A 143,888-nucleotide genomic window follows, 5' to 3' on the forward strand; every position below is an offset into this window, starting at 1 on the left:
TGCTCCAGCAGAAGCACAGCTGGCCCTGCAGGAGGGCTGAGCCACCATGGAATGGCACTGCTGCCACCACCCTGATCCACAGGGTGGCAGGTCATGTTCTGACTCTGGCAGTGGTTCGTTTTCTTTATTTTATTTTTTTTGTACTATTGCATTTGTATTTTTAATTTTCCTAGTAAAGAACTGTTACTCCTACTCCGGTATCTTTGCCTGAGAGCCCCTTAATTTCAAAACTATAATAATTTGGAGGGAGGAGGTTTACATTTTCCATTTCAAGGAAGGCTCCTGCCTTCCTTAGCACACACCTGTCTTTTCAGCTGGTAAACAACATGAAATAGCTCTCCATAACGTGGAGGAAGGCTGGTGGTCACAGAGAAGTCAGCTCACCTGAACCTCACCAAGAACTCAGCAGCTCAACTGGTACATTGTGGCCACAGGAAAGATATTGAGTGAACTCCACCAAATTTATTTACAGCAACACAAGACACTGCTGCCAGAGGTCACCTTCCCCACCGAAGAGGCAGCACGTGAACGTGGGACTCATTTTGCTTCAGGTGTGTGGAGCTCTGGGTCACTGAAGCACCCCTGAGCCCTGGTTTGCAGAGTGGCCTTTCAGTGGGATGGAGTGAGAAGCTGCAAAGGCTCTGCTCAGTCCTTACTCACTCCCACATTACATTTTTTGGTGCCTCAATGCTGATTTCTTGTCTTGCCACCATTTTTGCTCTCCTCCAGTTGTCTACTTTCACTCTGGCTTCTCCTTTCTTTGCCCTCCCTGCCCTTTCCAGGAAGGCTTTATGGACTCTCCTGCTGGGGAGACCAGTGGGAACAGAGACCATAAACAAGCACAGAGGAAAGGTTAAAAGCAGGGTAAGTGTGTGTGACACTTCCCCATGTACTCTCCCCATCTCTATTTTCAGCTCTGGGGCTTTCCTCACTTCATGATTTGTCTAACACAGCTCTGAAAAACAGCTTCAGTACAGCAGCTGACGTCTGCTATTGGAATGCAGCACCCAAAAAACCAGCAGAGTGAATACAAAGAATGGCTTAAAAATTATTAAAGTTATTGTAAACATGTTTTGCAGTTAAACTTATAATTTGTTCTTGATTTAGCAGCAGGAACAGAGAAGGCACCTACTCCTATTTAGAGAAAGAAAGGATAAAATACAAGCATGTTCTTCAATGTAGCCAGAAGAGTAAATATATTAAGAAATCCCTGGAGGATAAAGCAAATAAATGCAAATTAGGAACCAAGTACAGGTTTCACAATGACAATTATTAACCACTGGATGAAATTATCAAGAGAAGTACTTGATTACCCATCTTGTCTTCAGATCAAAACTAGATGACTTTCTGGAAGGAAGTTTTAATGAAATAGGGGTACTTTAGTGAAATATAATAGCCTGTGATGTGAACATACAAACCCGTGATCTAAGGGCTCCTCTGCCTTTAAAAACTCTGACTGTCAAAATGAGGAACTGTTGTTTAAATTAAAAAGACAGCTGATCAGGAGCAGCAGTCATAAGATTGTCCTTGTCACATTATCTATAACCTTTCCTACAAAACAAACACCGCCATTACCCAGAGTCTTCCTGCAGGTCACATTTGCTAATTTACTCTTGACCTCTGGCTTTTTATTTTTCTCAAGATGTGAAGACTTGCCAAAATGTTTTTGTGAATGTGAAGACTTGCCAAAATGTTTTTGTGTCTTCAGAATGTTCCCACCATTGCTGTATAAATTGGAAGGGTTAATCCCGTGTGTTTACAGTGATGCTGTGTAAATGGGAGTGCTCAGTGTAATTATTTCTAACAGGATGACTTCAAAAATTCTTGTGAACTTTAAGATTTATATTCCCAAACTATTACTGCAGAGCTGCTGCTCACTCTCCATCTACATTTACTCCTGTGCAGAGCCATAAGTAAGAGCAATATTTGTTCTTAGAGCTCTGTATTTAAAATCTGTGTGGATGTGGCACTTAGGAACATGTTTAAGTGGTGGATTTGGATTCTAAACCCAGGGCTGGGTTTAGAATTGGATTCAGTCTTAGAGGACTCCTCTGGATGATTCTGAGAGCAATATTTGTTCTTACTGACTTTGATCTCTGTATTTAAAATCTGTATGGATGTGGCACTCAAGAACATGGTTAAGTGGTGGATTTGCCAGGGCTGGGTTTAGAATTGGATTTAGTCTTAAAGGACTTCTCCTGAAATCACAGAATAATGTGTGAATATATAGCAGCACAGATATATTTTTTTTTAAATATACATATATATAGATAGACAGCTATTCAGCACAGATATATATATATATGTATTTAATTATTATTTTTTTAACTCTGCACCTTTCCCCTTCAACATCCAGAACCTCTCACATTGGTAATATTTGTCCAGCTCGAGCTGTGTGTGGTAATTCTGGCAGAGAAGCAGCACACAGCACAAAGCAGCACACGAAAAGTGCAACAGATGCTCCAAAACAGATGTTTTAGGAAGGAAGAGCACAAAAACCCCTAATTTATCAGGTTGACAGATCAAAAATGAAACTCCTCCTTCTCAACTTTACGTGCCATAAAATTCACCTCACAGCGAAACGATCGCTCTGAGAACGGCCGATTTTTAAGATGTGAATTTATACACAGATTTTTAGATATGAATTTAGATGTGAATAATTAACTTTTTTTTTTTTTTCCCTGAGCATACCGTGAAGGGCAGCAGACACTCGTGCTGGGGCTGCACCACGTAGAGGCTGAGCAGGGGCACCCTGCAGGGCCCTGCCAGGCCACATGCCAGGCACAGGACGTTCTCCAGAGCCTCCGAGAGCACGGAGCAGGTGTTGGCCCAGGAAGGGGAGGTGGCATCCACCACCAGGATGTGGGATGGCTGCTGGCTGGGGGCTTTGGCAGCAGGGAAAGTTCTCCGTGCTTCTGAGGGGAATTTTCTGGAATTCATGGCTTCTGCACGTGGGTGTTATGCGCGCGGTGATGCACCTGAACAGGAGAAATAAAGGAAGAACAGCAACGAGTGAGGCTCTCTGTCAGAACCTGATCAAATTACTGAGAATTTCAGACTTTCTGTGCTAACAAGCACTGACCCCAAGAGAACACTGCACTTGACCCTAGAGAAAACCTCCAAATTGAAATGACAGAACTAAGATTAGGAGTGTATAGTTTGAATAAAAGTGTGTAATATCACATAGTAGAAAACCTAAAGTTGAAAGTTTTAGAATATAGTAATACATATATAACAAGATAAAAAATTTAAAGCAGAAGCTGGCCCTTCTTCTTCATAGATTTAAGTAATTAGATTAAAAAGTCCACATTGCAAGCCACAAGTAGTTAGTTATTAAGTTAAAAATTGAAATTATAAGTGTGTAGTTTAAATAAAAGTGTAAAATATCACTTGAGACACTTAAGTGATTGCAGTTTCTCTCCCCCCCCAATCACAAGCATTTTTTAATGCAGAGTAAGTTGAATTTTTGTTTCCTTTTCTCAGTATCAGACCAAAACTGGGTGGTGGGAGTCACACCTCCTGCTGCTCTCTTTGGAAATATCTTTAGGATAGACTGGACACATTAAAAAAATAGAGAAAATTCCCATTGAGCTTTCAAGGGAGAAGGCCAAGTTTAGTGCATTTGAACTGTAATGAATGTGCAAGTCCCTTCTTACACACAGAGACTCAGTGATCACAAGTGCAGAGCACAGAGCACAAAACCTGTAGATGTTCCTCCAGTGACCCTCTCATTTTTCACATAGTAAAAACCTTAACGTTTAAAATCTTAAAATATAATATATATAGAAAACAAAATAAAAGTTTTAGAAGCAAAACTAGTCTTTCTTCTTCACCTTTTTCTTCATGAGTTTAAACAATATTGTGTAGTTAGATTAAAAAAATCCACATTGCAAACCACAAGTAGTTATTAAATTAAAAGTAAAAATAATTTAAGTGTCATGTCTTAATTAAACAGTTTATCCTTGAAAAACCTTTCAGAAAAAAAAATTACAGCTCCATTTTTAATTTGTTAACATCAAGTACTATAAAAGTCAGTTTGTAAATCTGGAATATAAATAAAAACTAACCAACTAAAAAACTAACCAAGTAAATCTAACCATGTAAATCCAAATTCTGCACTGGCCAGGAGGTTGCATCCAAACCCTGGGGAGAACAGTCCCTGTTTCTTCACCCCCAAAGCACGAGACAAGTAGCTGGAAAAGCCAAAAGAGGCCAGCAGGATGCAGCAAGAAAATCCTGCATATCCAGGAATTTTACTTTGTGGGTAAAATTTACGTTTTGGTTTGTTTTTTTTTTAACTTTTAATTTATTTTTACTTTGTGGGTGTGAAGAACCAACTTTTGTCCTTCAGAGTGTCAAACTCGTGGGATGAGCTCTTCCACAGACCTTGAATTTGACTTTCATTCCCCATCCCTATTTCCCTTCAACCTCAAGCACAAGAGAATTTTCCTGTTTAAAAAAAAATTTCTTTTTTATTTTCTAAAGCCTTTCTAAAATCCTCTCTTCACTAAATCCATGCAAATCCTTCAGTGCTGTTTCCAAAGATACAGGAAATGCTTCAAAAAAGAAAAGTGTTGTTATAACTGCACATGTCTTGTTCTGAACTGGGATCATTTTTTTTCCTCCCTACAGTTTTGTTCCCAGCAGAATTAGTGAAAGTTTGAGGAAGGATTTACACAGTTGGGCTCTGGCCTGTCATTTGTGGGGTGTGTTCAGCTCACACAAACAGCTCTTTTATGGTCTCCAAGGAGACAGATTCTGCATTTCCTACAGCCTCCAGCACTTTGGAGTAAGAATTTCTGTGAGGCTTGGGAAGAGCGAGAAATGAGTTTCTATCTGGCTGAAGAATCATCAGAAAAAAAAAAAAAATCTGAATTTCTAAGATTCCTTAGGATGCCTGTCAGTGCAGGCAAAACAAGAGTGATCACAGCCTGAATTTCAAAACTGGGGTTAACACTTCAGAGCTGATGAAAATGTTATAAATACAGATATGGATCATGTAGGTATCTTGCTTTGATTAGTCCTTGGGTATAATTTGATTGTCAAATGCAAAACTGCCAGATATCACTTTAATCAGTGTCTCTCCTGAAGCTTTTCAATTTACAGCAGAGTTTATTCAATTCCATCACTGAATCTGGGAATGGACTTGTCTGTCTGAATTTTTTCTGATGAGGCTTCAGTGCTGCTGAACTCTGCAAGGCCCCAGAGCTTCCTCAAACAGGGAAACAAACCCCATCCTGTCAGAAATCCACAAGAGTTGGGACTCAGCATTGGTTTCAGAGAGGAAAATGAGCTTTGATGCTGAAGCAGAGAGAGTTTTCCTAATTTTGAATGAATTCTCTCATTCTTTGCACTCTACTTATCTGTATTCCATTACTGCAGAGCTGCTGCTCATTCCCCATCTGCATTTATTCCTGTGCAAAGCCCTAAATGACAGCAATATTTGTTCTTAGTGACTTTGATCTCTATATTTAAAATCTGTGGGGATGTGGCACTTAGGAATATGGTTAAGTGGTGGATTATTAAGGATTATATAAATTATTATGCTTATTTTAAAGTGGTTCTGTTAAAATAGATCCCTCATCAGCTCCTCACCACTAAATTTCATTTCTTCATAATTGTGGTGTCTTAATTAATCTCTGCTCATTAATATTAATGTGATTTATATGGCTCTCTACAATATTTGACCTCTTTTATAGCTCTAGTGAGGCTGGAGAACAGAGGAATTCTGTGGAAGTGGTTGCTGTGGTAAAAAAATTCTGTGGTAAAATGACATTTTCATTTAGGTATTGGGTGGACTGACAGAGCCCTTCCCCAGGGATCCCCCACAATTCCATGAGAATTGGGTAAACTGCAAGTTCTGGCAGCTGATTTGACATGAAGTTATTGCTCAATAAAGCAGAACTCTCCAGGTGTCAGGGCTGGTGATGTGCATTTTGCTCAATGCGAGGAGACACAAATTGTGCAGAACTAGAAAGAGGCAGAAAGGAAATTTCTTTACAGCGAGTGATTTGTGACTGCCGAGGACGTTCTGCAGGTGCACATCGTCCTGTGTGCTTGGTTTGTTATAAAAATAAATAAAATTAAATAATATCCAGGTCTAAAAAGACATAGCAGCAAAGCCATCGGTTAAAGAGGATTGAGGATGATTGGTTTTAAAAGGTGCCATTTTCGGAGTAAGCTTCAAACCTCTGGGAAACAGGAATATTGTCATGTGGAAAACAGATCCAGCTGCATAAATGAGGGTTTACTCGAGAATAAACTGCCTGTGCAGTGAGGATGGCCTCTGGTGTGAACAGTTTTTTCCACCTAGCCTAGAAAGAAAGGTATTTGTTTTAAAAGGTCAGGATGAACAGAGGAATAAAGAAAAAAAAAAGCAATAAAGTTTGCAGAAAATCAAGCTACTGGAAACAAAATTATTCCAGACCCTGTATAATAGAAGATATTATGTGTTACTCTATTCATCAGTGCTATAATCAATCATAAATAAATGGTTTTAGGCTTGTGCTTTTATTGGCATAAAATCATCAAACCTTAGCAAGAATTGTCACTTCATATTAGTGTTAAAATCACTCATTACAACCTTTATAAGTTCTTTTTTTTCTCAAAAGAAGAGCAACTGTAACATTGTAGGAATTTAGAAAAAAAAGCATTTTTAAAGCCTGAGTAACTAAAATGAGTAAAAATAACAAAACCTTAAGAGAGCAGCAGAGCAACGACAAATTTCTGCACAATTCCCAGGTGGAATTTTGTGGAAAAGCAGCCGACTCAAACCCCAGCAGGAGAGCCGGGCTACCAGGGTGCTTGAGTGACAGGCTGGAATTGGCAGAATCCAGCTTTCTATGAACTGTAATAACTCCGTGATCCGATTATGGGCACGGCTAACGAAGCCTCGCGGGGCAGCTGCTCCATCTTCCCTGGCATCTCGATTAAGAATCCGGGCTGACACCTCGTCAACACACACACTGTAACCTGATAAAAACCTGCATAATTCATGGGCAGGGAATTGTAGGAATGTGCCCCCTATGGACAGAGTGACAGAACCTTCCTCTGTCCCCCAAAAAGGAAAGAGCCCAGAACTTTCTCCCAGTGATCAGGTAGAAAAGTCACTGATAGGACCTTGGGGGCTTCACCTCAAGTTTGGGGACAGCTCATTGGCCATGAGCCAAAAGGTCCCGCCTGGGCCATTGAGTAGAAAAGCACAGAACAAAGAAACCAAATCGCTTTTGTGAGGTGTCTTTACCAGGAGCACAAGCCTGTGGCACCTGGATCGCTTTGAGTTTGTTATTTTGCCTTTATTAAACCTTTTTTGTTCCTGACGCTGTCACATCAGCCTCCTGCTCCTTTTATGCCTCCCAACGAATGCTGAACTATTCTGGGGTGTAACGTTGGGGTGTTGAGAGCTCATCGGATCAGCTCGAAACCCCCGGGCAAAAACGTTATAGGGAATCACCACTGAGGCTGCAGGGAAAATCCTGGGATACACCCACATGCTGGAATTGTCCTCCGTGGCTCCTACAACCTCACCTCTTCTACCCTGGATGTGACCTCCGAGTCTGAAGTCTCACTCTTACTGTGACATTTTCATATTTCCTGTACTGTTTCGGGTTTGTTCTTTTAAAGCTTTAGGCGGCCAACGCTCCCTCACTGGGGGCTGGATCCCGGGAGCACGAGAAGGCAGCACTTGTCCCACAGGAAATCCTGTGGCATGTCCCACCTGGGAACAGCAGGATGTGCCGAAGTGGCTCTGGCTTTTGAGGTCTCTGTAGGGACTGGGAGAGCTCTGCTGGGATGGACTGGGACTGGGACAGCTGGACAGCACTGGACAGGGACAGGGACAGCTGGACAGGGATTGGGACAGCTGTACTGGGCTGGACAGGGATTGGGACAGCTGTACTGGGCTGTACTGAGACTGGGACAGCTGGTCAGGGATGGACAGGGACTGGGACAGCTGGACAGGGATTGAGACACCTGTACTGGGCTGGACAGGGATTGGGACAGCTGTACTGGGCTGTACTGGGACTGGGACAGCTGGACAGGGATTGGGACAGCTGTACTGGGCTGTACTGGGACTGGGACAGCTGGACAGGGATTGGGACAGCTGTACTGGGCTGTACTGGGATTGGGACAGCTGGACAGGGATTGGGACAGTTGTATTGGGCTGTACTGGGATTGGGACAGCTGGACAGGGATTGGGACAGTTGTATTGGGCTGTACTGGGATTGGGACAGCTGGACAGGGATTGGGACAGCTGTACTGGGCTGGACAGGGATTGGGACAGCTGGACAGGGATTGGGACAACTTTACTGGGCTGTAAAGGGACAGGGACAGCTGGACAGGGATTGAGACATCTGTACTGGGCTGGACAGGGATTGGGACAGCTGGACAGGGATTGGGACAGCTGTACTGGGCTGTACTGAGACTGGGACAGCTGGACAGGGATGGACAGGGACTGGGACAGCCTGGACAGGGACAGGGACAGCTGGACAGGGATTGAGACATCTGTACTGGTCTGGACAGGGATTGGGACAGCTGGACAGGGACAGGGACAGCTGGACAGGGATTGAGACACCTGTACTGGGCTGTACTGGGATTGCGACAACTGGACAGGGACAGGGACAGCTGGACTGGGATTGGAACACTTTTACTGGGCTGTACTGGGATTGGGAAAGCTTGACAGGGACTGGGAAAGCTATACTGAACTGTACAGGGACTGGGACATCTGGACAGGTAGAGGGACAGCTGCACTGGTCTGTACAAGGACAGGGACAACTTTACTGGGCTGTAAAGGGACAGGGACAGCTGGACAGGGATCAGGACAGCTGTACTGGGGTTGGGACAGCTGTACTGCACTGTACTGGAATTGGGACACCTGTATTGGGATGTACTGGGATTGGGACACCTGTATTGGGATGTACTGGGGTTGGGACAGCTCTGCAGAGGTCAGGACAGCTGTACTGGGCTGTACTGGGATTGGGACACCTGTACTGGGCTGTACAGAAATTGGGAAAGTTAGACAGGGATTGGGACACCTGTACTGGGATTGGGATACCTGTATGGGGATTAGGACACCTGTACTGGGCTGTACTGGGGTTGGGACAGCTGTACCAGGCTGTACTGGGACTGGGACAGCTGTGTGTGTGTGCCTGAAGGGTGGCTCTGAGGGATTCGGGACCGAAGCTCCCTGAGGGATTCGGGACAGAATTTCCCTGAGGGATTTGGGACAGAATTTCCCTGAGGGATTTAAGACAAAATTTCCCTGAGGGATTCGGGACAGAATTTTTCCTGAGGAATTTGGGGTGGAATTTTCCTGAGGAATTAGTGACCAAATTTCCCTGTGGGATTTGGGACAGATTTTCCCTGAGAGATTTGGGACGGATTTTCCCTGAGGAATTCTGGACTGAATTTCCCTGAGGGATTTGGAACAGTACTTCCCTGAGGAATTTTTTGCTGGAATTTCCCTGAGGGATTCGGGACCGAAGCTCCCTGAGGGATTTGGGACAGAATTTCCCTGAGGGATTCGGGACAGAAGCTCCCTGAGGGATTTGGGATGGAATTTCCCTGAGGGATTCGGGACAGAATTTCCCTGAGGGATTCGGGACCGAAGCTCCCTGAGGGATTCGGGATGGAATTTCCCTGAGGGATTCGGGATGGGATTTCCCTGAGGGATTCGGCACCGCGGCTCCTTTCCCGCGCCGCGGCCGCGGCCGGGCCGGGCCCTGCCGGTGCCGCTGCCCCTCAGCCGCCGCCGCCGCGTCCCGATCCCGGCTCATCCCGGGGCTGTTCCCGTGGGAATGCCGCCACCCGGGCTCGGACCCACCTGGGCGGGGCCGTTTTCCCGGTCCTGGCCCAAATCCCGGGTGAATCCCGGGTGAATCCCGGGTGGATCCCGGGCGGGCGGCGCCTCCGCGCATGCGCAGCGAGCGCTTCCCGCAATCCCGAATTCGGGATGCTCGGGAAAACCGGGATCGCTCTCCTTCCCAAAAATTGCGCTTTGAGACCCTCCCAGCGCATCCAGCACTGCTTGAATTGTTTTTACTTTCACCGTCCGATCACCCAAACGTTAATTTTGCCGAAATGAACCCCGGCGAGGCTCGATTAAAGCCAAAAGGAGTTGGAATAGTGGCAATTTATGGCTCTTCAAGGAGTTTGGAGAGACCAGGAGATGCAGAAGGGATTAAGGGATGGGAAGTTGGAAAATTCCCTTTTGAGAAAAAGATGATTAAATGTTGGAACCCTGGTTACTGAGAATTTCAGACTTTCTGTGCTGGCAGGCACTGACCCCCAAGAGAACACTGAATTTAACTTAACACCATAGAAAACCTTCCAAAATTAAATGATAGAACTAAGATTATGAGTATATAATTTAAATAAAAGTGTGTAATATCACATAGTAGAAAACACAAAGTTTAAAGTTTTAGAATATAGTAATACATATATAACAAAATAAACATTTTAAGGCAGAAACTGGCCCTTCTTCTTCAGAGATTTAAGTAGCATTGTGTAATTAGATTAAAAAGTCCGCGTTGTGAGCCATAAGCAGTTAGTTATTAAGTTAAAAATAAAAATAATTTAAGTGTAATTTCCTAATTTCTTAAAAATCCCTCCTTGAAGGGTCACTGTGTATTTTGGAGATAAAATTTTGATGGATCAGTTCGCAGCTGTGTGAAGTTCAGTGACTGCAAAAGGAAATCCAGGATTTCTCCAGAGGGAATGTTTTTACTGGATGTACGTAAACAAAGGCACATATTTTGACTGTAAATTGAACTATTGAGATTTGGGGTTGTTTTTCCTGTTTACTCTTTACATTTTCACTCTTGACTTCCAGCTCATGAGGGAAAGGATGAGTAGGGAATCAAGGGGGGCAGGGGGACCCTCACAAAAAGGGAGTTTACAGCCCCAAAAATACCTGAAAACTCCCAGGGAGTGTGTGTGTGTGTGCAAATTCTAAAATCTTTAAAGTTCATTATCTTTGTACATTTATATATATTTTATATATTGACAAAAATATTTATAAAAATAAATATATTATATGAAATACATATTTTATGTATGGACAAAATAATATAATATATATCTATTATATATATGATATATATTATAGATATTATATATAACACATATAATATATAAAATATAATTGTATCTATAATACATGTGTTATACATATTATAGATACAATTATTTATTACATAACACAATATATATAATTACACATATTACAGATATAATACATAACATAATATATATAATTACACATATTACAGATATAATTATATAGAATAGAATAGAATAGAATAGAATAGAATAGAATAGAATAGAATAGAATAGAATAGATTTGAATATATATAATATATACTGACAAATATATATTTTTATATATTGACAAAATTAATACAGATGAAAATTGACTTCAAAACAAAACGCCGTGTCTGCTGTATTATACACAGGATTTTGGGATATAAGAAAGCTCTGGCTATAGAACCGTAGGGTTTGAAAGGGCAAATATAATTTCTGTATTTAGAAATTAAAAGAATAAAAGAGAAGAAAAATCAAGTTCGGGATGACGGCTTGACCTGAGTCGCTGCTGCCACCGCGTGGTGAGAATGAGGAACTGCAGCCTCCCAAGACTCAGTGATACTACAACCAAAAAAACCCCCAAAACCCCACAAAACTCCTCCGAACCGAGCAAAAAAACGAACAAAACCAAACCATAAATCCACAGAAATACCCACCACAAAACCCCAAAACGGTAAATCCACCAAAATACCCCCTAAAAAGCCGAATCCCCGCTCCACCTGCAATTAAAAGCCGGATGGAACAAAGGGAGCGGCGCATGCGCATTGCATTTTTCCCTGCTCAGTGCTTCCGCCCTGTGGCGAAATCCCGGTATTGCAGTCGGGCGTTGTGTCCCGTTTATTGCGGATTTTGGGGGATAAAATGAACATTTGGGGGATAAAATGAACACTTGGGGGATAAAATGAACACTTGGGGGATAAAATGAACATTTGGGGATAAAATCTGAGTTATCTGCACTGAAGAAAACGAAAGCTTTGATGCGAAACTGAGGAGATTAACGGGTGATATTTTGCGGGGGTGAAATTGGGGTTGTCATTAGGGGACAGGTAGGGAAAATTTGAAGAATAAAACCTGTAAGGGAGGGAATTAACTTTTTTTTGGGGAGGGGGATGTGAGGTAAGCCATAGAGGACAGAGGGAACATTTTGGGTTTAAAATCTGGAGTAATGTGTAGGGGACAGGCATCAGTGAATTGGTCAGGGAGGCAGGGGTGATATTTTGTAGAGAGATTGAAATCTAGAAATGTGCTGACATTAATTTTTTATATAAATATATAAGCCAAGCATCTGAAAACACTCCACAGAAGGCTGGGAAATCTGGAATTCAGGAGAAATTGTGACTTCATTTCCTGCTTCTGTAATTAGGAAATTGCTCAGGTGTACACAGATTAATTTTTTATATCCTTCAGCTCTCCAGACTGAAATAAAAGCATCATTCTCCTCCCTCCCTTCCGTAATTGCAGGGTCAGTATTTATTATTTTATGGATGGAATTTGCAGAGGGAATTCTGCCTGGAGAGTGCTTCCAGAACATATTTGAGCTCCTGGTTTCTGCTGCCTGACAAAAATCTTGAGCTGCTTTTGGGATTTTTGGGGAGAAACACAGCAGGAAAAGTTCAATGGATGGCAGAAGAGAGACAGGATGGAACAGCCCCGTGATGCTCGAGCCTTGAAAAATGGAAATACTCCTTGGATATTCCAAATATTTGCTATAATGTTAGAAAAAAACACAAATCATTGGGAAGTGGAGCCCGAAATTTCTGCAATTTCCAGGTTTTCCAGCCGGTGTCACTCCTGGGTCAGGCAGAGCCATGAGGGGATCCAGGAGGAGTCGCTGGCTCTGTGGAAGGGCAGCAGCTCTTAATTTTATTAACAAAGGTTTTTTAAATTATTTATTTCATTATTTCTTTATTTTCTAATTTGTAGTTTTATTTACTTTATTTATTTATTTATTTATTTTCTTTTAAGATTTATGTATTTCTACATTCATTACAATTATTTTTATTTATATGTTTCTCTAGAAATATTTTCTATTAATATAATATAATATAATATAATATAATATAATATAATATAATATAATATAATATAATATAATATAATATAATATAATTAATATAATATCTATTATATTACATATAATGTATAATATATAATGTATAATATATAATGTATAATATATAATATATAATATATAATATACAATATACAATATACAATATACAATATACAATATACAATATATATAATACAGAATATTATATATGACACATTATATGCATAATATATTATATAATATATAAATCATTATATATTAATATATAAAATATTACTATATGTAAATATATTAAATATAATTATATAAAATTATAGATAATATTTAATACATAATACGTAATATATGGTAGATAATACATAATATGATATATGATACATAATATAGGAAATATTATATAGAATTATTATTAATTATATATTATATATTATATATTTTTCATATTTCTTTTTAAAAACAACTTAGTTATTGTAACCAATTTCATAATCTTAGAACCTTTTATAATCCAAAAGATTTTGGGGCTAATTTCCCCCCTCTGTTGCCTTTCCCTGGTGCTCTGAGGTGCCTCTGTGCTACCCTGACTTCCCTGCTCTGCTCCTTTCCGTGTCCCTGTCGTGTCAGATCCCACATGTGTCTCCTTGAAGCGCTCAAAAAAGGGCAAAACTTCATTTCATAGTTCAGAAAAAGCAACTTTGGGCTCAACCTGGAACAAGTTCCCAGAGCAAACCTGCTAAATTCAATTTAAATATTGTTTATTTGTAATTGTCCAAAAGCATTCTATGAAAAAAAAGGTTGGGAAGATGTTCCCTGTCTTGGATCTCCAGCTGAACTCAGCTCTGTTACCTCTGGAAAGAGAAATTTCTGCTCCCAATCCCATCCATCCAGGCGGAACAGCTGAAATTGGGCAGAGCCAAATCTGATTTTCGGGTCCTACAAGACCCACGCAGGGCTGGCACTGAGAAAAGTGTTTTACAAGTGCCCACCAAAAATAGATTTAATTAAATTCACTCTGCATCACAGGATCCCTGTGAGCGCGTGGGCTGAAATGACTCATAATATTTTTGCTTTTTAAATTAACTTCATGAATTATGGAAAAGGAAATTATTGGCATTGGCAGCTGATTCTTTTAGGTTCAGTGAAAAAAAAAATCTACTAAAAATGCACCTGCAATTCATTCACCAGAGCTGACTCTGCCCGGGGTTTGAAATGCTGTTAGCAATGGGTTTTGCCCAAAATTCCTCATTTTCCAGGTATTTCCCTGTCTTATTCAGAAATATTCATGGTTCCTGGGCACTCGCAGATGTTTTGAAGATGATTTTAAAATAAAGATTTTAATCTTTCTGCTCTAGATGAGGCATCCTCGAATCCTGACTCCATGAAGATTTGGGGACGAGGTTTGACAAACCGGGACAAGGAAGCACAAATTGTTCGTGATCAATTTGGTTTAAAAATGAAATATTGAAGCAAACCCACACCAATCATCCTTATTTTTAAGAGAAATTTTTGCATTTCTGCTGGAAAGTGCTGGAGGGGTCGGTCACTCCTGGATTTGGTCACTCTGGTTTGGCTTTAGGTGATGAGAGCTTTTGGAGAATTCCTCCACCTTTCCTTTTCCTTGAAATCCGTGAGGGTGTTGTTCAAGGAACAGTGTTGGAGGTCACAGGAAATTTCATGGAATGGAATGAAACAGATTCAAATGAAATTAATTTTTGTGCAACACAACGAAATCAAGTGAAATTTCATTTGATGAAAGGAAGTTTCATTTCACTTCTTGGAATGAAATGAAATGCAGGGAAATTTTGTGGGATGGAATTTCAAAATTTCATTTCATGACAGGAAATTCCATTTCGTTTCACGGAATTAAATGAAATGAGAAGCAATTTCATGAAATGAAATGAAATTTTGTGGAGTGAAAGAAACTAAAATTTTTAAGTGTCATTCTATTTCATGAAATGGAATGAAACTGCATGGAATGAAACTGCATGGAATGATGGGACGTGAAGCGGAATTTCACGGAATGAAATGAAGTATTTTGGAACTAAATGAAGTGAAATGAAATTTTATGCAATTAGATGAAATTTTGAAGTGGGGCAGCGCTGCTTCTGCCTGCAGGGGAGGGCTGAGTTTGAAACTTTCAGTTTAAAGCTGGGTTTAAAGAAGAAGAAACTCCTTCCCTGGGAGGGTGGGCAGGCCCTGGCACAGGGTGCCCAGAGCAGCTGTGGCTGTCCCTGGATCCCTGGCAGTGCCAAGGCCAGGCTGGATGGGCTTGGAGCAGCCTGGGCCAGTGAAGGTGTCCCTGCCATGGATGGGGTGGCACTGGATGGGATTTGAGGTTTCTTCCATCCCAAACATTCCCAGATTCTCTGCTGTGTGCTCGTGTTCATGCTTCCCTGCCCAAGGGATTTCATTATCCCTGTAGCTAATTAAGAGGCTGTTTGTGTCACTTTGTGCTCAACCACAGCCATTCACCTTCATGAGTTGATTTCCCCCTCATTTTTGTGCCTGGCTAAGCCAGAACAGCTCTGATCCCATGAACTTCATGCTCCATGTACCTGGAGAAGATAATGAAATTACACCAAGAATTAAATACTGGGAACTGCAGCTCTTCCTGTTGGAGGAACCAGGAAATGAACAAGAAAACAAACAGGAAAATAAAGATATTAAGATATTAAATATTTATTTATTTACTTTAACATTTTATTTATTTACACATATATTACATTTATTTTTATTTATATATTTTATATAAATATTTATTGGCAGGCAGCACATTCCTGATTCCACTGTAACCCATGGAGCCTGGCTTAAGGGTCACCCTGTGCATCAATATAATCAGAATTTCCCCTGTGCCAGACCATGGTTTGTGCAAATCCCATATTTCCTTGTCACATAAATCACATATTGCCTTTTCCACTGGGATATCAACATCCAGGGCTGTCCTGGGCTGAGCCTGGTGCCCAAGCTGTGCCTTCCAAGGGGTGACATTCGTGGATGTGTTTGGAGAAACAGTGGCTTCTTTTCTGCCTCCCCTAGAGACAGACTTCCAGGTGACAGCAGAATCCCTAAAAGACCAGGATGAACTTTATTCATCCTCTGAGACAAGGATTTTGCACATTCCAGTAATTTACAATTTGCCACGGAGAGAAATTCCGGGGAATTCAGGGCAGGTCCTGGGCACTGCTTTGTGCAGCACGTGCAGCCTCTGACCCTAATCAGGATCCTGATTTATGGGATCATGTGAGTCCCCTGATTTACTGAGCATCTGTCTGGGATCTCCTTACAAACCCTGCTGCTCAGGGCTGCCTTCACACTGAATTTACCAGCCTGGGCTGAGCTGGCTCTAATAAATTGGCACAGGGTATTGAAATCACTGTCAAATGTGATGGAGGGATGGATGGATGGATGGATGGATGGATGGATGGATGGATGGATGGATGGATGGATGGATGGATGGATAAATGCATAGATAAATGCATGGATAAATGCAGGGATGGATAGATTCACTCACTGCCTCCCTTTTCTTGTGGTTATCCCAAATTCATGCCTTTAAGAGTAACGCTCATAAAATAACAAATGCTGTCTCCACGTGGATGCAATTAAAATCCAAGCATGAACACACAATTATGTGAAACTCGTTTCTTCAGCTTCCAAGCCCCACGAGGCCAGCTTTTAGGCCTGAGTTTCAATGCTGATTCACTGTGTCTTGAGTGCCTGGCAGGTTGTTATTAATTTTAATGACTTCTGTTTTCCTGCAATGGTGTTGGCAGTGGCGAGCACGGCCTGCAGCAGTCTGGGTGTAATTGCCGTGCAGATCCTGGCAGCAGAGGAGGAGGGAAATGCATGGACAGATGACAAAAACCAAGCAGAAAAACTGATTGAGCCTGAAGGAGGAAGCAGCTCTGTGAATCCTTTGTCTGTGAGTCCAAACCTCCCTTCCCAAATCACTCCAAGACTCATCCAACCCAGCCTTGAGTGCTTCCAGGGGCATCCCTTTAATTTCTGCGCAATTTCAGAGAAGGGACCTGAGCAAGGGACTCCAGCAGGTGAAATAACCCCTCAGGTTGATTTTTTTGGATCATCGGTGTTGGTTTTTATCCCTTCCTGGAGCAGGCAATGGCTCCTTGTCACCACACACTGCACTTAAAGCTTCTCCTCCAGGTTTGTGGCTCCCCATTTTGGTCAGAAATGCCATTTCTCCTGCAGTTTTCAAGCAGCTGGGGATGACTCCTGTCACAAATGTCATGGTCACTCCCAGAGATCCTGGGATAATACCAGGACCAGGAATCTGGTTCCACAACCTCAGGTCAAATGCAGTGTGAAAAATGCCAATCAGTTGGTTTTAGAATTTTACAAAGTTCAATAGTAAAAAATGGTTATAAAAATAGTAATATAATTAGAGTGATAAAAATCTGGACAATTAGGATTTAGGACAATAGAAGACAATAAAAACAAAGAGTTACAGACAGTCTGGGTACCTCTTTCTGGGCAAAATGAGCCCAAAGTTAACAGAGGATTAACCCTTAAAAGCAACAGCCTGTTGCATATTCACACACCTCATCCATGATGCATCAATGCCATTCAAACAAAGCATTCTGTCTGCTCAGTGCCAGCTTCTTCCTCTGAGTCCTGACAGCTCTTCAGGGCTGAGCAAGGTGAGAAGAAGTTTGTTTCTTCTGATAATGGAGCAATAAATTCTTTTTTCTATGAAAGATTTCTGTGTCCTGTGGCTGCTATCTTGGTGGGAGTCCTCTCTTTAAAAAAAGTATCTTACACAGCAGAGTTTCTGTTTTAACATTATGTTATAGCCTAAAACTATATTTAACACACTACTTAGGAAAATGAATACAGGATAACTGTCACATTCATATTTTCTGAAAAAATCCCTTTGCCAGGATTTCTTCTCCTGGGAAGCTGAGAAGCCTCAGAGAAAAAGGAAAACAATTCTTATTGCATTTGCTTCTCCTGTGTTTTGCTGCTTTGGAATGTGGTTGGAGATTGTTTATCCAAGATGGGAATTGTTTTAACTTAATGACCAATCAGGGTCAGGCTGTGTTGGGACTCTGGAAGGAGTCACGAGTTTTCATTCTCATTCTTTGTAGCCTTCTGTCTGTATCCTTTCTCCATTCTTTAGTATAGTTTAGTAGAATAGAATAGAATAGAATAGAATAGAATAGAATAGAATAGAATAGAATAATAAAATAGCTTTGTGTGAACATGGAGTCATGTTCATCTTTTTCCTCCCTTCATTGGGGGACCCCAAAAATACCACACATAACTTTCTAACATAACACATATAACATTCATTTTCACATTCGCCAAAAACCGATTAGAAATACCCGTTTTTCACAATTCTACGATTCTGATTGCGAAAACACCCCTTCTGACAAAAGAAAAATAGGATATTTCCCGTGTTTCCTTTCCAAGGATTCGCATCCCCCTCCTTCCGAGGCGGGAGCCGGCGGGCCGTGCCCGGGGAGCGCTCGCTAATGAGATCAGTGGTTTGTTTTCATTTAATGGGCTGCCGGAGGCCGTGCTGGAGCTGCAAAACCCCGGGCCCTTTGTTTCAGCTGTAAATTGCCATTTAACTCGACAGCTCCGCTGCCATTGTTGGCCGTGTAAAGATGGAGCAAGGTAAAGGGGAGATGAAAAGCTGGGGGTGACACGGGGGAGAAAGGCAGAGGGGTCAAAGCCAAGGGCAGAGCCGGCAGATCCCCCACGCCCTTCTCCTGACAATGGAGCAATTTATTTCTGTTCCCTCTGCGGAAGACACTTTTATATCCTAATTTTAGCTTCCTTGTCGCTGGTAAACAGGGAGTATTATCGCGCTGGCGAGAATAGGAATCGCCCGCACACAACCCCCGCTTGCAGACAGCTTCAATCCTGTGTTCAGCCCTTCTTGCTCACGTTAGTATTTTACAGTTAGCAAAACCAGCGGCAATCAAATGTCATTTTGCATCCCCAGCCCTCCCCTTGTTTTATTGTGTTGCCAGCACAACACAGAGGAACAGGGGAAAAATGAAGAGAGCATCAACACGAGGGGCTTTGTGGAGTTCCTGCAGATGCTCTCCCAGCGATGATCCCGGGCAGCTTCACCCCTCCTCCTTTCCCAGCTCTTGTCTCGCTTTTTAGCAGTGCCCTCCTCTGCACAAAGCCCTTCTCGACTCCAAACCTCTCGCAGCTGGTCGGGAAAGAGGAGTTTGTCATCATTGTCCCCAGATCTGTCCGTGTCGCGGCCGTGCCAGGCGAGCCCCGCGCTCTCCAGACAACAGAGAATATTTCACAGATTTTTTTTTTGCAGGCAGAAATTTGGCATTTTCTTGACTCTGGCGCAAGACTGGATCATTTCTAATTACCCAAGATTGTTAATTAAGTGTCTATTTTTGTGCAGGGAGACAGCAGATTTCCCTATTTATTTATTATGGGTTTTTTTTTATCTTGGAAAATGGCTTTTCCTTTGTCTCCCCCAGAACAAAGAAACGTGAACACAGGATTTAAACAGCGAGGGCTGTGCTGGGCTGAGCCCATCCCCAGGGCGAAGGCGCTGCCTTTAATGGGGTTACACGCAGCAGAAATAAATTTGGCCGGGAGTCTGCAATCACTGCCTGAATTAATGGAAAAAAGGGGTTCTTTGGAGCAGGCTGAAAAGCCCAGCTGCAGCAATTATCTCCTCACTCATCAGAATGACGAGGAAATTAGTTCCAGATATAAAACCAGGCAGCAGAGGCGAGACACCCACTGGGGATTTATTTCCTAGTTAAGGACACTGGAGTTTGCCTTTCCATCCGTGTCTCCCACCAGGGATTTATTTCCCAGTTAAGGATTCTGCAGGTTGCCTTTCCATCCGTGTCTCCCACCAGGGATTTATTTCCCAGTTAAGGATTCTGCAGGTTCCCTTTCCATCCATGTCTCCCACCAGGGATTTATTTCCCAGTTAAGGATTCTGCAGGTTCCCTTTCCATCCATGTCTCCCACCAGGGATTTATTTCCCAGTTAAGGACACTGGAGGTTGCCTTTCCATCCATGTCTCCCACCAGGGATTTATTTCCCAGTTAAGGACACTGGAGGTTGCCTTTCCAGCCATGCTGGTGCCACACACTCGTGGCTCGCCAGGGGTTCACGAGAAGCAGGGAGCTGCACATGAGTTTGTGCAATTTCATTCCTTTTTTTTCAGAGATTTAGCAAAGTTTTGTCCCAAATCACCTCCCTTTTCCCCAGTTCCTGCCTTTGAAACTTCCTAGTGTGGCTGAGCCGTGTCGTGGTTGTAGCTGGGGGTTCAGGGAGCAGCATCCTCACTCCTACAATGATTTTCACAGATATTTATCCATCTCTGGGGAACCCATGTCTCTCTTGGGGCTTCTAGGTGGGTGATTTGATTCTGGGGAAAGCCAAATGAGACTTTTTGGCTGGACATGCCCCAGCCATGCTGAGCCCCCAAATCCACCTGTGCTGAGCTGATCCCCCAGGTGTGACCTCATGGGTGACCCTGCTTTGAGCAGGAGGTTGGAGTAGAGATGTCCCCAGGTCCCTTCAACCTGAATTTCCCTCTGATCCTAAACCATATCCAGAGTGTTCCTTCTTGTGAAGAACCTCTACAGAGCATGCAGGGCGTCAGGCAAGAGACACCAGCACACCCCTCCAGACAGCAATTTCCTGACTTTTTGCAGGCCAAATCTCATGCTGGTAAAACTGATATGGCCAAAGAAGACAGTCTTCAAGTGCCTTCCAACCCAAGTTATTCCATGATCCTATAGCCCCTGGAGATGTCCCAACACACGTTGAAATGAAGAACTTAATAAATGCTGCATTCCCTGTTTTGGGGGATTTCAGCTGGTAATTTGAGCATCAGATACAGCCGCATTGGATGGAGGGCAAAAAGAGACTGGCACATTAATTTTGTGGTTTTATTTTAAATATCTGCAGAAAGGACATTAAAAAATTTTTAATAGCCTCAGTTGAGGCTATTATAATAGCCTCCCATTATAAAATTATAATAACAATATAATTAAAAATTTATATATAAAATATAGAATATAATTATATATTTATATATAATGTATATATAATACACAAGATATATATTATATTATATTATATTATATTATATTATATTATATTATATTATATTATATTATATTAGTATAATATGATATATGTAATATATTATATATTATATAATATATGTAATATGTATTATATATAATATATAAATTATCTAAATATATTATTATTAAAAATAAAATTATAATTGAAATTATAATACATATTATATTAAATTATATAAAAATAGATATTATATATAGATAAAAATTATAATATAATTAAAATTATAATAGTCTCCCATGGAAGGAGGTTCAGAAGACTCTGGGAAGAAAAGCCTGTGATTTATTAAAAGAGAGCTTTTCCCCTCTCTCCTCCTGGTACTCAGAGGCACGCAGAGCTTTGACTGAGATGAAAGCCTCGATTGCAGTTTGCCTTGTGTGCCCTGCACCCCTCTGTGAGCAGCTCCCAGGCACCACTCTGTGCATTGTGCTCCGTGTAAATGACCCAGCTGCTGCCACCGGGTGTCACACAGGGCTCCGGGAGCGGGCTGACAGTGCCCCCTCCCCGAGGAAAGCTGGCAAGTGTGAACTTGAGCGCTGGGAAAACCCCTTGGGAAGAGGTTGCCCAGCTGGCTTAGTGCTGGGTTTCTCAGGGAACAGGAAAATTGGCTGCCTGCATGCCACACTGCCTGTCACAGTCACAGCAAGTGGCATCAGGTGACAGCCACAAGCCTGTGGCTCTGTGGGATTTCAGGAGGGGGATGCCATCTTTGGGGTGAAATACAAAAAGTCGTCTCTTCCTGTTGAGTTTTAACTTCTTTCTGCCAGGCTTGGGATTAAATGTGTGAGATGATATTTCTTGTTGGGACTCAGGTGTTAGTTAGTTCTCATGCATGTCACAGTCTCACAAACCCTAAGTTCTGCAGCACTTCACGCCAACAAACTAAAAATGGAGCCCTACCTCACTCTCTACAAGGCCTTTTAAGGATAAACTGTCCAATTAAGAAATGACGCCTAAATATTTTTACTTTTAACCCAATAACCAACCATCCATGCCCTGCAATGTGGACTTTTTTATCCAATTACACAAAACCACCCAAACCCATGGAGGAGAAGGTAAAGAAGAAAGACCAGCCTCCACCCTAAAACCTCCATCTTGTTCTGTATCTATTACTATATTCTAAAACCTTAAACTCTTAAGTTTTCCACCCTGTGATATTACACATTTCTATTCAAACTCCACCCCCCACAATCCCAGTTCTATCATTCCATTTTGGAAGCTTTCTCCACGGCCTCAGGTCAGTGCAGTGTTCTCCTAGGGGTCAGTGCCTGGCAGCACAGAAAGTCTGAAATTCTCAGCCACCAGGGTTCCAACAATTTCCCAGCAAGCCCCCTCAGCCTTTTCCCAGCTGGCAGAGCTCTGGGAAGCTCACTGTGCCTGTGCAGAGAATATTTTAATCTCTGCTGCTGTTATTAGTATTATCATTGCTAATGGTAATCGATAAATTAAGGGCAATGGGATTCCCCGCTGAGAAATTGCTCTGCTGAGCCTCAGCACTTTGCAAACACCCGCTGGGAGAGCCATTCCTGCTGGAATCGCTGTGGAGCCGGCTGGGATAGCCCTGGGGGAGACAGAGAGTTGTAAATCACCGTCTTGTAGAGGCTGGTGCTGGTTTAGTGCGAAGGATAAAGAGCCCACAAAGGCTTTTGTGCTGAGGGTTAGAGTGCCACAATTCTTGCCTATGCCCGAGGGAAGAGAAATCTGGGATGCTGCCCTTATCAAATCAGTTTTTTTTCTTGTGAAGAGCCCAAGATCTTTGAATTTGGTCCATAGTGTGTGCCACAACATGGGTGAGGTTGGCAAAGGTGAAATAATCTGAAATATTCCAGGTGACAAGGGACAGGATAAGAGGAAACAGCCTCAGGCTGCTCCAGGGTAGGTTAGATTGGATATTAGGGAAAATTTCTTCACGGAAAGACGAAATTTCCATTTCTTCATGAAAAGCCCTGGCACAGGGTGCCCAGGGGTGGAATCACCATTCTTGGGGGGACTTAAAAGCCATAGGGATGTGGCATTTGAGGACATGGCTTAGTGGTGAGCATGGTGCTGAGTTAATTCTTGGACTTGGTGATTTTAGAGGTCTTTTCCAACCTCAGTGAATCTGTGATTTGATTCATCCCTGACCAAGTGCTTCCTGCTTGTCCCGCAGCACAGACCAGTGGCTCTCCCTGCAGCGATTTGGGGAAAAAACTGATGGGAGCCACCGAAAGGGGCTGGGATGAGGCAAGATTTGAAGTTTCTTGAGTCATGGAGAAATAGCTCCAGCAAAGCCCGACCCCTCCAACACTCAGCACTCAGTCCTACAGCAGAAAGTGGACGAAAAGCAGATTTTGGGCTCTCATTTCCTAAGATGTGGAGCCAAAACAGAGCTCAGAGGAGCCTCTGCTGTGAGTTGTCCATGCCCCTGCTGTGGCTTCCCAGGAAGCTCTTCACAGTGGGGTCTTACTTCTAGATCTTCCTTAAGTTCTCTGAAGATTTTTTTGGCTCATGAAACACAGCAAAGGCTGCTGGTCAATGCTGGAATGGAGTTCTCTTGGATCCTCTCTTTTTCAGAGGTGATTTCCCCAGCCTGTTAAGCAACAGGTTGGAACATTTCCCTTTCCAGCTGTCCTAGACGGGGAGAGAAGATTTTATTACTGCCCCCAGATTTACGGCTCGTTGCGCCTGTATGCTTTCCCAAGCTGCGTGTTTCACAAGAATAATTGGGAAGGGGGAAGCTCTCCACAGCTTTCCTTCTCAAGGCTTCATTAAATGAGCTACTCTGTTTTCCTTGCCTGCAGCTGCGAAAACGCCGCGCGCCGAGAGGCGGAGAATTGACCAAATCCAATGTTTTTCCCTGTGCATTCCCTCCCAAATCTCTGTAACTGCATATTTGATCTGCAGAGGGTCCTTTTGTGGTGGCCTCCAGGCTGACCTGCTCGGAGCAAGCCATAAAATGAGCCGTGTTCCTCTAATTTGTCTTGGTAGCGGAGGGACGCGGCGGCTCGCGAGCGCGGAATGCTGCCACACAGAGAAGCCTTGCTGAGAACATCCCAGTCTGCCTCTGGTAGAGCTCCAGGATCCATGCTGAGCATCAAATCCATGATTAAATGGCTCCAGGGGACACAATGCATTCGTCCCCATCCATCACTGAACAAAACCTGGGAGCTGAGCCCGGCACGGTGCTCTGGCTGCTGGCTTTGTCCCAGTTTTGTCCCTGCTGGTTCCCACAGCCCCTCCAACAAGCTGTGAGCTCAGCCTTCCTCCCTCTGGAGCGAGGCAGGATGGAGGAAGAGGATGGAGTGCTGCTGGTTGTAATTGCCATCACCTTTGTTTTGATGGATGAGTGAAAATGAGTTTAATTTCAGTTTCCGCAGAGGGCGAAGGGAATCTCTGCTCGCCGTTTGTTGACCACACTCCTGGATTTCCACTGGGCAAGCCAAAATCTGAAGGAAAAAAAACATCTTTCCAAGTGATCTCATTGTTGTTTCCTTCCCCTGGAGCCAACAAACAGAGCGCACAGTGAAGTGGTCAGCAAGGTACCGCTCCATCGGATATCCGGGAAACACTGCAGGGAACCTGCTCAGGAGCTGCATTTTGCCATGAACGAGGCTCAAAAGGGGATTGAGAGGCAGTGGTGACTCTGCAGGGTGGAAATCAGTGATGGAGCCTGAGGACATAAATGTTCTTTGGAGAAAAAGGAGGGATTCAGAGGATTTAGGTCTCTGATCCCACTGCAGCGCTGGTGGTTCCCTCCCCTTGCAAAGGATGTGGGAAGCACTGGAATGAGCATGGAGGCGGGTGGGAAGATCTTGGAGATGAATCAGCAGCATGAAAATCCTGCTTAAATGAAATGCTGACAAAAGGAGATGAAAAGCTTAGATGGATTTTCCCTTCCTGACATGCCTGGCATTCTCAGCTCACATTTCTGAGACAGAAACCATTGCAAGCTGAAAACGGGGAGTCCAGGAATGCAAAATTCCTGCTAAGGAGAAATCCTGCCTGATTTCTGGGAAAAATGGTGGGTGAAAGATGAAGGGAAATCATCTTAGAGTGAAAGAGCTTCTGAGGGTCTGTTTGGAAGAGGAAAGAAATTTTCACAGAGAAATTTTCATGGAGAAATTTTCATGGCTCGTTTATGACGAGGGCCTGGAGTGCCAGGACAAGGGGAAAGGCAGAGGGGACATTTAGATGGAATATTGGGAAGAAATTCTTTACTGTGAGGGTGGGGAGGCCCTGGAACAGGTTGCCCAGCTCTGCTCATAGCAGGGAGGTGGAACAAGATCATCATTAAGGCGTCTTCCAACCCGAACCATTCTGGAATTCTATAATCCATATCTTCATAGAAACCCTAACAATTTCACGGTATGATGCAAAGTAGTTACAGCGAAGCATCCTGGCCAATTTACTCTCTTAATCATCTCCTGTGGATGCCTTAGGAGGAGCCCAGAGCTCTCCAGGACCACCAGCTAAGGAGCTCTGCCCAACATGGAGAAGCTTGGAGATGCTCTTCCCTTGCACATCCAGCCTTTGAAGATGCTGCCCTGCCTGAAGTCGCAGCCTCTCCCCAGGCCAACAGGCAGAGACTTGAGAGTGAGCTGGGGAGCTGCAAAATCTGGTGGTGCTGGCTTAAATCAGGTTTGAAGCAGTGTATCCTCAGGCAGTGTTGAGAGGAGGCTCCTGGAAGGGAAGCACAATGAAGGGAGGGATTTGAGCTCTGAAGGAAGCGGGATGAGAGAGGTGGGAAGTTGTTCCTGGAGATGAGGAGATGCAGGTGAGGCCACACAGCAAATGCTCTGGGGGCTGGATTCCTCTGCTCATCTGAAGCTCAAAAACTGGGAAAAAAAAGATGAGTGGAGGGCTGGTTGGCTCCAGGAGGTGGTGGCCACACACCTGGAATGCTGAGGGTGGCTAGGTGGAGGCTGTGGGCAAGAAGCAGGAGAGGAGCAGATCCCAGGGAGATCTTTGAGGTTTGGGGTACGAGGGAGGGTCCCGGGGAAGTCTCAGTGTCTCCATCCTTGGATGGTTTCAGGAGCAAACTGAAGACAGCCCAGAGCAACCTGGTGTGACCTCATGGGTGACCCTGCTTTGAGCAGGAGGTTGGAGTAGAGACATTCTGAGTTCTCCTCCAACCTGAATTTCCCTCTGATCCTAAACCATATCCAGGGTGTTCCTTCTTTTGAAGAACCTCTACAGAGCATGCAGGGCGTCAGGCAAGAGACACGAGCACACCCCTCCAGACAGCAATTTCCTGATTTTTTGCAGACCAAATCTCATGCTGGTAAATCTGATATGGCCAAAGAAGACAGTCTTCAAGTGCCTTCCAACCCAAGTTATTCCATGACCCTATAGCACCTGGAGATGTCCCAAAATGTGTTGAAATGAAGAAGCCATGACATCAAATTATTCTCAGGGGCAGTGGTTTGTTCCCCTGTCAGCAAACATCTCTGTGCCCCATACTGTTGGAAAAGCCAAAAGATCTTCTGCAGTGACCTCCACCAGAACCAAATTCCCCCCTTGCACGGAGCCAGTTTGCAAGCAGAACATCCAAAAAATCCTTTCCATTTCCTGGTCACCGTCAGCCCCCTCTATTTCTTAGCCAGACTCTTCATTTACAAAGAGCAGTGGCTATAACAAAACAAGTCTGGGTAACTCAGGGTCAGCACTGCTATTTATTGAGACGTTTCCTGTGCTTGCAGGATCTTGGTGCGTTGTGTCTCCATCACCTCCTGCATCTCCACCCTGTGTTTGATGGGTGTGTGGTGCCAGATTCAGGGTGGTATAAACAAGCAGATCTCAGCTTGTTGAAGTAACTCACCCTTTTGTTTTCTTTGACCTGGGGGCTGCTTTTTTTTTTTTTGTGGTGAGAATAAAACAATAATTTCAGGGCAGAGGAAATTTTAATATCTCTCCTCCTAAAATAGCACTAGAGAAGAATGAAGATCTTCTAGCCTGAAGAACTTTGATAGATGGAGTAGGAGGCTTTTTATAGCCATCATCATTTATTACTTAATTTTCCCTTCCCAGGTAAAAGTGGGAAACTTTTCAAATGGTTCTCGTTTTATTCCTTTCTCTTGCTATTCATAAATTTTTCAGTAAGAGCTCTGTAGGCAGCAAGTCCATTCTCTGAGTGAACAACCATTGCCTGAAGGGTGGATTCCTCTGAAACATTTGTGGGATCCCATAAATACAAGAGGATCCCATAAATCTGAGCAAAAAGGAAGAAAAACAGTTCTTACGAAGCACAGCAAGGGACTACTTTGTTTGTTTACCATACAAGCATAGCACAATTCATGTTTTCTCTCCAAGAAATTGGAATTATTTCCTTAAAAGTGCTGTTACAGTAGGAAAATAGCTCATTGATGCTACAGAAAGATAAGGAAAAAGCAAATTGAAAGCCCTAAAGGGTGGATCCTTGGCTCTTAGGATGCTGAAAGTAGTATTTGTGAGCCCTAAAGATTTTCTGTTTGGCTTTATTTGGAGTTGCTGACTCTGGGGTTACTTCTGGGGTCACCCAGTTGAACACCAGGGATGGAGACAGGTCTTCCTGGGGTTCCACCATCCTGGGAAGTCCTGCAGGATGGCTCATGGATGGTTCCTTAGCGTGCACCAGGACATCAAAGCCATCCCACAGCCTACATTCCCAACGTTTTCCATGGGGAAGGGTTGTGCATCCCCAGTAGCATGGGATGTATCCATAAATCTTTAAATAAAATTTATAAATTTTATAAAAAATAAAAAAAACCTTCAGCCTCACTGAGCAACCATCAGCCCAGAGTGGGAAGTTTAGGCATTCCTCACGAATGGGGGAATAAAGAACATCTCCAGGTGCACATCTCAGGGTGAACAGCTAATTTTGGCCTCTCTGTGTGTACAACATTGTTTTCTCCAGCAGGGATTTGCTAAAAATAAACAGGTATCCAGGGAAGAGGGTGTGCAGCAGCTGTCTCCATGGGGAGAGGCCAATGCTGAGGTACCCAAGCTGAAAACACAGCGGGGATCAGCCCCACCAGGTCACACGAGCAGACTCAACCCAGATCTGCCGTTTGCTTTTGGACAAGATCTAGGTCAGCAGGACCCACCAACCAGCAGCTTTCCCCCTCTTTCCAAATCACTCTGCCTCCCCTCTTCCTCTCTTTGGGAATTGTTGTGGATTTCATTCAGCTTCTGCAGCCCTCAAAAGGTGCAACAATAGTGGGATAGGGAAGCTCAGGAAGCTGGAGAGCAGGAACAATAGCTGATGTCACGTTCTTTCCCCTTCCACCTCACCTCACTCCTTCTCCAGGAAGCCTGAACTCTCTGTTGGGTGTTTTCCAGGTTGTTGACCTGATTTGTCATCCCAAGGGAAATACGAGGCTGCAGGCCACAGCAGTGGTGTGAAATATCTCCCCTTCTTGGCTGAAAGAGTTTTGGGGGCAAAATGTCCCTAAATCCCGCCCTGGGAATATCCCTTTTCCCTCTCCTCTCCCACCATAGCCTTGATGTGCTCCTGGGGCTTTGGAGTGCCTGGGCAGGCTCATGGAGATGAAGAGGAGATGGAAGAGAGGAGCACTCAGATGTTGCAGGAAAAGGATGTTCTCTCAGGACATGTCTCCTTCCTTATGTGGGTGTTGGATGTAGAGGGGGCTTGGGAAGACTTCTGGAAGCTGGTGGTTCATGGACTGGCATGTGACAACCAGCAGGAGCTCTGCAGGAGACTGTCCCACTCAGCAAATGACAAGAGAAGCGGGAGAGATGCATTTTAGGATCCTTCTAGAGGGAAGCTAAGGGTTTTTAGCAATCCTATCCACTTTTCCTTCCAGGCCTTCAGCTCCCGTTGCTGATGCTGCCTCAGCAAGCTCCAAGTGTGTCCAGGGGCTCAAAAACCAGGAAGAACCTGGGATTGGGATGGCGCCAGCTCCTTGTCAGCACAACCTGTGCCGTGGGGGCTTGTCCGTACATGGAACCATCAGAATTTTATCAAGGCCAGCTAAAATGCTTCTCAGTGGCTGCAGGGCAGCTGGGCCACAGCCCAGAATATTTATTTATCTTGTCTTTGCTCTGTGGCACGGAGCAAAGTCCGATTTGGTTTTTGGGGAAAAAAAGGAAAGAACACTTTGGAACGAGTTCTCACCTGCACCAGGTTAAAAGTGAGGCGGGAGTGAGAGCCCCTGAGCGTTCCCCACTGGATTGGGGTCCTTTGGGAAGGGAAAAGGAGCTTGCTCCAGGCAGCCCCATGACTCCATCACACCCCAAAGCTGCAGATTTGGGGCTTTACACGGCTGCTGGCAAATACTGGTGTAATTAAAATAAGATGCAGACAAGGGGTCTTATCCCACTCTCCACCAGGGATGAGGAGCTGGGGGGATTAACGGGGATGGACACGGTGCAGGGAGCTCGTCACAGATTAGCACTGGGGGATGGGGATTAATGTTCTGGGGGGGATGAGAGCCTCCACAGCAAATTCAGTTTTTCTTGATGCTTATTCAACCTCTAGTCATGCCATGGGAGCTCTTCCTTCCCCCAGGGGTGGATGGTGAGGCAGGAGGATGCAGGAGGAGCAGGATGTGTTCCCCTCAGCTGAAGGATGTGTGATTAATGGGTTTCCAGCCATGTGCCCCTCAAAGCCTGGCTCCAGATCCTTTCCTGCGTTGTGATGACCTCAGTCCTTTATAGATCCTTGGAGATTTTCTGTGCAGGACCCAAAATCCCTGTTCCTGCTCCCTGGAAGCTGGGGGTGCTGGCTCAGTTGTTTGGCAATGGTAACACATCAGTAAAATAGGAAAAGACAGGGACAGAAGGGGTGTCAGAGGCCAGGCAAGGCTGGCATCTCTGGGCTGAGCAGGAAAGGCAGAGGAGGCAAAACTCCCTGAATTTCTGGTGTGAAGAGAATAAAGGGTGTCTGTAAGGGTGGTTGTGCTGGTATTAGCACACAGAGGGGTGCTGGTTGGAAAGGGGAGTTATTTTTTGGGGATAACAAGAAAAGGACCATGTGGGGTGCTGGTGACACCCCAGAGGGGTGCCCAGATGGAGCTGTGGTGGTTTTTTAGGGAATGACAGCTGGGGAGGGGTCCCATGAAGGGTACAGTGCTGGGGGGACATGGGGAGCCAGGGCATGTCTGTGTGCTGTAGGGTGTTTGGGGGGACAATACTTTGGGGACACCAGGGTACATCACTCCGTGGAGCTCCAGGACACAACATCCCTCGGGGCTCTGCGGGATGCCGGGGGTCTCCGTGTCCCCCTGCTCCTCGGGGCTCTGTGTCACCCCTCTCCGGAGGCTTTTGTGTCACTCATTCTTGGTGGGCTCCATGTCACCCCTCCCCAAGCATTTCAGGGGGTCTCAGGGGTCCCTTGTGTCCCCTCCCCAAGCGTTTCAGGGGGTCTCAGGTGTCCCCTCCCCAAGCATTTCAGGGGGTCTCAGGTGTCCTTTGTTGCCCTCCCCGGGGTGTCAGGGAGTCTCAGGGGTCCCTTGTCCCCTCTCCCCGGAGTCTCAGGGTCTCTCAGGGGTCCTTTGTCGCCCTCCCCGGGGTGTCAGGGAATCTTAGGGGGTCTCAGGGGTCCCTTGTCCCTGCTCCCCGAGGTCTCAGGGGTCCCTTGTCCCCTCTCCCCGGGGTCTCAGGTGGCCCTTGTCCCCCTCCCCGGGGTCTTAGGGGGTCTCAGGGGTCCCTTGTCCCCTCTCCCCGGGGTCTCAGGGAGTCTCAGGGGTCCCTTGTCCCCTCTCCCCGGGGTCTCAGGGGTCCCTTGTCTCCCTCCCCGAGGTCTCAGGGGGTCTCAGGTGGCCCTTGTCCCCCTCCCCGGGGTCTTAGGGGGTCTCAGGGGTCCCTTGTCCCCTCTCCCCGGGGTCTCAGGGAGTCTCAGGGGTCCCTTGTCCCCTCTCCCCGGGGTCTCAGGGGTCCCTTGTCTCCCTCCCCGGGGTCTCAGGGGGTCTCAGGGGTCCCTTGTCCCCTCTCCCCGGGCTCTCAGGGGTCCCTGGTCCCCCGCCCCGGGGACTCCCTCACATCGGACGAGCCCACGCCCCATCGTGGGGGGGAACATCAGCTGCGGTGGGGGCTGGACGCGCCCAAGAGCGAGCGGGGGGGGGGGGGGGGGGCGTAAGGGGTGTGTGAGCAGGGGCTGGACTTGGACGAGCTCATTCCTGCCGAAGGGGTGAGCAACCTCATCCCCGCTATGTTTACTCCCAGCTAGGGCCGCTAGCCAAGAATTCTCAGCCGCACTTCCTCCGAGAGGAGTTAAAACTCGGGATAAATCCTGCGCGGACAGAAAAGCTGGGAGCGGAGGGAGCGGTGCGGGTGTGCCATATCCTTTCTCCCCCCGGGCCGAGTGGTGCGCGCGGTGCGGGGCGGGGCGCCGGGCCGCAGTGGCGGAGCCGCCCCGTCGCTCCGGCGCATCGCGGTCGCCATGGCGCTGTGCGGCCGCTCCGCGCTCCTCCCGCCGCCCCCTCGGCACCGTCCCCGGCCCCGAGCCCCGGGGCCCTTCGTCAGGTACCGGAGGGGACAGCGGGGAAGGCGAGGAGAGGGATGACAGCTAGCGGCAGGGCTCCGCTGAAGGGGCTGTGGGGTGTAGAAGGGCTGTGCGGGGTGAGGGGGGGGGGGGGGGGTCTGTTGGAGGGGCGCTGAAGGGGGGATGTGGAGGGTTTTGATGAATTGAGAAGGAATTTGGTGTGCGAGAAGCTGAGGTTTTCACAGCCGTGGCCCTGCTGGTGGAGGAAATAGCGTTAAACGCCTGTTTTGGGGGCGTTGGGGTGCGAGGGATGGGGGCGCAGCGCTGTGGAGGCGCTGAAGTGCGCTGGAATGGAGGGGATGGGGAGAGATTTAAATCCGTGGGATGGGCTGTTAAGGGGTTTGATGTGGCAGAAGGTGGGGTGTTCGCAGAGCTGAGGGGGCTGGTTTGGGCTGCTGTAGGGTTTAACACCTATTGAAGGCGCTGGGGTGGGAAGGATGGGGACAGAAGGGATGGGGCATCCACAGAGGTTTTCCTGCATGGCACTGAGCTTTGCGGGGCGTCGCAGTCGGATTTGGGATCATCGAGGCGGTTTTGAGGGGCTGGGAACGAGAAGGAAAGGATTGGCCGTGCTGGGGACAGGTAGATTTAGCAGGTGGCTACCGGGAGGGAGGTGTCGGTGGCCCTGAGAGGACAGCAGACAGGGCCCTGATGTGACCTTGTGGATGGAGGGATTGTCAGAGGCGGAATCCTGCTGGAGGAGGGTGTGTGGGAGGCTGCGGTGGGTCAGGAGCAGCAGGACATCTCGGGGGGCTTGGAGCAGGGCTGCTGGGCAGACAGCGCCTTTGGGGTTGCGCTTCTGGAAGGGATGAACCTGGGGCTGGTTTGGGAAGAGTCAGCATGGGCTATTAAAAAAAAATATAAAAAAAAAATCCAGGCTTGTGAAAGGCAGGAAAAGTGAATTAGGGTAGGGATAGCTGAGGTTTGGGAGGGGCTGAGGGATTATGGAGAGAAAGAAGAGGTTGTGTTTGTGTGGGTACCTGCTGGGGGGGTTTGTGGATACAAAGGTAATAAAATTTCCTGAGCTCTGAAAATATGTTGGGTAGGGCTTGACAGGAGCTGGGCTGTGGGGACATGCGAGATGGTGGCGTTGGCTTTGTGGGAGCTCAGGTGTCAGCTCAGGTATCCTTAGGTTGCCAGAGTTCTGTTTCCTTTTGGAGACTTAAGGTGCACCCATGTGTATGATGCTGCAGCCCATTTTCTGAAGGGTTTGAATAGAGCAAACAGCCTCAAGGTGTGCTAGGAGAGGTTTAGGTTGGGTATTAAGAAATATTTCTCTGCTGAAAGAATTGTCCAGCACTGGAACAGGCTGCCCAGGGCAGTGGTAGAGTCTCCAGGTATTTAAAAGGCGGTTAAAAATCATTTTTGTGGTGCTTAGTGACGAGGTTTAACGGTGGCTTTGGCAGTGCTGGGGTAACAGTTGGACTCGATGGTCTTGGAGAGCTTTTCCAGCCGAAATGATTCCATGATTCTGTTTTATGGTACCACAAAGGACAACCCAGGAACTGAAGTGCTTGATGCTTTCAATAGTTGCAGCACAATACATGGAAGTATTCAGCAGTGGGAAGCCGGATAATCAGGGAAGGGAGACCTTGCACGTGAATCGCAGACAAACACTTGGCCAAGCTACCTGGCGCTGTGCTTGCTGTAGATTTTCAATTAAAAACAAACAAACACCAAAACCAAACAGCTTTTTATCTTAAGTACAAGAAGGGAACAAAAGCATTTTCACTTTTTGGATGATTTGCCAGTGAAATGAAGAATTCTGCAGTGAGACAGAGAGAGAAATGGAGGTTGTTCTGCTCGCTTGAAACACGTGAACACGGCTGGTTGTGTTCCCTCTCTCCCTTTCTGAATTGAAAATAAGACAGAAGGAAAAGCGACCTTTTCAGATAATTTTTTTTCACTGAATAAATTAATCTTAATTATTTAGAAAGAGCTTAGTGTTTTTTTTAGAGCTGTAAAGTATCTAAAAATTCATGATGGGCAACGAAATGCCAAGATGGTTAAAAAAAATGCTGAAAGAGAAAATGGTTTCCACTCAAGCCTTCCTCTTCCTGAGTGATTTTTGTAATCTGAGACCCTGTTTTAGAGTTGTCATGAGAACATTCAGGCTCTCTGAACATCTGCAAGCTTTTGAGCTCCACTGGGAGATGCAGCCAGCAACTGTAATTTGGTGCATTTGTAGGAGCCATGTCATCTGTTAATTTTTTTTTTTCCTCCTTATTCTTGTGCAGTTCTTTTTAAAAATTTTTTATTGTCAGGCCAGATGGAGGCCAGTGTTTACAATAAATTTCCCGGGCAGTCAGCAGATAGCAGGCAGTTAATAAAAATAACTTAAAACAAAACAATCTGTTACCCTCCCCCCTCCCCTCTGCCCCCAAGTTCCCAAACAGGAATGGAAAAATTCTTCGGACTATATAAAGACTAGAGAAAGAGCCAGAGATAATTCCTGGAGTTCTTCCACATGCTTGAGAGTTTTGGTCTGCCATGTGGCACCTTGGGAGCTGGCGACCCTCAGCATTGTAACAAGTAGAGAATGGGTTTGGAAATAGAAAGAAAAAAAAAATCCCTGAAGGAAGAGAGGAGTGCTGCCCAAAAAAGGGGAAGTCTTTTTGGGAGGTGATGTCATCTTTCGTGTGCCTGTGTTTGGTGGGGAATGAGTGTTTTCCTTGTGAATAAAGGCATTTCTGAACAAAACTCTTGTTTTAAATATCTGCACCAGAAAATCTATGCAGGTTTGTTCTATTTCAGAGCACCCTGCGCCCACCCAATCCGAATTACCTTTATGTAAAACAGAATTAGCAAATCCTCATTATCATTATCCATGCTGGTAACATAATACAGATGTGTTCTCACCATGTGTCCACGTGGGGAAATGCAAAATGAGTCCTTGGCTTAATTTTTCTGTTGTCTCTTCCTCCTGCTCTAAACTGTTGTGTTGTTAATCACATTGTGGTTAAATATGTGGCTTTTTAAATTTTTTTTTTATTATTTTTTTCCATGAATGGGATATTTGGGAGCACGGGACCAAAGAGTTCTTGTGGTTTCCCAACCAGTTTTTGTAGGGGACTTGTCTGTGATGAAAGATTAACAATTTTTTCTGTGCCTGTGTGTTCCTTATGTAATTATGCTGAGGTTCAGGATTTTGTAAGAGCACAGTTGCACTGGAATTATTATTTTTTTTAAGGAATGTGCTGTATTTTAGCAATGCAAAAAGAGAGCTGATTTAACTTGAAATACAGGGGGTAAAAAAAAAGAAGCAACCCCCATTCCTTGAATATGGATGGTTTTCTGCCACCTTAGGGAAATAAGAATGCTTAGGGTCTGCTGTAGTGAAAATTGAGGGGTGTGGAACCATTTGATTGATGGGAATAGAGAGGAAGAAGGGAGATTTGCCACGAGGAGGAGCAGAGCTGTGGTGTGGACCTTTCAGCTGGAATTCTCCCTTTGTGATCATCTCAGCATCTGATTTGGAGCTTTGTGGCTGCAGAGGTTCTGGGCCAGGAGTGAGCCCTGCAGGTGAATTTATTCTTGAGGCGCTGAAAATCAGCTTTGATTTCTGCCCGAGTGCCAGGCAGTGCCCTGTCCTTTAATAACAGAGTGAGTGACGGCAGAATAATCACCTCAAGCTGCTGCTCTTTGTCACTTTTTCAATTATTATCCTTCTCTCAGCTGATAATATTTTTGGAAGGGAATAGTTGATGCTCTCCATAATATGGTGCGACAGAAGAAAATGAAAATGCAGACATGGTTTTTGTAAATCAGCCTGTTAAAGAGAGAGAACATCAAGGCTGAGGGTCTGTCTGATGGGCAACCCATCATTTATAAAAATCCTCAAAAAATTTGTGCTGGTGCAGGATGACATCAGGCAGTTCCAGATGTTTAGTAAGGAGAGATTCAGGCTTCTTCCTGTGTGCTTTGAGGTCTCTGGATTACAGAATTGAGTATTCCTGTCCACTTAAGGTCAAGATTTGGTCCTGAAAATGCACACAAAGTTAAAATTTATTTATCTGTGTCCATTTTTTCTCACTGTTCCTAAACAATCACTTGATGTCCTATTTATAGTCAAGATCCCTATGCTCACTGTAGAGAAATTTGCAAAATAGCTGGAAAAAATTGACATCTATTTTAAGGTGGGTGAATGTTGTCTTTTGTGAGTGCCAAGCAGTGAAAGAGTTATTTTGAAATCAATGAAATTCTGAGAGTCTTTAGCTCACTCTGACTTCTGGTGTCTGTTTTCACAGCTACAGCGAGGTGGGGATAATGTCAGACTGTGGGAAATCCAGGGAAATCCTGGACTCTTAATACAAGCCAACGTTTCTGATAGAAATCATGAGGTCAACAAAAAAACCCAAGAAATATAAACTTGATTTTTCAGGGGCTAAAATGGAAACAGATGTTCACAACAGCGAGTTAACAAAAAAAAAATGAGACTTGGGAAAAAAAACCAAAAAACCTGTGATTTTTCTTTCTATTTAATTAATTTATTTATGGTAAATCGGGCTGTTAATGGTAAAACCATTGATTTTGGTAGGATCTGTTCAAGGTGAGGATTTCTTCTCTGATTTTTCCCTGCCATCCATCCGGCCTCGGCCACGTGTGGGTTTCTAGGGCTGCCAAGCCTTTGTGGGGGAGGAGCGAAACATCTGCCAAGACGAGGAGAAGCACACGGGAGGCAGCGAAACGCCAGCCTTTGTCAGCTGAATTGGGCACAATTAAACACAGCTGCTGCCCTGCCAGGCGCTGGGAATCCTCTGGGAACTGGGAATCCACCCCTGCCAGGCGCTGGGAATCCTCTGGGAACTGGGAATCCACCCCTGCCAGGCGCTGGGAATCCTCTGGGAATTGGGAATCCATCCCTGCCAGGCTGTGAGAATCCTCTGGGAATTGGGAATCCTGTGGAAATTGGGAATCCACCCCTGCCAGGCTGTGGGAATCCACTGGGAATTGGGAATCCACCCCTGCCAGGCTGTGGGAATCTGCTGGGAATTGGGAATCCTGTGGAAATTGGGAATCCACCCCTGCCAGGCTGTGGGAATCCACTGGGAATTGGGAATCCACCCCTTCCAGGCTGTGGGAATCCTCTGGGAATTGGGAATCCACCCCTTCCAGGCTGTGGGAATCCTCTGGGAATTGGGAATCCACCCCTGCCAGGCTGTGGGAATCCACTGGGAATTGGGAATCCACCCCTTCCAGGCTGTGGGAATCCTCTGGGAATTGGGAATCCACCCCTGCCAGGCTGTGGGAATCTGCTGGGAATTGGGAATCCTGTGGAAATTGGGAATCTACCCCTGCCAGGCTGTGGGAATCCACTGGGAATTGGGAATCCACCCCTGCCAGGCTGTGGGAATCTGCTGGGAATTGGGAATCCTGTGGAAATTGGGAATCCTCTGGGAATTGGGAATCCACCCCTGCCAGGCTGTGGGAATCCACTGGGAATTGGGAATCCACCCCTGCCAGGCTGTGGGAATCCTCTGGGAATTGGGAATCCACCCCTGCCAGGCTGTGGGAATCCTCTGGGAATTGGGAATCCACTGGGAATTGAGAATCCAGGGAATCAGGCGGGGATCTGTTGTTCTCAGCTTCTTTTTCTGCCCCTGTCAAGGTCGGGATTGAAGGCACTTGAGATGGTATTTTGTGATCAGGCTTAGATTTATTATTTCTTATTTATATTGCAAGTCCTGAGTTCTACAGCATTCTAGTAACAAGTCATAAAATGTCTTTTGTTACAAGGTCTTTTAAGGCTAAACTATCCAATTAAGAAATGACACCTAAATTATTTTCACTTTTATCCCAATAACTAATCACTCATGAGTCCACAGCATGGACTTTTCTGTCCAATTACAAAATACCACCCAACCCATGAAGAGGAAGGTGAGGAAGAACAACCAGCCACAGCCCTAAAACCTCCATCTTGTTTTCTAAATATATTACTATATTCTAAAACCTTAAACTCAAAGTTTTCCACCCTGTTATTATATATTATGTATTACAGACTTCTATATTATGTTGTATATTACACACTTCTAATCAAACTACACACCCGTAATCCCCAGTGCTATCAATCAATTTTGGAAGCCTTCTCCACGGCCTCGGGTCAAATAGAATATTTTCTTGTGGGTCTGTGCCCTTCAGCACAGAAATTTCAAATTCTCAGCATCCAGGATTCCAGCAGGGCTCGATGCTGCTGTGGGCGCTGCCTCAGCTCTGGATTACCACGTCAAGAAAAGGCAGCTTGCACTCAGGTTAAATCCAGCCAGCAGCCAGGGGGAAAAAAGCATTGTGGGAGAAGAAACGGGATGGAATGGAAATTCAAGCACGGTGTGGCTTTCTCGAGGAAATGGATTTGTTCTTTGTGATTGAGAAAGGCACAGTTGTTAATATTCTCTTTATTTGCCAACAGACGTGCCTTGCAGCGCCGTGTCTGTTACCAAGCTGTGACAGGCTGGCTGTTGTAGAGCGAGGTACTTTGCATAATTAGTGTGAAGACGTGAACAGATGAGCACTAATTCTTAGAAGTTAATGATTGTCAATTATCTCCCCCTTTTTTTTTCCTGGATCTAGTCCAAGGTTAGCGGAATATCAAGTACCTCGAGGTACGGTTCCTTAATTGGCCCAAGCGCACTTTATTGCCAGATGTCACCCCAAAAACGTGGCTTTGCTTTTTGACCTGCCTTCATCAGCAGTCAGGTCAGCTTTGCTGCTGTTTGAAAGCGTTGTTTTCTTTTTAATTCCTGGGCTGGAGGTTGTTTGGATCCATAAGCTGATCCGACCTGACACATGGCTTCCAGATCGTTAGTGCAGACAGAAAGGGGGTGAGAAGGGTGAGACTGCCCCTCGCAGCACCAGGAGATTTTATCCTGCCTTAAACCCACAGAGAGATCCCAGCTTCTGCTGGAAAATGGTGCCAAAATTCCCACTTCACCTATTTCAACTTCTTACCCACTCCAGAAGTTGGCTCATAGGTGCACAAACAGCTTCCAGCTCTTGCCTTGCCCAAATCTTGGAATCCAGCATTTTGGAGCTTCCTTAGGACCATGTTTCCAAACACACCTATTTTTTTGTTGTTGTTTCAGCAGCAGGTTGCTGTAGGTTTAGCTGTGCTTGTGTAGATGGTGGATCCAGAGCCACAGCTTCCAGGGAAGCATCCCAAGGTTTGTGTGGAGGTTGTTGTTTCCGTTTGAATTTGTGCTGCTGGAACAAAATGAAAAGGAGTTCTTGTTTTGGAGATGGGAAAAGTCATGGATTTTTGTTCCCAGGACAGTCTTTTTGTTTTTGGCAGATGACTGTTTAATGTGAAATCCAAGAAAATGCCTTTATTTTCCCCTCTCTGACTTTCTACACAGTTTAGCCTGTATTGTTTAAAAGCATGTTGTAAGAATTCTAATTATTCTCTTCCCTATTTCTGAATGGCATCTTTCTTCAGGCACACAAGTCTTCTGTGTTTAGTGTCAGCCTTTGAATATAATGATTTATCCACACTTGAAATGATGTTAAATTTTTTTCTGTGAAGGAGCTTTTGCAGAGAATTCTCTCATAGCAAACTCTTCTTAAACAAGGCAAGGAAAAATACTCTGCTAAATGTCTGTTTAATATTAAGAATGAAATAAATATCTTTATTGGACGTAACATCTAACTGTGAAATAATGAATGTATAATTTGCTCTGTGCTTTCATATTTTATGTCAGGACACACAGCAGTGACATCCAGATTTACCTGGCAGAAATGTTTTAGCAGCTTAACCTGAGATCTTTTGGTATTTTTAAGGGCTGCACCAAAGTTATGATTTATTTGAAAAATAAGGAAAGTAATTTGAGGAGAGTAAAATTGCTAACCTAAAAACTTAAAGGAAGGAAATATGCAACCTGCAAGGATTCTCCTCCCCCAATTCTTCTTCCCTTTTTCTACCCAGCACTTGAACTCATCTGAAAATACTTCCCCAGAGCTCAAGAAGACAAAAACCTCATTTATTTTGTTATTCTCTGCTCTGGTCTTCTTGCACGGGCTCATAACACTACTTCTTTTAAATAATAAATGTGTTTTATTGGGTCACTCTCGTGTGGAAGCCTTTGAAATGAAAATTGAAATATCTTAGGAATAGCTAACCTTGTTTCATAGGTAATATTTTGTAATAAAATGGAAGAAGTCTTTCCCCATGAGTTTTCATAATTGTTCTTTGTCCAATTTGAGTCCTAACCATTTTTCTGTAAGTGATCAGTACAGGTAGGGAAAAAAAGGGTGGGAAAATCAAGATATGTATTGCTGCTCTGTTTATAATGCATAAGAAGTTCTGAAAATGTTACAGATCCTTAAAAACCTGGTTTTGGCTGGAGAATTAAATTTGCCTTCAGAGTTGACCATGAGTAGCAGAGGAATTACTGCATCTTGTTTTTGAGGAGCTGAAGGAAAATCTCCTTCTTGTGCCCTCAGCATTTTTCCTGTTGACTGTTTCTTTCCTCACTTTGAGCAGGAACAGGAGCGTGCATCCTCTGATATGGAAAATGTTTTATTAAAAATCACTCTGGGAGCTGCTTGCTGTGCCCGTGCAGAAGTCCTTGGACATGCTTTTTCTCCCAGTCCTTCCAATTTGTCCTTCAGATCCTCTCAGAAATCATGGAAACAATTCCTTTGCAGGCAGGCAGGTCAAGAAGCATTTTGAGAAGGATTTCACTGAGGGACAGCTTTGTACAAAAAGTTGCTTTCCTGTTTTTGGTTTTTTTTTCACAGAGGCTCCAGCAATCCTGCAGCTGCTCCTCAAATAACTGTGAGCTTGTGTAACTTGTGTTGCTGTTTCCATACCAACAAATGAAATAAGTCCAATTTGTGCCCACAGTGAAGAGTCTGGGGATTTTTTTTCTGCTTTCTGTCTCGTGATATAAGAAGTATAAAAAGATGAGCTCTGAATAGCTTGTAGTGAATCATCTGCCCCCCAGCTGCTCTGGGCTCCTGTTTAATGATGGGGTGGAAATTTTCCAGAATAAGATACAAAACCTTAATTTTGTGTAGCTGTGAGATTCAGGTTTAGGTGAGGTTTGAAAGAATGAATAATTAGTAGTTGTTTAAATGTGCAGCATAAAGTTCAGTGTGGATTTCCTGGCATCAGCCATGTGGGCAAACATCTGATTGTACCTGATGAAGTCTTTGCTGTCAGCAGTGGCTTTAATTTCTGTTTCTGTATCTAAGAGAGGATCAAAATATCCATCCATCATCCCATCATCCTTCCATCCATCATCCCTCCATCCATCATCCCATCATCCTTCCATCCATCATCCCATCATCCTTCCATCCATCATCCCATCATCCTTCCATCCCTCCTTCCATCCATCCCTCCTTCCATCCATCCCTCCTTCCATCCATCCCTCCTTCCATCCATCCCTCCTTCCATCCATCCCTCCTTCCATCCATCCCTCCTTCCTTCCATCCCTCCTTCCATCCCTCTTTCCATCCCTCCATCCATCCCTCCATCCCTCCATCCCTCCATCCATCCATCATCCATCCATCTATATAACATGAATTGAAACATTCCAGGTAAAAAGAACAATTGAGGGATTCAGAACTGAAACATTTGATCTAAAAAGTGATCAGATTAATGCTGGGGGACTGCAGTGACACTGTGCTTCCCATGGAAGTCTCTCCAGATGAAGTGTTGTCTGTCCTTTATCACTGATGTTTGAATTTCTCTTAGATTTGCCATAATGGAAACCTTTCATGCACATTCTTTCTTTCAGAAAAAGTAGAGCATAATAATTGTAGAATTGCTGAAAAGACCTATTTGCTTTTTCACTTGGCTAAAGTAATGCTGAAAATAGAAATATTTGACCTTACTTTATTGTTTGTTTGAACTGCTCATAAATTTAGCTCTGTTTGAGTGTTTCTGTGAGAGACATTTGTTTCCTGGAGCTGAACAGCTCATGGTTCTATAAACAAGTCTATAAACAAGAAATCCCATTCAGTAATATCAACAGTGAAATTTCTTGTCTTTTATCTGTATTTAAACAAACTCACAGAATGTTGCCTGGAAGCACAAATTGTGTTGCTGTTGTAGCTGAAAGATGCATATTGGGCAACTAAATTAAAATTTATATAATGAACTATTCACTTTGATTATTAAAAAAAATCTGTCTGGCAGTTGCAGATGGAATTTTTGCCTGGCTTAAAGAGAAATATTGGACAGCTGAATTAAAATTTATATAATAAACAATTTTTATGGTAAAAAATCTCAGCAATACTTGGCACTGTTTCATTTCTCTTTAATGTTTGAATTGATGATCTTGGAGGTCTTTTCCAACATTAATGATTCTCCTGGTGGTGCTGGAGGTGCCAAAACTCTTTCCCAAACTCCTGCTGGGATATTGTGCACCTGTGGTCCCTTCTGATGTTACTTTGCTTTTTGCTTCTCTGGTAGAAAAGGGAATTCTGCTGGCCAGATGAGAGCAAACCTGAGCAGCAATTTTTGCCAGGTTGGAGATGAACAGAGCTCATGAGTTGAAGGAATAATTCTGAGTTCCTGTCTTCTCTCAGTGCTGTGGACTTCATCTTTTAGTGGGTAAAAATAATCAGGAATGGCTTGATTTAAGGTCCCTATCTCAAGAAAAAAAAACCCAAATTGAAGTGTGTCCATTTACTTTCTGTGATGAAGAAAACAAAGCTGGGTCAGCTCTTGAGCCTCCCAGTTTGACATTTCACAGCAGTGACCTTGAGGACAAATTCTCTTTTTGTTTTTTGCAGCTGCAGCCGTCTCCGAAATATTCAGACTATTCTGACGCAGAGCAGCAAATCTCAGCCTGATGGAATCCTCTGCATTTTAGGTTAGTGTTACAATTTTTGTTCTCATTATACTGATAAAGATACCATGAGTTTCAAAAATAAGAAATTCATCTTGCTGCTCCAAGCCCCAGCCTGGTTTCTCAGCTGATGTTTCACTCTCTTCTCCCTAGACAATTCTTCATTCTGTTTAGTAATTTTGGGCAAAGAATTTTAAAGAGTGGCCTAAGAAACCTGGAAAGCAGTTAGGAGTTAAATGTTGGCACATAAAATTCATGTGGTTTCAGTGCTTTATTTCTTCTGGGATTGGGAGAAAAGGGCAGCAGGAAATAAAGGTGCATGTGCAAGTGTGCTGCGGAAAAATTACAGGGGTTTTCTATTGCTTTAATACCATTTCATTGACTCTTTTTCTATAATCAGTGTCAAGATTTTAAGGGAAAAAATGCAGACATTATGATTGAAAACTTGAGTCCTTAGAGAAAAGGACTGAAGAGTAATTGTTTAAATAATGTATTGCAGTTAAAAGAAATCTGATGCAGCCCTGAAGAAGCTCTCTGTAGGAAGTGATACCACAGTCTGTTTTTTAGGGTTTTATTCTGTTTTTTTAAGATGTAGCATGAGAACTTAAAGCTCGTTTACTGGACCACAGAGTAAAATTTATAAATAGATATACTGATGTCATCCTGTTCTTCTAAAGTTCTTCTAAACCTTCTAATGTTTACATTTTTGTGATGGAGTTTCTCACGCACTTTTCACGTAAATAATGATTGGTTTGCATTCCTTTCCTAGAAGAGGAGAGAATTGATGGACTGTTAGCTTGAGCAGTGTGGTTAGAGAGGTAGCAATTTCATCCTCCAATCTATAGTCACTTCTAGAATTCTATAAATATCAAGGTCCAGAAATAAGTGTACCTTTTTTACCTTGAACATCTCAGCATGAGAGTGTCATTCATTTTGTGTTGTATTATGACATACATATAATTTATATATATATGTGTATATATAATTTATAAAAGTTATAAATAGATAATAATTTTAATAGATAAAATTCTCTTCTAGTCAGTGTTAACTGTACAGCATGACCCTGCATTCTCTGGGGTAAGAGGTTAAGTCTCTGACTAAGTAGTAACTGTACAGCCAGAAGCTCTGTGAGGTCACTGTGTCAGCCTTCCAGTGAAACTTAATCATACAGGATAAACTCCTTGGGTTTTGCATTTGCTGCTAATTTAACTCCATAAAACATGTTAACTGATGACACTGCAGTATTTCTTAATTATTATTATTATTATTATTATTATTATTATTAACTCTGAGACTGCAGAAGGTCCCAGGTAAGGAACGGTCACTGAAAACATGGCCCAACTTTAAGGAAAGCAAAGGAATTGCTTTGTGTAATCCTCAGTGTGGCGTGGAGGATTTAATTCTCTTCAGAAGAAAATACCTCTCAATGAATAAGCACTTGTGGTATGGAAATATGGGAGGTGTGTTTTCCTGGGAGATTTGTGCTTTGCCCTGATCTCTCAGCACCCACAATGGGACTCTTGTCTGGCTCCCGTAGCCTGCAGAATTTCTGGCATAACTTCCATGAAACACTGTTAGAAATGCATTAAACCTCTCATCAAACACAAGCTTCTGGTGACAAAACCCATGTAGTTTTACATCCTGGGTCCTCCTGACTTGTTTGGAAAGTGGATACTCACAACTATGGTTTTTTACAGGCAGTGCATGTTCTGTTTCACTTGGCTGCTTTTAATGGCCTGGAGTTAATGCAGTTCCCTCACCTCAACCTGAGTTTCATACTGGGCTGGGAGATAAAACCAGAATAAACTTCCACAGCTTTACTTCAACTTCATTAATATTTGTGCTGAAATCAAACCCAGAATTGGAGATCCCAGAGAGAGAGATGAGAACTGAGCCACTGTTGATACAAGTCTTTAAATGGAGTTACAGCTGATTTTTAAAGGGGGTAGATTAGATTTTAAAAATCTAATCTGATTTTGAAGGGGTTGCATGGTAACATTCCTGCATTCTTTGCTGGGGAGAAAAGGCCTCCCAGCTGACAGGACAAAGGAATTAGGAGGTTGGCATGTCAAATGGCTTTCAAGAGCTGTCATGTCTCAGCCGAGTGTGCTGCTGTTCAAACTACACTGTAAATTATTTTCTATGATAATGGTGTTTCTGGGCATCTGACCTTTCAGCAGAGATTTTCAGCTCGTGGTTCAGTTGCTGTGATTTCTCAGGATGTGCATTTGCTGTGAGCAGGGGCTGTCTGTAACTACTGGAATTGTGGCTGCTCTGATTGTGGATTAAACAGTTTCACCATTCACCTCAGCTGAGCTGAATTTTTGCAAATATTGATATTTATTTTTTATTCTCCTCAAAGAGACTGGGGATACTTTCAAGGCTGTTCCAGGAAATATTTATTTTACTTTGGTGCTGTTCACATTTTGCTTTTTTTAGATTATAAATAATCTAGATTATTTATTTAGATTATAAATTTAGATTATATATATAATAGATATTATATAAGATATATAATCGAAATATATAATATATAATATAAAATGATAATATTATACAAGATATATTATATTATTATATAAATATACAATCTAAACATATATAAATACACAATATATATTTTTAATAAAATATATTGTATAGATGATATTATATATGTAAGTGAAAGATATACTATATAATACATATAATTATAATATTATATAATAGATAATTATGGTATATTATAGATGGTATATTATATCTTAAATATGGTATATAATATATTTAGATTATATATAATCTAAATATATAATATATAACATATAAAGTAGAATATAATACATATTATACATTTATATAATATAAATATATATGATATATAATATACATAATATATAATATATTATATATATAATATAATCGAAATAAATCATCTAGATTCTTTATAATCTAAAAAAGCAACACGTGAACAGAACCAAGGAAGATAAGGTTCACATAATCTTTTTTAGATTATTTTTTCTCCATTATATCCATCCCACCCAGAGCTCTTCCTGCTGGGGTTTCTCCCACATTCTGGAACTTTTAGTCCATCCCGTTGTTCATCCCATTCCCTTTCCAAACAGACATTATTTTAAGGATTATTTTGCAGCAGTTCCAGAATTCTGTTGCTTTTGGGCCAATATCTGAAGGTGATGTGTCCATTCCCTCCATCCTCTCCCTCCTGCTGTCCCCAGGTGTATTTTCCATCCCTGCTGGTGCCTTTGGGTATCTCACACCCCCTTGATCTTAGCCAGCAAAAAGATTTCCCCCTGCATTTGGCCAGAATGCTTTTGTGAAAAATGCAAATTTTATGCTTGGCTCTTTGCAAATATTAAAATGAATATTATATGGGTCATGTTGGGAAGTTATGTTGTATTAATCTCTTTTAAGTAGTGTGGTAAATACAGTTTTTAGGCTATAGCATAATATTAAAATAGAAACTGTGTGATGTAAGATACTTTTTTGTAACTGACCCAAGAAATGGAAAAGATAACCAAGAAATTCTTCTCATTATCCTCTCTGGATGGAGATACAACAGGATCCCAAGAAAATAATTATTGCCTCCTTATTGGGAATGCCCAGACTCCGAGGAACCAAGGCAACCGATTTACAAGTTGACAATAAACAGAAAAATCCTTAGTTTGAAAGGGATGTTTGCATCATGTGTGAGATATATGAATATGCAACAGGCTGTTGCTTTTGAGGGTTAATCCTTTGTAGCAAGCCATGCTTTTTGGGGCTTAGTGCCCAGGAAGCATCCAGAAGTCCATAATTCTTTGCTTTTATTGTCTTTTATTGTCCTAACTCTTGATAGTCTAAATTCTTATTGCTCTAATTTTTTTTATTACTATATTTATAACTATTTTATTAGTCCTAAACTTCTGCAATTTTAAAACAAGTGATTGGAGTTTTTTCACGCTTTCTGCCAATTTAGCAAACCGAACGGGCTCCTTGAGGGGCAGCTGAGCCCTGCCTGGGGAGCAGAGCAGGAGCCTGGGGCTCAGCCTGACTCAGGGTGTGCCCACACCCCTGCCACGGGCTGGGAACAGGAGGGGGACTTCCAAACTCCCAGCTCAGCTGGAGACAGGCGTCGGGGTTTCCTAATTAATGGCCTTGCCCATTGTTCTGGGGAGGACTCCTGATATGCTCTCGGGGGTTATCTTATCTTGGGCATTGTTTCATTTCCTGTTTGTTTTCTGCTAACTCTCTCTGTTCCTTTGACTCCATATGTCGCTGTAGAGGAGCTCTGAAGTGTCTGTTTGAAAGCTCCTGTCTGGACAGGATACTTGAAAGACCCAAGTAAAGCACAAATTTCAAATATTCTGCAGAACTCATGGTTTTATGTTAAACAATTACCTTCCCTGCATGGCTGTCAGTGCTCTGCAAGCAACAATTCACCCATGCCCTCTATTATAAGAGATAAATTTGTCAGCTGTCCCTCTTTAAGATCTTTTGTTTTCTCTTCCCCTCCTTCTGTCATTAACTGAAAAAGCAGGGGTTTGGAGTTTGGCTTGGAAGATCTTCCCTGCTCTAAGCTGCTGTACCCAGATAAAATCTCAAACTCTTCAAGTGATGGTGACATCAATTTTTAAAAAAAAAATTTATTAACTGAGGGCAGTTCCTCATTTTTCTTCCGATCTTCCAGAAATTAGTGTCACAGGATCATAGAATGGTTTAGGTTCGAGTGACCTTACAGATTATGTAGTTACAACTTGGTGCCATGGCAGGGACAACTTCCACTATCCCAGATTGCCCCAAGCCCTCTCCAGCCTGGCCTTGGACATATCCAGGGATCCAGGGGCAGCCACAGCTTCTCTGGGCACCCTGTGCCAGGGCTCCTCACCCTCACAGGGAACAATTCCTTCCCAATATCCCATCCAACCCTGCCCTTTGGTACTGGGGAACCATTCCCTGTGTCCTGTCCCTCCATCCCTTGTCCCCAGTCCCTCTCCAGCTCTCCTGGAGCCCCTTTAAGCCCTGCAAGGGGCTTTGAGATCTTTCTGGAGCCTTCTCTTTTCCAGGCTGGTCATTCCCTTTCAGTCTGTCTGTGCCAGATTATTGCTCCTCTGAGCCTTCAGAAGGTGCCTCAGTTGGGCAGGTAATCAGTGGAACAGATTATCCTCAGGAGATTGTGTGCTCACTTCCCAAGGCTGCAGCTGATTCCAAGGAGACTGATTACATTGAAATAGATTTCCTAAAACAATGGGACAGTTTCTTCCTGAAAGAAGGGAGTCTCCACTTGTTTGTAACTAAAATCCCACCTAGACACAATGGCTTTGGCATCTGTATTTGTATGCTGAGTCCCACTGAATTCCAGATTACATTGGTGTGCCTGCTTCCATGGGGCTATAATGTAAATAAAATAGAGGGACACCTATGAATGAGAGGTCTGAAACAGCAGGAGAATGAGGATTCAAAGATTATGGCTGGAAAAAAAAAAACAACTTTGAGGGCTGAAAAAGCTGGGACAGATGTGAGGCAGCTTTCCACCTAATATCAGATACCTTTGGAATATGTGTGAGCTACCCAAAGTTACTGAGCAAACAAAGAGTTTATTAAGATGTGGGGTTCACTAGCTGGATGCAGACACATCATCTAGTTAGCACTCTGAAGCTGAAGCCTGACCTGAAAAGGGAGCATAAACAGGAGAACCTGAGGTTTGTTCCAATTTTTGCCAAGTCCAGGTGACTCTTGGCTGGTTTGGTTTCCAGTTCAAGAGCTGAGACTCAGATGTTCAGGCCATGTTGTTACATTTTCCACGTCCTGATCTCTCTTTTGGCAGCGGTAACAAATCCTATTTTGTTGGCAGCCATTTCACTGTATCCTAATGTAACAAATCCACATTTGTTGGCGAGCTTTCTGCTGAATTCTAATATAACTTGGTAGGAACATTTGCCATTAGAGGAATTTTTTGGCAGTCAAGGCTGGTACCTCTGTGAAATGTGGATGGCAAGCATGTTGCTTTATGTGCAGTTGGACTTGTTGGAAAAAAGTGGGTTTATTACAGTAGAATTATGACTGTGACTGTCATCCAGAGGAATGAAGATTGATGAAAATAGTTTCTGAATCTGTGACCTCATTCCTTTCTTCTTGAATTTATCTTCTATCTCTTCATGCTCCAGATCTTCAGTTGTTTTCATTTAATTTTCCCAAGGACCAGGAAAGGTTTCCTCGGAAGCTTTTCGTGCCCCATATTTTTTGTCAGAACATCTTTTCACAATTTGTCACGAGTCTGCAGTGGCTCTCTGGTGACTCAGGGATTGCTCTAATGATAAGATAATGTTTAATCATGTATTCTAAAGCAGGAGATTTGGGTCACAGGATTAGTTTGTTAGGAAGCTTCAACCAAGAACAAATTAATTAGAATGCATCCTGCATCCAGACAGATGTTTGAATTACTAGAAAAAACAGAATTTTGAATGCATAGCACTGCAGAGAACAAGACATTTAAAATTTTAGAGGAATACTCATGGATTTAGCTTGAAAAGGGGATGTCAGCATGTGGCAGTGATCTTGCAAAATCTCCTTTTTCCCTACCCTGTTCTCTCAGTGTGTTCAGTTGGGGAGTTGAGTTCATACTCTTGCTTTAAAGTTTAATAAATTGGGGAAGAAAATAAACTTTTCAGGTGTGCAATGTTAGGACACACACCAATTCTCTGTGGTTTTGCTTTGCAGGGATAGACAGTCGATACAATGAAGGGTGCAGAGAGCTGGCAAATTATCTGCTCTTTGGTTTGTACAACCAGAACAACAATGACTTTGAAAGGACAGGTTTTCCGAGGAAGTTCTGGATGGTGAGTGATATTCTCAACATTTTTTACCTGTTCTGGACAGAAGATGAGCAGAAAAAGGGACATACAAAAAATAAATAAAGGTCATTAAATCTCGAGTTGTCTGTATATGCCTGAAAATATCTTCTGAGAAACACTGCTGAAGGATTCATTTTTAAAGATAAAAATGTATATTTCATGTGTTTTATGCTCCACAGTTTATCTCAAATGTTGTAAATGTACACAATCACAGTCCATTAGTTCAGTCAGTGTGTGTATGTACATGTTATGAATATTATGTGATCACACCTCTGCACTTCTAAAATACTTGAGCTCTTTTCTACTTCACCTCGTTTACTCACCTTTGTCATACTTGGAATGTGGCCAATCCCTGTGATCACAGCTTATTATTCTCTTATTTGTATGAAACTTTTGGATATCTCCCTGTGGTGTTGATAGTTTTTACTTGGAGCAACTCTGATGTAACACCAGGCAAGAGCAGCTGGAGTTTAGAGTTCTGGAAGTGCCCTGGGAAGGCTCATCCTGACCCCCTTGGCTGCACAAAGGACAGGCTGATGCAAGTTCTGTGCAAGACTTGGGAATTACCCCCCCAGTTGTCTGGAACAGTAACAAGTGCTCTTGTGCTTGGAACTGTCTGTGGCTGCCAACTGCTCCTTCTGCTTGTTTAAAAGAAATCAGGAATTGCACTGCATTCAGATAGCTGAACAATTTTCTTTTTTAATGAGGTGCCTAGTAGAAAAAAATGTTTTCTTGTTCAGTTTCTCTTGTGTGGGGAGTCCTGATGCTGGAATATTTGTTGTGCTTGTTGCAGATATAATCATATTAATAAAACCTGACAGTGTTCATCTGTACTGCAACCCTGTGAATTACAATCATCTTTTACCCTATGTGGCACACTGGAGGAACTTGCATTTCCACTGTCTGACTGAAAATGAGGTAAGTGAAAAATGAATGCAGACAAGATTTGCTAATGAACTTGTTAATGAACTGATCCTTAAAGTGAAACTTTTAAAAACATTCTTTCCAGAAGCCTTTTTTTCTCTTTCCATCTCAGCAGGGGAGTGATAAGTGTGTACATCTGGGTATTAATCATTTGCTAAAGTGTGCAAGAAGAATATGTTGTCAATACTTTTATTTGTTGGAGTGTGAGGACAAATTGCTCCTCTCTCCCACTAATTGCTGTTGTTTTGGCCTGAGACAGTGATCTTTTAATGAGGAAAAAAATGTGGGTTGTGAAAAATGCCAAATGTGAATCAAGTATCACAGTCAATGCTGAGATTTCCCACATCAGCCTTGTTTGCTGCCAACTGTTTGCACTTTAGAATATTAGGAAAGATGGGCTTGGTAAGTCCTTTAAAATAAAGAAACTTCATTATGTATTTCCATTTTAACTGTTAAATCTTTCTGTCAAGAACTGTTAGCCTCACTTCCACTACATCCCATGACTGATGTGAGTTTCATCTTGAACTTAAAAGTCAAAGTATTCTAGAAAAAAGTTCATTTATTGTTGGGAAGTATTTTTAGAGGAGTGAAAAATGAAAATACTCTTTGTCTGGGTGTAGAATAAGGATCTTTTCATTCCAGTGGAGACTGGAAATGCTTCTTCCTACATCGACTTCTGTGTGGTTGCTTTTCTAAGTTAGAATTGTACTGAATTCTGCAGGGAGTGGCTTTGGAGCCTGTGATGGTGAGTGAAGCCAGTGGAAAAAGGAGTGGGAAAGTCAGGGAGAGAAACCTTTTGTACCCTTGAGTTTCCAGCTTGGAAGTGATGGAGTTTATAATGGACTGATTGTGTTTTTTTATGTCTGGTTGATAGCTTAGATCACAGAATTAGGAAATAATTCATATTACAAGGGACCTCTGGAGATGATCTTGTCCAACCTCCTGCTTCAGTGGTGAGATCAGATCAGATTTCTCAAGGCTTTGTTGCAGCTGGGTGTTGAAAGCATCCAAGGATGACTGCAGAACTTGTGCTGGCTGCCTGCTGCATTTTCCCACTGTCCTCCTAGTGAAAGTCAAACCCAAACCTGATTGTTTTAAATCAAGACTTTTGTCAGGTGGAGAGCCTGACTTCACCATCTCAGTAATATTTTGGTGGGTTTGAGGTGCAGATAATGAGCAAGCCTGGATTTCTCCTTCTGGGACAAGTGCTGCATCTCACTGATTGTGGTGGCCCTCCACTGATCTTGCTCCAGTTTATTAATACCTTGTCCATGGATCCCAAAATTTGTTGTGGATACAATTCCAGGAGTGCGGAGAGAGGGATAATTCTTGTTAGGATAGAACAGCTGAGCTCCAGGTTAAAACATGCCACAGCAAAACCTAAAGCCTGGCTTCACAAGGCTTCTTTGTTGCCAAAATCCTTGCTGAAAGGGCAAATCTGATGCTGGGAGAACACGTGCACTTTGGAATCAGGAACAGGGAAGGTCTTACCACACATTTGTCAGTGCAGCTGCAATCTCAGCTATTGAATTTTAAGCTTCATCTGCTTATGGGCTTTGATATGATTTAAAGAACCTTAATCACACAGCGTTGCTTTGATAAAATGATGTAACTGGCAAGGTGAACCACGTGCCTTGTTCTTTGTGGAAATGAGGGGAAAGGTTTGGTTTTGGAAGCTGAAAATACAGGTCTGCTTCGTTGCTGTTTGGTGTGAGTGAGCTGAGCACTTCCAGTCACGTTCCCAATGTATAAGAATTGCCAGTGTTCTAGATTACTGCTGAAAGACAAACAAAACCTTGCTGTGTCAGGCTTTAAGTGCATCCTGTTTACAGGAGAATTGCCTGCAGTGGCTTTTAAGTACTTACTCTAGTGATAGAAAAATGACTTCATAAAAATGAAACCAAAAAAAGCACAAGAATTTTAGAAATAAATAAAGCAATGCTGTACATGGCTCTGGCAAAACACAAACCTTCTCCTTCCTTTTTTCCTTCCTACTTGCTTTAACTAGACCACAGGAATTTAAGAGAATGTCCTAGTTTTTTGGGGGACAAAAAAAATCCCATATTACCAAAAAAAATGCCTATGTTCAAAGTGGCCAAATAGGATAAAATACAGAAATTTGCTGTAGTACATTTTGGGGTGTCACAGTTGAAATGGCTGCAACAGCAGATTGTGAGCAAGCCTTTAGCACCCTGCCAAAACCCAAGTTCTTGTTCAAATGCCATTTTTAAGTCTTGAGAAACTGGCAGTTGTTTGGGGCTTGGCTTTGAGCTGCAGCTTTGATCTGGTTTCCTGGGATTGAAGGAGGAACACGCCACAGAGGAGCTGGGGCTGCAGCTTAAATTCAGGCTTGGCTTAAAAGAACTTGTTCTCAAAACTAAATGTGTTGGGTGTACCCTGAAGCTCTCAAGAAGTTCATAATCATGTCATTTGCCTTGATAAGAAGCTCAGAGCACTGCACATAAAAATAAAATAAAATAAAATAGCATAGGCAAACCACCTCTGCCTTCTGATCTTGCTCCAGAAAACAAGTGGCTCTTGAAGAAACCAGCAGGGCTAAACCTGTTGGTTCCAGACTTGCTGCTGAACTGCTTTTCAGGCCCAAGTCAGTGTGTTTGCAGCTTTGTGTTCTGCTATAAAGATGACTTTAGTGTGATTTGCCTCTTCAGTCTGGCTTTTATGCTTTTCTGAGTCAGGATATTTGCTCTTCAGTCTGCTGAAGTCTTCAGACAGTGTTGCATGAGGGTTTCTCCTCTTCTTGCCTCCTTCTTTTCTTGCAGTTCGCCTCTCCCTCAGACCAAAACTGGTTCTCCTTCCCTAATCTGTGACCTGGGGCTTATTCTGTTGTTGATTTTCCTTATTTAGTGTTGTTTAGCTGGTAATACAGTATTTTAATTTTTTCCCCCTCAGTGGCACGTTTTTGGTGGCACATCAGTTGGTATCCTCACAATTACTTTTATCTTTCAAATCTGGATGTTGAAAGACTTCACTGAAAATAAAGTCTATAATTATGTCTTCATATGTCATGATTAAAAACCTTGCTTTGAAGTCTGATTTTTTTTTTCAATTTTCCATTGGCTTGAGTACATCCTTGCCATGATGGGATTTCCAAAATCCCAAAGCACCTCCCAAAAATGGGTGCTTGAGCTTCTGGAGGCTGTAGGTGATATTTTAGTGCTTTGAATGCTGCATCTTCTCTTTCCTGCCAATCAAATCAGGGCATGCCTAATCCGATTTGATTTGAAATGGCTTCTTTCAGTATGAAGATGAAGAAGCTGCAGAGGAATTCAAGATTTCCAGCTTTGTGGACATGGTCAGGGATTGCAGCCGCATCGGGATCCCCTACAGCTGCCAAGGTAGGGTGGCTGATGCTCAGACCTGTTGGTTTTTGTATGTTTTCTTTTTGTTTTGTTTTTGTTTTGTGTTTTTGTTTTTTGTTTTTTGGATTTGTAAAAAAAATTATGTTACAGTTTCATAAGCAGTGAGTTCTGTAGTCTTTTACTGACAAGGTATAAAATGGCTAACTATCTTTCTTTACAAGATCCTTTAAGGTTAAACAATCTAATTAAGAAGTGATATTTAAATTATTTTTATTTTATTAATCTTCCGTGTCCCCCAATGTGGACTTTTTTTGTCTATTTGCAAAATATTGCTTAACTCATGAAGAAGAAAGTAAGGAAGAACAACTGGCTGCTACTTTAAAACTTCTTACATAGCTTTATATGTATTATTATATTTTAAAACTTCAAGTTTTCTACTCTGTGATATCACACACTCTTATTCAAATTACACACTTATAATCTTAGTGCTGTCAATCAATTTTGGAAGCCTTCTCCACAGCCTTAGGTTAAATAAAGTATTCTCTTGTGGGTCTGTGCTTTTCAAAACAGAAAGTTTAAAATTCTCAGCATCTAGAATTCCAGCACAGAGTGAAAGTGTTTTTGCACCCTGCAGCTTCAGGGAATGAAGATTTCTTTGCCTTAGGAGAGAAATAAGGATTAGGAAGTCATTAGTTTCCTTTTAGCATCTTTTCCCTTCATAGTTGAATTTCTTTCTGAGAGCTGGAAGCGCTCAGAGTTCATTTGGGGAGCGAATGCTCCCAGCGTGAGGCAGAGAAATGATTTGCATTCAGAGCAGTGTCTTGAGCTGCTACAGAACTTCTCTGTTCCCATGGGAGCTCCAGATAAATCCTTCTTTATGGAAGGGGAGAATAAACATTTCTTTATGCAAGTTTCCTTTTTTAGAACTGAAAAAAAACTGCCCTGCATGACTTCCTGTTGGGATCTGGAGCCAGCCTTGAGCCTCAGCAGTGTAATCTTGCGTTCTTTTTTTATTCCTAATTCTTTATTGCTTCCTTTAGGGAAGGCTGATATGCTCTGACTGCCTGAAAAGTCATTAATGAATGTGCCAGGAGGAAGTTTTAATCTCCCTCAACTTAAAATTCTGATTAAATGGGGATGATGGAAGAAATTCCTCCCTGTGAGGGTGGTGAGGCCCTGGCACAGGGTGCCCAGAGAAGCTGTGGCTGCCCCTGGATCCCTGGAAGTGTCCCAGGCCAGGTTGGACAGGGCTTGGAGCACCCTGGGACAGTGGAAGGTGTCCCTGCCCACGGCAGGGGGAAAATGGGATGGACTTTAAGGTCCTTTCCCATCCAAAGCATTCTGGGATTCTGTGATGTTGTATTTCAGTATTTACTTCAGGCTGAGTATTTGATGAACTGGAGTAAGCAAAGCTCCCTGTTTATTATCTTGAATTTGATTGTTAATCAGCATATAATAAAGTTTTGAAGGAGCTGTGGAATATCCTGAGGAAAAAGGGACAAAATTTAGGGTGCAGAGGAGCTTCTGAAATTGCCGTCTGCACGAAAAATATTTTTCACTTCAAGATTTTTGGTTGTACAAAAATGTGATTTTTCTACAACTGAATCTGTGAATCCCAAGAAGTCAGGGAGAGCTGAAATGCCAGGATTTGTGAGGGAATGTTGCTGTGCTTGCTTTGCAGGCCACCTGCAGATATTTGACATGTTCATCGTGGAGAAGTGGCCGATCGTCCAGGCCTTCGCGCTCGAGGGGATCGGGGGTGACGGCTTCTTCACCATGAAATATGAAGTGAGTGCTTCCCTTGGTCGTTTCCTGCCTGAAGCAGAACTTACTCATGAAGTTATTTTGTTTAGAAAGCACTTTTGGAGATGATCTGGTCCTGACTCACTGCTTAAGTGAGCTGCTAAATTGGATGGAGGTTTTTGGGATCTTGTAAAACTGTTGCAGGATGGAGAGCCTGTGCTGTGGCTGAGGTTCTGTTCTAGGCTGCACAGCACTTTTTCCTGGATAAACCATTATTTGAACATTCTCTCCAGGCCTCTGCTGTGATTTAGAACTCTTTTCCTTTCCTTTTTCCTTTATCTTTCTTCCTTTCCTTTTCCTCCCCTTTCCTTTTCCTCCCCTTTCCTTTTCCCCCCCCTTTTCTTTTCCCCCCCTTTCCTTTCCCCCCCCTTTCCTTTCCCCCCCCTTTCCTTTCCCCCCCCCTTTCCTTTTCCCCCCCCCTTTCCTTTCCCCCCCCCTTTCCTTTCCCCCCCCCTTTCCTTTCCCCCCCCTTTCCTTTCCCCCCCCCTTTCCTTTTCCCCCCCCCTTTCCTTTCCCCCCCCCTTTCCTTTCCCCCCCCCTTTCCTTTCCCCCCCCTTTCCTTTTCCCCCCCCTTTCCTTTTCCCCCCCCTTTCCTTTTCCCCCCCCTTTCCTTTTCCCCCCCCTTTCCTTTCCCCCCCCCTTTCCTTTCCCCCCCCCTTTCCTTTCCCCCCCCCTTTCCTTTCCCCCCCCCTTTCCTTTTCCCCCCCCTTTCCTTTTCCCCCCCCTTTCCTTTCCCCTTTCATTCCTTCTTGAGCCATCTCTACCAATAACCAATTTTTTTTCCCCCTCATTTTTTAGATGGGTTCTAGATCTTCAAGAGCAGAGCAGGAGGAGTTGGTTAATGATGAACACCTTAAGATGAGCTCAGAAAATAAGAAAAATTTATTGGGTCACTTGTTTTGACTGAAGAGATGCATCCCCTTCTCTCAGTGGCATTGTACATTCATGGGTCATCATACCCTGCTCAGTAGGGCAACACTCAGGATTTAATTGCTCCTATATTTAATAATGGTTTGCTGTTCCACTCTGAGCAACTTGTGTTGTTGATTTGCCCATTTATTAATGATGCTCTGAACAGCATTTTCAGATGACAGCTTTGCATTTCTGTGCTTGTTTGAAGCTTCTTTGCTTTCATTTTTTGAATCTCTGCCACAGCGATGCAGATGTTCCATTTTTCTTATCACTCCTCCATTTTTACAGCCACAATGGGCTTTTGTCTAACTCCTGATAGCTGGAAAACCCCCAGAGAATTAATAGTGCCATTTTTAAAGTCTCATCATATCTATAATTGTACACGCTTGCTCAGAAATATGCCCTGTGAATTGCTGTGCCTTTCTGAGCACTGTTCTCTTGTGACTGGGTGGAAAATTTTAAGCTTTTTTCAGGGTTTTTTTCAGGGTTTTTTTTTCATCTTGTGATGTGAACCTGCCCAAAGCATTAAGCACAGAGTGCAAACAGATCTTTGGGGTGGGCAATCAATCACCTTTCTTCATGTCTGAAATGAGTCAGTGAAAATTTCACTGGCAGTTCAGGAGCTGGTGGGTCTTTAACTGCCCTTTAATTACCCCAATTAATTTCACAAATCTGTAGAGGCTCTGAAAAAAACATTCAGACAGGGTGGCACAGACAGAACCTCTCCTGTGTGATCCAGGGAGCTGACACTGTCCCCAAACACTCCTGAGTGCTTCAAAAGGAGCAGGGAAAATTCTTGGGCTCCTTTTTGAGAGCAGTCATGTTGGCTCTGGCAGTCCAGCCAGCTCCAGCTGGAGTTCTTGTTTGCTTCCTCCTTGAAATCATGAGGGGATTTCAAATGGGAAGTGACATTCTTGACTTTGTACGTGTCTGTGTGGTTCTGTGTCACTGAGGGGGGAGAAACCAGGCTGGAAGTGCATTTGGGATCACTGTAAATCATCTATAAATTAATTCTTTTGCCATTATTAAAAGGGGAGGTTTTTGGTGCGTTTTTAGCTCAGACTTTCCCTCTGACATTTTCCCTGTGCTGTGTGTTCTCTTAGAGTGGAATATAATTGAAGGATGATAATTCAGGATTTTCCCAGTCTTTTAAAGGCAGTTGCTCTTTTACTGCAGAAATCAGAGTTGTTCATGATGCTGTCATTTAGAAAAATTCCTGTATTTATAGGAATGGAATGGAAGTGAGGTCTGGGAAATCATTATTTGCCATAGCATAATTGAAGGATGATAATTCAGGATTTTCCCAGTCTTTTAAAGGCAGTTGCTCTTTTGCTGGAGAAATCAGAGTTGTTCATGATGCTGTCATTTAGAAAAATTCCTGTATTTATAGGAATGGAAGAGAAGTAAGGTCTGGGAAATCATTATTACCTATGGCATAATTGAAGGATGATAATTCAGGATTTTTGCCAGTCTTTTAAAGGCAGTTGCTCCTTTGCTGGAGAAATCAGAGTTGTTCAAGAAGCTGAAATTTAGAAAAATTCCTGTATTTATAGGAATGGAATGGAAGTCAGGTCTGGGAAATCATTATTACCTATGGCATAATTGAAGGATGATAATTCAGGATTTTCCCAATCTTTTAAAGGCGGTTGCTCTTTTACTGCAGAAATCAGAGTTGTTCATGATGCTGTCATTTAGAAAAATTCCTGTATTTATAGGAGTGGAATGGAAGTGAGGTCTGGGAAATCATTATTATGAATACCTGTAAAGCAATGGGTTAAGAAAATTCCAGCCAGTGTTGCATTTCTAACAGAGTGGGTGATGGAGAGCCCTGAAAATGCAGAATCATTCAGATACCAATATCGCTTAAGAAGATATTTTTAAATATTATTCTCCATATGCATCATCCTGCTGCTTGGAAGAAAGTATTGCAAAGTTAAACTGTCTTAGCCTAAATTTACATCAGCTTGGAGCAAGTATTGGCTGCTGGTCAGGATGACTAATCCTGGAATTGGCTCTTGGCTGCCTTAACTCAGAAAACTCATCTTGCCCTTTTGCCCGCACCAGTTCATGCAGTTCTTTGCTATTAAATTGAAAAAAAAAAAAGAAAAGAAATTATTGTTTGGAGGATGCAGAGAAAGCTTTGCACAGAGTTCAGACCCTCACTGGTCAGGTCTTTTGTAACAGAGTGAAAATATTTGTGAAATCAGAGTGGAAATATTTGTGAAATCCGAGTTAAGGAGCACTGTTAGAGAGGGCAGTGTTCCCTACTTCTGTCTCATCTTTAACCTCCATCTGTGGCCTTCTTTGTGGTGTTTTTCACAGAAATGTGTTTAAAATCTCTTTCAGTTAATGGATGTCAGTGCTGATTTATGGAAGACCTACAGCAAAATGGATCCTGTGTCCTTAGAGGATTTGCTTTTTGAGGTAATGCAGGTGAAGTGTTCAGCCTCAGCTCCTGCTTGGTGTAAGCACAGAGTAAAAGTTTGATTCTGTTTGGTTTTAATTAAGTTTATGAACTTAATTTACAGGCTCTGCCTGCTGTTGCTTGCAGGGAGTCCTCTCATTCCTTAAATCTACCACAAACTCTGCAAAACACTAAAATAACTTGCTCTCCTTGAATTTATTGCTTTGTCTGCAAATCTCCTAAAAACTTTCCTTCATGCCATTAAACCATGTACAAAATACATGAAGTTGCTGTGGTTTTGTGTGTTAATCCTCCTTTTGCAGCGAGGAGGGTTCAAAAATCCCCTTTAACACACAACCATTCTTCCAGGAGAGAAAAAAAAAAAAATTTTCAGATGTTTTGTAGCTCCTTTAAGTGGGGAACAGTGACACTCAGTGGCTGCCCTGATGCTTTGGGAAATACAAACCGAGGGGAGGGATTCTCACATGAATGCCATGCTCTGATCTCAGTGCTAGAGGAGAAAGCATTGTAGAAATATTAGTATTTGTAATTATAATTAAACATTGATTAGTATTTCTACTTTAATAGTAAATATATTTTATAATTCTTGGTATATGTGAATTTTTAATCTCTCTCTAGCTTGATGGCAGTTTAATATGTACAAAATTCAACAGTAATTATCCTTTATTAATAAAACATTGGTAGCTCACACCAATTTGGGTGTTCAATCAACTGCTGTCATGAAAATTAAAATATCATAGAGTTTTTACAAGGCTCTCAGTCTAAGTAATCACACTCTGATATTTCACTTCCCCTCTCTGTGTGGAAGTGAGATTAATGTTTGGGGCTTGTCCTACACTCTGAGCAGACATGTTTATTATAATTTGAAGTTTTCAACCTGAAATTTGTTGTTAAATTGACTTAAATTTTCTGAAAACAATAAACACAAACCACACACCCACAAAAGGACACCCTGAAATCCAGCAGGATGTCCTTATCTTCTAAAATATATTTATTTTCCTGAGTTTTTTGTTTCATTGGGCAGTCTGTATTCCAGTGAAATGTCACCTTTGCCTTCATTTCTCTTGAAGTAATGTCAAATATTTTCTTTTTAGGATTTAATGATTTTTGAACACCAGTGGACCAACTTTTTTGCTAATTTTGACACTGAAATTCCCTTCATCCTGGAACTCTCAGAATCTCAGGCTGGGGAGGTAGGCCTGCTTCAGCAATCCTCGAGTATCCATGCAGAAGGAATAATTATTCAGCATTAATTTGGGGGTTTTTTCCCCTATCCCATCTCACTTTTCATGTTTGAGGGTTAAAAACACATAATTTGAATTTTTAAAGTCACCACCCACCTTAAAAATCCATGGTATGATGGCTTAGGACTGCAGGGGTAATTCAGTCAAGTGTTTGCTCACTGATAATTCAATTTGTATCTGCACAGGAGATATTTGTAGGTAGATTAACTTGCATTTGGATGGAATCTGGTTTGTTCAGGGCTTAACAAGTTGAATTTGCACATCTCAAACCTCAAACATAACTGAGGGGGTAGCACAGAGCATGGGAGAAAACAGCACAGCATTTCTGGGGGTGGCTGTTGCTTTTTGGATGCATTTTGTTGCTTTTTGGATGCATTTTGTTGCTTTTTGGACACATTTTGATGCATTTTGAAGCCTTTTGATGCTCTTTTGAAGCATTTTGTTGCTTCCTCTGGGATGGTGGAAGGTGTCCCTGCCCATGGCAGGGGGTTGGAACTAAATGGGCTTTAAGTTCCCCTCCAACCTAAATCATGTAATCATTTAATGATATGAGAGCCTTAGTGGTGTTTGGGTTTATTTGTGAAGGTTGGAAGTATTTTTTCAGGGCTCAGGAGTTTCTTTCTGAGAAGGATAATTCAGGTTTAATTAATGATAGGATATTTCACACTTCTGTTCATGTACTTAATAATTTTTGTTATCAATTCTTCACAGCCCTTCAGAAGTTATTTCAGCCATGGCATGATCTCAAGCCATATAACAGATAACAGGTAATTATTACTTATTATTATTATTATTATTATTATTATTATTATTATTATTATTATTACTACTACTACTCCCTCTGGTGTCACTAGTACCTCAATATTTTATTTCCATATTCCTGATGCCATAATGTTTAAAATTCTTTTTTGATATCATCTCAGTAGATCAAATCTCATACTGGAAGAAGCCTGTGCAAAGTTCCTTCCTCTCCAGGAAGGATAAGCTGAATTTTCCCTGGGTTTAATGCTGTAATTCTTACCTATCCCATGAAATTTTGTTCATTTTGATCAGCTCCTTCCTTGTTCCATTCCTGGAAAAGGTTGGATGGGGCTTGGAAAAACCTGGGATAGTGGAAGGTGTCCTTGCCCATGGCAGGGGTTGGAATGAGATGATTTTAAGGTCCTTTCCAACCCAAACCATCCTGTGATTCTGTGAGAGACTTTTAACCAATAGTTGTTGTTTAGCTGAAGGTTCTGTTGCAAAATCCACGTTCTGCTGTTGCGAGCTAATCAAGGTTTGTTTAGCTAATTCAATCTCTCTGCACATTCTCCTGTATTTGGAGTAAACCAGTGGAGTTTAATGCCCTTTGTTTCTGGCAGCATCCTCTGGTGTTTGCATTGCATTGGAGAAAAGAAAATCTTTGTCCTCTCCAGCTGAGTCTTGGGCCCAAAGCCAGAACTAAACCCAAAATCATGATGTTTTCTGAGACCCCCATTGTAGGGAGGAATGATGAATCTGACTCCATGTTCTCAGAAGGCTAATTTATTATTTTATGATCTATATTATATTAAAGAATACTAAACTAAACTTTACTAAAGAGTAGAGAAAGGATAAAGACAGAAGGCTAAAAAGATAATAATGAAAACTCCTGACTCTCTTCAGAATCCTGACACAGCTTGGCCATAATTGGCCAAAGAGTGAAAACAACTCACCTGTTGGATGAACAATCTCCAACCACATTCCAAAGCAGCAAAACACAGGAGAAGCAAATCAGATAATTATTGTTTTCCTTTTTCTCTGAGGCTTCTCAGCTTCCCAGTAGAGAAATCCTGGGCAAGGGGATTTTTCAGAAAATATGACAGTGACACAAAATAGTTTTGTTTGTTTCCAACATGGTCATTTCAGGGCTTTTCAAGAAGGTGAGTTTTAAACTGAGCAGCTTTTCAAGGCAGTTTAAGATAAAAGAATCTTCTAAGAGCATTTGGGAACAACCTTGAGATAAGTTCATTGTATATGAAAGACATTTTCATTTTATAAATGCAAGTAGCTTTTTTCTTTTGAGCTTGCTCATTTCCCTGTGAAGCTTCGTGCAGCTTTAGTAATTTTTTATTATTATAGTGAGAAATTTAGCAGTTGAAAGCTTTGATTTTGTTTGTTGGTTGTAAACTTCCTGCAAGTATTTTGCTGTTGATTTCCTCTCTCCTCCTCAGCCCGAGCCGTCAGCCCTTCGTCCTGTTCGGCAGCCACTCCACAAAGGAAAACTTGAACACTGGGAACTTTAATTTTCCATCTGAAGGGCATCTGGTCCGAAACACTGGCCTTGGTGGAAGCACTGCCAAGCATATGGTAAAGCTTTGGAGAAGTTATCTGAGATTTTGAAGTATATTTTCTTTTTCTTTGTATATTTTTTGTGCTTTCATGAGTTAAACGGCTAGTTCTTCTTAACATAAAGCACCTTAGCAATCCATCAGCTTAAGGAACAAATGTGATTTTTCTTGCTCTTTCCAAGTGAAATCATACTGGATTCTTAATCAGGGACTGCTGAATGAGTTCAAATAATCTATTCCCTGGAAAAAGACAACTTTTGCTGTAAGTGGGTGGGGGAGAGGGAAATGCTGTTTGTGTTCTGGCCACCAAGTGAAAACCTTCTGTGACACACTTAACTGTGACACGCAGATTCTATTTTAATCACATTTATTTAGCCATTTCTTAAAAAAAAAAAAACCAAAAAGCCACATTTTTTGGATAATATCTTTGTGAATAAACCTGGGACACCACCACATATTCAAATTCCAGTGTGTGCTTCAACAACTATTGACACAACTCTGAAAAACCTTTCCTAAAATTCCAGGACTGTTCTGCTGAAGTTACAAAGATTAACTTGTTTCCATTTCCAAGTAAAAGCTGGGTGGTTAAACGTGATTAACTTGTTTCCATTTCCCAGTAAAAGCTGGGTTGTTAAACATAATTAACTTGTTTCCATTTCCCAGTAAAAGCTGGGTTGTTAAACGTGCTTTTACTTGTTTTGTTAAGCTTGTGCTTTTACTTTTACATTTCCAAGTAAAAGCTGGGTTGTTAAACGTGATTAACTTGTTTCCATTTCCCAGTAAAAGTTGGGATGTTGAACATGATTAACTTGTTTCCATTTCCCAGTAAAAGCTGGGTTGTTAAACATGTGCTGAGGTCCACACCACCACCCCAGGGATTTGGGATCCTCTGGCTGGAGGGCCTGGGTGGCTCCAGAAGGCAACTTGGCAGCGAAGGAGGAGAGAGGTAGAGTGTGGAGAGAGCTCCCTGCTGCCTCCAGGGGCTCTGGGAGTGGTGTGAGCCCTGAGCAGGTGGATGTGGCCATGCTGGAGTGAGAGCATGAGTGAGGCCATGAGTTGATGAGCTTGTCAACATTTCATGTGCAGCTGCCTCAGGGATGGATGGACGTGGGGCTTCTGGGCACGAATCACGTGTGCAGAGCCCGAGAAAAGAGTGGTTTTGCATCTTGGTGAAATCTCATCCTCCATTTGCTGCTCTTAACACTATTTCTGTGTGAAAACACTTTCAATTCTGTCTTTCCTTCCCTTGTTAACAATAAGATGCCATTTGCTACCTTTGAAAATGCAAGTACCGTGTCATTGTGATGTACTTGCTCCATCTGTTGTCCTCGGATTCTGATGCTGTTCTTAAAAAGGTGGTTTATTTACAGGTACAGGTGATACTGTTTTAATAGGGTGTCATGAAAATAGTAAATAAGACCAAGTGCCAGCGTAGTTATGGGAACCTGACCCACTTTCCTCTTCATGAAAAGAGCAGTTGACATAGGAAATTGAAAACACAAGTCAGAGCTCATCTCCTTTCCAAAGTCTTTCAACCATTCAGGTCAAGTCAAAAGTGAAATAGACCTTTGAAAACGTAAGTTGCTTTTTCACAATCCAGTTCTGTGTTGTAAACTTCTGTAGTCTGTCAGTGCTTAGAAGACTTAAGGGGAACGTAGTTAATTGTTAATTATTGCACCAATTTGTTTTACTGATGTCTTTTGTATCTCATTACTACTGACTGCTAGGTAGTGCAGTGTGTATCTCCAAAGGGACCTCTGGCTTGTTCAAGGACCTATTTTTTTGGAGCCACTCACATTCCTTTCCTGGGTGAGTGCATTAAATACACCAAGGCAATTATTACCTCTGATTCCATAAAAATTTGTAGCAATTAAAGGCTTTGCTTCCTTTCTGAGTGGTAGATTCTGTAGCCAGTGCATGAAATCATTGCAGATTTTGTGGGTAAAATCTGTCAGATCTGAGTTTTGAACATAAAATCCGTGAGATCTCAGTTGTGCAGACACTTTTTAAAGTATAAAACAAATATTTAAGTCCATGTTCCATGTGGATTTATAAAAAAACAGTCTCCAAAATACATAATTCAAACTGGGAGCTGTCAAGTAAATAAGGATTTTTAGAAGGATGTAAGAAACTCTTTTGCTTCTGTCTTTTATCCTCAGTGTAATGAGTTACAGTAGCTGTATTCCCAAATAAAAAAAAAGCCATGTAAAAATTTTAAAAACCATTTTCTTATGTATTTTAAATGGCTGGAAGAGTCTATGGATAAAGTCAGTCCTTAGGGTTATCTTGAAATATATTATAATAATAATTATTATAATAACAGCAATAACAGTAACAATAACAATACCACTATATATATATATTATATATATATATTACATATATATATATAAAATAATAGATAAAAATATAATATAAATACAGCTGAAGAGAGGGTGGTTGGAGAATTGGAATTACAGCCTGTGTTTGCCATAGTAGCATAAAATACTGAATAAATTCCATGTAAGATGTGCAGCAGCAATGTTCTCAGAGTGCTTAAAACCAAACCTTTTGTTGTTATTATTTTTGTTTTAATACAGGAAATGACAATGAGATACACAAGCAAGCTGAGCAAGTGTAAGCTGCCAATTTTTTATATTATTCCTTAACTCTTCTCTCCTTCTACCTCGTGGCAGTAGGTGAAATCTGCTTTTAGTGGCTGTTGGCATTTGCAAGGACGTTTTTATTCAGAATAATGTGCATGGGACAAGGTTGCAAAGGCAAAATGCTTCTGGGGAGTTTCAGTGGGTACATGAGGAGTTGTTAGGAAAGGAAATATTAGTAAATTTTGCTCAAATTGTAATAAAAAAATAATCTTGAATAATTTTTAAAGATACTTTATGTAAACCAAGGGGGAAAAGTCTCTCACACTATAGCATCTTGTACAGATAAAAGAAAAAGTAATTTTTGGACCAGTTTCATTAACAATGTGGAAGATTTCTGATGCTCAGTGAAAATGCCAACAGGGAACACTCAAACTTGTGAAGAAATTCACTGTGTTCAAATTAGATCAAACTTAATTTTTCCTAAAATTTGGGAAGCTGCAAAGCTTCTGCACATTTTAACCTTCTCAAAATCTCACTTTGTTTATCCATGTTGATGTCCACTTCCTGTGCACGTTGTAGATCCCTGTCCAGCTTGGAGAACACAGTAGAAAATCTGCTTTGGTCCTGCCCTCTCTCCTGATAAACTAAACTTTTCCTTTGAGATTTTTGTCCTCCTTATTAGTTGGGATCATTTTAGGAGCCTGTTTTTGCTTCTGCAAAGCTGCATGACCTGGTAGCAGGATATTAAAAATATTAAAGATGTGTCAGTACTGTCACACTAAATACTGATGACTCTTGGTAATTGTGAGACATAAAAATGGAATTACTGCACTGAGCAGCAGATTTTCCTTTTTTTTTTAGAGAAACATGAACTCCAACAGGTGTTTTTTTCCTTGCTCAAACATTTTTTGTCCTCCTTCAAAAATCCTTTGTACTAAATACATTTTAATCAAGATGAGTAGAGGAGCTCTGAACAAAGCAGGGGTTGATAAAGGCAGTAATTAAAAAATAATATCTTAGAAGCATCCCTGTATTGGTTCAAATAACCTAATTTCAACAACAGTAGTGTAATTGGCTTTTTTTGACAAACCTGAACTCATGATTTTCAGCTTAGTTTGCAGTTGTGTCCTGCTTCTTACGGTTGTCAGTATTTTATATAAAACGAAATAAAAAGTATTTTATGAACACTGTTCATTCCAAATTTGCCTGTGCTGATTGCCTGGAGTGCATAAACCAACTCTGTAAATGGAATGATAAACTGGGATAAATTTTGTGGTTTTATTCTTATTTTAAGAAAATGCTTCAAAAGCAACACAAAAGAAATCCTGTGATTTTTTTTTCTCACTACTAGCTTTAAAATGTTAAAATGGGAAAAGGAATAAGACAAAGGACACCTCACTGAGGTGTTTTCTTACAAAAATGTATAAATTTGAGGGAAAATATGAATGGTTACAAAGACTGGAAGAATTACAGTATAAAGGAATTACATTGCTTTAATGCAGTGCAAACATGCTAAGTGCATATGAAAGCACAGGAAATTCCAATCCAGAAACCTGAAAACATAGTGAGAAAGCTGAATTTTAAAATCACTTGCTGCTGTTGGGGATGATCCAAGACAAGCTTTGGTGCATTTTGAGGTTCCTCCAAGTTTGGGATCTTCAGATGCTTTTTTTCCATCCTTCAGGAATGCTTTGCATTGGCTTAAAGGCTGTATCCTTCTCTTTCCTCTTCCCTCCCTCAATATTGGCAGTGAGTAATGAGAAAACTTAACATTTATGGAGGAATTCTATTGTTCTGCTCATCTTTTTATTGGAATTTAGCAGGAAAACAGAGGCTGGTGTTCCTTGGTTGGGCGCACGTGGGTTTTCCCCCAGTGGTTCTGGAGCTGTAAATGTGTCAATAGCTGGAAGTCACTCCTGGCTTCACCAGAATTTGGTTTATTTCTGTCCAGTTTTCTCAGTCCCTTTTTAAGAAGGGAATTGGACTGAGCTGGGATGGAGATTTCATGGAATTGTGGAATTGTTTGTGTTGGAAAAAGATCCTTAAAGATCATTTCATTCTAATATTCTGCCAGGAGAGGGAGGGACAGCAGGGACACCTTCCACTATCCCAAGTGGCTCCAAGGCCTTGGACACTTCCAAGCAGCCTTGGACACTTCCAGGTGTCCAGGGGCAGCCACAGCTTCTCTGGGAATTCCATCCCAGGGCCTCCCCACCCTCACAGGGAGCAATTCCCTCCCAGGATCCCATCTATCCCTCCCCCTGTCAATGTGAAGCTGTTTCCTCTGTCACTCCAGGCCCTGCATTTAGGATGTGATTCTTAAACCCAACTGCAGCAAAAGGCAACAGTAAAACAGATTTTTTTTATTCCTAACAAAAGCACCAGATCCATTTATATCAAGAGTTATTTCCCTAAAATATCCTGTAATTCGAGCAATTTCCTCGCTCTAATTTAATTTTCTTAAACAGAAAGCTGAACTATAAAACTACTTCACTTATTCCAACAAAGACCCCTTCCTTATTATTAAAGGAGTTGTGCAATGAGAGGAAAAACTGCTCCTTTAAAGAGAGGAGGAAGAAAACTCTGCCTGTCCAGTAAATGTTGTGTTTGTATTTCTCTTCAGTACGCTGTTGTCGCAAATATATTCTGCTGTTGTAGAGGCTGTGCTTGCTGGCATTGAGTGCTATGCTAAAACTTCCACTGAATCCAAGGTAAATGAAGTTGGTAAATGAAATTTAATTGTTCTCTCTCTGTAATTGTTGATTTGGATTGCTTGCAGTATGAGATTTACGTGCAAACCAAAAAGAAAACCAAAAGAATTCCTGTGTTTCGCTCAATGGAATAACACGAGGTTCATGTCCTGGCCTCCAAACAGGCTCTGAATTCTGTTTAAAAAAAAATAAAACAAAAGAGAGATTTCAGAGTGTGTCTAATTTTACCCATCTCCAGTTGGTTTTCCATCTTCTCCTGAATTTTCCTGACCTCATAGCAAGGAAAATGAGATCTGTGAAAGAACAAATTTTAGCCTGGTGCATCAGTGTGTTACTGTTTAGTGTCTCTTGTTGGTCTTAGGGTGCTCCTGGAGCTGCTGGGATTTGGAAGGATGGGAAAGGATGTTTTAATTTTTATTTCCTTTTTTCAGGCAAAGGAGGTGGCAGAGCAGGTGCTGCTGTCTGTGTTGGACACCCTTGGCTTAGCACAGCTGAAATCTGCTTTACGGTGTGTATTTCCAGAGTTACTCATTGCTCATTTGGCTTCTTTGGGGGGAAAAAAATATCATTTGTAAACTGAAAAATATTAATTTTAAACTGAACTTGACTGACTGCTAGATTTCAAGACTTCATAATACATTCAGCTTTTAAAAATCATTATAATAATTCCATTTTCCAGTTTTCTTAATAATTTATTTTACTTTAAGTCTATTCCTGCTTATTTTTTCCATTAAAAAATATAAACCACACATTTCACCTGTACAATTTCTGTTCTACAGCTCCAAAATTGCTTTTCAAATCCAGGCTGTGAACAACCATGGCAGGTTTGTATCACTACCTTACAACTCCTTGTTATTAATTAGTGCTTTTCATACACTAAGAAATAAATTTTTCTCCTCTTGGAACTCCTGCAAAAACCCCTTGTGTTTGAATATTTCACACAAGATGTGCTAAATGCTTTTGTGTATGAGGCAGTTCAGTGATTTCATATCTGTAATTCTGTGGAATTTTAAAGACATTAAAAGGAATAAAAAGCAGTTGGGCAGACTAATTTTTATGGACTGTTAATGAGTAGAAGCAGCATGAGCTCATTAAGAGTTTCCTTTTAAAATGCTTTTAACTGAGTTGATATCACAGATTTCTGCTTATTTAATCCCCACACTAATTGACTGAAATGACCTGCACAAATAAGTGTTTATTTTAAAATAAAACAGCTTTTTTTGGCGGCTGTGGAGTCACAGAAAGATGATCTAACTTTGAAATATTTATTTGTCATTGTTGTTCTAGAATCACTCCATTAGATAATGAGGATAGCCTGAGTTTGATCAAAACGGTAAGAAATAATAATATTTATTTATGTAATTCGAAAATAGAGCTCAAGGGTCTGTTTTTCTGGGGCATACTGAGATTTTTATGTGAGTACAAGTGCCAGGGGAGAGATGAGAGAGATTTCAGATGCTGGACCAGGTTTCACAAGAAATCAAAATTCAGAATAAAGCATTAACACAGATTTATGATCTCAGGCTTTAACCACAATATAGAAATAGTGGTTTAGGATGTTTGAAAAATACAAATTTTGCTCTTTCATTGGAAATATTTCAAGTTCTGCTTTCCCTTCCCTCCAACTGCAGGCATCCATGATGGTGTTTGACATTCCAGACCTGCTCACAGGAAGAGGATGCTTGGGATCTGTTGTGTTTTCAGAGTCCTTCCTGACGTCACAAATACAGGTCAAAGAAAAAGGTGAGCAGTTTGAATTCTAAAATTCAACTCCACTCTTGTCCTTCTGTTGGCTTTGCTGTGATGGGAAAGCCAAAGGAATCCCAGTGGATGTTTTTGCTGTTACCCTGGTGGGTTTGGAACACTAAGAGCAAAATCCAGAATAAATCAGGATTTCTTTGGAACGCTGTAGCAGCTCTGTGTATGTCAGAGCAGAAGAGGACTGGAAGTTAATCTGCTGTGAAAACTTCATTTAAACACTCAGAAATCCTCAAAATAATAAGATTTTCATATTTACTGTAGAAATTTCAAGTCTTAACAGTAACATACTGGGCATTCTGAAGCATGGGGGTGGTATAAGTTTAGTAGCCATGGTGATATTAGGTTAGAGGTTGGATTTGGTGATCTTGGAGGTCTTTTCCAACCTTCATAATTCCCTGATTCCACTGCTTTGCTTCCCGTGGCTTCCCTGTAGATGGCAGCATCCACCCAGACTCCAGGCACGTTATCCTGACTGCAGCTATCCCGAGATTTGCTTCCTGGCTGGTGAGTGAGAGCACAGAGCCTCAGCTCAGCTCATCCCCAGGGCAAAACCTGCTCTGGGAGTGGGCATGGCTGAGGGAAAATCTGGACCCTGAGCATTGAAACACAATGTTCTAATATTAACATACCCTGGCTTTTTAGATTTGGACCAGAAGTGAGAAATTAAACTGATGGTTCAATGCACAGCAGGAATATTAAATAATTATTATTAAAATTATTAAATAGAATTTATTTATTTATTTATTTATTTATTTATTATTTCATTTTCACCTCATCAGTTTTTTTTTAAATCTTTTTAAAGGTCTGGTTGTTTTTAAAGTGCACAGTGTGACTTTTGAAAATTCTGTTTCTGGTGGGGCTGATTTTAGATCAGCCCAAAAGAAAGCAAAGTCTGATGCAAGACCTCTGATGCACTACGCCGTGTGAGAGATAGAATTCCAAAGAATATAACAAAGCTGGGCATGAGCATGCTTGAGCAGTAATAAAAAATAAAGCTGCATGCTTTCTACCTATATATTTTAGTCTATAAAGCAATTTAATGGGGAGAATGTGGTGTAATAAATTATTTTGGCCCCATGGTAACACAGTATTAAGAGTACAAAATTGTTTTTAAAACATTCTGGGCTCAGGGCTTTTTCTGTCTGTGGTACCTGAGGTTCTTGTTGGCCTCAAAACTTCTTTAATGCTTTTCATTTAAAGTTAGACTTGCTTTATTTGTATAAATCACAATTCAAATGGAAGCTGTTTCTGGCTGCAGGTTGAAGACAGTGATGTGAAACTGTCTGAAAAGGCACAGCAAGTATTGAAGGTAAGATTAAATTATTTTGTTCAACTGAAGAAGTGACACTTTGATGAACCAATATTTGAAAAACTTGAGCTACTATCAGATTCCCTTTTTATTATGTGTGTTACTTCTCTTCTACAAGAGTTGCCTGTTCTGCTCTTGTCTTTTTCAAACTTGGACCTACAAAATAATATATTGTGTGTAAAAGTTTGAGGGTTTCTTTATTTCAAAGAATCATAAAACCCAAGAGCAAAAAGAGTCCTAATAAAACTCTGATTTCATGGAAGTCTCACTAAACATTACTCATGGAGCTCGTGTGTCTCCAAAAGCCCCTAAAACTTGGTGCAACTTTCTTTTAACTTAATTAGCATGCTAATGTCTAAAGGAAAACACTGTAAGCACTAGGAAAAAAAAAAAGAGTTTGGAATCTGGAAACATCTTAAATCACATGAGTTTCACATTTGTGGTGCAATTTGTGGTTCCCAGGAATGTTCATTATAAATAGATTTATTTTCATGTAATATACTTTTAGCTCAGTAGATGGACAAACTAAAAACAAAAAGCTCAGCCTTGTGGTTGTGACAATAACTTGTAACTTCATTGCTGCTGGCAAAACCAAAGTGGGGGGAAGGCTTTTAAAAATTACCCTCTTGCCTTGCTCTCTTTCCCCATACAGGATAAAAAGGATTTTATTTTATCCAAAATGATAAGACTCTTAAAGTTCTTGACTGATGCTGTTTGAAAATCAAATATTTTCAGTGGAGGAAAAGCAGGAGAACATGTTCCTGCCTGGATTGGTCCTTGATCCAGTCTGTGATGTTGCTGTTTGTTTTTTCCTGTTTAGGAGGACAAATCTTTCCTGGGCACTTTACTCACTGGGGGTGATGGAGTTTATATCTGTTCCAGCAATCCACAGGCCATGCCTGCAGAAGGTGAGATGTAGTTGGGTTTTTTGTTTTTTTTTTTTAAATTTTTTGGGCTTGTTTTTTCTTGTTTTGGCGGTTTTTGTTTTGTTTTTAAACAGGAGAGAGGTTCTGGGATTCACACTCTGGTGACCCGAACTGTGCCATCATCTTAAACTTCCAATTTGCCTTTCCAAGTCTCTTGTGTTTAATTCCATGTCTGGTTTTTTGTCTCCAACCTCTGCCTGAAAGTCCTGGCAGGAGAATTCCTGCAGAGCTTTGGGCACTGAGGCTTTGCAGACCTGGCAGGTGGGAGAAGCTTTTCCCCACAGCTCACCTTCACAGATGCACACACTGGCTCCTCCTGTCCTTGACAGATGAGCTGCCAGATGTTTTCTGCCTTTCCTGTCTCTTACAAACGTGAGGTTGGGAGGATTGGCCCTTGCAGAGGTGCTGTGGGCTCCCAGCTCAGGAGGAGAGGGCAAATATTCCTCTCAAAGCCTCCTCCTGGAGCTGACATGTTCCAGCTTTCTGCCACTGTCATTTCTCTCAGGAATTCAGAATTTGTCAGCTCTGGTGCTCACTGTGGCACAAAAAAATGCCTGATCTTGGTCCTTCTCAGATCCAATCCAGTTCCAGCTTTTTGATTCAAAGTCCCTGGCAGCAGTCTTGGATCATCCCTCTTTTTTTTTTTGGTGCCTTTTTCTTCAAGAACTTAAACAACATGAATCTCCCAGGAATAAGACTGAAAACAAGTTGATAGGGCTGTTAGATTTCCCTCCCTCCTCGTGCCTTGAATGAATAAATACTTTCTAAAGCATAATACTTTTATATTTTAGATATATTTTCTGCAGAGAAGGTGCTGCTGTCACGGTGCTGATGTGCAGCAGGAGGTGCTGAATATCTGACATTAAGTGCTTGGTGCTGACACTCTTTAGAGGAGAACCTTCAGCTTTATTGTCTTTGCCCTGGAGTGTGGAGGATAAATAATGATGTGCAAGGCAATTAAGCAGCAACCCTCACATAAGGGCAGCTGCTTTTGCTCTAATTGATCAGATTTCAAAGAGAAGAGGTTAATGCAGAGTGTGATGTTCAGCTGTTTTGCAATGCACTGCTGTGGGCACTTGTTCACTCAGTAAATAACTGGAGAACTCTGGATTTTTTTTTAGTTTTTGGGGCTTTGTTAAAACTGGCTCTGTCTGCCCCCAAAAGAGCAATTTTTTCCTTTTTTGAAATAAAAAAAAATAATTATTTTTGAGATTTTTTTGGAGTTTTTTTTTTTTGGTGAAGTTCAGTGTTTTACCAACTCTTGAGCTGGAGAATTACAAAGAGATGCTATAAATTATGAAACACTGCAAGGAACATGAAATTTTTTTAGGTGTCACGTGACAGTGAAGCTGATTTTGTTCCCCAGTTTGCTGTGCTCAAATCTGGGCTCTGCTGAGGTTGCAGCCCCATGGTCTGGTACTATGATGTGCAAAAGGTGCATAAAATTCATGGAATAGTTTAGGTTGGAAAGGACCTTAAGGAACATTTAGATCCAACCCCTTGCCATGGGCAGGGACACCTTCCACCAGCCCAGGTTGCTCAAAAAAAAATCAATTATTAAGTAAATTTTAATTTAAAAGGCTAATTTAAAATTATTTCTTTTAAGTTTAATTTAAGCTTCATGTTAAATTTTCCACTTAAACATTTTTACACTTCAGTTTGTTACAATATTTAAATTTTCAATTGTTTTGGATGCAATCTTTACTTAAATTCTTGTATGGTCAATTTTGCATTTCTGGAAGTTTGAAATTTGACAGGATGGAATTTTTTTTTTGCTTTTTCTTTAAAAAAAGCGCCTCAGAATATTTATGGTAAGTGATTCTGTGGGGTCAGATGAACTCAGATGCAGTTGTAGTCATGATTCCTGCCCTTGGTAATGAGATCCAGTGAAGACTGAATGGTTGTAAATATTATCCCAAATAAAATAAATATCACGAAATATTATCCCAAATCAAATTTACTGCTTGTTAAATACAGCAAAATCCTGCAGGAACATAGATTTCTTCCTCAGGAAGACAAGACAGTCATCCTGAGAAGCTGAAATGTTGATTTATACCTCACACAATTCTTTTTCCTTCAAATTCTAGGCAAATTGTATTTCTTTTCTGATGGAATTCTGTTCTGTGATCCCCACCACGGCAGCATTTCCATTTCCAAGAAGCACATGAGTTCCATTTCTCTCTATGATGGGGTGAGTATTTTGTCTCTTTTTTTTTTTCTGTCATTAAGTTTTACATCAATTTTAAACAATTATTCTGTTGGGTCCTGGTACAAAGTTTAGATTTAATTGTCTGTACAACTGCAGTAACTGATGCAAATCACTGCAGTTTTGGTGCTGATTAACTGAAATTAGTGAGTAAGGAGGAGAGAATTTTGTGTTGCAGTTAGCAGTGTGCTGTTAACAGTGTGAAAACTGCTTTTTGTTAAAAGAAAATTACAGAACATGACATTCATCAAACATCTCACAGTGTGAAGGGATGGATAGAGAAGAGTTCAAGATACGGTGAAGTCACAGGGTGTTCTGGAGGGTGAAATGCTGCCTTTTATTAAAAATATATTTAAATCTCTCACTTGGCCACCAGAGCAGTGTTCAGGCTCAGTGGGAATTGAGAGGTTAATGATGGCAACTCAGCTCTGTCCACCTGGAGGCAGAAACACTGGGTTAACCATCACTTCTTCAGGGTGGAAAAGAGATTATTTGTGTTGGTTACTGTTTCCTAAACACTGGGGGGGAAAAAAAAAATCAGTTTCCTTTAGTTTCCCTTTTGTTCAGGTACAGTATTCCCCATTTGTTCAGAGGCCTCCTGCAGCATTGTGCTGGGTGATTTCATCCCACAATACAGGAAACCAGCAAAATACAATAAAAATGTGATTCAATTGAGATGAAAACACAGCAGCTCAGAGAGTCTTACCTTAGCTGCCTTTTCTTGGACATCATATTGATTGCCCCTGGTTTAAGAAGCTATTTTAACACTGACCTTCCTGTGATTGTTTGAGTCAAGACACTCACTTTCATAAAAGTTGCTATTTCTGGGACCTGGCCATCATTCTTGAAACGATGCCAGATTTTTGTGTGAAGCTAAGCCTTGACAGGGAGTGTATTATTGTTCTACTGACTTGGCAGAATATGAGGGTGGAGGGTTTTGAAACTGTTAAGAAGTGACAGGAGAAGCAGGGGAATCACTGGTTGCTCTTTCTGAAAGTTCCTGCAGCAATATGGGTGGAAAAGAAAAAGGAGAATTTAATGTTCTGATTAAAATAAAAGATAAGAAACTTTGAAGTGACGCGAAATGCAGTTTTTTAGCAGCTTTAGCATGATGCCTGTGAGATATTCTTTTTCTGAACTTGAAAATATCTGTAATTCTGCTCCTGCACGTGCTGCAAACTCCTGTGCAGTGAGGAGCTGGGCACTGAGCTGCCCCTGAGCTCCTGAAATCTCTGGCAGGGGAGATTCTGGCCATTCATCAAGGGAACAAATATTACCAAGCAATATTTAGATTTCACAACGACATGAACGTCTTGTAAAACTTGGAGCTGACTCCTTTCAACCTCGCGTCTGTGGGGATTATTGCTGCTGCTGCTTTTCAGCTTTTTTTAATTTGTGGAGCCCAAAATGTTTTCCAGGAGCAGATTTTGTTGGACATTTCTCGTGCTGACAGCAGCGTGGATGAGTTGGCCTTGGAGTCACTTCTCTAAACCATCCTGCAGAATCCAGGATCTGTGGATTCTGTTCCAAAAGCCATTTTCTCTTAAAAGAAATTGTTCTCTTTGAGGAGAATATTTTTGTATGTTCTTCAGTGACCTCAGTGACTTTGAGAGGATTATTTTTATGATTAATCCCTCAGTCAGCAAAGCAGAGAGATTCTGTTTGCAAATGTCTCTGAGTTGATACCAATTCTTATGTAACAGTTCCCCAACTTGAGCTTTTTCTTCTCAACAATGAGTACAGTGAGTTCTTTGCCCATTTCTTTTGAAAGTGAAGGGGATGCCACTAAAATTCTGATTTGAGCCTTACATAATTGAATTCCCATTTCCCAGAAATGCTTCATGCTTCTAAATTGTTCTGATTTTCTAAAACTTTGATGTGGAAAGGGTTGGAAGTGAAAAGGACTTGAATATAAAACACTTCAGCATCATGCAGATTTGTATATAAAATCCTGTCCTGGATTCCACAGTCATGGAATGGTTTGGGTTGGAAGGGATCTTAAAAACCATCTTGTTCCACCCCCTGCCTTGGAACTCCTTCTACTTCCCCAGGTTGCTCCAAGCCCCATCCAGCCTGGCCTTGAGCACTTCAGGGGATGGGACATCTCCCACTATTCTGGGAAAAAAAACCCAAAACAAACTAAAAAATAACCCAAGAAAAAGAAGTCAGTGTTTTGTCAGAACAAAAATTTGAACCCGAGTTCAGTTCTTCTGAGGGAAACACAACCTGAGGGCTTCAGCCTCCCTTGTCACCTTTTTAGGTGGCATTGAACTCATTTTTCATCTGCTGTTTGTGTTGGAGATGTGGGTGTAGACAAAGAGTTTGTTGTTTGAAGCAGGAGCAGAGGAAGGGTCTAGATTTTGGTGTGGACAAGAGAAGGTATTAAAATCTAAGCTTTGTTTTCAGGACAAAAGGTTAGTGCTTCACTCAAATGCACATCCTTTGTTTTGAGCTTGTGATATCTCCAGTAGCTGCAGATATTTGTGCTCCACCCCTCCTGCTCCATCCATCTCTGTGCCATGCAAAGTAGAAAATGTTAATTTTAACTTGTCCTGTTTCTTTCTTTTCCAGGATTCCAACAGTATTGTCGCTGCTCTCTTTATAGACTTCAAAAGTTCCCTGCTTCCTCATCTCCCCATTGAATTCCACACCCAGAACAACTTTCTGATGATTGCACTTTTCCCCAAAAGAAAGATTTATAAAGCTTTTTATTCACAGGTAAAGTGAAAAAAGTTTGGTTGGGGTGGGGGAGAAACCACATAATTGCTCTCTGTGTGTTTAAGATGTGTGAGAAACTCGAATTTCTGTATGCATTTCCAGTGATGGTGCTGCTCGTTGTGTTTAATGCTCCCATGTGCTTTCACTTTGCCTTCTGGAGGCAGCCAGGGCTCTAAAATCTCCTTTTCTGAGCTGCATTTCAGTGTAGCTCTGCTGTCTAATTTGCTACAGGGATTGTATGGAGTGGCAGAGGTTCCATTGTGTGTTTTTGTGGTCAGACACATTTGGATCTTGATCCTTGGGGAAGTGGAGTTCAAGTTTTTAAGTCTCCCATATGGCATTGTATTATTCCCTAAGTAGATTGGCTTCTTGCATTGTGCTGCAGAGGCTTTTAATAAACCCAACTTTATAACAATAGTGCTTTTGAGGAAATGAGCCTGGAGATTTTAGGGCTTCACAAGGGTTTTAGGATGTGCTCATCACACTGGGTTGGAAAAGACCACCTAGCTCAGTGAGTAGTCCCCACTGGTCGTATTAATGGTCCCATAAAACGTCTCCTCCTTTTATCTTAAGTGTTTAAATTCCTCCCACTGTTCCACTCTGTGAATGGTTGGCAATCTGCTGTTTGTTTGTATTTGAATTTTCAGCCTATTTTATTAATTCAACTTCTATATCTGTTTTATTTTTCTTTTCTCTACCAGAACACGTTCTCGAGATACTCACAAATCTCAGTCCTATTCTTTCTGCTTTATTTGGCCTAATAAAACAAAACCAGATTCTTTTCAATCTATGCCTATAAAATGTTCTTTTTTCTTCTGATAGTTGTAATGCTTTTCTTTTGATCTGGTTTTTGGCTATAGATATCCAAACTGTTTGTAGTATCTGAGATGAGGGTGTTTGTTTCTTCTCTTGCTTTTTCTCAGGGCTATTTATTCCTGTTCTCCTTTGAATTAATTTTTTTTTTTGGTGAATAGTTCCACACTGATGTTCATTTTGGGCAGTTTACATTTCTCATTTGGCACTACACCAGTTGCTTTGCTCAAGCTGATAAAACAAATCTTTTGTCTTCAGGATGTTCTCTCTTGAACAAAACTCTTCATCAAATTGACTGCACCTGATTGTGTAAACCATGGAAATATATTACTGTGTTTTGTCAGTACTTACCTTCAGGTGTTTATTGATTTCCTCCAAAATTCTTCCTGAACGTCTGTGTGCCTCACAGGTTACAAAGATTCACTAAAATTTAGGTGCTGCTTCTGCACTTAATTATCTGGCTTGATACCTCACTCACTGGAGCTGTACTTTGATTATTCCAAGCCTCCTGGAAACAGGGAATTGCAACTGCCCTGTTACCCAAATCTGAATTTGTTAAAAACCGAGATGTTGAGCTCACAGAGGTGAACTCTGCTGTGCAGGAGGAGGTGATGCCTTTGCTGTCCTCACTCTGAAGGGTGCAGGAGGAAGATTTGTTCAGGCTTTGGGATGTGTTGATTTTTCTCATTTTTTTCTTTGATGCCATAGCAGCTCTTTTTTAAACTTTCTTTAAGTTATACAAAAGGGCCTAATATATTTCTTCTGGGTCTGATATATTTCTATATTTCTAACACTTGTCAGCCTGACCTATGCTTTCACTTTATCCTCAACCCTTTGACTCTTACAGGACACAAATTTCCCTTGGCCATTCCTCTTTTCCATCCCTCCAGGGCATTTCTTTGAGTCCTTTCTGTGTGTTTTGAAGTGGTTCTTTCTTTAGTTGTGTGGATCCTTCTGCATGAGCAACATTGCCTTTGTTAATACCAAAAGTGTATTTTATTTTGATGGTTTTTATCTCCTACCCTTGTGTTTGGGATGCTGAGTTTTTAATGGAAAGCAGTCGTGTCCCCCACAGTTGTTTTGTCTTGCAGACAGTTATTGTGAAAAATGACAATGGCTGTTGCCTTTACTTATGAAGAGAAGGGAAATTCCAAACACTGACAGGACTTTGTGATTCATCTGAATCTGATTTCTAGGTTCCCAGTGCCATTCAGATTAATGTGTCTTGGCTGGAGCAATTGGATGGGAGCCAAAACATTCCCTAGAGAAACGAAGGGTTTCCTTTTCTTTTGGGAGGGAACTGAGTTTTTCTTCAATTTCGAGTAATGATTGCTGCAATCTCACCTCATGAAAATTGCAGCAGTGCTTCAAAGAGACTTGAATTAATTCAGTTCCTGCTGTAGAGCACTTGGGCTATAAACACCTACATTTCTATCAGGGAAAACGAGGCCATTTCAGTAAATTCCTAAAGCACTTCCAGTCTAGCCAAAGAAAAGGTTACAAAATCTGATCAGTGGGGGTTTGAATTTTAAAATTGGAAGGGACCTCGAGGCACATCTCATTCCACCCCCCTGCCATGGGCAGGGAACCTTCCACTCTCCCAGGTTTCTCCAAGCCCCATCCAACACTTAGACACCAGGGATGGGGCAGCCACAGCTTCTTTTGCAGCAAAACTTTTATTCTGCAATATTTAATGGTTTGTGACAATTTGTCTGTTTTTTTAGGTGAGTGAAACCAATTCCTAAAAATTCACACCAAATTTGGGAAAATAATGAGACTCATGCATAGATCTGCTTTATTCCAGGTTTTCTCTTCATGGCAAAACCAGACAAACTCAGGATTATCTTTAAGGGTTGTCCCAGAAGAATTCCTGTCTGAGGAACAAAAGAGGCTGTAAGTTCCTGCCAGTGCAGTGCAGTCACACAGAAGCTGCAATCAGAAAAATGCTGTTATTTAATGGTTTTGATAATAACTAAATTTGGATAATAATTTAAAAAATGGGGCATTCTTTGTGCAACACTCACATTGTTTTTTTATTGTACCATTTAATACGAGCTGATGTGGTTTAAAGAAGAGAAATTTTGAGATTTCTCCTTTAACTAATTAATTCAATTCCTTCTTTTAGGCATTCCAGTGTCCAGAAGCTCTTCAATGCCTTGTCTTTTGCTTCTGGGGAAAGATGCAGGGAGCTGAAACTGTCTGCTGTCATTCCAGGATTGGAGAGGTGAGAAATTACTTTTGTCTTCAAGGGATTCATTCTGTTAGAAATTAGACAAAACTGTTTTGGTAGATGTCTAAAAATGTTTCTTAAATAATTCTCTCTTTACACTAAGCTGTTTTTATTCTGAGATAAATTATTTCCTCTCTAGCTTGACCTTTTCATACTCTTGTTTTAGTAATATCCCAGCTATTTATATGGATGAAATCTTTTGCTGTCAATTGTAAGGAAGTAAACCTTTTATTTTTGGAAGGTTTGTGCAGCACTTCACAGTCAGCAGTGTCAGTACCAAGCCAGTGATGAGGGCACATCTTCCTGTCCTTCTCCAACAGTCAGAAACCATTTCTGACAGCAAAGCAGAAGGTGATAAGGTAAGGAAACAACTCCACAATAATTCCTAACCCTCATATAGAATATTTGGAATATTCTGTCAGTAGCTCTGTTGTAGTGTGATAAAATACTAATCATGTTCAGCCGTGCTCTGCCTCCTCCTCCACTACCACCAGTTTTTTGTCTTGTTTTCCTGGTTATATTCTTCATTCTTTTCCATTTAAACAATCTTTTAGAAGTGCAAATGGACTTTCAACCTGATGAAATAGAAGCAGAAAATGAGGTGTAGATTTTTAAGTGAAGTGTTTTCTCTAATGTCCAGAGAGACTTTGCCCTGAAGCAGCAGCTTGTTTTTATGAATTGCTGAATAATTTAACTGAATTGTTCTCTGGAACATAAAAGTCCTTTAAATAGCATAGAGGTAGCACATGATATTTAACATTTGCTGATATTATCTGTACAACACTCCTTTCTCTATAGGGGCAATAACAATTGTCCAGTTTAAGGTGGGCTTTAAATAGCATTTTCAGAGAAAATATTTCCTTGGAACTTCCCAGCTTTTGAAATCTGCTGAAAACAAAGCCAAAGCAGCAGGAATGTAATCTTTCCTTGCAATTTTGCTGAGGTCTGGTTCAGAGACCATTCTGACAATTAATAAACCCTTAGGAACGTTTTAAAATCTGATTTTAAGGTTGGTTTAACCGTGGATTTTTAAAAAAGAAAGAAAAATGTATATGAATCATAGAAAACAGCCTTTTTGGTGTCTGCACCAGTATTTCTGGGGTTATTTTGTGTTCAGACTTCCCTTGTCTGTTCCTGTGTTGCAGGTGATCATCACCATCCTCACTGGGCTGCCAGGGTGCCGTTCCAGCGACCTCTGTTCTTTCCTTGTCACTTTTACCAAGGAGCATGGGAGGTTGGTGCAGCTCTGCTTACACTGATCACCAAAAAACAGCCTGGCACGAAGGCAAAAAAAAAAAAAAAAAATCACTGTTTCATTTGGTGGTTTTTACACCTAATTTCAGCCTGCCAGGTAGATTCGCCCTTAAATTTATACATTTAGACTGAAAAACAGTGCAGGAGATTTCTTTGTTGCCTATTCCATGTGGTGAAGAGCTTTCATTTATTGATTTGTAGTGATCCTTAAAATGTTTGGCGTTTTTTTTTTTTTTGAGAAAAGACTGTACTAAGTCCTTGCCACAGCATTGTTTTTAATTTAGCCTGATTTGAGGTACATTCAGGACATCTCTTGTATGGCAATGAGATAAATCTGCTATAGGAATTTGCCACTGTGTGTCTTGATAGTTCTTCTGAAAAAAAAAAATCTTATCCTTTAAATTCTTATAGCCAAACACCTTAGCATTTAATCGTAGAGATGTATTGCACTGTTCTTTTACTTTTACTCAATGTTTTGATTTTATCAAGTTGATTCAGAGCAGTTTTGTGGTTCTGTTATAGGGCAAACATGTAAGGTGACTTTTGAAGGTTGTGTAATAACACATCTCCTCGTGTTTTCCTGCAAATGTCATTGTTACTTTCCTTTTTTTGCAGTGAAATATTTTCATGCCCAGAGTCTTGAATTGGATTTGTCTAATTTTTGTTTACTGCATCACTGCCAGTGATCAGAATTACTCATATGATGTACAGCTTTGAAAAAAGCTGGTGCACCTAGTTTTATTGAAAAACAACCAAAAACATCCACAAACCCCTTTGGCAGCCATGTAAAGAATGTGCTTGTGCTGGAAATGATAGAAAGGCAAATAAATTCCCCTTCCCCATGTGGCCACATGGAACGAGATCATGATGAGAGATGTGGAATCTTTGGGCTTGTCAGACTTCATTTCTGTTGCTTGAAAATACGTGTTCTGGTTTGAAAGCACTACCAGTGAGAAACTCCAAGTCAGAAATCTAATTTATTAGGAAAAGGAAAAAAAAAACAAACCAAAATACATGCAATAATACAGAAGAAAAACCCCTGAGAGAGTCAGAATACAACCTGACACCCTGTTGGTAGCAGTCCTGTTGGAATGGTGGCTGCAGTCATCCTGGAGTGGCAGGTGTGGTTCTGTTGGAGCAGGGATCCTGTTAGAAGGCTGTAGTCTTCCTCTGAAGGTCCAGTGGGAAAGGCAGCTGTTCCTCTGGGAATGCAGTGGAAAGGCAGCTGTTCCTTTGGGAATCCAGTGGAAAAGCTGTCCTGCTGTCCCAGAATCTCAGATTGTATCCAGGCAGGAATGCTTGGCTCCTCCCCTGGGCAGAGCATCTCCCAGTGGGATGATGGAATTTGATCAGCCATGCAGGGACACTCACTGCCCATGAACAGAAGATCATTAATAATTAATGGCCCATGAACAGCAGATATCTCCTGGAGGGAGGATTGATTGTGGAACAGATAAAGAAAACAGCCCAATGCACAGAAGATAACTGCCCCACCTCTGACAGATGCAAATAGAAAACACATTGCCTTGCAATCTAGGACAATAGGAAAAAACCAGAAGTGTTCTGTGCCAGCACATGACCTGCCTTGCTCCCTGTGTGTGCCTCAGGTGGATTGTGTATCGGCAGACCATGGACAGCCCGCAGTGCTTCAGTGCCTCCCACTTCCAGCGCTTCCTGGCCGGGCTCCTGGAGGCCCAGCAGAACCTTGGGGTCCATCAGTCCACCCACACTGGGAAGAGCAACAGGCTCCTGGTGGTGCTGCAAGGGTAAAGAATCCAAACTCTTGGAACTGTTATGTAGAATAAGGCAATTCTGGTTTATATGTGGACCAAACTCAGCTTTTCTGTCCCTGTTGCTTTTGTTGCTCCTGTAAAAAAGGTGTCCTTAGCCTTCCTTCCATGTTCTGGGTGCACTCACAGCCCAAAAGCCCCCTGTGCTGGGCTGGTCCCTCAGTGTGGGCAGCAGGGGAGGGGGGATTCTGCCCCTGTGCTCTGCTCAGGTGAGATCCCACCTGCAGAGCTGCCCCAGCTCTTAGGTCCCAACAGCAGAAAGACCTGGAGCTGCTGGAGAGAGTCCAGAGGAGGCCACAGAGCTGCTCTGAGGGCTGGAGCCTCTCTGCTCTGGAACCAGGCTGGGAGAGCTGAGAATGCTCACAAGGCTCCAGGGAGAGCTCTGAGCTCCTTCCAGGGCTTAAAGGAGCTCCAGGAGATCTGGAGAGGGACTGGGGACAAGGCATGGAGGGACAGGACACAGGGAATGGCTTCAGATTGAAAAGGGGAGATTTGGTTGGGATATTGGGAAAGAATCCCTGGCTGTGAGGGTGGGCAGGCCCTGGCACAGGGTGCCCAGAGCTGCCCCTGGATCCCTGGAAGTGTCCAAGGCCACGCTGGAGCAACCTGGGGTAGTGGAAGATGTCCCTGGTTGTTGCAGGAGGTTGAACTAAGATGACCTTTAAAGGTCCCTTCCAACCCAAACTGTTCTGTGATTCTGACTCCAGACCTGACAGCAGAGATCAGACTGTCAAAAATCTCCTGTTGCCTGATAGAGCAGGTGATAGCAGAGGAGGGCTTAGTAATGTGTTTTGGATAAATGCCATTTTCCTTGTGGGATAAAGGTGAAGACTGAGCCACCTACCTGTGTTTGACATTTCCATCTCCAATGTAGCATTTGAGAACCAGGATAATCTTCTGAGTCATTAGAAGGTGACACAAACCAGTGTGAGGAAGGCACTACCCTGACCTGGCTGCAGTGATTTCCAGCTCATCCTTCTCACCGAGGATGTACAAATGGAGCTCAGCATTTTCTTCATTATGGTCCATTCTGATAGTGTTAAAAACCATCATTTTTTCCATGTTGGAGCCAGATTGATTTATTTTTTTTTTGTGTAATTAGTAGGGATGGTATTAAATCCATTGATGGGCGAAATAGCTGATACTCTGGTAGCAGCACTGGCTTCAGGAACAGATGATTGGAAGTTTTCCAATCTTTCTGGATAGTTGGATGTTGGTGTAGACAGCTTTAGAGTAGTTCTCTAAATGTCCCATTCAGATGATAACTGACAGTAGTTTAAAGTTTGTAACTGGCTGAGAAATAAATACCTGAAATTAAAACTCAGGTTTACCTAAGCCTTGATGTCATACAGAGATAAAATACAATCAGGTTGAAATCCTGATAAAAAATGGATCCATTAATGGTAGAAACATGTTTAAATTGGAATGCTGATAAGTGAGAGAGGCTGTTATTTTATTCCTTTTAACTCAAATTGTGCTTAATTTGCTTGGCATTAGGCATAAAATGTTTGTGTTGTGCTTTTTGTGCTTTCTGCAAGCTGCCAGTTGTTCAGTGCAAAGTTTACACTGTTTTTCTCTGGATTGTTAATAATTTGTTTTTAATGTAAGTTCCAGTCGGTTTATTTGCTAGATTTGCTTAATTTGTTTGGATTTGCCAAGCTCTGAGCTACTTTCCATCTCTTTTGTAGCTCTTTTGGAAATCCAGTTTTCCTCCAAGCCATCAATTTCTTCCTGGGTAGGGAACTGTTCTGGTTCTCTGAACCCATTTTTCATTTTGTTTTCTTGCAGGTACACTGATGTTATTGATGTTGTGCAAGCTCTGCAGACTCACCCTGACCCAGATGTGAAATCTTCTTTCATCATTGGAGCAGTCAACACCTGTGTGGAGCCTCTGAGCTGCTACATGGAACACAGGTGTGCTTTGAAATATTTGTACACTTTTAAGAGCAGAGATGTTGATTTTTAGTATGACTTTTGTAATAATTAGTGATTTGTGATGGTAAAAAGCCACTTAAATCCCATAAAATTGCTTAATAATCCATCTTGGAGGAACTTGGAAGTGCTGTTTGGTTTATCAGGATGGCACTTGGTTTCCACTGGATATTTAATTATATAGAATATCAATAGAAGTTCAGCTCCAATAGAAGTTCAGCTCCTAGAAGAATAAACAAAGATTGTTTAAATACAAACCCTCTGGTTAAGGACTTCGTAATATTTGTCCTCTGAATAATTCTCCTTTTTGCAGTCTTATAGTAAGTCAGACTAAAAATGGAGATGTGCATCTCAGTTTGGGTTATCGATTCTGCCACTACTTTTGGATGTTTAAAAAGACTTTACAGGTTTCAAATATGGAATTGAAGGGAAACAATCCCTGAAATGGGGAAGAGAATGACAAAGCACGGAAGCCAAAGCATTGCAAGTGTTAAAATCTGATATCCTGGGTTACTGCAGAGCCAGGGTGGGGAGGAAATGGTCACAGAGCCAAGTCACTGACCTTTGGAAATCGTTTGGTTTCATAGTAAATGTGTGTGCTCCAGACTTCAACAAACATGGAACTCATTTCTCAGACCTACCTGTAAAATTGTAACACTCCAATTTTTTAATTATGCCTTGCAGCTGATTTGATAAAAGTAAGTTCCAGCAGTTAGAGTTTTCGGAGTTGGTAGCATTGCTTCTGTTTGTGATCAAACTGTGCATCACAGCTTAGAGGAGAACTGCTCAAGCAGTTTCTAAAAGTGCATTCCTGACATTTCCTGGCTGTTCTTAAACACTAACCAACGTGCTGCTTGTGCTTTGCAGTAGTCAATAAATAGACCTTACCTTGCTGCTTCTTCTTGTCTCTGTGACAAAGACACCGAACAAATATCAAAGACTACATAAAAAACTGGTGAATTGATGCTGGAGTGCTGTTTAAACTTGTTCTTTCCATAATTCTAGGAAAGACAAGTTCCATTTCTGTTTTATTTTTAACGTACTAACATGTCATGGTACTGTGTAGTGTTATGGCAGCAGCAGTCCTTTCACACTGTTTGTCTCCTCAAGTGCAGAAGCAATTGAAGGCAGAGGTGCTCAGCCTGTGCTGTAGATTATTTCTGTTTTGCTTTGGAGTTTGTTCTGATAAGAATTTCCCAAGTAGCCACACAGTGCCAATGGCAAACCTTGCAGTTGGGCAGCTTTGGTGATTTCACTGTGAGAATGGAGCAGAGTGGATTTCATGTCTGGCTTGAAACTTGCACTCAAGAAAATCAAACCCATTTCCTGCCTCAGAGTTCACCACTGTAGAGATCCAGCTCTTCCATGAGCATGGCATGAAGCTTTTCCCCATTCTGAATTAGCAGACCAGGGCAGGGAAGAGGGAGTTGAAGGGAGCAGGTAAAATACTCTTTTTGAGGTTTTGTGTCCATGATAAAGCTCCTGAAAAGAACTGTCACTTGTCTAACACAGCAGCAGAAATTGGCATTCTGGACATCCAGTCTTTCTATGGAAAGTTCCCACTCTTTGAAAGGCACAGTTCTTTAGGGCAAACTTTAAATTCCTATTGTTTAAATAAGAATTCAAATAACATTGAAGCATTTCTGACTCCTTAGAGTACAGAAGAAATTGCGTGGTGGGAATTAGCTCTTAAATCTGTTGGAGAATTAAAACCATCTACAGAACTGATTTTTGGGGGAAAAGTCCTGAAAGACATAACCTGTGAAGATGTTGCAGTTATATGGATTGAGGAAAAGAAGCATGAAAATGGTTTGGTTTGTGAGACTCTGTCAGTGTCCAAGTGAATGTAAATGTTTTACTTAAATAATAATATCCATTCTTGATATGTGAACTTTTTGGTTTTTTAGGCTTCTTTTTCCCAAGTTCTTGGACCAGTGTTCACAAGGTATGTGTCACTTTTCCTGACTTTGAGTTCTACAGAATTGGTCATTGTTGAAGGAGAAACTGCAAAATGCCCAGGACAAGAGTAGCTGATTTTCTTGCTGACAAAATGCTGCAAGAATTACAAATAACTGAGCCATGTGGCCAAATAAACACCTGTATTTATTATTTTGTGCTATTAGTACATGTAGCCTAAGGGTCATGATAAACTCTTGGAGGTAAGAACAGACAATCTCTGTCAAACATCATAGGCAGAAAATGAAAAAATTCTGGAGCATGATCCATTTTGAAGTCCTCATGTGCAGGATGGGTTCCCTAAGACCATGAATTAAACATTAATTAAACTGCTCACATTGAACTGTTGTAATTAGGAGTGAAATGGATTGGACTGGAGTTCCACCCTCCTTTGGGGATGTGTGAGGAAATGGAGCTTTCCTTTCATTTCTGCTCTATGAAAAAGGGAAAAATGAGGGGTGACCTTGTTCCCCAAATCCTCCTCTTGGTGTGGCCTGGGGGGTCCTTGCAGGGCTCATCTCCCACTGCAGCAGAGCAGCTCAGCTGCAGGGCTGGTCCTTACCTTGTGTTCGGTTTTATTCCTGAAATCCATCACTGCCTGCACTGTCCTCCTCGTCAGGCTTGGGAATTAGAGCAGGATTTGGCATTAATGGCATATCATCCTTCCTCACCTGCCTTCCAATCCCTGCCCCAAGTGTTCAAGGCCAGGTCGGGGTTATTTTGTCTTCATATTTAAATGCAGTTGTTGGAAAATCAGAGTACGAATCTGTGCCCTTCTGGTGGCTGCTTAAACTCTGATTGCTCTGCTGGGCTGCCAGAGTGCTGCCACCTCTTCTTCATGTGTGAAGAGAACCTTAAAGAATGAAGTTGTGAATAAGCTGCACAGAAAGTAGGTGCTGTTACATAAATCAGTATTTTATTTGGAGAAAAAAAGTTGGTGCTCCAAATTGGAAAATTAACGTGTGTACAGCCACTGGTAAAATTGAGGAGAGCAGGAGAATGTTAAGAATATGAAGAATAATTAATAACTACAGAGAGGTTAAAGGTGCAAATTGTTTTGTGAAAGAATAAATAAAACAAATACTCAAAGCTTTGTTTTTCTTGAAGTGAATTTGTACAGACTGGATTGGGTGAGAATTGGTTATTGTTGAAGGAGAAACTGCAAAATGCCCAGGACAAGAGTAGCTGATTTTCTTGCAGTCAAAATGCTGCAAGAATTACAAATACTGCAGGTTAGAGGAATGTTCTTGTGGCAGGGGATAATTTCTGCACATTGCAAAGTGTGATACAGAATGTGACATCAGATGGCCGAGAGGTCCCTTCGTGGAAAGAAACTGTTTCACAAAAATAGGGGTCATTTTTGTGTAAAAGGTTCAGGAGGAAAAGTATGCTTTGAAGTGAGATGTGGCACACTTCAACTTTCCAGACAGCTGCAGAATTGTGTCATGTGTGTAGTAGAGTATTTGCATCTGTATAATTCGTAGAATCACAGATTGGTTTGGGTTGAAGGGACCTTAAAGAGCATTTAGTGTCACCCCCTGCCATGGCAGGGACACCTTCCACTGTCCCAGGTGGCTCCAAGCCCTGTCCAGCCTGGCCCTGGACACTTCCAGGGATCCAGGGGCAGCCACAGCTTCTCTGGGAACAATTGAGAGAGAATTCATTATGGTTTCACACACCTGAGAATTCATTTTTGGTGCAACAGCAGCAAGATTTAATGAGACATTCACACAGAGATATGAATGAATATTTTTGGAATGGTGTGCACCCCAATATGTTTTGTTTTGCTGCGTCACCAACGGACCAAGACTGTGTTGTGTTGGTTTTTTGGAATTTTTTTCTGTTGAAGTTGGGATTGAAAGTAATTGAGATGATACTTTGTGTTTAGATTTAAATGCTTATTTTTTAAATTTATATTACAGTTTTATAGGTAGTGAGTTTTGTATTTAGTATCTTGCTAATAAGGTACAAAATGGTTAACTATTTTTTGTTATAACATTTTTAAGGTTAAACTACCTAATTAAGAAATGATACTTAAATTGTTTTTACTTTTAACTTGATAATTTATTTCTTGAAGTCCACAATGCAGATTTTTCTAATTACAAAATCCTACTCAAATTTATGAAGAAGGTGAAGAAAAAAGACTAGCTTTTGTTCTAAAACTTTTATTCATTTTGTATATATTACTATATTTTAAAACCCTAAGCTCTAAGTTTTTTACTTTGTGATATTATATGCTTTTAACTAAACTATACACTTATAATTTTAGTGTTCTTAATTAATTTCGGAAGGTTTCTTTGTGGCTTCAGGTCAAATGTAATGTTTTCTTGAGAGTTAGGGTCTGTTAGTACAGAAAGTCTAAAATTCTCAGTTTCTAGAACTCTAACAGTGTTGTACTGGGCTTTGTAGAGATGTGAAACCAGAACTTTGTGGGTATTAGAAAAACCAAGTGCAGCCATAGGCAAGTGGGAATTAATTAGACTTTGGAGCTGTGCTTTCTCCTTCTATCTTCCAGATGTAGGGAGTGAGTTGGGTTTGCCTTCTGCTGCCTTTCTCTGTATCACAGGGGCTCCTGGGCACGTTATCAATGTGACATTTTCCAAAATTGCTGTTTGGAGAGCCCCAAGACTGACAGAGGCAGATGGGGATTGGGGAGAACTGACAAAGCCTCGAGCAGAATGACCAACAGGAGGATCCTGTGCATACTTCCTAAACTTACCCAAAAATTTCTGCCACCATCTGTGTGCTGGAATTCCCTTTTGTCTCTCTTTTCTTTATTTTTTTTTTCTTTCTGTCCTTTCTTTCTTGCACAGAAGCTGTAAGATGATACCTTCCTAGTCCAAGAGCACCCTGGCATCCCTTGTGAAACAATTTCATATAGAACACAAATTAAGACATCACCATTGTTCAATATTCCCATTGTAAGTTTGGGAGCGAAGAGGAGCCATTATTTTCATACAGCATATGTATTTTTAATCCATCCCTCCTGTTCCTTTCCTGCTTCCATTGAACATGCTATTCCCCAGGCTGCAAGGGTTCTTTTCTTTAGAGGAATGTATAAAAAAAGGATTTAAACAAAACTGGGTGGTCTTCAAAATGCATCTCTTAGAAACAGAGATGGCAGTGGCAGTTTAAATAGAAAAGGTTAAATTTGTTCATTGCTGAAGCCTTAGAGGCACCTTCCAATTCTCAGCAAGTTGTTTTTCTTTGGATTACACTCCCTGTGCATCAATCCAGGGTCATGAACCGGTGCCTGTGATCCCAACACCTCCAGGATTTATGGCTGTGAGCAGAGCCAGAGCTCTGAGCAGGCTTCTCCTGCTTCCAGGGCAGTGTGGGAGTTTGCAGTCAGGAGTGACAGGGAGTGCCCTGGGCCAGGCACACCCAGAGCAGAGATTGATGGAGAAGGAGCAGGCTGCTGAGGAGGAGAGGAGCTGCAGAGCTGTGTCATTTGCTAGGTTTGATTTTCCCTGAACATTTTCTTTTTAACATAGAGCTTTTCCAGCATATCCTTGACAATTATGGGTCCTCTCCAAGGCGTGGTGCTGCCAAGTGTCACATGGACTCAGTGGCAGCTCTGTGGCACAGCCACAGAGGGTAGGTGATTCAGGAATCCCAGAATGGTTTGGGTTAGAAGGGACCTCAAAGCTCATCTCATTCCAACCCTCTTCCACCATCCCAGGCTGCTCCAAGCCCCATCCAACCTGGCCTGGAATAGTCCAGGGGTGGAATTATTATCTTATTCATCTCATTCACATTTTTATCCTAATTTCATTATTAATATCCCCAAACTTGATACCATTTCAAGCCTTCACATGGCTTAAATTTCAAAGGGTGCTTGCTGTTGTCCTTCCCTTTTCCCTCTCCTCCAAGAGCAAGTGTGTATTGGAGAAGACATGGATGGTCCTGAAATTGGAGAGGAAACTTCTGTGCAAGGTTAAAAGAGAAATACAGTAATGGAGATTTGTGCTGTTAGTGAAGTTCTGGCTTGGAAGGGTCAGTGATGCAAAGAGCAGTGACTGAGAGTTCGTGGTGCAATGCAACTGCCCCAGAAATATTTGGTGCAGGAATTTGTGTGTAAAGCAGCCTTTGCATGGATTAATGTTATTTAAGACTCGTGTAAAGACCAGGAATTACTGCAGGCAGCAGATCAGGTGTGATCAGTTGTTACATCTTTGCTTTGAATAGCTGGAGGCAGAGGAAATGCATCCTGGCTCAGTTGTTTGTGGATATTGGAGATTTTCTGTTCTTCCTTCCCCTCCACTTGTAGTCACAGGAAAGTGTCAGAGCAGGGCTGCACACTTGAGCAAAGAAATAACATTTATTGTAAAATTACAGAATTGTTTAGGTTGGAAAAGGCCTCTAAGATCATCAAATCCAGTCATGAACCCAGCACCGCTGCCCAGTTCCCCATTACCCCTGTCAAGAGCCACGGCCACGTGTTCTTTGAGCACTTCCAGGGATGGGGGCTCCACCACTGCCCTGGGCAGCTGTGCCAGGGCTGGACAACCCGTTCCATGAAGAAATATTTCCTAAGATCTCATCTAAACCTCCCCTGGCACAACTTGAGGCTGTTTCCTTTCCATTTCCTCTCCATCCCTCACATTCAGGACAATACATATATCCTAGGGAGGCACCAAGTGTTGACACTGCAATTTCTTTGAGGAACTGGGCTGAAAGTCAAATCATGTATAATTGGAAAGCAGGAATCCTATAACTGAAATGGACTGGATGGTTTTCTGTTATCTTTTTGATGCCTCATGGGTTCAGTCTTGCTGTCTGAATAACCTTTTGGAGTCTTTAAAGACAAAAAGTCCTTCTCTAAACCCTTCTCTTGTGGCAACTGAGTGTCCAAAATCCTGATTTTAGCTGTGTAGTCTCTTCCTGCACGTTGAATTCACCAAGAGACTTTCCACCTTAGTGTTCTTTGTTTTTTTTTTTTTTTTTTTTTAAACTAGTCTTGCTCAAATTGATTCTTATATGGATTTGTTATTTTAATTAATTGATCCTCTGGATTGAGTCTAAATTGATTCTGTTAGTTGAAAGATTCTCTGCTTGGTTTTTTTGTCGTAGTGGATTTTCTTTTTGTCTTTAATGAAAGAATGCAGCGAGAGGGAAGCAAAATAAGAGAAGAATGGTTGGAATATCACTGAATGGTTTATTAGTCACTGTTTACATGCCTGAGCTGTGTAAATTATCCCCTGATTTCCTTCCACAGGACTGGTGAGTAACGTGGTTTTCACAAGTCATGCCACAGAGCAGAGGCACCCACTCCTGGTGCAGCTGCAGAGCCTGATCCGAGCAGCAAACCCTGGAGTTTCCTTCATCCTGGCAGAAAATGGGATTGTAACGAGGTAACTTCCATCAGGATTTATTGCTTTTGGCACACGGGCCACCAGCACTCAGAAACTTCTGTTCTCATGTTTTTACTCTGGTGATTTATAGGAAGGAAATGCAGATTTTTCTTAATTGCTTCTCGTGCAAAAGGGATTTTCCCTTTACGTTTATGGGCATATAAATAAAGGGATTAGGAAATGTGTTTTGTTTGCAGAGTGTGATTGATGTTACTGTTACTGCCATTCTAAAGGAAAAGTGCTCTTAATTTTACTGTCACTAGCACATTATGTTTTATGTAAGTAGACAGTGGCCATTTTATTTAACTTAGAAAATTAAAAATCTTCATTTTTATCTCTTTACAGGAATGAGGATATTGAACTCATTCTCTCAGAAAGCAGTTTTTCAAGTCCTCAGATGATGAGAGCTCGATATTTAATGTACCCTGGCTGGCAAGTATCTAGACTGAGCAGTATTAAAACTATTTTTCTAATTAACTTGAAGATTAAAATGTTTCACTAACTTCATTTATATATTTTTTTTTTCCTTAAGACTACTCATTTGGAACAGGCAGCAGCTTTGTAAATCATTTTTAAGAGAGCTGATGATTATTCTTAGTGGATACAAGATTGCTGCCCTTTTATGGGGGAGAAAACTCCTTTCTGGCCACCATTTAAATCAATGGCAAGATTACTGTTGCTTTCCAGAAGAATAGGCAAGAACCCTGTGGGAATAAACTGGGCAGGATTGGGATGGGTGAGGTCAATAATGACTGGAGTAATTTCATCCTGACAACTATTCAGCATTACTGGAATGAACTTGCTCTGTCAGTCTGGCCATTAGCAGAGTAATTATTCACAAAAGCCAGGAACCTCAGTGACAGCCTTGGCACAGCTCAGGCACAAACCCACGTGGCACCAAACTTTCCACTGAACACCGAGGGAGATTTCTCCTGGCTCGGGGCTCTTCACACATCTTGTTGCAATTCTCTCTGCTGCACCTTTTTGGCAGAAATCTGCAGCTGTCAGCCATCATAACTCCTGGCTGAGCAGGCTCTGTGCTGGAAACATCATTTATTTATCATCCCTTGCAGTCCTCTGTGTCTCTTTGTTAATAAATTTGGTTCTGAATTGGTTGCACGTAGCCAAGTGAAGCTACTGGAGTGAAGCACAAGGCTTGGGGTGAGGATACTGAATTAATATCATCAGAGCTGCTTGTGGATTGCATGGAGCCAAAGAGAGAGAGCAGGAAGAGAAAATATTTCAAACTTTTGGGCAGCTGTTAATCTATTTGATGACAGTATGCAAGAATTGGATCTGGGTAGTGTGGAGGAGAAAGAAAGCAGCAGAAGAGCATCCAAAGCATCCAGGGAGATCTTTTTGCAGCCTTGCAGTACCTAAAGAGGGCTCATAAAAAAGGAGTAGAATGAGTTTTTACATGGGTGGATGGTGACAGGACAAGAGAGAAGGGTTTTAAGCTAAAATAAGAGAGATTTAGATAAGATGTTAGGGAAAATTTTTGCCTGTGAGGGTGCTGAGCCCTGGCACAGGGTGCCCAGAGAAGCTGTGGCTGCCCCTGGATCCCTGGAAGTGTCCCAGGCCAGTTTGGTTTGGGCTTGGAGCTACCTGGGCTAGTGGAAGGTGTCCTTCCCTTGGCAGGGGTGGGAATGAGATGATTTTTAAGGTCAAACCATTTCATGACTCCATGAAAAGGAGTCCTGAGTGCTTTAACCAACCTAATGCTGTTGGTAGCGCATTTTCACGGAGAAGAAATCTCTGTATTTCCCTTCCCCTGAGCCAGGCTCATCTGTGGTGAAAGAACAGATGTTCTTTGCTGGATGAGAAGCAGAAGCTGCTGTGATTTCTGTCTGTTGAAGGTGTTTGTTTCTGTGTCCAGGTACGAGGGCAGATACGGGGCTGGGCCCGTGTTCCCTCCCATGGTTCAGATCTGTGTGTGGTTCAGCCGCCCTCTGGAGAAAACAAGATTTGTCACCAAATGCAAAGGTACCAATGAACTTTGCCTGACTTGATTGAAATCCAAGTTTGGGATGCTGAGGGATAGAGTTTTCTCCCTCTGGAGAAAACAAGATTTGTCACCAAATGCAAAGGTACCAATGAACTTTGCCTGACTTGATTGAAATCCAAGTTTGGGATGCTGAGGGATAGAGGGGAAGGAAGGCACTGACGTAACCCAGTTATTTAATCACTGCTGAAGTTAACTTTTAATTGAAAACTCAGCTTTCCTTCCTAAAAGTACAGTAAATTCTGTTCCTTAGTGTCAGCTCTGGAAAATTGTCCCGTGATTTTTGTTCAGATGAAAATCTAATTGAATTTTTTTGGTTTCTAGAACTGAGACAACTTCCTGTGTTTGCTTCTTTATTTTATGTCTCATTGTATTTGGTAGTGTTGAAATACAGTTTTATAAGTGACCATCAGCTTCTACTTTTTATGCCAAATAATTCTTTGTAGCTCCTAGAAAACAGGCTCAGCTCTAAAGCAGATACATTATCAAACCTCTCCTTCTCTGCTTAGCCAAGTAGTGTTAAAGAGGAGGATTTTACCTCCCACACACACTGTGGGAGTTCCTTATGCCAAACACACCTTATTTCCCAAACTTCATGGCAAAGAATGTGAAAATAAATGTTACATAGTGGAACTCCAAGGGACATGGCAGCTTTTCCTTTGGAAGCACTGGGATGTGGATTAGGGATCAGTTGCACAAGGTTTTACCAGAAGCTCCACCAAGGAGAAGAAAAAGAAGTTGAGATAATCTGTTTATCTTCTGTTTCAAACAGCAATTAAGTCGTTGCTCAAGCCAAGTCCTTTTTCTGGAAACATTTATCACATCATGGGCAAAGTGAAGTTTTCAGGTAAGGGCAAATTACTCTGAGGTGGTGTGATGTTATGGGTGTTTAAAAAAGTATTTCTGTCCTGGATTCTGTCTGCACCAGTGTTGATGTTAGATTAGATTAGCAATTATCAGGCTCTTCCTTCTGTCTTCTCCTTGTTAGATGCTGATAAAGTCATTGAGGTCTGTCACAACACAGCAGCAAATTCCCTGAGCCTGGTGCCTGTTCCGGAGGGTCAAACTCCTCCTGATTCCAGAAATGATCCCAGAGACTGCAGCAGTCAACAGGAGTATTTCCTTGTGTTCATTGGCTGCTCCCTGAAGGAAGAGGATATCAAAGATTGGCTCAGAGAAACTGCAAAACAGGTTTGTGGGCAGGTTTCCTTTTGTTCAGTGCTTGGCATTTCTTAACAACCAAAGGAAAAATCCAAGTGGCTCAGTGAAACTTCTGGGTTTCTTAATTAATCTCTTTTTTTTTTTTTTTTTTTTTTTTTTTTTCTTTTCTTCTACCAAGGTATTGATATTCTAGGCTGCAAATGGATTTCAGGAAGGGGACTGGGAGTTTACAAATGTGTGTTGTAATCTCTGTATTGTTTTAGTGCTTGCTACAGCTTATTCATGGATTGATTTGCTCTTGAATGCTTGAGCAAATGGATTATGTCCAGGATAAACACAGGATGATTTAGCTGAGCTGTGATTGCCAAGGGCTGAAGTGTGCTGCGAAATAAATCTTCTTCCAGTACCTGAATGCTGGCAAAGCTGAAAATTTGTTTTGATTCACTAAATTAAACCTCCTTGGAAGTAATCCACTGAAATGGAGGGTAGAGTCCTGTTCATTTTGTCATCTTTAATTAGTGTATTTCTGCATGGCTGATGTATCCATGCAATAAGGAGCAGGGAGCAGGGAATGTGGCTGTTGTACAGGGGGACTGCCACAGCTGATTGACAGAATCACAGATCCATAAAATCCTGCAATGGTTTGGGTTGGAAGGGGCCTTAAATCCCATCCAGTTCCACCCCTCTGCCGTGGGCAGGGACACCTTCCATTGTCCCAGGGTGCTCCAAACCCTGTCCAACCTGGCCTTGGGCACTTCCAGGGATCCAGGGGCAGCCACAGCTTCTCTGGGCAACTTTTTGGAATATTTGTAAATTAAAAAAATACTCCCTGTTACTTCTGTATGGATTAGGATTTGTCTCCCTCCAGAAATTTGTGTAGGAAGGGGAAAGTGTTTTCTCCAGCTCTGGCTGGAGCTGCTGCTAAGATTCCAAGATTTCTGAAGTTTTTGAATTTCCGAGAAGCTCAGGTTCTCATCTTCTGTTCCCCTGTGTTAATTCAGGGAATTAATCCATTTTCTGTGCTGATTATCTCATGCTCTGTACTTACCACTGGGGTAATATATGGAGACAAATGCTTTGCATGTAAGAAAGCTCTTTGTGGAATACTACTTAAATTTTATGAAAACTTGGAACTTAAATGCTTATCTCAAGTGTGAAGTGTTTCCTCTTTGAGCAATTCAAGGCTATAAACACTTTTTGTACAGTCATGGCTAATTGAGGGTTTCAGATAGCTCTAAGAGTTACCACATGCTGCAGGAAAGAAAGGGATTACAGAATTTCTCAGGCTCAAAACGAAGTTGTTTTTCTGTTCCTGTGCCAGCTTTCTTACAGTAAAGCTTTATTTAAATGGTCTTGTTTAAAATACTTTTAGAATTTCAAATTTCTCAGTGTTTTCTGTAAGATCAGTGAATTTTTACTTTTGTTTTCAGAACATAGTTGTGAGTGATTGCCTTCATAGAACTGAATAATTTTAGAAATGGATTTTTGAAATACATGCTTCTATTTTTTTTTTTTAATTTATTTTTAACCAACTAAGCTGTGGTATCACATTATCACTGTAGTCACATAACTGGAATCTCCTTCTTTATACAGAAACCTCAGAGGAAAGCCCTGAAAACCAGAGGAATGTTAACCCTTCAGGAAATCAAAAACATCCACGTGAGTAAAAGCAATAATTTACAAACCCTTCTTTTGGCTGATTTCCCTTAAATATCCATCTGGATGACAGAGCACCTGCCACAACAAGTGTGCTGAGCACTAAATTATTACAACACATTTTGGAGCTGCCCAGGAGGGATTAGAAGTATAAATCTGATCTCAGAGCTCCAAATTCACTCTGGAAAGCAGGTGAAGGTGTAAAATTTGCCATCTTTGTTCGCTGTAATGGCTCTTCCATTTTATTTTATCTATTTCAGTTTGTAAGGACTGTCCCTACAGGTGTTTAATTTAAATTCTTTCCTGCTGCAGGTGAAACGCCACTTGGATCCACTCCCAGCTGGTTATTTTTACAATGGGACTCAATTTGTGAATTTTTTTGGTGACAAAATGGATTATCATCCACGTATCCTTTGAAATGGGAAGTTTTGGGGAAGGTTTTAGGTAGGCAGCTCTGTGCAGCTCTGCAATGTTAAGTGCCAAAGCAGATATGGTAAAGAACCAGTTCCTTGCCAGCTAAAGCTTAGTTTTAAAGCCTTTCTTGAGAGATAAGATCTCAGAAACAAAATAGAACCAACAAAACAAACCCCAAACTGCCCATGAGCTCATGCAGGGAATAATTTATGGACCACAGCTTGTCAAAGAAATATTTTTCAAACCAAATAGTGCTGTAATAGCACTGAATGCCTGGCCACGACTGATAAAACTTCCAAATGAATGTAATTTCATGTGCGCACACACTCAAGTGAAAACAATCATATTTTTGTCCTTAGTGTTACCCTGGAATTCCTCGCCAAGGTTCCTCTTGTCCTTGGTCACCACCTGGGGACATGGGGCAGTGGTGGCCATGGCAGTGCTGGGTTAACAGCTGCACTTGGTGATCTCAGAGGGCTTTTCCAGCCTTAATGATTCTGTGATTCTCTCATTTTCATAACTTCCTTTTGCTTTTGTCTTCGGTCACCAACTTCCAAATTGGTTTTATATTCCAAATATATATATATATAATATATATATTTATATTTACTTTGTACTGTAACTTCTCCAAGCTTGATAAAAATCCAGGTGATGCTGCTTTGGAATAAGAACAGAGTTATTTTCTGTGCCACGTGGGACAACTTTAAAATTTGAAACCATCAGATTTCTGTCTGCAGGACACCAAACCCAACAGCAAACTTGGACTTCACTGGAAAATTCTTGGTGCCCCATCCCTGGAAGTGTCCAAGGCCAGGTTGGATGGGGCTTGGAGCACCTTGGGATAGAGGGAGGTGTCTCTGCACATGGCAGGGGATGGGATGAGTTGGACTTTAAGCTCCTTCAACCCAAACTATTCCAGGATTCTTCACTCCACCTCCCCCTTGGTGTGTGGCAGGGAAAGCTGCAGGCCTGGTTAACCCTTTGTGGGGGATTTGAATTTTGGGCAGAGTTTTACACTTGTGCTTCAGCAGAACAGCTGGGAATGTGTTCACAGAGTCCCAGAATGGTTTGGGTTGGAAGGGACCTTGAAGCTGATCTTGTTCCAGCACCTTCCAGGGATGGGGAGTCCAGAACCTCTTTGGGCAACCTGTGCCAGGGCCTCACCACCCTCCCAGGGAAGAATTTCTTCCTAACATCCCATCTAACCCTGCTGTGGTTTTGCTGTTCTTAGAGCTTCCTCCTGGCTGGGAAACATCCCTTATTCCCCGAGTTGGGGTAGCTCTGACTGTAGAACTTCCAGACAGTAATATATTGAATTTCTGCTTTCACTGAGTGTCCCAGAACTGGCACTTCCTTCAAACCTGGATGTTCTTTTCTACTAAACTCCATTTGCACAAATCTTCTTCCTTCACCTTTCCCAACCAGTAATGGACCAGTTCATGAATGATTACTTGGAAGAAGCCAACAGGGAAATTGAGAAGTACAACAGGGAGCTGGAGGAGCAGGAGTACCACGACCTCTTTGAGCAGAAGATTTAAGCACGTGCATCCTGAATGTTCCTGTCCTTATGTCAGGAACCAAAAATGCTGTTTTGTCCTTCTGGCTCACAAGAAATCGAGTGAAATGTCTGTTTTCAGCACTCCTTCCCAAACTAAGGGATGGTTCCCCTGAGGTTGGCATTTAACACGGTAACTGCTTAGCTGTTTGTACTGTCAGGATTGCTTCCACTTCACCCTAATTCCAGACTGTACAAAGCATCACCTGGAATCTCTGGCTTGTGGTGGAAACGTGGGAAAAAGAAGAAGAAGGAGGAGAAAAGAAGCAAAACTGGATTTATTTCCTAAAAAAAGGTCAGAATGTAATTGTGGAATTGGGCCATGGTGCAGATATCAAACAATTCCTGGGTGTCCCTTGGAAATCGTTGCACAGGAGCATCGATGGTCAGTGGGGGAGTTCAGGATGTGGGATTGGGGTTCCCAAAGCGAGAAATGGGGGAACAGACTCGGAAGAGTCCCCAATCCCAGAACTGTTTGGGTGTTCCTGACGCAAAAAATGGGGGAACAATTTAAAAAAGTAAGAGAGTCCCTAATCCCACAGTTGCTGGTGTTTTCCCAAAGTGAGAAATGGGGGAACGAGGGGAACAACTCAGTTCTGAGTCCCTAAACAACAGCTGTTGAGATGTTCCCAAAGCGAGAAATGGGGGAACAGTGGGGAAAACTCAGAACTGAGTCCCTAATCAGCAGCTGTTGGGGTGTTCCCAAAGCGAGAAATGGGGGAACAGTGGGGAAAACTCACAATTGGGTCCCTGATCCCACAGCTCGTGGTGTGTTCCCAAAGTGAGAAATGAGGGAACACTTTCTCAGAGTTCCTAATCCCACAGCATCTGGGCTGTTCCCAAAGCGAGAAATGGGGGAACAGTGGGGAAAACTCAGGACTAAGTCCCTAATCAGCAGCTGTTGGTGTATTCCCAAAGTGAGAAATGGGGGAACACTTCTCTGAGTCCCTAATCCCACAGCTCTTGGTGCGTTCCCAAAGCGAGAAATGGGGGAACAGTGGGGGTAACTCTGAAGAGCTCCTGATCCCAGAGCTGTTGGTGTGTTCCCAAAGCAAGAAATGGGGGAATGATTCAAAAATTTAGAATCCCTGAATCTGCAGCTGTTGGGATGTTCCCAAAGCGAGAAATGGGGGAACAGTGGGGAAAACTCAGAACTGAGTCCCTAATCCCAGAGCTGCTGGGGCATTCCCAAAGTGAAAAGTGTGGAAACAGTGGGAACAACTCAGAGAGTCCCTAATCCCAGAGCTGTCAGGGTGTTCCCAAAGCGAGAAATGGGGGAACAATGGGAAAAACTCAACTGAGTCCCTAATCCCAGAGCTGTCAGGGTGTTCCCAAAGCGAGAAATGGGGGAACAATGGGAAGAACTCAGAACTGGGTCCCTGATCCCACAGCTTTCAGAGAGTTCCCAAAGCAAGAAATGGGGCAATGGGAAAAGCTCAGATGGGCACCTAATCCCACAGTTCTTGCTGTGTTCCCAAAGCGAGAAATGGGGGAACAATGGGAAAAATTCAGAATTGAGTCCCTAATTCCAGAGCTGTTGTTGTGTTCTCAAAGCAAGAAATGGGAGAATGATTCAAAAATTTAGAATCCCTGAATCTGCAGCTGTTGGGATGTTCCCAAAGCGAGAAATGGGGGAACAATGGGAAGAACTCAGAACTGAGTCCCTAATCCCAGAGCTGTCAGGATGTTCCCAGAGTGAGAAATGGGGGAACAAAACCTCAGAACTGAGTCCCTAATTAGCAGTTGTTGGTATGTTCCCAAAGCGAGAAATGGGGGAACAGTGGGGAAAACTCAGAACTGAGTCCCTAATCCCAGAGCTGCTGGGGCATTCCCAAAGTGAAAAATGTGGAAACAGTGGGAACAACTCAGAGAGTCCCTAATCCCAGAGCTGTCAGGGCGTTCCCAAAGCGAGAAATGGGGGAACAATGGGAAGAACTCAGAACAGAGTCCCTAATCCCAGAGCTGTCAGAGAGTTCCCAAAGTGAGAAATTGAGGAATAATGGGAGGAACTCAGAATTGGGTCCCTAATCCCACAGCTTTCAAAGAGTTCCCAAAGCAAGAAATGGGGGAACACTTTCTGAGTCCCTAATCCCAGAGCTGTTAAGATGTTCCCAAAGTGAAAAATGGGGGAACAAGTGAGGAAAACTCAGAACTGAGTCCCTGATCCCACAGCTGTTGTTGTGTTCCCAAAGCGAGAAATGGGGGAACGCTTTCCAGAGTCCCTAATCCCAGAGCTGTTAGGGCAATCCCAAAGGGAAAATTGTGGAAACAGTGGGAACAACTCAAAAAAGTCCCTAATCCCAGAGCTGTCAGGGTGTTCCCAAAGAGAGGGATGAGGGAACACTCCCACCCCCACCTTTGCCAGGGCTCAGCCCATCTCAAACCTCAGCACAGTTTGAATCTGCACTTAAAATTCTGACTTTAAAGAAAAGCTATTTATACATTTCAGGGTGAAATCAGTGGAGAAATCTTAATTTCTTCCCAGTGCTCTCATTGGGATTCTGGAAAATATTTCCTGGCTGGCTGCAATGTGCACCTTGCTTAGATTATCCCTGGAGGATTCCTATTGCAGTCCTAAAAACTAGGCAAGGCAAGGGGGGGAATTCTTCAGCTGAAGAAATTCCTTTTCATGAAGATAAGTGATTTCCAAAGGTAAAAAATAGCAAAGGATGTTACTTGAAAGCAGCAGGAACTTGTTTGTGGAGCTTCCAGAAGAGTTTGCACGCCGTAACATTTCACTGTGCTGGTGAGAAATCAGCTTTTTAAGTACTTGCAACTGACTTTTTATAGTTCCTAAATGATAGAACAGGAATGCTGGCAGCCTGTCCTGACTTAATTCAGTATCCTTTTAAAGGAGGCTTTATAAATCCCTGCCTGAAGGATTATAAAGTACCTTAGCAGCTACTTACAGGTAATTATTGGAGTTTATTTGAATAAGCAGATTATTGTGGCATGCACGTGTCCAGAATTTAGGTGAGAGCAGCCCAGCAGGAATTTTTTACTTTCATATTCCTTTGCCTTAGGGACAGCTCAATCTTTTACTGCAACTGCAGCTTTTCTTTCTGACCAGATGTTTGTGATACAGCAAGAAAGGGAATAAAAATCTCTTGCAGGACGCTTAAAATACTTCAAATGTCTCTGCACAGCCTCATCCCGAGGCAGGAAAATGAGATTCAACCTCTGCCATCAAACCTGAGGCTAAATTAGAGTTTATGCTTTGCTAAAGAGATGTATTTTTTACCTTTGGAATATGAAATAAGTGACATTTCAGTAACCTGAAGCACATTTTAGGTGGTTTTGGTCTTCATTGCCTGTCCTGTGAGTGTTGCACAGTGCAGAGGTGGAATTCCAGGTGCTGCAGGCTGGGATAGAAATATTGATAAGATTTCATTCCTTGCTTTCCTCCTAGATTTAAAAAGCTGTCTGAATTGAAGACTTTAGTATTTTATTTTCTTTTTTTTTTTGCACACCACGAGACTTTATATAAAAACTACTTGTATCCTGTTAGAGGCCAGTAAAAGCCAGCAATTAGTTTGTGTTTTTAGGCTTTCCTGGGGTATTCCCTGGATCACAAGTGTGGAGCATCCTGATAAAGCTCGTGAGTTTTATCTATGCATGGCTAAATTTTAGTCTTAATATCCTGTAGTGCCTGTAGAGCAAAGGTAGCTAGCAGTGGGTTTGGGGGCAGGGGGGCTGCCAGGGGTTTACAACTAAATCCAGTTGGTTGCATGAAATTATTTCACAGCCCAGAATTTTTAGGAATCCCAGAATTCTGGTGGCGGCGCTGCAATAAAAAGGGGCATTAGGAAATTGAACTCCAATTGGAATTGCTTTGCCAATTAACTCGGTGTAAACCCAGCTGTTCCAGTCCCAGTTCTCTCACCTGCAAAGCCATATTTTTAGAGTAGTGGGATGTGATGTGGGAAGAAATTCCAGGGGTTGGGACAGCAGGCACATGGTGGAGGCTTTGTCTCAACTCGTGAGTGGATACAGAGTAGATTTAAGTGCAATTGATTGATAATAGATGAAGATGCTGTAGCTGATTTGTGCTCTGCTGAACTCTTTTTAAGAACTCCAATTTGTGCAGCTCTCAAATCAAGATGGATGGGGCTTGATCCAGCTGGAATTCCAAGTCCTGCGAGCAAAAAAAAAAAAAAGGAAATAATTGGGTTGTGAGTGTGCAAATTGAGCTGTTCCTTAAAAACTGGAGCAGAAGAGCTCGGAACAAAGGCCTAGAACCCTCCTGTCCTGTGCTGCATGTGCTCTATGGTCATAGCTGTGTATTACAAAGACCTTTCACCAGACTGGTACTGGCTCAATTCATGTATTTTGGTATTGAAAGAAATTGATTACCTCAATTTTTAGCGTTTATTTTTGAACTGTGACTTTCAACAGAACAAAGAAAAAAATAAAAAAAGAGAAAAATACCGAAATAGTGAAACTGTGACAATGGTATCCTTTAAATGTAGTAGTGCCTTGCAGATGACACCATTTATTCCCCAAATAAATGGATAAATAAATGGATGTCAGGGGTTGCACCCCCCTCTTTTTTTTTTTTTTAAAGGAAAATAACGGTTTTGGTGAAAGGACTTAAAAATTTAACCTAGTGACAAATATTAGCACAAATGGTTAAACTGTTTAAAAGAAAACTCTTTGAGGACTGAAATGCCTGATGCTGCTGCTGCTATTGAAGAGCAGTTGCTGATTTTTTGGGAGTCGATTCTAACGATCAGCAGTGCTTTTTGAATTTTTTTTTTATTTTTATTTTTTTTTAGAAGAGTGTAACTTTTGTACTCTGGTCAGAGCTGTTTGTACTGTATGGAATCCCCAAGCCCAGGGGATTTGTTGTCCTCACTCCTTGCAAGTCAAGGTGAGGATGGAGCTACTCTGAAGGATCGAGGTTTGAACATTTTTTTTGCTACTGTATAATTAAAAAAAAAAAACCAACAACAAAAAAGCACCATTTCTAACCCACTGATGTTTGGATACAGCAAAAGTGCCATTACACCCTTCCTTTTCTCTTTTAATGTACTTGGAAAAATTTGTGTCCAGGCATTCCTGAGCTTGGGAAGTGCTGAAGAGTCCTCAAGGGGTTTCCACGCTTTGCTGACCTTTGTTAGCAGCTTGTGGTGGTGTTTTTTTCTTTCTCCTCACCGAGAATGAGTGTGATCAGAAGTTACTGAAGTTATAGGATTCAAATGTGACAAACTTAGCGGGGGAACCTTTGCAACTCGAGCTGCTCTGCAATCTGGGAGTATTTGAATTTTAAGCTGTGCAATTTGGGATTAATCCAGTTTTACACTTTGCAATTAACACACCGGATTGCAGGGAGGAGTTGAGTTGCACGTGAGGGTTCCCTAATAAGTTGGAATATTTTTTTTTTAAATTATTGTTATTTTTTAATTGAAACTTGTCTGAATTTGCACAGATTTAAGCTCTGGAATACGCTGGTATTCTTGAAAAGGGAAAAAAAAAATTGTGACTAGTATAGTGAATTGTGAACTGTGAGTTGGTAGAACCACAAGGTTGATCTAATCTTAGGTTGTTAAAAAATGTACCTCAGAAAGCTTGTGAGAAATCACTTCATTTTTACCCAACAGCCAGATCCTGGTGTAACACTTCTCACTTTACAATGTGCCAAAATTCACTTTTATACTAGTTCTCAATGCTTTAATATTTGCAAGTCTAAGTTAAAAACGTGTTATTTACAAACACTACTGTAACTTCAGTTCAGCTGAATGGTGTGATTGAAGCTTTTTGCCTCTCGTATTTATTACACAACTTGATTCAGTAAATATAAAATTACCTTTCCATTTATTTTTGTATTGTTTTACATGTTTATACCTGCAGTTTGTGTGACTTTTACACCTGTAACTCAGATGTGATGGAAAGAACCAATAAACAGTATCCATCCGCTGCCTGGCTTTGACTCCTTTAATAAACTCACAGGTTCCTAAACTGGAAATTTTAAACTTGGAGTGGTTTTCATTTAAATTTTTTAAACTGGCAGAAAGGTGAGTTGTTTGTATTCAAATTAAAATATAAAAAAATTAAGGTTTTGTGGGGCATTTTTAGCTGCTATTTGAAGTTTAGACCTTCGTGCTTGAGCTTCTAATTGGGTAAAATTCAAACTAGAAGAAGATTCATCTGCTTTGTGCTGCTGTCTCTTGTTTCTCAGCAGCTGTGTGTGAGCATAAATTGATATTTACAGATTTACAAATACAGGGAGGTGCTAAACCTTCCTCCTTGTGCTCGCAGAAATGAGGATGCAGCTTCAAGATCCATGGATCTCAAATCTGGCTGCCATGGAGAGGGCAATCCCACCTTACCCTTCTTTCCCTGAGGGGCTGAGCATGAATCAGATTTTTCCTGGTGAAGCTGAGCCTGCAGCTGATTTTCTGTCTCTGTTTTACATCACTTTTGCATTTTGGGGGGAGGTTTTGTGCTTGATTTGGTTTTTAGGAACGGTTTATGTAAATCCAGCCTGCTTTGCATATTCCAGGTGTGCCCATAAAGCAGCAGCTTCTGGGGCATGGATTTTGGACTGGAATCCGGGCGTTTTCCCTTGCTGTGCAGCTGGGTTTGGCAAGAGCTCCCAGCTGGAAATCAGGAATTTGGGTGGCAGCAGGACCAGGGCAGTGCCCGTCCCCTGTGCTGGCACTGCCGGGGCACCTCCAGTGCTGGAGGTGCTTTTGGGGGCTCCAGAGGGGCTGGGGAAGGGTCTGGGAAGGGGCTGAGGGAGCTGGGAAGGGGCTCAGCCTGGAGAAAAGGAGGCTCAGGGGGGACCTTGTGGCTCTGCACAACTCCTGCCAGGAGGGGACAACCGGGGGGGTCGGGCTCTGCTGCCAGGGAACAGGGACAGGAGGAGAGGGAACGGCCTCAGGCTGGGCCAGGGGAGAGGGTCAGGTTGGTATTTGGGAAAACTTCTTCATGGAAAGGGTTATTACACATTGCTCAGAAGCTCTCCAAGGTTACCAAGTCCAACCATTCCCCCAGCACTGCCAAGGCCACCACTGACCATGTCCCCAGGTGTCACATCCACGTGGCTTTTAAATCCCTCAAGGGATGGGGGCTCCAACACGGCCCTGGGCAGCTGTGCCAGGGCTGGACAACCCTTTCCATGAAAAAATGGGAATTTAAAAATGCTTTGAGAGGCTTTAGATGATGGGGAACTATCTGAGTTTCATTTCCTAAGAGAGATGAGGTAGATTTTCCTGAGCATACCCCAAATCAGGGTTTTTAGTCCCGTTTCTTGCTTTTAATTGTCTCATTTTGGTCAGTCTGGTTGTATCTGGAGAGGTTTCCAGCTCTCCTTGGCTTTTCATGGGCTTCACTTCCTTCCATGTGAACTCATCTGGAATTTCTTTGCCTACGTGTCCTCCAACAAACGGTGCCTCTTTAGCTTCATAAATTACCAACCTAATTAAAATAATGAATTCCCAACAGGAATTGCATGGAAATGGGAGCACTTGTTAATTGAATAGCCCTGGGTTTGGCTCCCATTGTACACGTTCCACAAGGTGCTTGTGTGATCCCTCCTATTGAATTGGCTTAAAATAAACCTTCAGAGCAGTTTGATGTCTTGGTAGGAAAGAAAAACACCCAACAGGCAAGGCCTGGAGGATTTCAATAGCTTTAACTGCTCCAGGACAGACAGAAAAACAACAAAAACAAAAAGCATGGAAAGTAAAATGTGGGTGACCCATTCATGGCTAGGAATTCAGCAGGCACACAATGCATTGTATAGATCACTGCAAAACCTCCCCACACGAGTGAAACAGGAAATTTCTAATGGTTCAAATTGAGCCCTCGCTCAACCCCACCAAAAATCTTCCATTTTTCTGTGTTATCAAAGTTAGTTCAATATTTGCTTTATATACATCCTGTTCCGGACTTTGATTCCTCTATACAGCACCTTCCTGCCTTCTAATATCTGATTTATTGCCGAGCCCTTTTTCTTCCAAAGGTTTGGCTTTGCCTGCTTTAACTCTTTATCTTGTCAGCCTTGGCCACAGCCTTTACTTGGGCCTCTGCTGGCTTTGGGAAGCTCTGGAGAAAGGATAACAGAGGAGCTGGAAGAGAAGGAGGAGGCTATCGGGGCTGTAGGGATGGGTCACAGGATTTTTGGGACAGAGATCTGCAATATCCAAGGTGCTTGAGTGCATCAAACCAGAAGTTGGGACCTTAAAGATCATCCAGTTCCAACCCCCTGTCCTGGGCAGGGACACTTTCCATCATCCCAGATGGATCCAACCTGGTCTTAGGCATTCCAGGGATCCAGGGGCAGCCACAGCTGCTCTGGGCACCCTGTGCCAGGGCCTGCCCACCCTCAGAGGGAACAATTCCTTCCCAATATCCCATCCATCCCTGCCCTCTGGCAGTGGGAGCCATTCCCTGTGTCCTGTCCCTCCATCCCTTGTCCCCAGTCCCTCTCTAGCTCTCCTGGAGCCCCTTTAGGCCCTGGACGGTGTTTGAAGGTGTCCCCAGACCCTTTAGGCCCTGGAAGGTGTTTGAAGGGGTCCCCAGACCCTTTAGGCCCTGGAAGGTGTTTGAAGGGGTCCCCAGACCCTTTAGGCCCTGGAAGGTGTTTGAAGGTGTCCCCAGACCCTTTAGTTCCTGGAACGTGTTTGAAGGTGTCCCCAGACCCTTTAGGCCCTGGAAGGTGTTTGAGGGTGTCCCCAGACCCTTTAGGCCCTAGAAGGTGTTTGAAAGTGTCCCCAGACCCTTTAGGCCCTGGTAGGTACTTGAAGGTGTCCCCAGACCCTTTAGGCCCTGGAAGGTGTTTGAAGGTGTCCCCAGACCCTTTAGTTCCTGGAACGTGTTTGAAGGTGTCCCCAGACCCTTTAGGCCCTGGAAGGTGTTTGAAAGGGTCCCCAGACCCTTTAGGCCCTGGAAAGTGCTTGAAAGGGTCCCCAGACCCTTTAGGCCCTGGAAGGTGTTTGAGGGTGTCCCCAGACCCTTTAGGCCCTGGAAGGTGTCTGAGGGTGTCCCCAGACCCTTTAGGCCCTGGAAGGTGTTTGAAGGGGTCCCCAGACCCTTTAGGCCCTGGAAGGTGTTTGAAGGTGTCCCCAGACCCTTTAGGCCCTGGAAGGTGTTTGAAGGTGTCCCCAGACCCTTTAGGCCCTGGACGGTGTTTGAGGGTGTCCCCAGACCCTTTAGGCCCTGGACGGTGTTTGAAGGTGTCCCCAGACCCTTTAGGCCCTGGAAGGTGTTTGAAGGGGTCCCCAGACCCTTTAGGCCCTGGAAGGTGTTTGAAGGGGTCCCCAGACCCTTTAGGCCCTGGAAGGTGTTTGAAGGTGTCCCCAGACCCTTTAGGCCCTGGAAGGTGTTTAAGGGTGTCCCCAGACCCTTTAGGCCCTGGAAGGTGTTTGAAGGTGTCCCCAGACCCTTTAGGCCCTGGAAGGTGTTTGAGGGTGTCCCCAGACCCTTTAGGCCCTGGAAGGTGTTTGAAGGTGTCCCCAGACCCTTCTCTTCTCCAGGATCCAGTCTTCCCACCCGCTCCCAGCTGTGCTGCTGGATTGGGATCCCTGCCCTGCCCATGCTCTGGGGTTCTTTGCAGCCCTTGCCCATCCCAGGGAAAGGAGGAGGAAGTTCCCTGCTCCAGGTCAGGGTGGATGTCACCAGCCCTCAGGGAAGGTCGCAGAGGCAGGCTGGATGCTGAAGACTCCTGAAAGATGTGTTTCCTGGGCAACAATAGGGAATTGTGCTGTATTTCCCTGTGGAACCTCTTGAGGTAAGTGCTGGAGTTCCTCCTGTGCCAGCAGACACATCCCTCCTCCCTTTGCTGGCACAAAGGAGAGCACAAAGACAGAATTGCAAATTGTGGTGCCTCCTAAATGCCTTGAGCTGACCTGACCTGCCCCATTCCCTGTGCTCCATCCTGAATGGACCATTGGGATTACAGGACAAGGGGGAATGGCTTCCCACTGCCAGAGGGCAGGGATGGATGGGAGATTGGGAAGGAATTCTGCCCTGTGAGGGTGGGGAGGCCCTGGAATGGAATTCCCAGAGAAGCTGTGGCTGCCCCTGGATCCCTGGAAGTGTCCAAAGCCAGGTTGGACAGGACTTGGAGCCACCTGGTCTGACCTGACCATGGGATTTTTCTCTTCCTGTTTCAAACCAGGCTCAAACTGCAAGTTTCCTTCCTTAAATTGTAATGATGGAATCATGGAATGGTTTGGGGTGGGAAGGGACCTCATCCAATTCCAACCCCTGCCACGGGCAGGGACACCTCCCACTGCCCCAGGTTGCTCCAAGCCCCATCCAGCCTGGCCTTGGACACTTCCAGTGATCCAGGGGCATCCATAACCATCCTGCATCCCTTCTTCTCTCACTCCACGCTGATTTAACCCCTTTAATGACTTCCCTTGGCAGGAGGGCTGAAAGGATCTGAGGCCCACAGGGATGACCCTCTCTCCCTGTGAGGAGGATGAGGCAAACACTGGAAGGAGCACACCCCAACTCCTTCTGTGCCCTCTCCATCCTCCCACATCCCCCCCCAGGATCCCATCCCATGCCTGCTGCTGGTTTCTCCTTTTTCCCTGACCTCTCCCGGCGTGTTCCCAGGAAAGTTTATTGTTAGAACTTGCACCCACCTCACCTAAGCAAACAAGCAGCGGCCAGCGGAAGGGACACCCTTCCCAAAGCCAGCCAAGCCCAAAACATTTTGTGTTTCATTTGCTTTGCAGCAGTGATTTTAATCTGCAGCACACACCAAGCCTTGCCTTTGGGAAGAGAAATCTCTCATCAGCCCTGCTCTGTCATGACCACATCCCGCTGCCAGGGATAGGGCAGGGGACAGCAGGGCCTTTTGGATTTTAGGGGAAAATGGCATAATTCAAGGAGATTTTTTACTCCATCTTCAGAAGAAAGGAAGTTGCAGGGAATGCAGGGAATCATGGAGTGGGTTGGGTTGGAAGGAATGTTAAAGATGGTTTCATTCCACCCCCTGCCATGGGCAGGGACACCTTCCACTGTCCCAGGTGGCTCCAAGCCCTGTCCAACCTGGCCTTGGACACTTCCAGGGACCCAGGGCAGCCACCCTGTGCCAGGGTCTTATAGCAAAGGGTTTCTTCCTAACACCAGTTGTAGGAGCCAGCCCCTCTACCTGGTGCTGAGGGACATGAGGAGGGGACAGCTCAGCATCATCCAGGATCTCCTAAACTCCATCCTGCACTCGCTGCTCCCTCTGGGATGCAGAATTCAATTTCTGGGAAGCTCCTGCTGCCTCTGGCTCCCAGACAGAGCTGAGCTCCCCCATCTGCTCTGTCTTGGCAGCAGGGGAGGGGAGGAACAACAATCCTTTTCAATCCAAGCCTAGTGTGTGCACAAAGAGCCCTGAGGATTCCTCTGGCACAGCCCCTGGCGGGGGAAGACGGCTGCTGGAGTGGGCCAGGGAGGAGTTTTCCCCCTGTCCTGGCTCAGCCTTGATGGGATTTGGTGCTTGTTCTGACTTTTGAGATGTTAGAAAGTTTTTTTTTCCCAGCCCCGTGACCGAAGAAGTTGAGATTTGTCAGTTCTGCTTTTTAAGGTTGTTTATTTTTTCTTATTTATACATTCTTTGTCTGACCTGCAGGGATCTCTTCTCACTGAGGCACAGTGACCACCCTCGGGGTGGTGTTATCTTCTTATATGAAAAACTATGTGCACTTTATTTACAATAATTTTTCAATACTTCTCACCCATGTTAGACAGTCTGTCTCTAAACCAATCAAACAGCGTCACCATCACAGCAGAGGATGGAGGACAAGAAGAAGGAGAAGGAGGACAGGACACGCCCAGATTTCTCCATCTTGCTTCTTGAACTCCCAATCTAAATCCCCAAAATTCTACTTTTTCACCCTGTGACACATTAACTATCGCTCTACTCAAACCCTTGTGGCTTGTAAATCTTCACACAAAGTTGGTAGTGTTTTCCATGGGCTAAAATCGAAGGCACAGGTGTTTTTGACTCTGTGCCAAGGTCTCTGAGCCCCTTGCCAGGGTCCGGAGTCATCCAGGGCAGCCAGAGGAATGTCCTGGGTTCCGACACAACCTTTTGTTGGAAGTGAACATTTCTGACTGTCTGCAGCCAGCCTGCCGTGGCCGAGCGTCTCTGGCTCTCCATGGAGGTGTTTCCATCCCTTTTGTGCTTTTGGGAGTCCATCCAACATTTCCAGAACAATTCCTGCACTGTTGCAGAGAGCCTTCAAAGGCTGAGCCATGAGCACACTGGTTTGGCACTCAGGGTTTTCTCCCAGCAGGTTTCCCATTGCTGCCCGGGCCAGCAATCCACATTCCCACCCTACTAACAGGACAGTGAGGAGCAAATCAACATTTTCTTTGTGATCTGGACATTGGAGAGGTTTTGTGATAATTTAAATCCCTCTTTTTCTGCTCTGCGTGTCCAGTTGTCTGTGCAACCTCATCCAGACCTGTTCCCCCCCAAGTGTGGGCACAGAGAAGCTGCGGCTGCCCCTGGATCCCTGAAGTGTCCAAGGCCAGGCTGGACAGGGCTTGGAGCCACCTGGGATAGTGGGAGGTGTCCCTGCCCATGGATGGGGTGGGATGAGATGATCCTTAAAGTCCCTCCCAGCCCAACCCATTCTGGAATTCTAAAGCAAAAGGTGAAAGATGCTTTTAGCTTTTCCTAAGGAAAACACTTTGCTTAATGGGTTGGAAACATCCTCAAGGCTGTCAGTCAGCCCTTGATGAGTTCACTGACACCTGCATAACACTAAAATTTAGGGAAAACCTGTCTCAACCAGGGCATCACACCAGATAAATTATTGTGACTTAATTGAATTGCCTTTTTTTGTTCCTATTTTTTCCCCTTTCTTTTGTCTCTAAGTCAGAGGCTTTCAGTTATTTACGTATCATGTGAAGCCAGATTTCCTCTCATTTCCAGTGGAAGAAAAGGGAGCTGGTGAACCCTTTCCAGAAAGAAAAGCTGCTGGCCTTTGGGGGAAATGGTGGTTTCTGGTTCAAAGCCCAGCCCTGGTGCTGAGTTGTTTGTGCCTTTGCTTCACCAGCAGCTTTTTGCTGCTCTATCACTCTTGGTTTGCATGGAAAGAACCCTCTGGATTCCTCCTTCCATGGAGTTTCATCCTTTTTTTCCTTGAAGGGGTCACTTGATCCACAGAGGGGGCTTTGACCTTTTCTGTCGTGTTAAAAATCCATTCTTGGCCTCAGTGCTGTTGTGGAGCTCCTCTTGCAGGAGAAAAGTGGGGGAAAAAAAGCAAAATAATGGGAAAAAGATGCAGAGTGAATGCCCTCTCAGGCCTGGGAGGAAAAGCTCAGCTAAAGAAGACTCTGAACACCAAAATCCTCCCATCTGCTCCTGCTTTTTAGTTGACCCTACAGATGATGTAAAGGAAGGGGACAGCCTTGATTCAGCTGGTTAAATCCAGGTCAAAGTGCTTAAAAACCCCAGTGTGAAGTTCCTGTGGGGCTGCAGACCCCTGCATGGAGCCCCTGCCCCAAATCAGCAGAGCAAGGAGCAGAAATTCCCCTGTTTTTCCTCCCAAGTGAAGATAAAAAGAGCGTAAGAGAAAGAAAACCAAGAGCAGAGCTGTTTCCCTGCTCCTGTGTTGCCTCTGCTGAGGGTTATTTTGGGATCTGAGCTGTGTTTTGTTCCCTTTTTGAGATACCTGAAATGTTCAGTTCAGAATGTCTCAGGGGAAGGCTTAGGGGAAAAAAAAGAATGGATTCAGCACATTTCTAGTAAAGTTACTGAAGTAAAACCTGTATTTAAATGTTAATAACATGACCTGGAAACAGACCCCCAGCCTGGCTGTCCCACCTTGTGATGCCACCTTGACGACAGGCAACCAAGTTCTCCAAGAAAGGAGAATTTCTGGAGACAAAAACCCCTAAAACCATTTTAAAAATTAAAATAATCCATTCTGTTGTGTTTCTGAAGCACAGGTGAACAAAATTCTGGATACAGCAGCTGGATGCTCCAAGTCCTCTCTCAGCTCTTGGAAAGGGAAACTGGACACATCCTTGAAGCCTGAGGCCAGAAAGTGTAAAATGAGGAATTTTGTTGATCTCTGGTTCCCTTGATCCTCACCTGGCTCGTGGTCATTCCCAGAACCAGGAGTTCAACATCCTCTCCTCCAGCTGGATAATCAGGAATGCCACCAACCCATCATTGCATGTGAGGACTGGGTCAGTTCCCAGCCATTCCTTGCAGCAGGAACTGCCCTGAGATAAAAAAAACCTACATCAAATATCTCAATATTTCCCAGCAGGACTGGATTGGGGTACCTTTGGGGTGCCTTGGGGTTCCTGCAGTCCAGCCCAGGAGTTCTTGCTGTGGTGCAAAAGAATTGGAGAAGAACTTCTCCTTCAGGAGGCAGTAAGGAAAATGGAAAGGTAAATTTGGTGCGTGCCAGGGTGGGGATGCAGGATGCTGGAAGCTGGAAGGGTGAGGAGAGGTGAAGCTCTGGTGGGGGAGAGCAGGGTTTGGGGAGACCTTAAGGGGGCTTACAGGAAGACTGGAGAGGGACTTTGGGCAAAGGATGGAATCACAGGACTAGGGAGAATGGCCTTAAGGTGAGGGAGGGCAGGGTTGGATGGGATTTTGAGAAGAAATCCCTGGCTCTGAGGGTGGTGAGGCCTGGCACAGGCTGCCCCTGGATCCCTGGAAGTGTCCAAGGCCAGGTCGGACAGGACTTGGAGCACCCCAGGATAGAAGGTGTTCCTGCCCATGGCAGGGAGTAGGAAGATGGTCTTTAAACCCCTTCCAACCCAACCCATTCCACGGTTCTGGGATTTATTGGCTGCTCTGTTTGGGATGTGGGATCTGTTTTCCCGTGCTCAGGGTTTGGTACAGCAGAGCCCTGTTCCATCCCATCAGTGCACCACCAAAGAGAGGGAGGGGGAATTTTGCTTTCTCTGGGAGCAAAACTCACAGGAGCAGAACCCCAGTAACCTTGGTTACCACGTTCCATTTGTGCTGAGCAGAAAGGCTGAGAGGAGAAGTCCTTTCCTCACGGATGCACCGAGCACTCCGTGTACCCACGGAGGGGAAGCAGCACAGCAAGGAGGCGAGAAAGACTTTGGTGAGGCAAGAAAAGTGTTGTCAATGTGGTGTCACAGGGTTCTCATCACTCCAGTGCTCTTGGCAAGTCCCTCCTGAGCAATTCCACTCTTTGATACAAGGAGAAGTTGTTCCTTCTCCCCTTTGTTCTTGCCCAACTTACGCCCCGTGGAGATTTGTTTTTGCAGCTCCTGGAGATGAAACAATCTCTGAGTGAAAATGCTAACGAGATGTCCATGGTTGGATGGCTTTGTAAAAAGGGGGTTGTGGTTTAAATCCTTAATCATGTTGGATTTGGAAGCTATTTTTGCCCAATCTTCAGCCTACCCAGGACAATACCTGGGTTCTGTTATAGAAATGCCCCTTTGTGGTTTTTCTTTGGCTCTGGAAGGGCTCTCCTGCCTCGTGCAGAAGCTCCTGCTCAAAATTTCCTCCTTTTTTCCTGCTGGAAGTGGGACTTCCACAGCCAGAGCTGTGACTTGTGCTGTTTCCTCCTTCTCCTCCTCAGGGAATTTCCAGACTCCTCTTCCCCGTGTTCCCCATGTTGTGTCTCCAGACTGGTGAGGAGGATGGCACCTCCAGATGTCTGTTTATCTCCAGCCCCTCCTGTGCTCCAGGCCCTCTGGAGACACGTCTCACAGCCAAGCTTTCTCTGAAAAAATATTTTTAACCCTTCCTGCCTCCCACTCGTCTTCCCAAGCCAGATCCCCTGGGAACTCTCTGAACAAGACCGTTCTCGCTTCCACAGTCTCTGGTGACTGCACAGAAGAGCTCAGCTCTGCTTTCAGAAATAAACTTCTTACACCTATTTTTCTTGTCTATCCCAGTTTTTTTCCCTTGCATTTTCACACGAAATCCCAGTTGTCAGGCCAACAAGGGGAAGTTTGAAGCTTATTTGAATTTTAACTTGAAGTGGATGATTTTTTTTAAAATTTTTTTTTTCATCTTTCTATATTTTGAAGTCCTCTGGGCGATGTTGGGCCTGTTTTTCCAGGCGCATTCTCTGACCTGATTGACCAAAGTTTTTGTGCTGTTCTCATACTAATTTTGGAACTTTTTTGATGATGTGCAGGCTTTTATTTAGTCTGGTATTTTAAAGCTGTTTGTCCTGCCCCTGTGCAGATATTGTTGCTGTTGCATCCCACACTTGATGATTGGACTGGATGACCTCAGAGGTCTTTTCTAACCTTAAGGATTCTGTGATTCCATCACCCCCAAGCTGTGGGAGCAGCACAGGGGAGTCTCTCATCCACGATGGACCACAGAGTGGGGTAAAACCTCCTTGTATTGGGTTTGTGTGGCCAGGTTTTGCTAGCCAGGTGCTATAGGGCTGGCTTCTGGGAAGCTGCTGGAATAAATTAAATTAATTCCCCCAGCTGAGTCTGTTTCACCCATGGCAGTAACTGGTGAGTGATTCCTGTTCAGCATTTGGCCGTGCACAGCTCGGTGCCTGCCTGGAGGCCTCCTCCTGACTTTTTGAACCGAGTTTGCTCAGAACAAGGTGTGTTTTATAGCTGCAGGTATGTGCTGTAATCTCCTTCTCCCTGATTTAATCCTGCTGGGCTGAGGGAGCGAGAGGAGCAGAGATGTGTGGGTTTGTTCTCATTGTTGTTTCACCAGTGACGCTCAGCCCAGGGCTGTTATTTTTGGAGAGTTTGGTGCTCGTGTTTATTGTGGAGGCTCCTCGAGCTCTGGGGTGCATAAATCTAAATAAAAAAATAAGGATGACATTTAAAATAGGTTGCATGCTCTCCCCGAGTGTGCAGAGAGGAAATATGAGTAGACTGACTTCAGATACTTCAAGTAAAAAATCCCCTGTGGGAGTGTCATTAAAGTTCTCAGCACCTCCAGGTAATTATATTCTGACATAAGTTGTTTGGACCACAATTCAAGGTAACTCTAATCTGGACCTCATTATGATGGATAAAGAGGAATTAATCACTGAGCTGGAAGCAGGATTGTTCCCTGGAGGTGTGTGGTCATGACCTGCCTGCTGAAATTTGGGCAAAGATGGGACAGTCTGAGCTAAAATTGTGTGAGTAAATACAGATACAGGGAGAGGCTCCAGAGGGTTGGGCAGCAAAGCTGGCAAAAGTTAACAGGAAAGGAAGGATTGGGAAGGAAAAGGACATGGAGAGCGAGGTGGAAGTGGGAGCTGAGAGTCATGGAATTGGGTTGGAAGAGACCTCAAACCCCACTCAGTGCCACCCCCTGCCATGCAGGGACACCTTCCACTGTCCCAGGGTGCTCCAAGTCCTGCCCAGCCTGGCCTTGGGCACTGCCAGGGATCCAGGGGCAGCCACAGCTTCTCTGGGCACCCTGTGCCAGTTGTTTTTCTTCTCCCAGACAAAATTCTTCCACAAAACCCAAGAGAAATTACAGTTTTTGGGAGCCTGCTGGGTCTGCAGGTACAATTTCCCTTCCAGAGCTGCCCCTGGACAATGAACAGCTGGGAAGCTCCCAGGAGCTCTGGACAGTGGAGGAGCAGCATTCCATTCCTCCTTGGAAAGGAAGGCTCATGGACAGGTACTCAGCTGATGGGGGGATTTTGGAGGACAACAGCCACTTCCAGCAGTTTTCCAGGCTCTGACTTTTAGGGCTGGGCTATGGATTGTCTGCTCAGCCTTGTGGGGAGCAGAGATTTTTTTTTTGTCTAGGGTATTCCCATCCCTGGCACAGCTGCCCAGGGCAGTGTTGGAGTCCCCATCCCTGCAGGGATTTAAGGCCATGTGGATGTGGCACTTGGGGACGTGGTCAGTGGTGGCCTTGGCAGTGCTGGGGGAATGGTTTGACTCAGGAATGGAATGAATGAGTGGAATGATGGAATCAATGATTCTGTGACGCTGATTCTGAAAGGCACGCACGGGGTCTGAAGTTCCACTGTGCTTCTCTTTTCCTTATCCCTTATTCTGCTATGCAATATTGAGAACATGATTGAGAAGAGAAAGATCTGGGGAACTTTTCTCCTTCCGTTGTTCTCCAGCACCAAAGGCAGGAGTTCAGCTGATCCTCGCTGGTACAAGCTCCTCCCCTCCACTCCAGGGGAATCTTCCAACCCACTGGAGTGGCCCCAGCAGGTTCCATGTCCAATGTGGATCCTGATATTTTACCTGTAATAATTATTTCCTGGCCCAGAAAAGTTCAAATCTACTTCAGCTTTTGCTACAACTCAAATTTAAATTGCCAGACCTGAAGAAAGCAAACCATGTCCCCCCACTACCTTTGGTGCAGCATCCAAAAAATAGCCCAGTGTTTTTTCCTTCATTATTGCAACCTGAGTCCCCCTTTGAAGCATCAATCCAGGCCAGGTATGGAGCAGCACTCCCTCTGTGCATCTTTTAACCCACCAAAGTAGGAACATGGGGTTGTCTTTCAGGAATATGAGGGTTGTCAGAGTTTAAGGGCAGAGTTGCCTATGCTTTCTGTCCAGTGAGGAGATGGTTTGCTTCCTTGACTGTTCCCTCTCTTTGTTTCAATCCTTTTTATATGAATCCTCAAGATTTACACACCATCCTTGATAACAAAGGCCTGGGAAGTATTTTAAAGATACAGATGATAAAATGCTACATCTCTGCTTTCTTTCCCCTTTCCTCTGCCCAAACAAGAAGTCTTTACTTGTTTTAGTATATATTTACATTTAAAAAATCTTGCTGCCATCTGAGGCTGCTGGCTCCAGTTTGGGCTTTCTTGGGTGGTTTTTTATTTTTTTTTTTAATTATTTTTTTTTGTTGTTGTTATCCTCTCGAGAGCAAGAAACCGCGCGGGCTTCCAAGTTCCTTGAATAAATGTCAAATAAAACATTCCAAACAATTATTCAAGCTGGTAATAAGCAGTGAGACATCCTTCCTGTAGAGAAGCTGAACAATGGCTTCCTCTGACAGAAGCACAATATTAGGAGCCTTCCATATGTTGGTGCTGATTTAAACGGCGGCAGCATCTCCGAGAGGGATCCGAGGCTCCAGTGAGTATCTGGATATCCTGTGGGAAAAAGAAAAGCTCTGTGGGTAACACCCTGACTCCCCCCCGACAAAAATTCTGGGAGTTTTGTCCCTGTCTCCTCAACATCCTCCAGTTTTGAGAGCATTTGTTTCCTTCCCTGGGATTTTTGATCCTTCCCAGCACATCCAGGCTTGCCCTGAACGTCTCAGGGAGGCAGGTGAGCCATCCCTCACCTCCAGCTCCAGGATGGCCACCAGGGAGGAGCAGCACTGGCTCCCAGTTTGACCAGTTTGACCAGTCTGATGTGTGTCCCCACAGCCCTGGTGAACACATCCCCTTCCCATTTTTGCTCCAGCAACACCCCCTCTCCTCCATGGGCTGCATTCCCTGGGGAAGGGATCTCACCTGGGATGGGAGAAGCCGCAGATGACAGTCACAGATATTGACAAGCTCCTTATTTTCCTGGCTTCTCCCAATATTTAGATGCCCAAATGTGGGAGCACAATGCTCACCCTGACTTTCCTCTTCAGGTGGTGACCAGGATGGGCCTCTCCAGCTGAAGCTGGCACTGGTGGTGTTGTTCTTGCTCGAGTGGTGGCCACCTTGGCACTGGGGACATGTGGAAAGTGACAGTCTGGGGGCAGAGTGGCTGTGGCTTTGTCCTTGCTTGAGCTGGTGGCACCTCGATGTTGGGGACATGTGGAAGGTGACAGTGGGGGCAGAGTGGCTGTGGCTTTGTCCTTGCTTGAGCTGGTGGCCACCTCGGCACTGGGGAATGTGGAAGGTGACAGTCTGGGCAGAGTGGCTGTGGCTTTGTCCTCGCTCGAGCTGGTGGCACCTTGGCACTGGGGACATGTGGAAGGTGACAGTGGGGCAGAGTGGCTGGGGTTGGAAAGGCTGTGGCTCCTGGAGCTGATCCCACTCCTGCAGTCCAGGCTCAGCCCCCAAGGGAAGAGCCCATTCTGGTTGATGGGTCCCAAACAAGGAGGAAATTGGCCACGTTCCTGGATGTGGTGCCTCCTGAATCCTGCACAAACATGGACAGCCAGGAGTGATTCTGGAGAGGCCAGAGCTCCTTGGGATGTTCTTGCTCAGAGCAGCATCTAAATCTTTATTAACCAGCTCAGACATGGCCAAAAGAGGTTGGGATGTCTGGAGAGTCAGGAGCAAAGTTCCCCTTTGGGCTGCTCTCCTTGATGCCAAAAATCTCTCAAATTTCGGCAAAATTAAAAGGGTTTTTGGGCAATTTTCCCCTGTTGTGTGGCCCCAGGCATGGGATCTAGTAGAAGCACACCCAGCTGTTGTCCTGGGAGTCAGTGAGGTCAAACAGGCCCGTGGCTGGGGGAGCCACCTTGATGGTCACTTGTTTTTGGACACCATCACCATCCCATGAACATCCTCTCCACTTGTGGTGTCCTGGATTTTGGGGAGCTGGAGGTGAACCCTGCTCCTTGCTTGTAGGAGATCCCAAATCACTGCCATGTTTTAGGAATTAATTCAATTTTCCTGTTATTATCATTAGTAGTGTTATTAAAGTAATTTCTTTCTAAATTTCGGCCTCCCCAAATCACAGAAACCCACAACCTTCTGGCTCGAGGTGTGTGTGCTGCCCAGGGAGGAGGGGAGAGCAGGAGGTCCAAAGAAGAGGTGCTGCTGGTACAGCAATGCTCTCTGGGGCTCTTTCCTAAAGATTTTTGCTCCTTGGGTGGACATAACCAACCTCCAGCTCAGGATCACCACTCACCACCCAATGGTCACCAGCAGCAGCGACTCAGTCTGCTCCTCCAGGCTTTAAAGCCACCCTGGATCCACCTTCCCAGCAGAAAGAACCTCTGGGGAGGTCACCATGGAGGGGAAGTGTTGTGGTGGCTTTGGTTTCACCCCAAGCGTGTGTGTGCCGTGTCCTGCTCCCCACAAACCCACTCTGCAGTATAAGGGACTGGTTTTTGGTGCAGAGAGCCTTCTCAAGAGATTTCCCTCCGCTCCTGGGCAGGAGGGATATCTGGCTGATTTTGCACCAGGGACAGGGAAAGGTTTCACAAGCCCTCAAGAAGTTGAGGCTGTCTGACCTCAGCACCTCATGAGCTCCATATCCCACACAAAGCTATGGGGCAGCCTGGCTAGAAAAACCCCTGCTAAATGACATTTACCTTTTTCTCTCCAGGTCTAACCAAAACCATGGGGAAAACATCCACAGGGAGCAAGGCCTGGAGTCCTTTTAGCTTTGCAGGGCCTGGCAGTGGCACACAGCTGAGCTGCGTGCCTCGACCCGGCGCCCTCGAGGGCCGTGAGGATGAAGCCTGTCCTGCATTCCCCAGGCTCCCCCAGTGCCCAGGGATGGATTGTCTCACATCCAGCGTGTGGCTGCTCTGCATCCTCCCATCCTCACCACGGTTTTGCTGGAGAGAGGGGAGGAGGGAGCCCCGGCCCAGCGGGAGCCCTCGGCCGGGCCCGGCACCCGCGCTCTGCACAATGTCCATTTGTTCTGGGTGCTAACACGAAATGACAAAAGACTCCAGATTCATGCTGAACAAAATTGTCCCCTTGCTAATTATTAGATTATGAAATGTGTTTCATAATGTAATGAATAATGTGTGGGGGGGACGTTGGCTTTTTTTTTTTTTTCCTGCTTGAATCTGGATTTTTTCATTGTTTGCCCTGGAGTTTTTGTTGGTAGGTTGAAACAGAGATGCGAAAAGAATGGGAAAGGCTGGGTTTTATTTGTGCCTTGCCTGTTAAAGCTGTGACTTGGCTCACACAGTAAGTGCAAACAATTCTCTCCTGGCAAGTGTTCAGTGGAGACATTACTGATGACAGACTTTATTAAGTGCAGGTTTGCTTGTTATTAAATTCGCTCTGTGCTTGTTTCCGAAGCTGCTGGCCCGGCCGGCTGCATCCTATTAGGATCTTTAGGAAGAAAGAAAGGAACAGAACATTGTATGCAGCACAGCCAGCGATGAGGTGATAGGGAAGCCAGCACTGGGGAAGGAGACCCAAGGAGATAATTAATTGCTACGTTTAAAACAAACATTTGTTTGGTTTATTGAGTTAATTCGAGCCGTCCCTTGGAGATTCCTGGTTTCCAGGTGAAGCTGGGCATGTGTTCCCATGTCAGCACGCTCAGGGCTGTGGGAGGTCAATGTATGCTGCATTAATTGTTTGGGGGGGGAGAAAAACCACCATTAAAGTAGAGGCATGTTTCTAATTTCTCAGAGCCTTGTTTAAACTCTTCCCTTTTCCCATCCCAGCTATTGTATGGACAGCACGCCACCAATGACAGCCTTTCTATACAAAATAAATATCTTATAAACTCTTAATCTCATGACTGAATGCCTTCATTGCTGCAGTTCCCAACCCTAATTGCCCAGGCCATGCTAAAAATTAAAAGGTTTGAGCATCCAGCAGGTGGGTGCCAGGTATTTCCTGAAAATCAGGTCCCTTTTCAAGGTGTCCCAGCTCCAGATCCCATCAGAGGGTGATTTGTGTGAGGAATCTTGGCTGATAGTTTGGAAGCACTTGAAGCAAATGGGAGCTGCTCAAATTTAATAGAGCAGGAATTGATCCACAGTAGTCAAAGAGGAAAGATAGGCTGATTTTGCACTGAAGATCTCAAGGGTTTTTAGACTGAGATTTTTCAAGTGTACCCTGTGAGGTGATATCTTGCTCCCATCAGCCTAGATCAATATAACCATAATTTTGGATCAACAACTGGTTTGGTGTAGATATCTGGGGTATTTTTTCTCAGTCTGAGTTTGCAATTTGTTCTTTAAAGCACATTTCTGGTATGGGGCTGGCTGTTGAGGATGCTTGCAGTGACGAAACAGCTCAGGTTTGGTCCAGGAATTCTTTCACTCCACAAGGTAAGAAATTCACAAGGAAAAACAGAAAAAAGTTGAATTTATCTTTTTTTTTTTCCTTCTTCTAATGGAACAATCTCCTTTCACCTCAGTTTTGGGGGGAAAAAGGAAACTGTGGCTGCCACCCAGTGAATTTTGTAGTCTACTCCTCCAGCAAAAGGGGTTCTAAGGAATGATGAGATTGGGATGTACCAGGCAGGTTTGCTCCCCTGGCATCTCTTGGTGCCAGCAAGGACCCAAAGCCCTGAGCTGCCTCTGGGCTCCATCTCCGTGTCCTTTGACTATCAAAAACCACGGGAGGGAGGGGACAGAATAACAAAATACTTCTCTTCCCTTGTTCTTCCCTTCGGGCTTTTGAGGCACCACTAATGGCAGTGGGTGAGAGTCTGTGTTTTGCAATTTATCACTCTGGCACCCAGATGAAGGGACTGGCTGCACTCCTGATCGCCTCTTTTCCCTCTGAGGTCACAGACATTGTGTTGTTTGGGGTTTTTTTTTTTTTGGCTGGGATCCTCCCTGGAGACCTGGGCCTGGAAGCAGTTTCTCCAGGTCTCCTGCTTTTGCCACAGAGGTGACCTTGGGTGAGAGGTGAAATCCCCTCCCCACAGGATGCTCTGAGGTGGAGAAGCACCACGAGAACTTTACACAAAAGCCAGAATTGACTTCTCAACCATTCCAAATTTTATTTGATTTTCACAGGCCACTCTCTGCTCCAAAGCTCTGTCACAGCCCATCTTGGCATCCTGGAAATACTGGAGCAGTTTGATTTCTAAGCTAAGTAATAACCTCCCTCAGTCAAAAGCTTTCCAGGGTGCTTTGTGTGCTGTCCACTTATTTTCTATAAGGCAGATGACTCCCCTCAACCTGAGATTGCTTTATCTCCCACTTTGCTCTCTCGTTGAAATAAATTGCAGGAAAAATCCATATACTCCTAGGAGAATCCAGGGGAGTGGATGTACAAAGGGTGCCTGGGTAAAATGAATATTGTGCTCATTCCATCTGAAAAATCATTATAAAGCTGCAGCCACAGAAAACCAACTCCACCCCCCTCCTTCCATTTTAAAAAACTGGAGCACGACTGTTTCAGGCCATGTTTTATCTGGGAGTCTCCCTTCCCAGCTTGGGAACACAATGAGGATTGTGTCCCAGGTATGTCGGAGCTATTTTGCTACTGTTGGTGAATTTAGATGTGAAAAGTCAGGCACAAAAGGGCTTCAGTGATTTGGTTCAATTAACTATAATTTATGAACCCTAATTCCCAGTTTACTAATCAGAGTATCACACAATGGCCCTGATTTCAGAAATTGCTTAAATATGTGCCTCCTCTCTGCTCGATGTTAAACATGTGCATAAAAATAGGCAGATGGGCCATTTTGGAAGGAGAAATGTTTTCCAAATGAGATTTTGTATCAGTCAAATTTAGCCCTCGTGTTTCATTTACCTGCTTTTGGAGAAAGAAGGGAGAGCTGAAGTCTGAAGGGCTCTGATGTTTTCAAAACTCTCTGCTCAAAGTTTTCTATGACATGAAGGGCTGGAGGAGCTGCCAGTGAGGGCCCTCAGGGACACTGGGTCTCAATGAAGTGCTCAAGGGTCACAAAGGGAGAGAAAATCATCATTCCTGCAGGGTGAGAGGAGAAGACACCATGGAAGGATCAGGAAAACCCTCAGCATCCTGAGTGGTCCTGATGGGATGGATGGAAAGGGAAGGGAGCTTCCTCCACACCATCAGAGCTTCAGCAAAGGAGGACTGAGCTCACATTTGGCCTTTCATTATCCCCTGCCCTTATTTTTCTCTCTGTTTTTCTTATGGAAATGCCCAGAGACTGCAGTTCCCAGCTCTCTCCAGCAGCCTGTTGGGATGACCTGCAGAGGAGATAATTTTATGGAGCGATTCCCCTACCCAGGCCTTTATTGAGGACATATTCCAACATTACATCTGATCCCAGTTTAAAGCTCTTCCAAGAATTTATGTGTAATTTAATCATCAAAAGCTCTCTTGATTCCAATTTATGCCTGACTTTTCAAACCTTCTGGCTGTCCACAACTCCCTGACATGAGGGAGTCGGGCTCTGCTCCCAGGGGACAGGGACAAGAGGAGAGGAAATGGCCTCAGGCTGGACCAGGGGAGGTTCAGGTTGGATATCAGGAAGAATTTCTTTATGGAGAGCATGCTCAGACATTGGCAGAGGCTGCCCAGGGACGTTTGTAGTCCCCATCCCTGGAGATGTCCAAGGAACACCTGGATGTGGCACTCAATGCTCTGGGCTGGTGACAAGGTGGGGATTGGTCACAGGTTGGACTCAGTGATCTTGGAGGGCTTTTCCAACCCCAGTGATTCTGGGATTCATCCTGTGCAGTCCTGTTACCTGAAGTTTTGAGGACACTGTTGGATCCACGAAAAGCTGTTATCTCTGCCTCTTGCTCTAGGTGATGTTTCATTCTCCTTCTCTTTTCCCCATGCTCAGCTAAATACAACCCACACTCACTGGTGTTTTAAACTGCTCTCAGCAAGATAATTACCTATTAGAAATTCCACAATTATTTCATTATGTATTATTACAGAGGAAAAAAAAATTAAAAATGCAATCCCATAATGCAGTTAATGGAAATTATTAAGTTCTACAAATAACTTCCATGAGAGTCATTATTTGGTGAACATGGGCTGAGGAATCCCAGGCAATTACATACGGAGCCACATCAGAGCAGAGTTGCTGTGAAAATGAGGATTTGTCACTTTGTAAGTGACACTCACCACAGATTAAAAACAAGTTGCAGGGGGAAGGTCATCATCTGGAAAGTTCCTGGCCCAGGAATGGTGATGTTTCCATGGAGATGATCCATGTTTCCATGATATGTCTGAGTCCCCACCATAGATGAGGATGAGCAGAATAACTCCATGGATCTTCTGCGAGGAATTCTTGGGGGTGTCCCTGAAAACAGGGGCTCCAGGTGAGTCCAATGTGTTGGAAGGGTTGGGATGGACACTCTGGACTATGTCCAAAGTCAGGATGAGCCTTGTCCATGTGTGCTGGGGACCCTGCAGGGGTCTCACCAGGAGGCTCCGCTGTCCGTCTGTCTCCGCGGCGTTCCAGACGTGGCTGCTCTCCTGCTGCTGGCACCACCCGTCCCCACAGGAGCCTGGGCTCCAGCCAGACCCTGGCATCTCCATGCAGCTCCATCAGAGTCAGCAGGGGACATAAATGCAGACCAAACCCTGCTCTGTTCTTGCTTTCTTGGAGAGCAACCCAACCTTCATGGTGAGTACAGCTCCTCCTTCTTACAGCCACGACCTCGCTCGTGCTCTTGGGCAAGTTCAGCTTTGGTCCTTATGTCCCCACAGTGACTCCCAACCCTCATATTCCTGGTTCTGGATAATCTGTCAAAGCCAGATGTGCTCCTCCATCCATGAGGAGGAGGAGCAGGAGCAGGAGGAGGAGGAGGAGGAGGGAGGCAGCTGCTTTTCCCAAGGAAATGGTCGGTCCATGAAGTCACAGAAAGATTTGGGTTGGAAGGGACCAGTGCTACCCCTGCCATTGTCAGGAACACCTTCCACTGTCCCAGGCTGCTCCAAGCCCTGTCCAACCTGGTCTTGGACACTTCCAGGGATCCAGGGGCAGCCACAGCTTCTCTGGGCACCCTGTGCCAGGGCCTCCCCACCTCACAGGGAAGAAATTCATCCCAATATCTAACCCCAAACGTGCCCTCTGCCAGTTGAAATGATTCCGGTTGTGTGGCAAATGCCACACAGAACGTCAGATGTGTGTCCCCTCCTCAGACCTTCAAGGACCTGGAGGAGAAAGCCCAAGGTGAGTTTTACCGGCGCATCTCCTGGCAAAAATGGAAATACCCAGAACACAGAAGTTTGTAGGACCTGTTGTGGTGTGTGGATCTGGGAGAGAGACACGAGATTCCATCCACATCATATTCTAGGAAAGGGAAAACACCACACAATTTCAGGCCAGCATAAAGCCCTATTATTCCCAAAATGATCCCATTCCTTCTGCCCAACCCTATTTCTGTGCCTACCCACCCTGGAAGCCATGAGAGCTCTTTTATCCATCATAACTCAAGGAGCAAAGAGCTGCCAAGGCCCTGGGGCTGCTGAGTTCCCATGTAAACAAGCCCTGCCCCATTCAGGGGAGCACAGGACACTCGCATTGTCTGCCACACATGGATGTCATAGGGTGAAGGACACAAAGCCACGCATTGTGCTGCCATTCCCGTGTCCCCAGATGACTGCTGCCAGCCCTGCTGCATTCCCATTATCAGGGAAACAACCCCCAGTGCACTGAGGGGGCAGCAGGGGGGCTTTACTGGTGTCTCTGGGGGTCTGGGCTCACCTGAGTGCTGGAATTGTGTGCCACGGTGGGAATCAATCCCTGCTCCAGCCATTTTCCTGAATTTGAGAGGGGGGCATTTCAATTCACATCTGCAGCAGGAATACTGTAGGGTCTGTTCTGCTCTCCCTGCTGGGATTTGATCCTAAAAGTCTCTTCCAACCTTAATGATTCCATGCAGCACATGAAGAGCCTGAATCCAGGAGGTGGGTTATGATAAAAGGGACCTTTCCTGCCTACAAAACCATGGACCATACTGCCTACACCATCTCTCTGGGATTTGGGATCAGTGGGAAGATGGTGGCCTGGATGGACATCCTGGAACAGCCAGGCTTCACCTGAAGTGGGGAGGATGGGTGAGTCAAAGGGAACAGGGTAGGTGGGTGACTGTTCCAAGTGTTGGATTTGCTGGAAAAACAACGCACGTCACAAAACCCCCAAACCTGCATTTTTTTTCACCTCCACACTTTGAATTTAAAATGCAAAAGTACAATTTGTGGCAGAATGGGATGTTTCCTCCATTTTTCTAGGCCTGGTTTCATAAAAGCTGAGGGCTCGTCTTGCGGGCTGGAGGAAATGAAGGTGGCATTTCCCATTCCTTTGGATCAGCTGGTTGGGATAGGCAGTGTCATTGCTCTGCTGCCCTCTCTGTCACTTCAGCGTGTCCTCTGGCCCAGAATATCTTGTCCTAGAGATGGATCTCTCTAGTGGAGCCACTTTTCAACACTCAAGCAGTGCCAGAAGGCTTCCAGCCCTTCCCCAATTAGTTTTTGCAGAAGAGAAGAAGAGAAGCAGGCTGGTGGCTCAGTTTTTCTTTTTTTTTTTTTTTTTTTTTTTTTTTTTTTGAGGCTGTGAAACCTCACTCAAACCCATGCATCAAACTGAGTGGAAAGGGATTTTTTTTTTTTTGTCCTACCACTAAAATTTCACTTTTTAAATCCCCCATTTCACCCCAAAGAAAGCCTTCCTGCCCCTTCCTCCCATTCAAACATTCCCATTTCTGGGCTCTTCCCTCCTTTGTGATAGCATAAGCATTTTTAGCAGCAGGCTTTTCTTTCCCTGGGTTAAATTTAGTCCAGCTCATTCCTCCAACGTCCTGCCTCTGCTATTTCATTCCTCAAAGACTTTCCTGTCTCAACCATCTGTAAGATAGTTTCACACAGATGGAAATTCCTTTCTTTTTAGCTTCTGGGAAATGTTGGTGTTGTAATGGCTGAAGATTTTCCTTGGGATGTGGGTTTTGAAAGGAATTAATGCAGCCAGGAGAGCACCTATGTCTAAATGACGACGCTCCTGCGGCTCATCCACGTTTCTGTCACGAGGCTCTTGTGGGACAGCCTGCAGCTGCGAGGCAAACAAATAATAATAGCTATTCCCAAGGAAAAAACTATTACTCAGCCATCCAATATCTACCTCCTTGTCTGTCTGAACATCTCAAACTGATCCCAAGTCTGGGCTATTATTTGTTTCAGGTGCTGATGGTAAGAAGTCAGTTCGAGGCGAGAGCTGCAATGTTCCCAAGTAATCCCAGCCTTGATTGTCATGGAATCACAGAAGGGTTTAGGTTGGAAGGGACCTTAAAGGCCATCCAGATCCACCTCCTTGCCATGGGCAGGGACATCTTCCACTGTAAGGTGAACTTGGAAGATCCTGAAGAAATGGGGCAGAGCATTCTGTGCTGCAGTAGCTGCTGGTCCAGGGTTTGAAGGATGGAGCTATTTCCTCCAAAACCACCCAGGAATGATCCTGCTGAAACCATTCCCATGGTCAGGAATGGAAGGATGGCTGTAAGCAGTCTGGAAAGTACTCCTAAATGGCCAAGAAACAGGTTCAGCTTTCACAGCATTCACAGAATGACCAGGTTGGAAGAGACCTTCAAGATCATTGAGTCCAACCCAGCCCCAACAGCTCAACTCAACCCTGGCACCCAGTGCCACATCCAGGCTTTGTTAAACACACACAGGGATGGTGGTGGAGTCCCTGGGCAGAACATTCCAGAACTTTATCACCCTTTCTGTGAAAAACTTTTCCCTGATATCCAACTATTTCCCTTGGTGGAACTTGAGACTGTGTCCTGTGGTTCTGTCAGTGCTGCCTGGAGAAGGAGCCTAACCCCCTTTGCACCTGCACTGCCCGGGGCTCTCCCTCCAGCACCCTGGGGAGTGCCAGCAGGGCTTGGTGGGGACAGGGGACAGTCCCGTGCCCTGCAGCACCAGAGCCAGGCAGCAGAGGTGCAATACCCCACTCGTGGGTGGTCAGTAAACTCCTCCCCTGCTGCTCTTGGCTCCAAGAACTCCGAAGTGCACCAGGTTTTAGTGCAGCTGGAGCTTTGAATAAACAGGGAAACAACTTGTTCCCATGACTCCCCACTGCCTCGGAGGTATTTTTGGTTGTTTATTACCCTCTTGTTCCTATCTTCCCAATCCCTCCTCCTCTCTCTTCTCTTTTTAATAGACTAGGTAGACTCTGAAATCCTCAAGCATCCTTCTTCCCCGAGGGATATTTGGCCTCGGGCGAGGTACAAATTACAGGTTTAACAATAAGGGAGAGCACAATTTTCCCTTGTGCCTCTCGGCTGTCGCTAATGAGCTGACACGGGAGCTGCAAAGGTTCAGCATTTGCTGCTCAGGAGGTTGTGCTGACCCTGGGGCAAAGATTACACGGACAATGCCTGGGTCGGGGAACGGGGAGGAATTACAGGATCCAGCTCCTTCCCTCCCGGCTCCCGAGCATCCAGAAAGCGGGAGCATCATGTAAGGACAGAGAGCCTGAAGGGACACAACCAATGCTTCCTCCTCGAGGAAAAGCAGGATTTGGGCTGCAAAAGAGATGAAGGGATTGGTGGACACATCCAGGCTGTGTGATTCTGCTGGATCTATGGGGTTTTTATGGAGGAAGGACACCGGAAAAACACAGTCTGTGCTGCCTTGGGGCATCCTGTGCTCTGTGTCTCTTCATTTCATCTCCTTCTTGCATCTTCTCTAGAAGGTTTTCCAGGATCCCTCCAGCCCCAGCAATCCTGTCTGGGACCCTGGAAAATTCCTGTGTATGATGAAACCAGCTCTCCATCTGAACTGGGGGGCTCAGCCTGGAGAAAAGGAGGCTCAGGGGGGACCTTGTGGCTCTGCACAACTCCTGACAGGAGGGGACAGCCGGGGGGGTCAGGCTCTGCTCCCAGGAACAGGCAATGGCCTCAAGTTGTGCCAGGGGAGGTTTAGACAGGATATTTGGGAAAAATTTCTTCAAGGAAAAGGTGGTCACGTGTTGGAGTCCCCATCCTTGGAAGGACTTAAAAGCCATGTGGATGTGGCACTTGGGGACATGTCAGCGGTGGCCTTGGCAGTGCTGGGGGAATGGCTGGATGATCTTTGGGGATTTTTCCACTTTTAATGATTCAATGGCTGTATCTGCTGATGGCACCATCTCTGTTCCTGCTGAGTGACACCAGGACCTCCCTGCTGGCCCATGTGTAGGACAGCAGGTGTCTACATGGCTTAAAAACTTCCAGTCACAGCAGAAATCCTTCCTGGTCTTCCTCTGGGAATTTTTAGCCTGTTTCTCTTCTTCCAAGCTGCCAAGCCCTTCTTCATCATGGAGGACTGGAGAGCAACTTCCCACAGTGTCCAGCAACTTCTGCCCAGGGAGGTTTGGAGTCCCCATCCCTGGAGGTGTCCAAGGAACACCTGGACGTGGCACTCAGTGCTCTGGGCTGGTGACAAGGTGGGGATTGGACACAAGCTGGATTTGGTGATCTCGGAGGTCTTTTCCAGCCTCAGGGATTCTGGGATTCTATGAAAATCTTTCCCTCAGGAGAAAGCCCACCTCCCTCCCCTGTATATTTCTGTTTTGCTCTGATCCACTTCTGCCACTCAGGCAGAAAAAAACCCATCATTTTGGGCATTATTTCTTTGCCCTTGAAATGTGGGCGTGCTGGGCGAGAAGCTTGCAGTAGAAAACACATGAAAAAGTGGAAGGGAAGGTTCAATCCAGGATCAGGGAGGGGTTAAAGCTGTGGGTAGAGCCAGCCCTTGCACCCCGTCAACCTCTGCACGGCGCTCGCCAGTTTTATCTCGGTTTCGCTTCTATTTGCTGTTGTTGTTTTTAATCATGAAATGACTATTTGTGCAATGCAAATAGCAGAGCCTGCTGTGAGCCACTTAGCAGAGCCCAGAAATGTCACTCTCCGCATTCATCCAGCCTCTCCCATGCTGGGTTTTCAACAGCTGCACTGGGGCGCCGGCCGCGCTCTTCCAGGAAAGCGCGATGTCACTCATCCCTCTCTGCACCACCCTGATTTTCCCCTCCTTCCTTGGGATTCAGGCTTCCACAGCCTTGTCCAGGAGGGATAAGAGGTTGTGGCCACTCCAGGCTTGCCCAATTTTTTTTTTTTGGTTGTGGTGCCTCAGGTTTTGGCTTTTCTATTTTTCAGATTCTGTGCTGCTTTAGTGTGTGGGTTTGGGCTTCACATGAGGGGATGGTGAGCTCTCTGCACAGAGCAGGGAAATAAAACAATTCCTGCTCCAGCTGGGGACCAAGGACAAATGATCCAAATCTCAGCCCAAGAGCACAAACAACGTGGGCTGGAGAGAGAAAAACATCAAGGATGGGACTTCATAATCTAAAGCTATACTTGGGCAATGAACTCAAATATGCAAACAGAGCAGAACTGATCAAAGTGAGAGACCCCATGACTGGTCATACATTTTTGTGACCATTTTGGGTCCATCTTGGGTGCAGCCCTGGCTGGGCTCTTGTGCTGCCCAAGGTGCATCCATTGAGGCCTTTTAATAAATCCCTGCTTTATTCTTTAGCTCTGTCTAACCTCTGTTCTAGGTCAGCCTTCACAAGGCATCAGTGATTAACACTCAAACATTCAAATGTTGAGAGGTTTCCAACATCTCCAAAGGTTTAATCCCTGCTGGATGCTCAGGTTCACTTCCTGACCAGTCAAAAGTTGGACTTGATGCTCTTGGAGGTCTTTTCCAAGCTTTGTGATTCCATGATTCTGCACCCAGAGGTGCCCCAATGGCAGGATGTGCCCTGGATCCATCCTGAGTGCATGGGATGGTTTTCTTTGAAGGACAATCACAGAGTTTTGCTCTTTGTTTGAGGAATTTGGGGGGTTCAAGCCAAGTTTTTTTTCACAGATGTGCTTTATGAGCACAAGATTCTGTCCTGCCTTCCCTCCCATCCCATTTGGGATAAGTAGTTTGGGACCAGGGTGGAAGATGCCTCCACAGCACTTAGCCCATCTCAGAAATACTGGAAAACCTGTGTTCTCTCAGCTGACTGAAAATGTGAAAATCCTCACTTTTTGGGCCCAGTTTTATTCTTTAATCTGAGCACTTTTCCTTGGGTTTGAACGAATATTTTAATTCAGTTCCACGTTGCTTCTCCATCTGTGGCTCCAAAAGGAATTCAGGCAAAAGCACCACTTTGATATCAGCCTAAAGACTTTCCCCTCATACCTCAAACACGCAGCTTCACACAACCTCTGACTGAGAAATCCCTAAATCACTGCTTGCCAACAGTCAGAGCAGAGGATAACAGGAGACTGCTGCTTCCTTACTTCCCCCACAAATTTAATCTGTGGCTGGAGAGGACGGGTGCCATCCCGGGGACACTTGTGCTATCAGCAGGCTCTTGACTCACAGTCCCAGACAGGCATTCCAGTCTGCTCAGAGCAGATAAATGCAATTTTAAAGCACCCTTGGCAGCATTCATTGTGGCAGCCCTGTGTGGTGGCAGTGTCAGGAGCACAGGAATTGCTTTGCCTTTTGTGGGCTGTAATGGCAACAGCTCAGAGGTAAAGTGGATCAAGTGGAAAACCCCCACAAGATGAGAGGAAGAGGCCATCTGACATCCCTGCAGCATCCCTGCTGTGGCAGCCAGCCTGCAAAGAGGTGGAGAGGGAAAGGGGGAAGGCTTGGGAAGGGCTGAGCTGGCAAAAAAACCCCACCTGTTGGGGTGCAGAGGCTTTGGAGCAAGGAAGGTGGAGGAGGTCAGGAGTTGCGATGGGAAGGAGATGATCTTTAAGGTCCCTTCAAAACAAACCATTGTGGGTTGGTCTCTTTCTCCAGGCAGCCCTGACAGAACCAGAGCACACAGCCTCGAGCTGCACCAAGGGAAATACAGGCTGGATATCAGGAAAAAGTTTTTCACAGAAAGAGTGATAAAGTTCTGGAATGTTCTGCCTGGGGAGGTGGTGGAGTCACCATCCCTGGGTGTGTTTAACAAAGCCTGGATGTGGCACTGGGTGCCAGGGTTGAGTTGAGCTGTTGGGGCTGGGTTGGACTCGATGATCTTGAAGGTTTCTTCCAACCCAGTGACTCTGTGAATTCTGTAAATTCTGTGATTCTGTGATTCTGTGCTAAAGAGAGCACCAAAGCAGAGCCAGGCTGGATCCCACTCCACATGGGGATGTGACATTTTTCCTGCTGTGGCACAGGGAATGAAGTGGATGGAGCCCAGGGAATAACTGCAGAAGGGTGACAAACACCTGGGAGATGCTCCCCAGAGGGTCTGTGAGGTGGCAGGAGACCCTGGGGAGACCCAGAGTGGCAGAGCCAGCAAAGCCTTTGGAAAAGGAGCATGTTTCTATGCACCCTGCTCCTGACACAGCCCTGGTTCCCTGGCTGGAGCAGAAGGCAGGACACTCCTGCCAGCCCCTGTCCCTTTCATACAGGTGCCAAACCAAGCCTGTCTTCCTTTTTTTCGTGCCTTGCTTATGTCAGGAGGGCTGAAAATGCTGTAAAGCATGGAGGAATGTGCCAACAGAGCTGCTGCCAAGCAGAGCCTCTGCAGCCCTGGCACTTGTGCTGAGCACAGGGTTGTATTTGCAGGGGGTTTGGGGGGAGATAAGAGGTTTTCCCTTATCAGTGGCCAGGTTTTGGCAGGACAGCCTGGCTGGCTCATGTCCATGCCCCCTGCATGGGGAGGGCAGCTGCCTGAGCAGCCAGTTTGGCTATTTCTGTAGGGTTCCTCCTGCCTTGGTTTAATTTCTGAGCATCTTTCACTGTGTTCTCACAGTGATTTGAGTTTCCTCATCCTGACTTTGCCCTGGTAGGGATTTGGGGAAAGCCATGAGCTGGTGTGATTGTCCTTTCTCCCTCTCGTTAGCACTGCTTGGAAAGATCTGGATGTCTTTTGGGATGCTCATGGAGCAACTCATCATTGCAATCCCTGAATTTACTGCATCCCTGATTTTCCCACTTTTCTGCAAAATTCCCAGTGCCACCAGGCTGCACCTACAGGATTGCAAGGGAGACTCTTTTTTTTTCTGGTTTTTGACAGCTCAGGCTGCTTTAAAAGCCCTATACTCTGGGAAGTCCCCACTGCTCATCAGGATTAAGAGCACAGTCTCGTAGAGGTGACCAAAAATTTGCACCATGGATGTTGGAATATTGTTCTTTATTATTATTCATGTTCCACTAAGTGGCATCATATCCCTTGTTTCTATTCCCTCATCTTAACTCTGTCTCCAAATATTGAGAATTTTCTTTATCAAGCAGACAGGAAATAATAAGGGAGGAAAAAATCTTTGGCAGTTGAAGGGAAACGTGTTTTTCGAGGAATTTTTTCCCAGTTTCTGGCTGAAAAAAGGAGAAACAGTTGCTTTGGAAAAAAAGAGAAGCATTTCATTTAAACTCCCCTCCTGGCTCGCTCCCTTTGCCTGGGGTTTGGAATGCTCAGGCTCCTGATCCTTCAGGTTCCCCCCAGTGCAGGGCTGGCTCTGTTCTGGGTTCAGCAGCCACTGTGCCATTCAGGCCCCTGCACTGAGACCTTTCTACCTTGCAGAAGATGTTTTCAAAATGAAATTTTCACAGCCAGTGGGTTTTGGCAGTGGGAGGCTGCCAAAGGGAGAGCCTTTGGGGAGAGGGAATGAGATTCCGTGGCTCCGAGATGTTTCCGGTCAAGTGTGGCCAAGGATGGATCTGCCTTCAAATTGCACCAGGGGAGGGCTAGGTTGGATATCAGGGATAATTTCTTCATGGAGTGGGTTGTCCAGATCTGGAACAGCTGCCCAGGGCAGTGGTGGTGATGCTTTAAGGAGCTGGAACAGAGGCTGGACAGAGTTAAGAGGAATACAGTGGATATTTATTGATATTTATTTTTTCCCTTCAAAGGCCACACCCCGACTGTGGCTCTGCCTGGATGGCTCCAAGGTGGAGGCAAAACAGGGCTTGGTCACAAGATCTCACATTTTTACTCCATTTGCATATAGGAGGTAACTCTCCAATTATTGGCTTCAAATGATGAAGTTTCATCCTCCTTGCTTGCTCGCCCACTCTCCTCTTTTCACTTTGTTTAAGCTTTGGGCCTGAGGTTTGCAGAGCTTGTCCTTGAGTCTCCAGCTGGAATAGGATTGTTTTGTCTTCACCCTCCTGTGACAAGATCCTAGTGACACTTAATATAAAGCTAAAAGCTGCACACCAAAACAGAACAGAAAAACTCAAAGGTATCAGTGGAGTCCCCATCCCAGGAGGGATTTAAAAGCCATGTGGATGTGGCACTTGGGGACATGGGGCAGTGGTGGCCTTGGCAGTGCTGGGGGAATGGTTGGACTCAATGATTTTAGAGGGATTTTCCAGCTGAAACAACTCTGTGATTCCATGATTTGGCTTATCCACGCTCACTAAAGAACCCAGTGAGGACGAACTCTGATACACGGGAGGCTGTCTCTGTCCTTGCTGAGCAGCTCTTTTACCAGATGAGTAAAAGAGATTTAGATTAGAAATTAGGAAGAAATTCCTTCCTGAGAGGGTGGTGAGGTCCTGGCACAGGGTGCCCAGAGAAGCTGTGGCTGCCCCTGGATCCCTGGAAGTGCCCAAGGCCAGGCTGGACAGGGCTTGGAGCCACCTGGGACAGTGGAAGGTGTCAGAGGAGCCCAGAGGAGAGGCTGTAGCTGTGATCCTGAGCAGAACAAGAACCTTGATGAGCTGCTGGGAGGGCAGAGCCCTGAAATTCCAGGGGCAAGGATGAAGGCTCCAGGGAGGGAAGAAAACCTGCCAACACCAGCTGAAGCTGCTGTGGATTTGATCCTCGTTATCCACAGGAAAGGGAATTTCTCCATTCAGGTCGAGGGTAGGTGGGTGTTTGAAGATCAGGCTGGGATAAGCAGAGCTGTGCTGAGCTCACCTTGGTTCCAGGACATGGAACAAGATAAAAAAGCCCTTTTGGGTTGGACATCCCCATCCCTGAGCCAGGGCTTTGCTCATCCTGCAGAGCAAGGAGGAATTTCAGGCAGACAAACTCTGCAGAGCCATGAGAAACTTGGGATTCCAGTTTGTGACCAGCTGTGGGCTCCCAGGCCAGGCTGTGGATTATGGCCCTGCAGCTCCCACATGCACAGTAATTTTCATTGCAGTCTTTTCTTTTACATTTCCATCCTTCCAGACTCAGGGAATCTCTTAAAAGCTGGGAGATGTTTTTTGGTGTTTTTTTATATAAAGAGCTCAGCAGGAATCCAGAATTTAAGAGACAAGAGAGAATTGCTCACCCTTCAGATATTGGCAGCAAGCCACCCTTCCAGTGTATTTCCCAGGAAAGAGGGGAGAAATACATGGATATAAATCAAACCCAGTGTTTTAAAACCCTCCAGATAAGCACCTTCACACCTAAAGTAGCTGTGGGATGGCTTTTTAAACCAGCAGCTTTCCTCACCTGGCAGATCCAAGCAGGGAAATCCAGAACTGGAAAACCAGCACTGGGCTATGCTTGAATGACTGATTCTGTGAAAATGTTCTATTAAAAGTGCAATTTTGTGGGTCAGGGTCATCTTGTTGTGCTGTTTGTACCACACCTGCTGGGCTGGGGTCAGTGTCTGAGGGATGCTGCTCATGTCTGTGTTTCCAGAAATCCCAGCTGGAGAAGGATTTGTGTCCTGGGGCTGTATTTGAAGGCAGGAAATGTAAAAAATAAGCAAAAACCAACCAAACAAACAAAGAGATGAGTAAGTGATGCTTCACAATGTGTTAATTTGGAGGTCTGTGTAACACTGTATTTTGAAGGGTTTTTTTATGGTGTTTATGAAAAAAATATTTGAAAACTGGGATTTCTGCTTTCCCACCTGAGGCTATAAGGTCACATTGGATCACGGACTCATGGAATGGTTTGGGTTGGAAGGGACCTTAAAGACTTCTAATTCCAGCCCCTGCTGGGTGCAGGGACACCTTCCACTAGCCCAGGTTGCTCCAAGCCTTGGGCACTGCCAGGGATCCAGGGGCAGCCACAGCAAATCTGGGAATTCCAGCCCCGCCCCTGCCCACTCTCCCAGCCAGGAATTCCTTGCCAAGATCCCACCCAAATCTCCCCTTTTCCAGTGGAAGCCATTCCCTGTGTCCTGTCCCTCCATCCCTTGTCCCAAGTCGCTCTCCAGCTCTCCTGGAGCTCTTTTAGGCACTGGAAAGCCACTGCCAAGTCTCCCCAGAGAGGTTTGGCCACTCCAACCAAACGTAGGCTGTGGTGGGTCCAGCTCACCCCTCCTCACCAGGAGCTGCTGTGGTGCCAAGGAACTTAAAGAACAACAGAGGAAATAACACATCAGACACCTCTGTCACCAGCTTGCCCCACCTTATGCATCACTGTCTTTGATGACCTTTCTCAAGAGCTTTCTCTTAATGAACAGTTATTTTTCGCTGGCCGAGGAGGGACACGGCGCTTGTGACGCTTCCCTTCAGTCATCATTTCCTTTGTTTGCCTTTGCTTTGTTTTGCCGTTTCTTTCAGGTGAATTCTTGAACCAGAAATGAATCAACTTCTTCTTTTTTTTTTTTATTTTGATCAAAGGCACGAAATGTCCCGCAGACACTGGGCACATTCTGCTCTCTGAACTCAGCGCTGGCACCACCCCACGAGGAGGATGTGTTTGATGAGCTCCTAATGACACTGCAAAGAGCTGTCCCCTGCTCCTGGCTCCAGTGTGACACTGGGGGCTTTGAAGCCAGGACAAGTATTTAATTGACATCACTGAGCTGGCCCGGTGTCACCGTGCTGGAGCTGTCAGGACAAATTGAAGGAACAATGGAAGTGACCTTTTTGTTTAGAGGATGTTGGAGTAGCGGGAAGAACAGCCAAGAATTAGAGAAAATGGGATTCCTGAGGCTTTTCCATAAATTTATACCCTGTGGCATGAGGTATGGAAGGGACTCTAAAGATCATCTTGAGGGCAGGGACACTTTCCACTATCCCAGGTTGCTCCAAGCCCTGTCCAAGCTGGCTTTGGACATTTCCAGGAATGTGGCAGCTTCTCTGGGAAACCTCTGCCTGGGCCTCCCCACCCTCACAGCGAGGAATTCCTTCCTAATTTCTAATCTAAACAGCTAATACCTAATTTAATTTAAAGCCATTAATGTCTTTATATGCTGTATCCCAGAAGAAATGAGATGTGCTGGATGTCCAGTAAGACTCTTAGCACTGGGAAAAATTCCAAATGCAACTTTTGGGGTGAGAAAATTGTTGACCAAACCTTCAGTTCCTTGAGGTCTGTTTGTCAAAGGCAGAGAATCCATGGGATCCATGTGGATCCCACATCAGGCTCCCAGACCTGGGACTAAGATGTGACCACCACCAGCAGAGGAGGCCACCAGGAGTGTGATGACTGATACAAGGGTCTCTTCGAGCTAGGTCTTACAAGATCTTGGAGGTTTAAATCACACCCGAGATAGCTCAGCCACCTCAGATGGCATAAAATCAGCAGGATGGCTTCTGTGGTAGTGTTGGAAACAGAAAAGTTTTAATAAAAGGCAAAATAACAAAGCTCTTTACAGAGAGAAACCGAGACAGGGCAAGAGGTTCTTGCTCTTGGTAAAACACCTCACAAAAGCGATTATTTCCTTTTGTTCTCTTCTTTTTATGGTAAATTGCTTAGGTGGGACTTTTTGGCTTCTGTCCAATTGGCTGTCTTTAAGTTTGAGGTGAAGTCCCCAGAGTCCTATGAGGTGTCTTTTCACCTAATTGAGGAGAGAAACTTCTGGGGTTTTTTTCCTTTTTTAGGAGACAAAGGATAGTTTTGTCACTCCATCAACAAGAAGCACATTCCTACCGATGACCAAGGTACCTCCAGCTTGCTCTGCCCATGTCACCGTGTGGAGTCTGCTGGTTTTATGCTGGTTCCTGCCTCCTTTTCATCCCCCCTGACTCAGAGCAGCCAGGGCAGGCTGCTAGCACAGAAATGTGCTGCCTTTTATTTTTACACATCCCTGCTTCGCGAGGATGGGAAGAGCAAATGATCTGTCCTTGCAGACTGGAAGGGAGGGAAGAAGTAAACAGGATTTTAAGGCAAGATCGGGCTTGAAAACCAGCAAGCCTGGATTATAAAGCATGATTGGGCTCAGAGGTGACTTTATAAGGAAAATGGGTGGTTTTCATCCCTGGCACAACCAGGAGAAGAGAAAGCCAGGCAGGAGAAAGCTCTGACAGAAGGAGCAGGCCTTCTGCAAGGGTTAAGAGGAAGGATCCTCTTCCACAGGAGCCTGGCCATCAGCACAGCAGGCACTGGCTGTGCTTGGACAGTGGTCATGGAATCACCATGGAATTATGGAATGGTTTGGGTTGGAAGGGACCTTAAAGCTGCCAAGGGCAGGAATACCTTCCACTGTCCCAGGTGGCTCCAAGCCCCATCCAACCTGGCCTTGGGGACTTCCAGGGATTCAGAGGCAGCCACAGCTTCTCTGGGAATTCCATTCCAGGGCCTCCCCACCCTCACAGGGGAGAATTCTTCCACAAAATCCCACCTATCCCTGCCCTCTGGCACTGGGGGAGCCATTCCCTTGTCCTGTCACTCCATCCCTTGTCCAAAGAAGAATTTTTTCCTAATATCTAATACTGGATCATGCAGGATTTGTGGGCACCCTGTTTTCCAAGGGTTTTGTCCCCTTTAGAAGGGCTGGGTGAGTACTGGATGCTTCAAAGGAAAGGTCTGATCCTGGCTGGCATCAGCTGTGGATCCAATATTCTCAGCCCAGGACTATTTTATTGGATTGATTATCCTTGCTGGTGTAACCAGCAGCTCTGTAATCATAACTCTTGTTCTTTATGGGTCTCCACAGACCCATTAAACCCCATTGTAATCTCTAGGATCCCTGGAGGATAAGAAAATTAATAGCAGTGCCTGTGCATCAGTTCCACCAGGCAAAACTCAGACATTCCTTTTTACTGGAAAGTTTAGTTCTCTGGAAAACAGTGATTCAGAATTACCAATTCTTAAGAAAACACGAGTACTGAACTAAAACACCAGAACTCTTTTTCTCAGCTATTTCAAAACCTGCACCTTGAGCTGCTCTAAGGGAGACCAGACTATTTTTCTTTTAATTTACTCTTAGTGTTGTGTTAAAAAAACCCACCACAACCAGCTGCTACTCTAATTAACACCGAGCGAAACAGCTTCTTTAACCATCTAATTCAAAATGTCAAACAACTCCCAGCAGCGAGACACACCTCAAACAAGCAGATAAGATGTTTCATTAGAGCAGGAGCTGCTTGCAATATTGTGGAAAATTGATAGCAGGAGAAAAGAAAAGCAGAAAAATGAGGAGCAGGAGTGGGAGGCAGGCAGGAGAAATCCTAAGTGAAGTTGGCACCCAGCTGTTGTCCCAGGCTGATTGTTAGGTGCAATTTCTTTTTTTTTTTTTTTTTTCTCTTTTTATTATATATTTTTTTCCTGGAAAATTGATTGATTTCCAAGAGAAATTTTCAGTCTTGCCAAAACTTCATTTTTTTTTTCCTGAGAAACTGCAGTCGTGATAAACCTGCAGCACCCACGAAACCTGTGCTGGGAGGTTCATGCACACCCCCAGGAGATCAGACAATCAATTTTCTGCCCATTTTACAGCCAGAGAAACAGCCCAGGAGTGACTGAGTCCCTTCTTCAGGGGGTTGGAGCTACAGGTTGGTCTTTAAGGTCCCTTCTGAGCCAAACCATTCCATGATCCTGTGATTAATCCATGATTAATCACCAGCTTGTAGGAGCTGCAGCTCCTCCTATGGAGCAGGAGCTTTGAAAATATTCAAAGGCCAACATCTACTTTGAAAAAAATCTCAGGTTAAGTCCATATTATCATAGTCAGGGATGAAAACAAGAATAATTAATGTAGGAAAATGGAAGAAATAGGAGTAAATTCCTCCCTGTGAGGGTGGTGAGCCCTTGCACAGGGTGCCCAGAGAAGCTGTGGCTGCCCCTGGATCCTTGGCAGTGCCCAAGGCCAGGTTGGACAGGGCTTGGAGCACCCTGGGACAGTGGAAGGTGTCCCTGCCATGGCAGGGGGTGGAATGAGATGATCTTGCAGGTCCCTTCCAACCCAAACCATTCCAGAATTGAATAAATGTGTAAAGCACCATTACTCCCCATGGAAAATAAAATGAGTGGAGGCTCCAAGGCCCTCCTGGCTTTGGACCAGGACTGCATCTCCAAGGCTTGCAGGCAGCACCTGAGGTGAGAACCAGGAGCTCAGCCTTATAATGACACTTACAGCTGTGAAAATGCCTGGGAAATATGGAATTCTAGATTTGTTTAGGCTGGAAAAACCCTCTAAGATCATCCACCCCAACCATTCCCCCAGCACTGCCAAGGCCACCACTGCCCCATGTCCCCAGGTGCCACATCCACATGGCTTTTAAACCCCTCCAGGGATGTTTTGCTAAGCTGGACTTGAACTTCTGTCCTGCTTTTGACCCTTGGTGTCCAGGGAGGGCTCCAGATGTGGCTGTGGGTTGGCTTGGGAGTGTGACTGTGGACTTTTGGTAGCGCTCAGAAGCTCTCCCACAGCCCGACCCCATTTCTACTATTCTCTTTTTCCCTGGAAGCTTTCTGACAGAGAATTTTTAGAGGGATTCCTGCTCTACTCCAGCCTGTGACCGTTTGCAGCTGCCTGTGCAGGACGGCAAGGGTCAGAGAGGGGTTGGCACCACAGAGGAGGTGAAAAAAAAGGCAGGAGGAATCTGCACAGAGGTGTTTGACTTGGCTGGAAGTCGTGGGAGAAGCTGGGAAGGCAGCTGGGGAGCTCTCCCTGCGGGAGGGGAAGGGTTTTCCCCCCTCCTTCCTTCAGATGGTGTTTTTAGAGTTCCCCAGTGTTGCTATAGGACACGAAATAAAACAATGTGGACACTGGAACTCCAGCAAGAGGAGGAGGAGGAGGAGGAGGAGAAGAAGGATAAGAAAGAGAAGAAAGAGGAGAAGGAGGAGGAGGAGGAGGAGGAGAAGGAGAAGGAGGAGAAGGAGAAGAAGGAGAAGACGGAGAAGACAGAGAAGACAGAGAAGGAGGAGGAGGAAGAGGAGGAGGAGAAGAAGGAGGAGAAGAAGAAGAAGAAGATGATGAAGAAGAAGGGAAGTTTATTTCCTGACTCCAATATTTATAGACATTCAAAAGTGACAGTGGCTTGGAGGATGGGGTTGCTACCTCTCCAATGACGCTGGACAAACCAACAGTCCATCAAATTTCTCCTCCTCTAGAGAGGAATGTGAAAACCATCATTATTTACATAAAAGTGTGTGAGAAACTCCGTTACAAGAATGTAAACATCAGAAGGCTTAGAAGAACTTAGAAGAACAGAGTGACACCCCAGGCCTGACACAGACAGGTTTAATGGGATCACAGGGACCCACCAGGATCATTGATCCAGCTCCCATCCCTGCACAGACACCCCAACAATCCCACCCTGGGCATCCCTGGGGGTGTTGTCTCTGGCAGATTTGGGCTGTGCCCATTCCCTGGGGAGCCTGGGCAGTGCCAGCACCCTCTGGATGAGGAACCTTTCCCTGATATCCAACCCAAACCTCCCCTGACCCAGCTCCAGCCCTTCCCTGGGTGCTGTCCCTGTCCCAGCAGGGATCACTGTTTGTGTGGCATCACCCTGGCCGGGCTCTGTGTCCCTCTGCTGTGCCAGCAGTGCTCACAAGCCACCCTGATGCCCCTGTAGTCCATCTCTGTCCTCACCTCTGCTCCCTGCTGTCCCATGGGACACTCAGGGACGCGGGGACAGCAGGGAGCACACTGCACATAAAGAGAGGGCAGTGGTGCTGCTGCTCCCAGTGAAACCGAGTCTCCTCACATTGTTTGAGTAACAAACAGAGGAAATCTCTGTAATCTCTCTTCCCTGCCACTCCTAGGGAGCTATCTCGTGGCCCTTCCTGTGGAGTCCTCTGCTCTGCTTCTGCCTGTGGGAACTGCTTCCCAAATGGATTATTCAAGCTTGGAGCAGCTCTTCTCAGGTTTTGTTAATTTTTTTTTTTAAATTTTATTTTTCCACAGAGTTCCCCTTTTGCACATCTGCCTTTCCTGGCAGGAGGAAAAGAAACAGAGGGATCTCCAGCTTCTGTCTGAGTTGGGATGCTCTGGCAGCTCCTCTCCTGCCAAAGCTCACTTCTTGATGCTCTGATCATTGCTGACCCTTCTGAGCCAGAAGTTTCCCCCTGATCCCCCTTTTCTCCAGGCCCCCCAGCTGCTCCTGGTGCTCCAGACCCTTCTCCAGCTCTGTTCCTAAAACAGGTGATGCCATGGCCACTGAGCTCTGGAGGGCAGCTGAGAATCCTCACTCCTCTCAATGCAAGCTCCTAATTAAATCCCTGCTAATTACATCCCTGTCTAAATTCTCCCCTTGAGCAGATTCCCATCCTGCTGTGCCTGAGCTCCCTCCTGCTCCCTGGCGAACAACCCCTCACCCCAGCTGGCACAGAATTGCTTCTTTGGATGGTTTTGGGGGGAGAAAAAAAGGTCTTTTTAAGCTTTGGAGATTTAGGATGCCCCCTGGCCATCCAGCCAGTGAACTTCTCTCCCAGCAGCACATACCTGGAGGTCAAACACCCTGGAAGAGAGGCAGGGTTTGTTTCAGCTCCCCCAAGTCCCCCAGTCTGGCTGAAAACTTTTTGATTTTGGATGAGAACTTTTTGATTTGGCTGAAAACTTCGTGAAAAAAAGGTCTTTTTAAGCTTTGGAGGTTTAGGATGACCCCTGGCCATCCATGCGGGATGCTTCACAGCCCTTCCCAGCCAGTGAACTTCTCTCCCAGCAGCACATACCTGGAGGTCAAACACCCTTGAAGAGAGGCAGGGTTTGTTTCAGCTCCCCGAAGTCCCCCAGTTTGGCTGAAAACTTTGATTTTTGCCTTCCCTCTCACCCTTGCACCACTCCAGCGCCTCTTTCCTCCAAGCATGACAGTTTGGGTTCAGCCCCTCAACAAAATACATCTCATCAGAACCACCCAGGATGCTGCAGTTGTGGTCTTGGTGTCATCAAAGCTTCCTGACCAGCCCTGGAGCATCCCACGTGCCAGGATGCCAGTTTTTGCCTCAGTTTCTCAAAGATAAATATCCCCATGTCTGTATTTTCTCCCCTTCCACCATTCCCAAACTGTAATTTCTCCCCTTTTTATCCAAGTTTTTGTTTGATCCCCTCAGCACATGCTCTCATAACTTATTAAATCCCATCCTTTTTAGCTCTCAGGCTTTTTGTCTTTTATGATAATTTCCAATTCTTCCCTCTGCAGAGTCTTTATCTCTCTACCCGCAGCAACCATCAGCTTCCTGCTCTTCCTTCAGTCCTAACAATTAGTGAAAATATATATTTTTTAAGAAAGGTGCCCAAAGTCTCACATTTCAGCTCCATCAGGAACTTAATTCCAGTCCGTTGCTTCCTCTCCCATCAAAACCTGGCGTTGTCCACCCCCTGGTGCTCCCTCATCTTCACAGATTCCAAACAAATCCTCTTTTGCTGGGATGAACAAGGTGCCAGGCACGATGCCAGCAAATAGATCAGCGAGGCTCTCAGACAGGAGACCTCTCAAAATTCACTTTTCTAGGAAAACTCTGGTTTGTGGCAGCAAATCAGGGATGGAGGCACAGGAGGAAAGGCACACAGGCAGCTCCTGCTGCCAGGAGCAATTGTCCTGAGCTGCAATTGATTTCCTACCAGGACTACTGGGGTTCCTCCCACCCGATTTTTGATGTTTGACTCCCTCGTGCTCAGGAGGAGGAGCAGGCCCAGGTCTGTTTCTCACTGATTTTATTGATGTGATGCCACAGGTTTGTCTGTTCCCTGCAGGATAAACAAAAAAAAAAAAAAGCTTCAGCTGCTGGAAGAACTGCTCCAGGCTGAGCTCTGGATGGTTCCTTGGCATGGGAACATTTAAAATGTGGCTCAAAACCAGGGAAAAACTCCATCC

At 43.9% G+C, this 143,888-nt stretch overlaps 2 protein-coding genes across 3 annotated transcripts in view; one reads left to right on the forward strand and one right to left on the reverse strand.

Moving 5' to 3' along the window:
* LOC119700774 (meiosis 1 associated protein) overlaps positions 1-2,940 on the reverse strand; it is a 15,602-nt gene extending 12,662 nt beyond the window's left edge. For both annotated transcript variants that reach the window (XM_038136390.1, XM_038136388.1), the window contains exon 1: positions 2,692-2,940. In XM_038136390.1, coding sequence (XP_037992318.1) covers positions 2,692-2,940 — 249 coding nt within the window. The remainder of the gene's footprint in view (positions 1-2,691) is intronic.
* Positions 2,941-31,469: 28,529 nt separating this feature from the next.
* Positions 31,470-99,946, forward strand: C4H20orf194 (chromosome 4 C20orf194 homolog). The gene is given in 38 exon segments (XM_038134624.1): positions 31,470-31,672; positions 42,423-42,502; positions 49,175-49,273; positions 49,276-49,293; positions 50,102-50,226; positions 53,492-53,588; positions 55,234-55,340; positions 58,614-58,691; positions 59,787-59,885; positions 60,648-60,703; positions 62,129-62,264; positions 63,973-64,054; positions 64,825-64,861; positions 67,454-67,541; positions 67,973-68,049; positions 68,321-68,365; positions 68,829-68,874; positions 69,173-69,284; positions 69,736-69,806; positions 70,561-70,611; positions 71,432-71,519; positions 73,625-73,728; positions 76,315-76,461; positions 79,079-79,167; positions 79,400-79,498; positions 79,746-79,863; positions 80,650-80,738; positions 82,366-82,524; positions 84,337-84,462; positions 86,388-86,425; positions 91,655-91,790; positions 92,136-92,222; positions 93,667-93,773; positions 94,565-94,639; positions 94,781-94,983; positions 96,547-96,612; positions 96,922-97,015; positions 98,449-99,946. Coding segments are annotated over 38 exon segments (3,525 nt in total). The 5' UTR covers positions 31,470-31,589; the 3' UTR covers positions 98,562-99,946.
* Positions 99,947-143,888: the final 43,942 nt, after the last annotated feature.

The sequence above is a fragment of the Motacilla alba genome, chromosome 4 (assembly GCF_015832195.1).
Source record: "Motacilla alba alba isolate MOTALB_02 chromosome 4, Motacilla_alba_V1.0_pri, whole genome shotgun sequence".
NCBI lineage: Eukaryota > Metazoa > Chordata > Aves > Passeriformes > Motacillidae > Motacilla > Motacilla alba.